Genomic DNA, 141,565 nt, shown 5'->3' with positions numbered 1-141,565 from the left:
GCCTGACAAGAGCCCCCTCCTTACAGATCCCACCAGCTGTGCCTGACTAACTTTAGGAGATGCCTCCAGAAGCCACAGATACATTAGCCTGCACCCAGAGACTTACCATGGCAAGGGCTGCAAAGGTTTCTCCTCCAGTGAGCTCTCAGTCATCCTCCCAGTCCTGACCACCTTTAATCTCTCTCTGCCTTGCTCGTCTCCCTGAGATCCCCAGGCAGAGCCCTCAGCCCTGCTGCGCTGTGCAGAGGAGCTGCTCCTGGGCAGAGCTGTCTCTCTGCAGCGCTGCCGCTTGCCAGGAGCTCCCTCTGTCCCAGGAGCCCAGCCCAGCTCAGCAGCACAGGAGCAGCCCAAGGTGCTTTAATGACCCCTCTGGTGGCGTTGGTGCTGAGTCCATGGACATCAGACCCTGAGGGGAAGCTGAAGAAACTTCTCAAGAAGTCAAAGTCAGATTCAAACTCCAAAGTTCCTTGTACTGTTAATGGGTCCCAGTGAGGGAACCTACTGAGAAACAATATCAGGTATGGTTAGAGAAGAAAACTGGAGGTCAGGAAAAGCAAAGTCAAGATAGTTCTGATGCTGAGTAAACCTGAATGTTTCATTAACAAAAAGGCCAAGCCCTGACCCCCAGCCCTGGGAAGTCAGATCCTGTCCCTCCCACGTTGCCCAGGGCCCTTCCTGGACAGTGTGATGTGGGGCTGTGCAAGGCCAAGGACAGGACTACGGTCCCACAGCTCCCAGGTTCCTGGCTGGGGACAAGGAGGCCATGAGGCCCCTGTGCTGGAAGGACAAGGTGTCTCCTCACAGGCATCAGAGGTGCAGACAACAGCCATAGCCAAGGGGAGAAGGAGCTCATGTCTGGTAGGGGCTTTCAGCCTCTTTACATCCCTTGATCATCTCCACCACAGCCTGTCCTGTGCTGTGGCATCCCCTGCACCTCTTTCCCTGCAGGCTGCAGACATCCCCCCTGCTGCCCCACCTTGCTCTTGTCTGAGCATCTTCCTTCCTTTGCTGACATCTCTGCATCCTCCCCAGCTGTTCCTTGAAGCACAAAGCCTTGGGCTGATGCAGACTCCCTCTGCTGACCTGCTCCACCACAACACTGCCCTTCCAGTCACATTCCTTTCTGCTCATGTTCAGTCTGGACCTCCCCAGCTGCACTTTGGGCCATTATTTCTTTCTCATGCTCTTTCCCACTACGCAGAAAACCTCCACCACCTCTGAAACCACCCTTCAAGCACTCTCAGGCTACTCCTGCACTGCTGCAGCCTCCCCAGCGCTGCTGGGCCAAAGCAGCCCAGGTCCCTCAGCATCCCACACCATGTGCACAAGGTGCTGAACCTGCCTTGGCAGAGCCCTGCACACTCCAGTTCCTCCCTGCTTCTCCAAACTGGGAAGCCGCACACTGGCACACACCCGTGTGTGTGGGGTCACACCAGTGCTGAACCGAATGGGATGAGAACTCCAGGTGTCTGTGTCCCCACGCTCCTCCTCATGCAGTCCCGTGTGCAGCTGCCTTGTTCATGGTGAGCGTGCACCACGGGCTGGTGTGGGGACCTTGGAGTGCCCAGGCCCTTCTCCTCAGGGTCACTGCTCAGCGTGTCAGGTCCTGCTCTGTCCTTATGGATGGGTTTGTTCTCCTGCCCCTGGATAGAACTGGTCACTTCCTCTTATCAAACCTGAACCTGAGTGAACACCAGATTTTCTCAAAGTTGCTGCTCTCCCTGGGCTGAAGCTCCATTTACTCAGCTATTGATGTTTTCATGCAGATGGTTTGACCTGATTAGGGTGTCTCTCCCAAGACAACAGGATAAGGAGCTGCAGGGCACTAGAAACACCATCTCCTGGAGGAAGTGTGGGCTATTGGGGGTCTGGTACTTATAATACCAGAGGTCTGGATTCAAAGGGGTAGTTTTTCTTCATGTGGAAAAGCAGCAGGAATGTGTGGAGCTCTGCCTGGGGACAGACAATGTCAGCTGAAGGTTGAGGAGTCAGCAGGAGAGGGCAGAACAACGTGGGCAATGTTGTGGTCACTGGACATCAGCTACAGAGTCACTGATCAGGCAGAGGAATTAGATGAGGCCTCCTTCAGACAAATGAAAGAAGCCTCATGTTTCCAGGGCGGTGTCCTCGTGGCAGACCTGAGATATCCCAATATCTGCAAGGTACCAGCCATCCAGGAGGGGGTGGAGCTCATTGACATCATCTTCCTGCCACGGGTGACTGAGGAGTCAGTGAGGTGAGGTCCCCTGTGGGACTTCACACTTACAAACCAGGAAGAGTTGGTCAGGATGGAACAGTCAGGGATCTGAAAGTGAAGCTGAGGCTCCTAGGAGATGATAACAAGGCAAAGAGCAGGATTTCAGGAGAGCAAGCTTTGGCCTGCTGAGGGACCTGCTTGGGTCCTATGGGATATGACATTGGTGTTTGCAGTGCTTTTCTCTCACATCTCCTCCCTCCTCTCTCCCACCTGCTCTTGTGCAGTGTTTTTTACCCTTTCTCAAATACAATATCCCAGAGGTGCTGCCAGCATCACTGAGTGGCTCAGATTTGGCAAGGAGTGGGTCCATTTGGAGCCAGCTGAAATCAGCTGTCTGATGTCAGTCGAACACCTGTTGTCTTCTCAGAGAGGTGACAACTGTAGCACAACCACACTCACCCCCAGTTCCAAGACTTTGCCATGTAAACCCAGTACAGGGTGACAGCGCGTTGGGTTTTGCAAACTGCTGGATCATGGAAAAGATCTTCTGCCAGCAACCTGAAGAAGTCACCAGTCAATGAGCAGTTTCCTATGGGGAACTGTAATTGCCCTGACATTCACTGGCCTGGCAAAGTGGCAGGTGCCAACAGTCCAGAGGATCTTGTGACAACTTCTTAACATGTCTGCTTGGTGAGCAACAAAGCTGATTCGCACCTGGATCTGAAAGTGGGAAACAAAGAAGAGCTGGTGAGAGATGTGAACATCAGTGTCCACCTTGGCTGTTGCGACCAGGAAACAGTGGGGTCCCAGGCACCAGAGGGGAGGGAGGAAGGCCAGCAGCAGAGCTCACGCTGGTGGGCTCCAGACTTTCACATACCGGGGGACAGCGGCCGATAGAGGTGGGGACATAGAAGTAGATCTGAAGTGTGAAGGAGCTCAGGAAATCTGATCAGCCTTACAGGACAGCCTGCTCCAAGCACAAGAATGATCTGAGTTCCCATGAAAAGAAGCATTTATCTCGTGAGGCTGCCCATTTGAACTGTTGGAGCTCCAGAGCAAAAAGGCAGCACACAGGAGGTGGAAGCAGGGGAAGCTGCAAAGGAGGAATTTAGAAACCTTGTCCATGGATGTGGGGATGATGCCAAAGCTGCCCTGGATTTGATACCTGCAGGGAGGCTGAGGGCAGCAAGATGACCTGATATAGCTTCATTTGCAGTTAAATAGAGAGGGTGATTGTGGGCCTGCTGCTGCACTTCTTAAGAGTAGAATCAGACAGGACTGAGGTTCTTCATGGCTTCTTTGCCTCCACCTTCACCAGCAAAGTCTCCTGGGACTTTGTTCCTGAAGGCAGGAGTCTGGAGAACACCCAGCAGTGGATGGGGCTCAAGTCAGGGATGACCTGAGCAAACTCAGACACCATTATAGAACAGGAGATGGGTCACTTGACCAGCTCCCTGAACACAAGTATCGCTGTGCTGTGGCATCTGAGATTCCCAAGAACTTCCATGTATTGGTCCAGAGTTGTGTGATTCCTCTTGAGGTGTCCTGGCCTATCTCCTCACTCACATGGTGATTTAGGCACCCGCGTTTCCAATACATTCAGTCTTATCCTGAGACGTTCCACATCAATATGAACAGGAAGCTGTCGATGCCACCTGTTCTGGAAAGGGAGGGAAGGGAGAGCAGGGAAGGAAATAGAAGAAATTTGGCTTTATTGTTGTTTCTTGTGGAAATGCTCTCTGCTTGGCTGTTACTGAAATCTCCCTAATCATCCACACAAGACTTGAAGCCGATAGGAAAATGATGCACAGAGCCTTGCCTTGTAAGAGTATTTTCAATGTTAATGAGCCCTCTGCTGTCACGATCCTGAACTGCAGCTACTGAAAGAATGAACAAACCTCTGATGAAGCGAAAGACAGAAGCAAACCCCAGGTTTCTGAGGGTGTTTAGGACCCCATGAAGGGCCATCACTGACACAGCTGTGAAGGAAACAACCAGTGCAGGTCCCTGTCCCTGGAGGCTGGTGAAGGAAAGACTTGGAGACAACGGTCACAGGTGGTGAGGGCCATGTGGAGGTGGTTCTGATGCCATGTCAGCCCTTGATGCTTGTTCATCATCACAATGGGTGAGCCCTGACCCCTGGGACCTGGTATATTTTTCTCAAATGTTTTACAAGGCTTTTCCTGTGGTCAGTGTGAGTGTTTCATGCTTTGGGGGTGGGTTTTATGTCGAGTGCTGTTGCTTTAACAACAAGGCTCTGGTTTTCTGTGGAGCTGCAAATGCCTGTGAGTTCCTCACAACTCATCCAGCTTCTTTCATACACCTGGCAATGGTCACCAATCTCCTTAATGTCCCAGTCCCACACTTGCTTGAATCCTCTCTTTGGATCCATACCCATCACTCCAGGAGGTTCATGCATCCACAAGGTTCATGGATGATATCTGAGGTCCATCCAAGCGTGGGCAGTGTGAGAGAGGAACAGAGCAGAGCAGGGTCAGCCCTGACCCTCTCCCACACCTACACATGTCCAATCACCGCTGCTCAGGCCTCCTGCTCTTCAGAAGAGGCTCTGTCAATCAACACCCCCACGTCTTTTTCTGACAGCAGCTTTCCAGCCGCTCTTCTCCAAGCCTGTACTGTTGCAGGAGGTTGTTATGACCCATCTGCCTGACCCAGCACTTGGCCTCATAGAAACTCAGACAACTGGCCTCAGTCAGCCAGGATCCCTCTGTATGGCCTTCCCAACCTCCACAGATTAACATTCCAGCCCAACTTGGTGTCATCTACAAACTTACTGAGATTGCCCTTGATCACCTCATCCAGATCATTGATAAAGAGATTAAACAGAACTGTCCCCGATACTGAGTCCTGGGGATACGACTCCTGACTGGCCACCAACTCGGTTTGGCTCCATTCACCACAACTCTTTGGGCCCAGCCCTCCAGCCAGTTCTTTACCCATCACAGCTACACCATCCAGGCCATGAGCTGCAGCTTCTCCAGGAGATGCTGTGGGATACGGTGTCAAAGGCTTTACTGCAGTCTAAGGACACAACACCCACAGCCTGTGTGGCGGATTCACTCCCCACCACAGACTTTCCCTCATCTGCTCAGCCGGTCACCTTGTCATAGAAGGAGATCAGGCTGGTCAAGCAGGACCTGCCTTTCACAAAGCCATGCTGATTGGGCCCGATTGCTCGTCTCGTATGGGTGACCTCACAGTCCTTTCCCAGCCATGTTCCTGCTGTTGGCCTATCCCCTGCAGAGGCAGAAGTGACCTCACAGTCCCCTCCACAGCCATCGGCTTCCTACTGGACCATGAGTTCCTGAGACACAAGTGACCACATGGCATCGTACCCAGCCATCACCCTCCTTGTGGTCCAGTGTGTGAGCAGATCAAACTGAGCTGCTTTCATCAAATGTATCCAATAGATTTCCTATCAAGGGTTTGAGTGGAGAAACGTTCCTCAGAGGAGCTGCTGTATTTACTCTGGGGCATTTTATATCTCTCTTGATAGAGCTCTCCAAGGAAAACATTCATGGAATCCTACAATAACGCAGGTTGGAATAGATCCCTGAACATCATCTCTGTCCCACTGACCTTCATGGCACCCCAAGGTTTATTTGTGCTCCCTTGGGTTCATCTCACCACATGCACACAGTGGACATGCACATGATGTGTATGGTTACAACTCATCTGTACAATGGAAACATGGAGTTTTGACCTAGTATTTCATAGAATTGTAGAATGTCCTGAGTTGGAAGGGACCCACAAGTATCATTGAATCCAACTCCTGTCCCTGCGCAGGACACCCCACAGGTCACCCCGTGTGTCTGAGGACGTTGTCCAGTCTATTCTTGAACACTGTCAGGTTGGGGCCGTGACACCTCCCTGGGAGCCTGTTCAGTGTCCAGCACCTCTGGGTGAAGAACCTTTTCCTCATGTCCAACCTGACCCTCCCCTGGCACATCTTCTGCCATTCCCTTGGGTTCTGTCATTGGTCACCAGAGAGAAGAGATCAGTACCTTCCCTTTCTTCTCCCCTCGTGAGGAAGTTGTAGCCACCGTGAGGTCTCCTTTTAGTCCTCTTCAGCTCTGATGCTGAGAAACCCCTTGGATTGCTTTCTGAAGCAGAAAGGAGAAGCCATGACCTCCAGGCAATGGGAAGGGGGGTCCTGTCCCTCACATACGGCTCAGAGCTCTTCCTGGGACCGTGGGATATGGGTGTGCAAGGCCGAGGGAACGGCAACACTGGTACGACAACTTCTAGCTTCCCCAAGGGACTGCAAGGAGGCAACGAGGCCCCAGTGCCATGAGGACAACATGGCTTCTCCTGGGCCTCAGTGGCAGAGACAACTGCCATGGCCAAGGGAACAGAGACCTGGGTTCTGTGGGTCCCTTCCAGCCTTGCCAGCGCCCTTTGCTATCTCCACCACAGGCTGTTCTACATGGTCCTACCCCTGCCCCTCTTTCCCTGCAGGCTGCAGACACCCATCTCGCTTCCCCACCTGCTCTCACCCCAGCATTTCTGCATCTGCACTGCTGTGTCTGCACCCTCACTGGCTGCTCTTTGGAACACAAACCATGGGCTGACCCAGCTCCCTCTGAGTGACCTCTTGTACCACAGCACTGCCCTTCCACTGTTATTTCTTCCTCTGATATCCAGTCCTCACTTCCAAAACTGCACTATGTGATATTTTTTTCCCTCTCCTGCTTTTTCCCACTACAAAGGAATACTCAGCCACCTCAGAAACTGCCCTTCATGTAGGGAACCCAACTCGTTAGGCTTCTTGTGGTCTTTTACCTGACAGGAAAGAAGTCACCTCACCATGATCTCCTAAATCCCATGACTGCTGCTGGCCTTTCAGCTTCTCTGGCAGACACGACCATGTTCCTGCTGCTGTCCCATCATGTTCTCAGGTGGGATGGACATGACAACCCATCTCCAAGGCCTCTTCCTGGGTAGAGTCTGTGGGTACCTTGGCAGAGGTTCTTTCCCAGCCATGTCCCTGCTGCCTGGCTGTCACCTCCAGAGACAAAACTGACTCCACTGTCCCCTTCACAGCCACACGCTTCTGACTGGATTATGACTGTCTAAGACACAACTGACCTCATAATACCACACTCATCCATCCCCTTTCTTATGGACCAGGACCTGATCAAGACTGAACTGTGTTCTACACAGTCCTACACCTGCCCCTCTTTCCCTACAGGCTGTAGATACCCATCTCACTTCCTTGCCTTTCTTGAAGAGATCCCTTGTCTCACTAATCTTGTCTCACTGTCCTACCCAAGGCTGGGTGAACACTGTCCTGTTCAAGGCCTTGACCCATCTTTGCATCACCCTCAAAAGAGTTAAAATTGCATTCTACAGGAGGACATGTCCAATCCGTTCCCAGGGACAGAGGAAGGCTGACCAGGCTCCCAATGCCTTTTCTTGCCTTTCTTGAACATGGCTTTGATTTCTGCCTTTTCCAAGGACCCCAGGACCTCCCTAATTACCCTGGTTCTTATGAGAGCACAATCCAGAATCCCAGGCAAGGGTGACAGAGCAGACTGGAGCCCTGGCAATGATCCTGTCCAAGGCATAGGAGATCAATCTCACTGGGGCAGTGAGGTTTGTTTCTGGAGTCACACACAGAAATGTCAGGGTCTGTCTGGCATCCATGTCTGAGCCGGTCTCGTGGACTCCTTCTGCACCCAGGGGTGTTCAGAGACAGACTCTGTCTTTTTTACACACAGAGGCCGTAGTCTCAGTTTCTCTCTGGCCTCCTGTTGCCACTCCCAGAGTACAGGAGGCACCTCAGCCCTGTGGTGTGTCACCTGCTCTGCACTCATCTGAGATGTCCCGCGTCATTAGGAATGGACACGGGGATCACAGCTGGAGGATGCAGAACCCAGTGCTGCATTCAGGTGGTTTCCCATAGGATGTTTCTCCCAACATGAAGTGACCTCAAGACACTGTCTGTCCCACAGAACTCTCTTCATGGAACTCTCAGGAATACCTGATGTTGTTTGTGCTCACTTGGGTTCATCTCACCTCACATGTGCGTGCAAACATCTCATCTGTACAATGCAAACGTGGATTTCTGACCTGCTCATTCAGTGTCCCTCTGTGGACGGAAGAGCAACCTTTGTGAGCTGGGGAGAGAGGCCAGGGCTGAAAATGGAGGTTGTGAGGGGCCAATCCATGATGATGCCCTGGGACAGCTTCCGAGGGGTATCCAGTGCACAGGGCACAGCCCAGCCCCTGCTCTGCTGGTCCTGCAGGTCTCTGGCAGGAGGCCTGGCTGTGAGAGGACACTGCTGTGTGCCAGCCCTGCAAACACACACTGTTTATCTAACCCTATCTATACACAGGTGTTTCAATCTGTGGCTACTTTTGCGTGCATGTTCTTGAGGTAAGGCTTGGAACAAGACCTAAACGTTCAGGCCCTGCCCTGAGGAGATCACCTTTCTATCTGGAAAGGCTGTTGTGAGGCCAGCTCTGTCACAGCAGTGCCCATTGCCTGTCCCTGCCTGCGCTCACAGCACTGACACACAGCAGGACGGGGACCAAGCTGCCAGAGCACTCAGGCCTTGCACCAACACAAGGGATGAGAAGGAGAATGTGGGAGTGGAACCAGAACAGCTCTGGAAGAACAAGCGCTGGTGCTCCCTGGCAGGGCTGCCAGGCTGGACTCTTTTCCCCTCCTCCCATGCACAGGAACTGTCCCTGCAGCTCCAAACAGGTCTTGGAGAAAGGATCCCATGAAAAAGAGTCACTACAGGGCTCTTTAATTTGTTTAAATACGCAAAGGGCACAGTCAGTGGTTATAAAAGAACAGCAGACAGTGAATTTGAAAGGGGATGACAACATGATCACAATAGAAACACCACCACCACCAACAAATAGAGATGACAGGGAAGGCCTGAAATTAGTTACATTAAAACTGCTATGCAGAAGGAGATGGGAAATTTGTTGTTTCACAAAATAATCCAGTCATCAGTTTCCACAGGGCATCCTTGAGCTCCTGGTTCCTCATGCTGTAGGTGAGGGGGTTCACTGCTGGAGGCACCACTGAGTACAGAACGGCCATCGTCAGGTCCAGGGATAGGGAGGAGAATGAGGGGGGCTTCAGGTAGGCAAACATGGCATTGCTGACATACAGGGAGACCACAGCCAGGTGAGGGAGACAGGTGGAAAAGGCTCTGTGCCATCCCTGCTCAGAGGGGATCCTCAGCACGGCCCTGAAGATCTGCACATAGGACACCACAATGAACACAAAACATCCAAAACCAATTAACAGACTAAACACAAGAAGCCAAACTTCTCTGAGGTAGTAGTGTGAGCAGGAGAGCTTGAGGATCTGGGGGATTTCACAGAAGAACTGGCCCAGGGCATTGCCCTTGCACAGGGGCAGTGAAAATATATTGGCCGTGTGCAGCAGAGATTAGAGAAACCCATGGCCCAGGCAGCTGCTGCCATGTGGACACAAGCTCTGCTGCCCAGGAGGGTTCCGTAGTGCAGGGGTTTGCAGATGGCAATGTAGCGGTCGTAGGACATGATGGTGAGCAGAGAATACTCTGTACCAAACAAGAAACAAAAAAAGAAGACCTGTGCAGCACATCCTGCATAGGAAATGACCTTGGTATCCCACAGAGAGTTAGCCATGGATTTGGGGACAGTGATGGAGATGGCGCCCAGGTCAAGGAGGGAGAGGTTGAGGAGGAAGAAGTACATGGGGGTGTGGAGGTGCTGGTCCCAGGCTATGGTGGTGATGATGAGGCCGTTGCCCAAGAGGGCAGCCAGGTAGATGCCCAGGAAGAGCCAGAAGTGCAAGAGCTGCAGCTCCCGTGTGTCTGGGAACGGCAGGAGGAGGAACTGGGTGATGGAGCTGCTGTTGGACATTTGCTGCCTGTGGGTATGAGGACCTGTGCAAGGAGGAAAAGACAATGACAAGTTAGGGGAGACTTCTCTGAGGAAAATGAACAGACTGTTTCTCATGGAAAACCCCCTCCCTGATGGAGGGATGTTTCCGTTCATTCTCTCTTTCTACCAGCTGAGAAAAACAGTTCATCACAGTTTAAAATGCAGCCTGGGAATGCAGTTTCCATGAACACAGCTCTGGGACAATATCCACTGAATAGGTGTCAGGACAAAAACTGACCCACACTCCCACCCCAACCCCAGAGAGCAAGAGCTCCAGGAACAGGTGGAGAAACAGGGAAGGACACTGCAGTGCTTCTGAGAAATAAAGCAAGGACAGAAAGGCAGACGGGCATGCTGTGGAACCTTCTCCTTACCCGACTGTGCTGCTGCCCCTCACATAATGATACGGTAGAGCAAGTACTTTTAGCACCTTTTTTGTGTACCACGTTCCAGGAACCCTTCACCTGGAGGTCCAGCTGCTGAGGTAGAGACTCGTGACCTGGACCCCATGGCTTTGGGGTAGAGGCTCTGCTGGGGAGGAGAGGAGACCAGGGGTTGCACTGGGAAATGTGTCTTTGCTGCAGAGGATTTGAGAGAGGTTCCGAAATCCCATCCCCAGCATTTCTGGTAACAGTTAGCTCCTCCTGCCCATGGCTGTGCTGCCTGCAGCTGTGTCTCTGTCCCTGGGTCTGCTCCCTGTCAGTGTCACAGACCCCGTCCCACCCGCTGTATGCTCAGCTCTGTCCTGCTCACACCTCCTGGCACTGCCCAGGGGCAGCTCTGTGTCTGCAGGGGCTCAGGAGCAGCTCAGACAAGTCCTAACGAGAACTGGGGTCTCAATGTCTTCTCCAAAGAGAGAAATAAATCCCCATCTCCCACTGCACACCCAGACAACGAAGAGTGGAAAACTGAAAGCACAGACTCCTTCCCTTGCAGCTGTTCCTGCCTTGATGTCGTTGTTCAGAAGGATCCTCTGCCATGTCTGTGGGGTTGATCTGGAGCTCTGAGCAGCCCTGACCCACACAGCACCCTTCAACCCCACAAGCTCCCTGCCTACCCTGCCGGGGGTCGCTCCTTCCACCCACAGCTGCTGCCATGGGATCTCCCTGGGCAGGCTGAGCGCTGACCCTGGCAGGCAGCAGAGTCCCTGCACTGGCACAGCCCTGGGGTGCAGGGACCCTGCTCTGCAGGACAGCGCTGGGCACCCCTGGGTGCACAACTTGCTTCTCAGATTTTCAAAGCTGCTGATAAAGATCCCTGCCCTGACAGATCCCACAAGCTGTGCCAGTTTGAGGAGATGCCTCCAGGAGCTACAGCTGCATTGCCCTGCACCCAGAGACTTACCATGGCAAGGGCTGCAAAGGTTTCTCCTCCAGTGAGCTCTCAGTCATCCTCCCAGTCCTGACCACCTTTAATCTCTCTCTGCCTTGCTCGTCTCCCTGAGATCCCCAGGCAGAGCCCTCAGCCCTGCTGCGCTGTGCAGAGGAGCTGCTCCTGGGCAGAGCTGTCTCTCTGCAGCGCTGCCGCTTGCCATGAGCTCCCTCTGTCCCAGGAGTCCAGCCCAGCTCAGCAGCACAGGAGCAGCCCAAGGCACTTTAGTGACTCCTGTGGTAGGTTTGGTGCTGTGTCCATGGACCTCAGAACCTGAGGAAAAGGTGATGAAACCTCTCAAGAAGTCAGAGTCAGATTCAAACTTCCAAGGTTCTTGTAATGTTAATGGGTCTGACTGAGAGACACAAGTGAGAAATTGTCCCCAGGGTTGTTCAGAGCAGAAAACTGAAAGCAGTGATGACTGATCAGAAAAATCAATGTAAATGTCTCTCTGATGCTGAGTAAACCTGGATGTGTTTCATTAACCAAAGGGCCAAGCCCTGAGCCCCAGCCCTGGGAAGTCAGATCCTGTCCCTCCCACGTTGCCCAGGGCCCTTCCTGGACAGTGTGATGTGGGGCTGTGCAAGGCCAAGGGCAGGACTATGGTCCCACACCTCCCAGGTTCCTGGCTGGGGACAAGGAGGCCATGAGGCCCCTGTGCTGGAAGGACAAGGTGTCTCCTCACAGGCATCAGAGGTGCAGACAACAGCCATAGCCAAGGGGAGAAGGAGCTCATGTCTGGTGGGGGCTTTCAGCCTCTTTACATCCCTTGATCATCTCCACCACAGCCTGTCTTGTGCTGTGGCATCCCCTGCACCTCTTTCCCTGCAGGCTGCAGACATCCCCCCTGCTGCCCCACCTTGCTCTTGTCTGAGCATCTTCCTTCCTTTGCTGAGATCTCTGCATCCTCCCCAGCTGTTCCTTGAAGCACAAAGCCTTGGGCTGATGCAGACTCCCTCTGCTGACCTGCTCCACCACAGCACTGCCCTTCCAGTCACATTCCTTGCTGCTCATGTCCAACCTGGACCTCCCCAGCTGCACTTTGGGCCATTATTGCTTTCTCATGCTCTTTCCCACTATGCAGAAAACCTCCACCACCTCTGAAACCACCCTTCAAGCACTCTCAGGCTACTCCTGCACTGCTGCAACCTCCCCAGTGCTGCTGGGCCAAAGCAGCCCAGGTCCCTCAGCATCCCACACCATGTGCACAAGGTGCTGAACCTGCCTTGGCAGAGCTCTGCACTCTCCGGTTCGTCCCTGCTTCTCCAAATTGGGAAGCCGCACACTGGCACACCCCCGTGTGTGTGGGGTCACACCAGTGCTGAACCGAATGGGATGAGAACTCCAGGTGTCTGGGTCCCCACGCTCCTCCTCATGCAGCCCCATGTGCAGCTGCCTTGTTCATGGTGAGCATGCACCACGGGCTGGTGTGGGGACCTTGGAGTGCCCAGGCCCTTCTCCTCAGGGTCACTGCTCAGTGTGTCAGGTCCTGCTCTGTCCTCATGGACGGGTTTATTCTCCTGCCCCGATACAGCACTGGTCATTTCATCTTGTCAAAATTCAGAGTTTTCTTATGGGTAAATACCAGATGCCTGAAGTTCTGCCTGGGGGCAGACAATGCCAGCTGAAGTTTGAGGAGTCTGAATGACAGGGCAGAACAACATGGGCAGTGTTGTGGTGACTGGACATCAGCTACAGGATCCCTGATCAGGAAGAGGAATTAGATGAGGCCTCCTTCAGACAAATGAAAGAAGCCTCATATTTCCAGGGCAGTGTCCTTGTGTCAGACCTGAGATATCCCAATATCTGCAAGGTACCAGCCATCCAGGAGGGGTTGGAGCTCATTGACAACATCTTCCTGACACGGATGACTGAGGAGTCAGTGGGGTGAGGTGCCCTGTGGGACTTCACACTTACAAACCACAAAGAGTTGGTCAGGATGGAACAGTCAGGGATGGGACAGTGGAGCTGAGGCTCCTGGGAGATGATCACAAGGACAAGAGCAGGATTTCAGGAGAGCAAGCTTTGGCCTGCTGAGGGACCTGCTTGGGTCCTATGGGATATGACCTTGGTGTCTGCAGTGCTTTTCTCTCAGATCTCCTCCCTCCTCTCTCCCACCTGCTGTTGTGCAGTGTTTTTGACCCTTTCTCAAATACAATATCCCAGAGGTGCTGCCAGCATCACTGAGTGGCTCAGATTTGGCAGAAGTGGGTCCATCTTGGTGCCAGCTGAAATTGGCTCTGTCTGATGTCAGTCGAACACCTGTTGTCTTCTCAGAGAGGTGACAACTGTAGCACAGACACACTCACCCCCAGTTCCAAGACTTCAACATGTAAATCCAGTTAGATGTTACAAACTACTGTATCATGGAGAAGAAATGGAAAAGATCTTCTGTCAGCAACCTTAGGATGTCTCCAGTCAATGAGCAGGTTCCTATGGGGAACTGTAATCGCCCTGACATTACCTGGCCAGGCAAAGCTGCAGGTGCCAGCAGTTCAAAGGATCTTGGGCCAACTTCTTAACATATCTGCCTGGTGGGCCAATGAGGGTGATGCTCACCTGGATCTGGTACTGATGAAGAAGGAAGAGCTGGTGAGGGATGTGAACATGAGTGTCCACTTTGGCTGTCGTGAGCAGGAAACAGTGGGGTCCCAGACCCCGGAGGGGAGGGAGGAAGGCCAGCAGCAGAGCACAGCCTGGTGGGCTCCAGAGGAGAAGACTTTGACATACTGGGGGATGGTGAGCAAAGTAGGAAGTAGGTCTGGAAGTAGAAAGTAGGTCTGAAGGGTGAAGGAGCTCAGGAAATCTGATCAGCCTTACAGGGCAGCCTGCTCCAAGCAAAGAATTTTCTCTCCAAGCACCCATGAACAGAAGCATTTATCTCATTGAGGGTGCTTGTCTGAACTGATGGAGCTCCAGGGCAAAAAGGCAGCACACAGGAGATTGGAGCAGGGGAAGCTGCAAAAGAACAAATTTATAACATGGATGTAGGGATGATGGCAAAGATGCCCTGGGCTTGATCCTTCAATGGGAGTCTGAGGACAGCAAGACGAGCTGACATTGCTTCATTTGCAGTAAAAGAGCAGACACCCTGTCTAGATCATGGGTCTGCTGCTGAACTTTATAAGAGTAGAATCAGACAGGACTGAGGTTCTTCATGGCTTCTTTGCCTCCATCTTCATCAGCAAGGTGTCCTGGAGAACACCCAGGAGTGGATGGGGCTCAAGTCAGGGGTGACCTGAGCAAACTCAGACACCATTACAGAACAGGAGATGGGTCATTTGACCAGGTCCTTGAACACAAGTATCACTGTGCTGTGGCACCTGAGATTCCCAGGAACACTTTCTTGTCCAGAGGAGTGTGACTCCTCTTGAGGTGTCCTGGCCTGTCTCCTCACTTACATGGTGATTTAGGCACCCACTTTTCCATTATATTCAGTCTTTATCAGGACACGCTCCAGAACAATATGAAAACGAAACTGCTGAGATGAACAGCTCTGGAAAGGAAGGGAAGGGTGAGCAGGGAAGGAAACAGAAGAAATACTGATTTCTTGCTCTTTATTATGGAAATACTTTCTGTTTGGCTATTCCTGAAATCTCTCTAATCATCCACACCAGCCTTGAAACTTTTAGGATAATGCTGCACAGAGCCTTGGCTTGAAAGAGCATTTTCGATGTTAATGAGCCCTCTGCTGCCATGATCCTGAACTGCTACTGAAACAATGAACAAACCTCTCATGAAGTGAAAGACAGAAGCAAACCCCAAGTTTCTGAGGGTGTTTAGGACCCCATGAAGGGCCATCACTGACACAGCTGTGAAGGAAAAAAAACAGTGCAGGTCCCTGTCCCTGGAGGCTGGTCAAGGAAAGACTTGGAGACACTGGTTACAGGTGGTGAGGGCCATGTGGAGGTGGCTCTGATGCCATGTCAGCCCTTGATGCTTGTTCATCTCCAGAATGGCTGAGATCTGACCCCTGGGACCTGGTAGATCTTTCTCGAATATTTATCAAGGTTTTTCCTGTGTACAGTGTGTTTTGTATTTTGGGAGTTGGTTTTATGTGAACTGCTGTTGCTTTAACAGCAAGGCTCTGGTTTTCTGTGGAGCTGCAAATGCCTGTGAGTTCCTCATAACTCATCCACCTTCTTTCATACACTTGGCAATGGTCACCAATCACCTCAAGGTCCCAGTCCCAAACTTGCTTGAATCCTCTATTTGGATCCATACTCATCACTCCAAGAGGTTCATGCATCCACCAGGCTCATGGATGATTCCTGAGGACCATCCAAGTGTGGGCAGTGTAAGAGAGGAGCAGAGCAGGGTCAGCTCATGGGCCATGGCTGAGCACAAACACCCCAGCAGCAGCCATTCCCCATCTCCCAGGCACAGCCATGCCCACAGGATGGAAATGACACTGCCATATATGATTAGCCCAAGAGAGGCCTTTCTTCCTTCCATATTCCCAGGAAATTCTTCCTCCTGTTCCTCCTCCACCTGCAGACATCAACTGCTTTCCATTTCTGGGCTCAAACATGGCTGGAAGGATTCACTGAAGCCATCAGCCATCTCACTGCTTCTCCCTGACATGCCCTGACCCTCTCCCACACCTACACATGGACAATCACGGCTGCTCAGGGCCTCCCACTCTTCAGAAGAGGCCTTGAGCTTCTTGGTTCTTCATGGTGATAATAATAAACTTCTTTGCTCTCTCCAGAGTTCATGGTGAGCTTTCTTGTCCATAACAGCCCCCTATGGCCATGTCTTACTTAATGGTTGTGTTTTTATGATCATTTGTGCAGAAAGGGCAGTCACAGGACAGCACCCATTATGTCAAAACTGATGCCGAGTGAAATGCCGTAAAGACCTGGTGAGTTACCCCTGTGTCTAGATAAGTTACGCAAATATTTGAAGGACTTCTCATGCCTTTTAACCTGATTATCCTCAGAAGGCCACCAGCCTTGCATCTCAGGAAATGGGATGCCAGATTTCAAGGGCAGGATGGTTTGGGCTCTGTCCTGGGATCTGGAAAATGAAACATGCTCCCATCTTCCAACCCCCTGCCCTCCTCAGTGAGGGTGTGAGACATTCTGCCAGCGAGGGCTGAACTCACAGTCATGACCAGTATCTTATGTCCAACTGCAACCAATGGTGTCCTGCCAGATCAGTATTTGGGGTTCCATCCCTGGATGTATTTAAAAGATGTGGAGATGTGGCACTTAGGGATCTGGTATAGTGGTGGAGTTGACAGTGTTTGATTTACAGTTGGACTCCATGTTCTCAAGGGTCTCTTCCAGCCTAAATTATTACATGATGCTCTGATTCCATGATTTGGGTTGAAACCATTTCAATTCCATCACCTCCAGCTTCCCTCAGAGGCTGCTGTTGTGTGGCACAACTGTCCTGGCTCTCCAGGCAGGTTGGGCACTGGTTTGGTGCCTGCATTGGCAGTTTTTCCCTTCCTGGGGTAAAAGGCTGTTGAGGAGAGATAGTTGTAGAGATTTGGGTCACAGGGATTTGAAGGAATCCTTTTAAAATCTGAGCAGGCTGGGCTTTGGTACAAAGGCACAAAGGAAGCCACAATCTTTATATGGTGTGCACTGACACACACTGTCACCTGCATTTCCAGTCTCTGCAGTCCCAGCTGTGCAGCAGAGTCTGGAGTTCTGAGCTCCCTTCATCTGCCCTGTGTGACACCTGTAAAATGGAACTACCCATGTCAAATAGCTGGTTTTGATTGTCCTCACAGCCTGAAGCACCACACGGGTCAGGAGACAAGCCAGGATACCCAAAAAATCCTCACATATACTTCACTTACAGTTTGGGTGTTTGCTGGCATCTCAGCAGACATGGCATTCGGATTCCTGGGTTCAAGGAGCTGGTCAAGTGCCTTTTCAACATTTCTGTAATGGTGGCTTTGCTGCCTGGCTGATGTGCAGACTCTGTACATGGAGGCTGACACCTCTTGAACAACCTGCTCTGAAAGGATGAACAAGGTGGGCACAAGGACAGCAAAAAAGAAGAACCTGGGTGGGGGTAAATGAAAAGGGATGTACAAGTTGTGGTCGGGGCTGTTTAGGGGCACTTGTAAAGCAGGCCTGGACCTTCTCTGAATTATTCCTGTGGTCAGGGAGAACCTGAAAGCTGTCTCTAAATTGAAAACATGAAGGGGATGAAAGGACATTGACATTCAGGCTGGATGGGACCTCAGCAGGTTTCTCAACCAACCTCCTCCTCAAAGCAGGGTCAGACCAGATTACTCAGGGCTTGATCCAAACACATCTTGGTCACTTTCTGGGACAGAGTGAGAGCGCACTCCTGGGAAACAGCTTCCAGTGCTTGACTGTCCTCAGGACTGGAAAGTTTCTCACTGTCTATAGCAACTTTTCAAGCCTAAATATCCAGATTGCTTTTTCCTGTCTTCTTACACACTAACACAGACCATAATATACTGCCTTGGGCACAAGAATATTGGGGGGGATGATGCTGAATGCCTTGCTGACTTCCAGGTAACAGACCACACCTGCTCTGCCCACATCCAAACCCTGTCCTTTGCTCACAGAAAGCAAAGAGTACGGACAGGCACAGCCTGCCCTGGGTAAACCCCGTCACCTTCTCTTCCAGACACCCAGAAATGGGGTCCCAGTGGACATGTTCTGGGGCACAGCCCTTAGTTCCCCTGCTCACCCATTGGCCATTTTGAAAAGTGCACACACTGTGTGAGAGCTGCCAGTGGTCAGGGAGTCCCCCCAGTCTCCATGAGCTTTCCAATATGGTGGAGAGTGGCCTCCCTGTGACACCGTCCTGCTGTCTCAGCTCCTGGGATGCTGCCCCTGCTGTCCCATAGACTGGAAAGGATTGTGCTACTTCCAGTGACCCCTGACTTGATCCCTATCCACTGCTGGATGTTCTGCCTCCAGTCACAGAGACCTGGGACACATTGCTGGTGAAAATGGAGGACAAGAGGACACAGGGATTCTCACCTCTTTCCCTTATTAAATTCATCAGTGGCCACACAGTGTCTTTGTTTCTCATTAATTGTTCCTGCAGTAGTAACAGCTCATTATGGGGCCTTTGACTGCCTTACAGGTGTAGAATGAGTTTTGATCTGGACTGTTTCTGTGCTTGGAGGCTGCTGTCCTTGCAGACCAGATGAACTCACTTCTGCCACCCTGCCTGGCAGTTCATTCCACCCGTGTCACAGCTCTGTCTGCAGCACTGACAGCTCCAGCTCCCCAGTCAGGTCCCTGGCTGAGGCCATTGCCTCACATCTGGGCTGAACCACCCCAGCTGTGGCACCAGCCCAGCTCTGACCTGCCACAAGAAACCTGGTACCAAGTGTCCAAGAGCCCATGTGTGCAAAGGCTTTGCCTCAGAGCACAGACATGACATGGCCAAAGACTGATGAATGTCTCTCTAGACCTAGGAGTATAAAACCAGAATAAAATGCCTAAATCCCTTCAACTGAAGATATTCCTCCCTCGGTTTGCAGAAAGTAGATCCTTTGCTGTAACATTCCCGTTGTCCTGTCTAATGGTGGGACAAGAAAATATTATTTTCATACCAATTCATTTTCTAATAGGAAAAGTACAATGCTGGCAACAAGTGTTTCTACAGAGGAGAGAGAATCAGCATCACTGATCACTTCAGGTTGTTTCAAAGGATGTGCCCCTGGAGCCCCAGGGGCACCTGGAGGGAGCCCAGAGGGGACAGAGAAAGGGACATCATGGGCTGCTCCTGTGCTGCTGAGCTGGGCTGGGCTCCTGGGACAGAGGGAGCTCCTGGCAAGCGGCAGCGCTGCAGAGAGACAGCTCTGCCCAGGAGCAGCTCCTCTGCACACGCAGCAGGGCTGAGGGCTCTGCCTGCAGCACCGAGGGCAGAGGAGCCAGGCAGAGAGAGGGAAACGCAGTCTGGGGTGGGAGGATGCTGAGAGATCGCTGGAAATGAAATCTACTCAGACATGAAGCCTGTGGCTGCAGGGCATTGTATCTGCAAATCTTGGTAGGATCTCAGAAAACTGTCACATTGCAGACCCTGCAAGACACGTAAGTACAACTTTCAGAGATTCTCTGACGCAGAGGAGAGGATGTGTTGCAGAGCAGGGATTTCCTTCTGCACTGTCAGAGTGACAAGACGTGAATGGTGCGTTCTCCCAAGGGTGGCTGTGGGGTGTAAATGTAAATGTGCAGGCAGGGGTGCCCAGGGCTGTCCTGCAGAGCAGGGTCCCTGCACCCCAGGGCTGTGCCGGGGCAGGGACTCTGCCACCTGCCAGGGTCAGCGCTCAGCCTGCCCGGGGAGATCCCAAAAACACCAAGGAAAGAAGATCTGGTGGAAAGAGCAAGATCTGGCACGGCAGGGTCCTTCTGCCATTGAGAGGGAACTGCGTGGGTCAGGGACACTGAGGAAGTATTTATCTCATAGGGATGATTTTGAGTTCTTTCCACTGTTGGTTGGTTGGGTGGGCAGTGGGAGATGGGAATTTATCTCTCTGCCCCGAAGAAGTTGCTAAGACCCCACTTCTCATTAGGACTTGTCTGAGCTGCTCCTGAGCCCCTGCACACACAGAGCTGCCCCTGGGCAGTGCCAGGAGGTGTGAGCAGGACAGAGCTAAGCACACAGCGGGTGGGACGGGGTCTGTGACACTGACAGGGAGCAGACCCAGGGACAGAGACACAGCTGCAGGTAGCACAGACATGGGCAGGGAGAGTTAACTGCTACCAGAAATGCTGGGGATGGGATTTAGGAACCTCTCTCACATCCTCTCGATTGCAGACACATTTCCCAGTGCAATCCCCTTGTCTGCTCTCTTCCCCAGAAGAGCCTCTACCCCAAAGCAATGGGGCCCAGGTCACGAGTCTCCACCTCAGCACCTGGACCTCCAGGTGAAGGGTTCCTGGAATGAGGTACACAAAAAAAAAGATACTAAAAGCACTTGCCCTGCAGTGACATCATGTGAGCGGCAGTGAGCACAGCTGCGCAGGGAGAAGGCTTCCCAGCATCTCTGTCTACCTTTCTGTCCTTCCTTTATTTTCGGGAGCACTGCAGTGTTCTTCCCTGCTTGTCCACCTGTCCTTGGTTCTCTTACTGTCTAGTATTGGGGTGGGGAGGGGAAGGGGACCACTTTTTGTTCGAACACCAACACTGGGAGTCCTGTCCCAGAAGTATTCTCAGGGAAACCAGATGCTAAAGCTACGTTTTAAACTGTGATGAACGATATCATTCAGATGGTAGTCATGGAGAATGAGAGGAATCATTGCTCATTCAGAGACGGGATGTTCAAGGAGAAATGACATGTTGTTTTTCCTCAGAGAAGTCTCACCTAAACTGTCACTGTCTTTTCCTCTTTGGAAAGGTCCCCAGCAGAGGCAGCAAATGTCCAACAGCAGCTCCATCACCCAGTTCCTCCTCCTGGCGTTCACAGACACACGGGAGCTGCAGCTCTTGCACTTCTGGCTTTTCCTGGGCATCTACCTGGCTGCCCTCCTGGGCAATGGCCTTATCATCACCACCATAGCCTGGGACCAGCACCTCCACACCCCCATGTACTTCTTCCTGCTCAACCTCTCCCTCCTTGACCTGGGCTCCATCTCCACCATTGTTCCCAAATCCATGGCCAATTCCCTCTGGAACACCAGGAACATCTCCTATGCAGGGTGTGCTGCCCAGCTTTTTTTTTCTTTTTCTGTGCTACAGCAGAATATTTCCTTCTCACTGTCATGTCCTACGACCGCTACGTTGCCATCTGCAAACCCCTGCACTACGGGACCCTCCTGGGCAGCAGAGCTTGTGTCCGCATGGCAGCAGCTGCCTGGGTCACTGGGTTTCTCAATGCTCTGCTGCACACGGCCAATACATTTTCACTGCCCCTGTGCAAGGGCAATGCCCTGGGCCAGTTCTTCTGTGGAATCCCCCAGATGCTCAAGCTCTCCTGCTCAGATACCTACCTCAGGGAACTTGGGCTTCTTGAGTTCAGTGAATCTTTAACTTTCATGTGTTTCATTTTCATTGTGCTGTCCTATGTTCAGATCTTCAGGGCCGTGCTGAGGGTCCCCTCTGAGCAGAGACGGCACAAAGCCTTTTCCACCTGCCTCCCTCACCTGGCCGTGGTCTCCCTGTTCCTCAGCACTGGTGCATTTTCGTACCTGAAGCCCACCTCCATCTCCTCTCCTTCCGGGGACCTGCTGGTGGCAATTCTGTACTCGATGGTGCCTCCAGTTATTAATCCCCTCATCTACAGCATGAAGAACCAGGAGCTCAAGGATGCCCTGTGGAAACAGATATCTGGGTGTTTACCAAACCAATAAACTTATTCTATATAGCAGTTTTAATGTAACTAATTACAGGCCCAGCCTGTAATCTGTATTTTCTGTTGTTACCGGTGTTTTTTTCGGTTGTGAAAACATTGTCATCCCCTATCTAATTCACTCTGTTCTTTTATAATCACTGGCTGGGCAAATGAGGAACCATGATCTCTGTGTATTTAAACAAAATAAAAGGTTCTGTAGTGACTCTTCTTTCACTGTATCTTTCCTGAAAGGCCTGTTTGGAGCTGCAGGGACAGTTCCTGTAAATGGGTGGAGGGACAAGAGTCCAGCCTGGCAGCCCTGCCAGGCAGCACAAGCGCTTGGTCTTCCAGAGCTGTTCTGGTTCCACTCCCACACTCTCCTTCCCATCCCTTGTGTTGGTGCAAGACCTGAGTGCTCTGGCAGCTTGGTCCCCGTCCTGCTGTGTGTCAGTGCTGTGAGCGCAGGCAGGGACAGGCAATGGGCACTGCTGTGACAGATCTGGACTCACAACAGCCTTTCCAGATAGAAAGGTGATCTCCTAAGGGCAGTGACTAAAGGATTAGGTCTTCTTCCAAACCTTCTCTTAAGAACATGCCCACAAAAGTGGCCACAGATGAAACACGAGTGTACATCTGAACAGTGTGTGTGTGCAGGGCTGGCACACAGTAGTGTCCTCTCACAGCCAGGCCTCCTGCCAGAGACCTGCAGGACCAGCAGAGCAGGGGCTGCGCTGTGCCCCTGTGCACTGGCAATTGTCATGGGCTGGCCCCTCCCAACCACCATTTCCAGCACTCGCCTCTCACCCCTGGTCAGAGCTCTTTGCTCTTCCATGGAATTACACTGAATGAGTATTTCAGATGTCCATGTTTGCATCGAACAGATGAGACTGAGCATGCACATCATGTACATGAGGTGATAAGAATCTGAGTCAGTACAAACACCGTTCCTTGTGGTTCCATGAAGAGCTGTGAGACAGACAGTTCATTGAGGTCATATCATGTTGGGACTAATATCCCATAGGAAACCACCGGAATGCAGCACTTGGATGTGCTTCCTTGAGCCAATCTCCTTTCCTAATGGTGTGGGACATCAAAACAAATGTAGAACATGGTGAAACAACATAGGACTGAGGTGCCTCCCATTCTTTGGGAACAGGAACAGAAGGACAGAGGGATACTGTGACTCCTGCCTCTGTGTGTAAAAGGGAGTGTCTGTCCCTGAATATCTCTATGTGCACACCTGACAGAACCCCAACATCTGCGTGTGTGACTTCAGGGACAAACCCCAGTGGTGCAGTGAGTTTCATCTCAGCTGCCTTGGACAGGGTTATCGCAAGTGTCCCTGTTTGCTGTATCGCCTTTGCCATCTCCACCACATGTTGTTCTACACAGTCCTGCATCTGCCCCTCTTGCCCTGTGCGAAATTCTGGATTGTGGTCTCAGAAGTGCCAGAGTAAGCAGAGAGGATCAGAGGTCCCTCAGAAGGGCAGACGTCAAACCCATCTTCAAGAATGACAGGAAGGAGAACGGGGAGTATGACAGGCTGACCAGCCTACATCTGTCCCTGGGAGGGTGATGAGTCACATTCTCCTGCAGCCATCTCCAGGCAGTTGTAGGACAGGGAAGGGATTGCTGAACCCCAATGGGCAGGGGAAAGAAAGGCATGTTGTGTACATGGAGTTTTGCAGGCCCCAGACATGGTCTCCTGTGGTGGCCTTATAGCAGCTTGGGGAGATCTGGGATAAAGATGTGGATATTGTAATGGGTAGGAAGTTGGCTGGATGACCGAGACCAAATACCATCAGTGGTACAAAGTCCTGTGTTTAGTCGGTTTCTAGTGGCATCCCTCAGTGATGTGTACTGGGGCCAACACTGTTGAATGTCTTTATTCTGCCCCTTCGTCGTGTCATGGAGCACAGTTTCAGCTCCTTTGTGGATGATGCAAAACTGGGCAGAGGCCTAAAACAACCTCACCTGGTGGACCCTGTCTTGAGCGGGAGAGTGAGACAAGATGATGTTCAGGGCTCTCTTCAAACCTGAGTTATTCTAGGATTCAATGAATCTTTACCTTAGAGAGGTGTCTGAAGACAGAAGATGTAGTCCTTACCAGTTAAAAGAATGAATCCTGCCTGCAGTTGCTAACCTAAAATATGTAAATCCTCTCAGTTGTGGTAAGTCTGCTCTGCTAACAGAGATAAAAGTGACTTTTAAAACACCTAATCAGAACCTGCAAAGAATTCTGTCCTTGCAGCGCAGACACTCTGGAACCTGCACAATTAGTTGAGCCTTGTTTTAACATCTGTCTCAAGACTGTTACATAAAGTGTCCTTTAGCTGAACTTTGCTCCTTATACACTCATTATAATACTAAAATACACATCCCCAGGATGAGAGACTGGGGTCAGCCTGGTATCCTTCCTCAACAAGCATGTGTAGTGGTAAAATGATTATGTAACCCATAGGCCAGTGTGTAAACACTTGGCTCTTTAGGGCTGCCGTGAGGGTCTGAATGTAGGGATAAGATTTTGGATATAATAGATATTCTTTTTCAATCTATTGTGCTGGTTTTATTCCAGCATCCAGACTTCCACAACTCTGGAATAAACAATATCTCATCTCCAGGTGTGGGATTGGCTTTGCACTTCGGATACTGAGGTCGCAATTAGAGACCAGGAAAAAGGAAAAAAAATAAAATAAAAGAGGCAGGAGAGGACATAGAAAAGGTGTCAACATTTCAAATTCCCATAAAGAATGCTTCTCCACTCAGATCTCTACTAGGAAATAGATTTGATCAATTTGATAAAACAAGCATGGTTTTATCTAGTAACGTCCTGGTCCATAATGAGGGTGGTGGATGGGTATGGGATTATGAGGTCACTTGTGTCTCAGAAATTCATAATTGAGTTGGAAGGCCATGGCTGTGAAGGGGACAGTGAGATTAGTTCTGTCTGGGGAGGTGACAGCCCAGCAGCAGAAATAGAGCTGGGAAGGTATCTCTGCCAAAGTACCCACAGGCCCTGCTCAGGAAGAGGTCTTGGAGATGGGTTGTCATGCCCGTTCCACCTGAGAACTTTATGGGACAGCATCAGAGACATGGTTGTGTCTGTCAGAGAAGCTGAAAGGCCAGCAGCACTCATGGGATTTAGAAGATCATGGTGAGGTTACTTTTCTCTGGTCAGGTAAAAGACCACAAGACGCCTGTTGGACATGAGGAAAAGGTTCTTCACCCAGAGGTGCTGGACACTGGAACAGGCTCCCCACAAAGGTGTCACGGCCCCAAACCTGGGCCCCTGAATGATGTGACAGAGTGAACCTTCAGCTCCTTTGTGGATGGTGCAAAGCCGGGCAGAGGCCTTGGACAACCTCACCGGGTTCACCCTGCCCTGAGCAGGACACTGAGACAAGATGATGTTCAACCTGAGTTACTCTGTGATTCAAGGAATCTCTCCCTTGGAAAGGTTTTGGAAGACAGAATAGGTGGAGGAACAAGAAAAAAGCAAAACAAAACAAAAAAAGAGGTAGAGTAGGAGACCTGAAAGTTGTCAAATAGACAGAGCAGTTCCTGAGAAGAATGTTTCTCTACTCAAATTGTTAGCAGGAAATCTATAATCAGCTCCCCAAACTCCCTGTTCTGCTCATTGGCCCCTGGGATTTACAGCACATTTCTTTACATCAGACTCTGCACTGAAGTTTGCACTGATTGTTACAGCTTCTTCGCAGGAATCGATTCATGGTTCCTTAGAGGACTGGACGTAAACAGGCATTGGGGAATTTTTAATTAGAGGAAACAAAAAAGGAGGAAAAAAAAAAAAACCACAATAGAACTTAATGATGTTTACCAGTTCTATGGTTAAATTAAGCAGTTTCCAGCGAGGTCCATTGCCATAATTGAAGAGTTGCCTGTAGGGAGTACGAGAGCAACTGCTGAGAGACTTTACCTGCCTGAAGCTCAAAGCAGAGTGAGAGCTGAGAGGCTCTGAATGAGCAAAGAGTGAGAGGTGAAGAACCTCTGGGGAGCGATGCAAAGTGCAAATGTCCAGACAGGCTTCTGAAGAGATGAGTTCAGACATGGTGAGCTGGATAAGGACAGGGAGAAACTCCTGGATGTTCGGGGATTAAATACACATCGTGATAGACAGAGTTCTGACAATGCAAGCACAGGGAAAGGCCAATGTTTCATCTCCCACAGTCCATACACATTCTGAAAATTCATATTTGAGCAGGATAGAAATTCCACAGACATTTCATTGGAAATATTGTATTATTTCACCTGATGAAAAAATGAGTGGGGTTTTTCTGGATGCTGTTGTTATTGTTGGTTTGGTTTTTCAGTTTTGAGGGGAGTTCTCAGGTTTTCGGGCTGAGCTCCATGGTCTCACTATAAGCACCCAGTGCAAACCTCGAGAGGCCCCTGCGTACCTGAGGTGTTTGCCTGGGACTGGCAGGTATCAGACCCCACTGATAGAGCCACGTCGCTTTTGTCATTTACATCTAGTGTTCAAGAATTGTGTACTTAATTAGATAAGTTTCAGGAGTATGGGTAAAGAGGCAGGTATGTGAAGAAGTGATAGAAGAATTTTCTATTTGATATTGTAGAATCAGAAACATTTCAGTTGGAAGAGACTCTCAGGATCATTGAGTCCAAACATAACTTTACTCTATCCCTAAACCATGTCCCTAAGAACCTTGTCTAAACTTATTTTAAAGCACTCCAGCACTGCCCTGGGCAGCCTATTCCGATGCCTGAAAACGTTTTTCGTCAATTATTTTTTCCTAATATCCAATCTTAACCTCCTCTGGTGCAATTTAGGACCATTTTGTCTTCTCCGATCACTTGCTACTTGGGAGAAGAGAACAACATCTCCCATGCCCCATCCTCCTTTCAGGTAGTGCAGAGAACAAGGAGGTCTCCCCTCAGCCTCCTGTTCTCCAGGCTGAACAGCCCCAGCTCCCTCAACTGCTCCTCATCACATGTATGCTCTGATCCCTCAGCAGCTTCATCACCTCCTCTGCACTCTCTCTAGTGCCTCACTGTCCTTATGATGAGGGGCCCAAAAAGTAAACACAGGATTCAAGCTGTGGCCTCACCAGCACCAAGAACAGTGGCACAATCACTGCTGGCCACACTATTCTTGATACAAGCCAGGATGCTGGTGGCCTTTTTGGCCACCTGGGCACACACTGGCTCATGTTCAGTTGCTGTCAGTCTACACCCCCAGATACCTTTCCTCCAGGCAGCTTTCCAACCACTCTTCCCCAAGGCTGTAGCATTCATGGGGTTGTGGAGACCCAAGTGCAGGACCCAGAACTTACGTACATGATATGCATGCTCATAACTCATCTGTACAATGGAAACACTGGATTCTGACTTAGTGTCCTTGTGTTGAGGGATGAACAACCTCTCTCAGCTGGGGTGAAGGGCCAGTGCAGGAAATGGTGGTTTTGAGGGGCTGGTCTGTGATGACTGGGGAAGCTGCCCCAGGACAGTCCCATGAACATGGGCACACACCAGACCCTGCTCTGCTGGTCCTTCAGGGCTCTCCCAGGAGGCCTGGCTGGGAGAGGACACTGCTGTGTGCCAGCCCTGCACACTCACACACTTCAGCTGTTCACTGGTGTTTTCTTCTCTGGGGCATTTGCCAGTTTAGCCCTCCCACCCCCTCCTGAATTGTGCCAGCCCCCTGCCCTCTCCCCAGCCCAGCCCAGCAGAGCAGCCACACTGGAACTGGTCCCACAGCAGTGGGGACCAGTGAGAATGAAGGACAGTGAGAATGTTCATCCAACCAGCACGCTGAGAGGATCTCCAGCCCAGGCAGCTTGCAGACCCAGCTCCAGACTTGCCCCCCAGGACAGCATGAGATGTTTGGCCTAGGGGATCCTCAGGAAGGTCCTGCTGCCACAGTGCCAGGGCCACCTGCCCCAAGCTGCCACCTGCAGCAAAGGGTTTCTCTTTCTGTGTCTTTTCTGCACACATACAGTGCTCCACTCTTCTCCTGGAACAACCCATCTCCCCACAGAGGCCTTTCCCAAGAGAGCTGATCTGTGATGACCTGGCCAGCTGTTCCTGCACCCCCTTCCCATGCTCCATACATCCCCAAGCTGGTGGTGCTGCTCAGCAGAGCAAGTGGGCTGTGGTGCCCAGGGCCATAGGGTGAGTCTGCAGACTCATACTGGTCAGGATGGGAGGAAGAACCAGCTCAGGGTGGCTCCTGCTCACTGAGCACACAGACATGGCTCTTGAAGCTCCAGATATCTCAGAGAGAACAAACAAGTCAGTGCAGGGTCCTTTATTTCATTTAAACACACAGAAAGTACGGCTCTTTATTCACACAAACACTATGGGACACACCAGACAGGTAGATATGGACACAGCCATAAGAAGACAATGTTTGAACTAGTAATGTGTGATATTACAAGTGACATGCAGAAGGAGAAGGTCAGTTCATTATTACTTTAGAGAATCGAACAGTCATCAGTTTCCATATAGACTCCTTGAGTTCCCTGTTCCGCATGCTGTAGATGAGGGGGTTCACTGCCGGAGGCACCACCGAGTACAGAACAGACACCACCAGATCCAGGGATGGGGAGGAGATGGAGGGGGGCTTCAGGTAGGCAAACATGCCAGTGCTGACAAACAGGGAGACCACGGCCAGGTGAGGGAGGCAGGTGGAAAAGGCTTTGTGCCGTCCCTGCTCAGAGGGGATCCTCAGCACGGCCCTGAAGATCTGCACATAGGACACCACAATGAACACAAAACACCCAAATGCTACTAAAAGACTAACCACAATAAGCCCAAGTTCTTTGATGTAGGTGTTGGAGCATGAGAGCTTGAGGATCTGGGGGATTTCACAGAAGAACTGGCCCAGGGCATTGCCCTTGCACAGTGGCAGTGAAAATGTATTGGCCGTGTGCAGCAGAGCATTGAGAAACCCAGTGGCCCAGGCAGCTGCTGCCATGTGGACACAAGCTCTGCTGCCTAGGAGGGTCCCGTAGTGCAGGGGTTTGCAGATGGCAACGTAGCGGTCGTAGGACATGATGGTGAGAAGATACAACTCTGCTGAAATGAAAAAGACAAAGCAAAACAGTTGGGCAGCACATCCCATATAAGAAATGGCCATGGTGTCCCAGAGGGAATTGGTCATGGACTTGGGGAGAGTGGTGGAGATGCAGCCCAGGTCAAGGAGGGCGAGGTTGAGCAGGAAGAAGTACATGGGGGTGTGGAGGTGCTGGTACCAGACTATGGTGGTGATGATGAAGCCGTTGCCCAGCAGGGCAGCCAGGTAGATGCCCAGGAAGAGCCAGAAGTGCAAGAGCTGCAGCTCCCGTGTGTCTGTGAACGGCAGGAGGAGGAACTGGGTGATGGAGCTGCTGTTGGACATTTGCTGCCTGTGGGTATGAGGACCTGTGCAAGGAGGAAAGACAGTGACGAGTTAGGGGAGAAATCTCTGGAAATTAAATGTGCTGTTTCTCATGGAAAACCCCCTCCCTGATGAAGAGATGTTTCCCCTCATTGTCTCTTTCTACCAGATGAGAAAAACAGTTCATCACAGTTTAAAATGCAGCTTGGACATCTAGTTTCCATGGACACACCTGTGAGGCAAGATCCACTGAACTGGTGTTGGAACAAAAACTGACCCACACTCCCACCTCAGACCCAGAGAGCAAGAGCTCCAGGGACAGGTGGAGAAACAGGGAAGGACACTGCAGTGCTACCAGAAAATAAAGCCAGGACAGAAAGGCAGACAGGCATGCTGTGGAACCTTCTTCTTACCTGGCTGTACTGCTGCCAGTCACATAGTGACACTGTAGAGCAAGTAATTTTAGCACCTGTCTTGTGTTCCACGTTCCATGAACCCTTCCCCTGGAGGTCCAGCTGCTGAGGTGGAGACTCAGGACCTGGACCCCATGGCTTTGGGGCAGAGGCTCCGCTGGGGAGGAGAGGAGATCAGGGGGTTGCACTGGGAAATGTGTCTGCACTGCAGGGGGTTCCTGAATCCCCTCCCCAGCATTTCTGGTCCATCTCCCTCTCCCTGCCCATGTCTGTGCTGCCTGCAGCTCTGTCTCTGTCCCTGGGTCTGCTCCCTGTCCGTGTCACAGACCCCGTCCCACCCGCTGTGTGCTCAGCTCTGTCCTGCTCACACCTCCTGGCACTGCCCAGGGGCAGCTCTGTGTGTGCAGGGGCTCAGGAGCAGCTCAGACAAGTCCTAACGAGAACTGGGGTCTCAGTGTCTTCTCCAAAGAGAGAAATAAATCCCCATCTCCCACTGCACACCCAGACAACCAAGAGTGGAAAACTGAAAGCACAGACTCCTTCCATTGCAGCTGTTGCTGTCTTGATGTCCTTGTTCAGAAGGACCCTCTGCCATGTCTGAGGGGGTGATCTGGAGCTCTGAGCAGCCGTGACCCACACAGCACCCTTCAACCCCACAAGTTCCCTGCCTGCCCTGCCGGGGGTCGCTCCTTCCACCCACAGCTGCTGCCATGGGATCTCCCCGGGCAGGCTGAGCGCTGACCCTGGCAGGCAGCAGAGTCCCTGCCCCGGCACAGCCCTGGGGTTCAGGGACCCTGCTCTGCAGGACAGCCCTGGGCACCTCTGGGTGCACAACTTGCTTCTCAGATTTTCAAAGCTGCTGATAAAGATCCCTGCCCTGACAGATCCCACCAGCTGTGCCTGTGCCAGTTTTAGGAGATGCCTCCAGGAGCTACAGCTGCATTGCCCTGCACCCAGAGACTTACCATGGCAAGGGCTGCAAAGGTTTCTCCTCCAGTGAGCTCTCAGTCATCCTCCCAATCCTGACCACCTTTAATCTCTCTCTGCCTTGCTCGTCTCCCTGAGATCCCCAGGCAGAGCCCTCAGCCCTGCTGCGCTGTGCAGAGGAGCTGCTCCTGGGCAGAGCTGTCTCTCTGCAGCGCTGCCGCTTGCCAGGAGCTCCTTGTGTCCCAGGAGCCCAGCCCAGCTCAGCAGCACAGGAGCAGCCCAAGGTGCTTTAATGACCCCTCTGGTGGCGTTGGTGCTGAGTCCATGGACATCAGACCCTGAGGGGAAGCTGAAGAAACTTCTCAAGAAGTCAAAGTCAGATTCAAACTCCAAAGTTCCTTGTACTGTTAATGGGTCCCAGTGAGGGAACCTACTGAGAAACAATATCAGGTATGGTTAGAGAAGAAAACTGGAGGTCAGGAAAAGCAAAGTCAAGATAGTTCTGATGCTGAGTAAACCTGAATGTTTCATTAACAAAAAGGCCAAGCCCTGACCCCCAGCCCTGGGAAGTCAGATCCTGTCCCTCCCACGTTGCCCAGGGCCCTTCCTGGACAGTGTGATGTGGGGCTGTGCAAGGCCAAGGACAGGACTACGGTCCCACAGCTCCCAGGTTCCCGGCTGGGGACAAGGAGGCCATGAGGCCCCTGTGCTGGAAGGACAAGGTGTCTCCTCACAGGCATCAGAGGTGCAGACAACAGCCATAGCCAAGAGGAGAAGGAGCTCATGTCTGGTAGGGGCTTTCAGCCTCTTTACATCCTTCATCATCTACACCACAGCCTGTCCTGTGCTGTGGCATCCCCTGCACCTCTTTCCCTGCAGGCTGCAGACATCCCCTCTGCTGCCCCACCTTGCTCTTGTCTGAGCATCTTCCTTCCTTTGCTGAGATCTCTGCATCCTCCCCAGCTGTTCCTTGAAGCACAAAGCCTTGGGCTGATGCAGACTCCCTCTGCTGACCTGCTCCACCACAGCACTGCCCTTCCAGTCACATTCCTTTCTGCTCATGTTCAGTCTGGACCTCCCCAGCTGCACTTTGGGCCATTATTTCTTTCTTATGCTCTTTCCCACTAGGAAGAAAACCTCCACCACCTCTGAAACCACCCTTCAAGCATTCTCAGGCTACTCCTGCACTGCTGCAGCCTCCCCAGTGCTGCTGGGCCAAAGCAGCCCAGGTCCCTCAGCATCCCACACCATGTGCACAAGGTGCTGAACCTGCCTTGGCAGAGCCCTGCACTCTCCAGTTCCTCCTTGCTTCTCCAAACTGGGAAGCCGCACACTGGCACACCCCCGTGTGTGTGGGGTCACACCAGTGCTGAACCGAATGGGATGAGAACTCCAGGTGTCTGGGTCCCCACGCTCCTCCTCATGCAGCCCCGTGTGCAGCTGCCTTGTTCATGGTGAGCGTGCACCACGGGCTTGTGTGGGGACCTTGGAGTGCCCAGGCCTTCTCCTCAGGATCACTGCTCAGCGTGTTGGGTCCTTCTCTGTCCTGATGGACGGGGTTATTGTCCCACCCTGATACAGAACTGGTCACTTCATCTTGTCAATATTCAGAGTTATCTGATGGGTAAATAACAGATGCATGGAGCTCTGCCTGGGGACAGGCAATGTCAGCTGAACATTGAGGAGGGCAATGTTGTGATCACTGGACATCAGGTACAGACTCACTGATCAGGAAGGGGAATTAGATGAGGCCTCCTTCAGACAAATGAAAGAAACCTCATGTTTCCAGGGCAGTGTCCTCATGACAGACCTGAGATATCCCAATATCTGCAAGGTACCAGCCATCCAGGAGGGGTTGGAGCTCATTGACAACATCTTCCTGACACGGGGGACTGAGGAGTCAGTGAGGTGAGGTGCCCTGTGGGACTTCACACTTACAAACCACAAAGAATTGGTCAGGATGAAACAGTCAGGGATGGGAAAGTGGAGCTGAGGCTCCTGGGAGATGATCACAACGCCAAGAGCAGGATTTCAGGAGAGCAAGCTTTGGCCTGCTGAGGGACCTGCTTGGGTCCTATGGGATATGACCTTGGTGTCTGCAGTGCTTTTCTCTCACATTTCCTCTCTCCTCTCTCCCACCTGCTGTTGTGCAGCGTTTTTTACCCTTTCTCAAATAAAACATCACAGAGGTGCTGCCAACATCACTGAGTGGCTCGGATGTGGCAAGGCGTGGGTCCATCTTGGAGCAGCTGAAATCGCCTCTGTCTGATGTCAGTCGAACACCTGTTGTCTTCTCAGAGAGGTGACAACTGTAGCACACCCACACTCACCCCCATTTCCAAGACTTTGCCACGTAAATCCATTAGATGTTACAAACTACTTTATCATGAAGAAGAAATGGAAAAGATCTTCTGTCAGCAACCTTAGAAAGTCTCCAGTCAATGAGCAGGTTCCTATGGGGAACTGTAGTTGCCTGATATTCACTGGCCATGCAAAGCTTCAGGTGCCAACAGTTCAAAGGATCTTGCTCACCTGGATCTGGTACTGACAAAGAAGGAAGAGCTGGTGAGGGATGTGAACATCAGTGTCCACCTTGGCTGTCGTGACCAGGAAGTAGTGGGGTCCCGGGCACCAGAGAGGAGGGACGAAGGCCAGCAGACAAAGGCAGCACACAGGAGGTGGAATCAGGGGAAAGCTGCAAAGCAGGAATTCAGAAACCTTGGCCATGGATGCAGAGATGATTCCAAAACTGCCCTGGACTAGATACCTAAAGGGGAGGCTGAGGGCAGCAAGATGAGCTGACACTGCTTCCTTACAAAAAGAAAGAATAGACAGGGCGATCATGGGCCTGCTGCTGAATTTCATACGAGTAGAATCAGACAGGACTGAGGTTCTCCATGACTTCTTTGCCTCCATCTTCACCAGCAAGGTCTCCTGGGACTTTGTTCCTGAAGGCAGGAGTCTGGAGAACACCCAGCAGTGGATGGGCCTCAAGTCAGGGCTGACCTGAGCAAACTCAGACACCATTACAGAACAGGAGTTGGGTCACTTGACCAGCTCCCTGAACACAAGTATCACTGTGCTGTGGCATCTGAGATTCCCAAGAACTTCCATGTATTGGTCCAGAGTTGTGTGATTCCTCTTGAGGTGTCCTGGCCTATCTCCTCACTCACATGGTGATTTAGGCACCCACTTTTCCAATACATTCAGTCTTATCCTGAGACGCTCCACATCAACATGAACAGGAGGCTGTCAATGCCACCTGGTCTGGAAAGGGAGGGAAGGGTGAGCAGGGAAGGAAACAGAAGAAATTTGGCTTTATTGCTGTTTCTTGTGGAAATGCTCTCTGCTTGGCTGTTCCTGAAATCCCCCTAATCATCCACACCACACTCGAAGCCTTTAAGAAAATGATGCACAGAGCCTTGGCTTGTAAGAGGATTTTCAATGTTAATGAGCCCTCTGCTGCCATGATCCTGAATGGCAGCTACTGAAAGAATGAACAAACCTCTGATGAAGTGAAAGGCAGAAGCAAACCCCAAGTTTCTGAGGGTGTTTGGGACCCCATGGAGGCCATCGCTGACACAGCTGTGAAGGAAACAACCAGTGCAGGTCCCTGTCCCTGGAGGCTGGGGAAGGAAAGTCTTGGAGACACTGATTACAGGTGGTGAGGGCCATGTGGAGGTGGCTCTGATGCCATGTCAGCCCTTGATGCTTCTTCATCATCAAAATGGGTGAAATCTGACCCCTGGGACCTGGTAGATTTTTGTCCAATGTTTTTCAAGGCTTTTCCTGTGGTCACTGTGAGTGTTTTGTGTTTTGGAGTGGGTTTTATGTCAGCTACTATTGCTTTAACTGCAAGGCTCTGGTTTTCTGTGGAGTTGGAAATGCCTGTGAGTTCCTCACAACTCATCCAGCTTCTTTCATACACCTGGCAACGGTCACCAATCTCCTCAATGTCCCAGTCCCACACTTGCTTGAATCCTCTCTTTGGATCCATACCCATCACTCCAGGAGGTTCATGCATCCCCCAGGTTCATGGATGATATCTGAGGTCCATCCAAGCGTGGGCAGTGTGAGAGAGGAGCAGAGTAGAGCAGGGTCAGCCCTGACCCTCTCCCACACCTACGCATGTCCAATCACCGCTGCTCAGGCCTCCTGGTCTTCAGAAGAGGCTCTGTCAATCAACACCCCCACGTCTTTTTCTGACAGCAGCTTTCCAGCCGCTCTTCCCCAGGTCTGTACTGTTGCAGGAGGTTGTTATGACCCATCTGCCTGACCCAGCACTTGGCCTCATAGAAACTCAGACAACTGGCCTCAGTCAGACAGGATCCCTCTGTATGACCTTCCCAACCTCCAGCAGATTAACATTCCAACCCAACTTGGTGTCATCTACAAACTTACTGAGATTGCCCTTGATCACCTCATCCAGATCATTGATAAAGAGATTAAACAGAACTGTCCCCAATACTGAGTCCTGGGGATACGACTCCTGACCGGCCACCAACTCGGTTTGGCTCCATTCACCACAACTCTTTGGGCCCAGCCCTCCAGCCAGTTCTTTACCGATCACAGCTACACCATCCAGGCCATGAACTGCAGCTTCTCCAGGAGATGCTGTGGGATACGGTGTCAAAGGCTTTACTGCAGTCTAAGGACACAACACCCACAGCCTGTGTGGCGGATTCACTCCCCACCACAGACTTTCCCTCATCTGCTCAGCCGGTCACCTTGTCATAGAAGGAGATCAGGGTGGTCAAGCAGGACCTGCCTTTCACAAAGCCATGCTGATTGGGCCCAATTGCTCGTCTCGTATGGGTGACCTCACAGTCCTTTCCCAGCCATGTTCCTGCTGTTGACCTATCCCCTGCAGAGGCAGAAGTGACCTCACAGTCCCCTCCACAGCCATTGGCTTCCTACTGGACCATGAGTTCCTGAGACACAAGTGACCACATGGCATCGTACCCAGCCATAACCGTCCTTGTGGTCCAGTGTGTCAGCAGGTAAAACTGAGCTGCTTTCATCAAATGTATCCAATAGATTTCCTATCAAGGGTTTGAGTGGAGAAACATTCTTCAGAGGAGCTGCTGTATTTACTCTGGGGCATTTTATATCTCTGCTTCTGACTCTCATTATTTTTCTCTTCTTCCTCTGTTTATTCTGACGTGAAAGAGCTCTCCAAGGAAAAGATTTATGGAATCCTACAATAACACAGGTTGGAAGAGACCTCTGAACACCATCTCTGTCCCACTGACCTTTATGGCACCCCAAGGAATAACTGATGCATTTGTGCTCCCTTGGGTTCATCTCACCACATGCACACAGTGGACATGCACATGATGTGTATGTTTGCAACTCATCTGTACAATGAAAACATGGAGTTTTGACCTAGTGTTTATAGAATCATAGAATCTCTTGTGTTGGGAATGGAACACAAGGACCATCAAATCCAACTCATGGGCTTAGGACCATGGCACATCCTTGGGGAGCCTGTTCAGTGTCGAGTACCCTCTGGATACAGAACCTTTTCCTAATGTCCAACCTCGACCTCCCCTGGCACATCTTTCTTCCATTCCCTTGGGTTCTGTCATTGGTCACCACAGAGAAGAGATCAGTACCTTCCCTTCCTTCTCCCATTGTGAGGAAGCTCTAGCCACCATGAGGTCTCCTTTTAGTCTTCTCTTCAGCTCTGATGCTCAGAAACCCCTTGGTTTGCTTTCTGAAGCAGAACGGAGAAGCCATGACCTCCAGGCAATGGGAAGGGGGATCCTGTCCCTCACACATGGCTCAGAGCTCTTCCTGGGACCATGGGATGTGGGTGTGCGAGGCCCAGGGAAGGACAACACTGGTACAACAACTTCCAGCTTCCCCATGGGGCTCCAAGGAGGCAGAGAGGCCCCAGTGCTATGAGGACAACATGGCTTCTCCTGGGCCTCAGTGGCAGAGATAACTGCCATGGCCAAGGGGACAGAGACCTGGGTTCTGTGGGTCCCTTCCAGCCTTGCCAGCGCCCTTTGCCATCTCCACCACAGGCTGTTCTACACGGTCCTACCCCTGCCCCTCTTTCCCTGCAGGCTGCAGACACCCATCTCGCTTCCCCACCTGCTCTCACCCCAGCATTTCTGCACCTTCACTGCTGTGTCTGCGCCCTCACTGGCTGCTCTTTGGAACACAAACCATGGGCTGATCCAGCTCCCTCTGGGTGACTTCTTGTACCACAGCACTGTCTTTACCGTGACTTTTCGTCCTCCTGATATCCAGTCCTTACTTTCCAAACTGCACTATGTGATATTTTTTTTCCCTCTCCTGCTTATTCCCACTTCAAAGGAATACTCAGCCACCTCAGAAACTGCCCTTCATGCAGGGAACCCAACTCGTTAGGCTTCTTGTGGTCTTTTACCTGACAGGAGAGAAGTCACCTCACCATGATCTCCTAAATCCCATGACTGCTGCTGGCCTTTCAGCTTCTCTGGCAGACATGACCATGTTCCTGCTGCTGTCCCATCATGTTCTCAGGTGGGATGGACATGACAACCCATCTCCAAGGCCTCTTCCTGGGTAGAGTCTGTGGGTACCTTGGCAGAGGTTCTTTCCCAGCCATGTCCCTGCTGCCTGGCTGTCACCTCCAGAGACAAAACTGACTCCACTGTCCCCTTCACAGCCACACGCTTCTGACTGGATTATGACTGTCTAAGACACAACTGACCTCATAATACCACACCCATCCATCCCCTTTCTTATGGACCAGGACCTGATCAAGACTGAACTGTGTTCTACACAGTCCTACACCTGCCCCTCTTTCCCTACAGGCTGTAGATACCCATCTCACTTCCTTGCCTTTCTTGAAGAGATCCCTTGTCTCACTAATCTTGTCTCACTGTCCTACCCAAGGCTGGGTGAACACTGTCCTGTTCAAGGCCTTGACCCATCTTTGCATCACCCTCAAAAGAGTTAAAATTGCATTCTACAGGAGGATGTGTCCAATCCCTTCTCAGGGACAGAAGAAGGCTGACCAGGCTCCCAATGCCTTTTCTTGCCTTTCTTGAACATGGCTTTGATTTCTGCCTTTTCCAAGGACCCCAGGACCTCCCTAATTACCCTGGTTCTTATGAGAGCACAATCCAGAATCCCAGGCAAGGGTGACAGAGCAGACTGGAGCCCTGGCAATGATCCTGTCCAAGGCAGCTGAGATCAATCTCACTGGGGCAGTGAGGTTTGTTTCTGGAGTCACACACCGAAATGTCAGGGTCTGTCTGGCATCCATGTCTGAGCCGGTCTCGTGGACTCCTTCTGCACCCAGGGGTGTTCAGAGACAGACTCTGTCTTTTTTACACACAGAGGCCGTGGTCTCAGTTTCTCTCTGGCCTCCTGTTGCCACTCCCAGAGTACAGGAGGCACCTCAGCCCTGTGGTGTGTCACCTGCTCTGCACTCATCTGAGATGTCCCGCGTCATGAGGAATGGACACGGGGATCACAGCTGGAGAATGCAGAACCCAGTGCTGCATTCAGGTGGTTTCCCATAGGATGTTTCTCCCAACATGAAGTGACCTCAAGACACTGTCTGTCCCACAGAACTCTCTTCATGGAACTCTCAGGAATACCTGATGTTGTTTGTGCTCACTTGGGTTCATCTCACCTCACATGTGCGTGCAAACATCTCATCTGTACAATGCAAACATGGATTTCTGATCTGCTCATTCAGTGTCCCTCCGTGGACGGAAGAGCAACTTTTGTGAGCTGGGGAGAGAGGCCAGGGCTGAAAATGGAGGTTGTGAGGGGCCAATCCATGATGATGCCCTGGGACAGCTTCCAAGGGGTATCCAGTGCACAGGGGCACAGCGCAGCCCCTGCTCTGCTGGTCCTGCAGGTCTCTGGCAGGAGGCCTGGCTGTGAGAGCACACTGCTGTGTGCCAGCCCTGCAAACACACACTGTTTATCTAACCCTATCTATACACAGGTGTTTCAATCTGTGGCCACTTTTGCGGGCATGTTCTTGAGGTAAGGCTTGGAAGAAGACCTAAACGTTCAGGCCCTGCCCTGAGGAGATCACCTTTTTACCTGGAAAGGCTGTTGTGAGGCCACCTCTGTGACAGCAGTGTCCATTGCCTGTCCCTGCCTGCGCTCACAGCACTGACACACAGCAGGACGGGGACCAAGCTGGCAGAGTACTCAGGCCTTGCACCAACACAAGGGATGAGAAGGAGAGTGTGGGAGTGGAACCAAAACAGCTCTGGAAGAACAAGCGCTGGTGCTCCCTGGCAGGGCTGCCAGGCTGGACTCTTTTCCCCTCCACCCACGCATGCAGGATCCATCCCTGGAGCTCTAAAAGAGCTTTGCAGCAAGGATACAGTGAAAAACAAAACACTACAGGAACCTTTATTTTTTTTAGAGGGAAGGAAAACATGGCTCCTCATTTACAGAAACAGTGATAGTTATAAAAGAAAAGCAGACAGTGGATTAGGAAGGGGATGAAGACATTGTGACAATAAAAACAAAACAAAACAAACAAACAAACAAACAAACAAAAAAACAAACCAGAAATTCCAGATGACAGGTTGGACCTGTAATAAGTTTCATTAAATCTCCTATGCAGAAGCAGATGGGCAGGTTATTGCTTCAGAAAACCCGAAGATATGAGTTTCCACAGGACATCCTTGAGGTCCTGGTTCGTCATGCTGTAGATGAGGGGGTTCACTGCTGGAGGCACCACTGAGTACAGAACAGACACCACCAGGTCCAGGGACAGGGAGGAGATGGCAGGGGGCTTCAGGTAGGCAAACATGGCAGTGGTCAAAAACAAGGAGACCACGGCCAGGTGAGGGAGGCAGGTGGAAAAGGCTTTGTGCCGTCCCTGCTCAGAGGGGATCCTCAGCACGACCCTGAAGATCTGCACATAGGACAGCACGATAAACACGAAACACATAAAAGATAAACAGGCACTGATCACCATAAGCCAAACTTCCTGAGGTAGAAGTGTGAGCATGACAGCTTGAGGATCTGGGGGATTTCACAGAAGAACTGGCCCAGGGCATTGCCCTTGCACAGGGGCAGTGAAAATGTATTGGCCGTGTGCAGCAGAGCATTGAGAAATCCAGCAGCCCAGGCAGCTGCTGCCATGTGGACACAAGCTCTGCTGCCCAGGAGGGTCCCGTAGTGCAGGGGTTTGCAGATGGCAATGTAGCGGTCGTAGGACATGATGGTGAGCAGAGAATACTCTGTACCAAACAAGAAACAAAAAAAGAAGACCTGTGCAGCACATCCTGCATAGGAAATGACCTTGGTATCCCACAGAGAGTTGGCCATGGATTTGGGGACAGTGATGGAGATGGCGCCCAGGTCAAGGAGGGAGAGGTTGAGGAGGAAGAAGTAGATGGGGTTGTGGAGGTGCTGATCCCAGGCTATGGTGGTGATGATGAGGCCGTTGCCCAGGAGGGCAGCCAGGTAGATGCCCAGGAAGAGCCAGAAGTGCAAGAGCTGCAGCTCCCGTGTGTCTGTGAATGCCAGGAGGAGGAACTGGGTGATGGAGCTGCTGTTGGACATTTGCTGCCTGTGGGCATGAGGACCTGTGCAAGGAGGAAAGGACAGTGACAAGTTAGGGGAGACTTCTCTGAGGAAAATGAACAGACTGTTTCTCATGGAAAACCCCCTCCCTGATGAAGAGATGTTTCCGTTCATTCTCTCTTTCTTCCAAGTGAGAAAAACAGTTCATCACAGTTTAAAATGCAGCTTGGGAAAGCAGTTTCCATGAACACAGATCTGGGACAATATCCACTGAATAGGTGTCAGGACAAAAACTGACCCACACTCCCACCCCAACCCCAGAGAGCAAGAGCTCCAGGAACAGGTGGAGAAACAGGGAAGAACACTGCAGTGCTCCTGAGAAATAAAGCAAGGACAGAAAGGCAGACGGGCATGCTGTGGAACCTTCTCCTTACCCGACTGTGCTGCTGCCACTCACGAAATGACACTGTAGAGCAAGTACTTTTAGCACCTTTTTTGTGTACCACGTTCCAGGAACCCTTCACCTGGAGGTCCAGCTGCTGAGGTGGAGACTCGTGACCTGGACCCCATTTCTTCGGGTCAGAGGCTCTGATGGAGAGGAGAGGAGACCAGGGGTTTGCACTGGGAAATGTGTCTGCACTGCAGGGGATGTGAGAGAGGTTCCTAAATCCTGTCCCCAGCATTTCTGGTAGCAGTTAACTCTTCCTGCCCATGTCTGTGCTGCCTGCAGCTGTGCCTCTGTCCCTGGATCTGCTCCCTGTCAGTGTCACAGACCCCATCCCACTCGCTGTGTGCTCAGCTCTGTCCTGCTCACACCTCCTGGCACTGCCCAGGGGCAGCTCTGTGTGTGCAGGGGCTCAGGAGCAGCTCAGACAAGTCCTAACGAGAACTGGGGTCTCAGTGTCTTCTCCAAAGAGAGAAATAAATCCCCATCTCCCACTGCACACCAGACAACCAAGAGTGGAAATCTGAAAGCACAGACTCCTTCCCTTGCAGCTGTTCCTGTCTTGATGTTGTTGTTCAGAAGGACCCTCTGCCATGTCTGTGGAGTTGATCTGGAGCTCTGAGCAGCCCTGACCCACACAGCACCCTTCAACCCCACAAGCTCCCTGCCTGCCCTGCCGGGGGTCGCTCCTTCCACCCAAAGCTGCTGCCATGGGATCTCCCCGGGCAGGCTGAGCGCTGACCCTGGCAGGCAGCAGAGTCCCTGCCCCGGCACAGCCCTGGGGTGCAGGGACCCTGCTCTGCAGGACAGCGTTGGGCACCCCTGGGGGCTCACCCGGCTTCACAGCTGTTCAAAATTGAGGTGCAAGATCCCCGTCCTTACAGATCCCACAAGCTGTGCCTGTGCCAGTTTTAGCAGATGCCTCCAGGAGCTACAGCTGCATTACCCTGCACCCAGAGACTTACCATGGCAAGGGCTGCAAAGGTTTCTCCTCCAGTGAGCTCTCAGTCATCCTCCCAATCCTGACCACCTTTAATCTCTTTCTGCCTTGCTCGTCTCCCTGAGATCCCCAGGCAGAGCCCTCAGCCCTGCTGCGCTGTGCAGAGGAGCTGCTCCTGGGCAGAGCTGTCTCTCTGCAGCGCTGCCGCTTGCCAGGAGCTCCCTGTGTCCCAGGAGCCCAGCCCAGCTCAGCAGCACAGGATCAGTCCAAGGCGCTTTATTGACCCCTCTAGTGTGTTTGGTGCTGAGTCCATGGACCTCAGACCCTGAGGTGGAGTTGATGCAACTTCTCAAGAAGTCAAACTCAGATTCAAACTCCAATGTTTCTTGTAATGCTAATGGGTCCCACTGAGGGGCACAACTGAGAAACCATCCCCAGGGTCTGGTTAGAGCAGAAAAATGGAGGCAGAGATGACAGCTCAGGAAAAGCAAAGTAAAGGTCTCTCTGATGCTGAGTAAACCTGGATGTGTTTCATTAAGCAACGGGCCAAGCCTTGACCCCCAGCCCTGGGGAGTCAGATCCTGTCCCTCCCACGTTGCCCAGGGCCCTTCCTGGACAGTGTGATGTGGGGCTGTGCAAGGCCAAGGACAGGACTACGGTCCCACAGCTCCCAGGTTCCTGGCTGGGGACAAGGAGGCCATGAGGCCCCTGTGCTGGAAGGACAAGGTGTCTCCTCACAGGGATCAGTGGTGGAGACGACAGCCATAGCCAAGGGGAGAAGGAGCTCATGTCTGGTGGGGCCTTCAGCCTCTTTACATCCCTTGATCATCTCCAGGACAGCCTGTCCTGTGCTGTGGCATCCCCTGCACCTCTTTCCCTGCAGGCTGGAGACATCCCCCGTGCTGCCCCACCTTGCTCTTGTCTGAGCATCTTCCTTCCTTTGCTGAGATCTCTGCATCCTCCCCAGCTGTTCCTTGAAGCACAAAGCCTTGGCCTGATGCAGACTCGCTCTGCTGACCTGCTCCACCACAGCACTGCCCTTCCAGTCACATTCCTTTCTGCTCATGTCCAGCCTGGACCTCCCCAGCTGCAATTTGGGTCATTATTTCTTTCTCACGCTCTTTCCCACTATGAAGAAAACCTCCACCACCTCTGAAACCACCCTTCAAGCACTCTCAGGCTACTCCTGCACTGCTGCAGCCTCCCCAGCGCTGCTGGGCCAAAGCAGCCCAGGTCCCTCAGCATCCCACACCATGTGCACAAGGTGCTGAACCTGCCTTGGCAGAGCCCTGCACTCTCCAGTTCCTCCCTGCTTCTCCAAACTGGGAAGCCGCACACTGGCACACCCCCGTGTGTGTGGGGTCACACCAGTGCTGAACCGAATGGGATGAGAACTCCAGGTGTCTGGGTCCCCACGCTCCTCCTCATGCAGCCCCGTGTGCAGCTGCCTTGTTCATGGTGAGCGTGCACCACGGGCTGGTGTGGGGACCTTGGAGTGCCCAGGCCCTTCTCCTCAGGGTCACTGCTCAGCGTGTCAGGTCCTGCCATGTCCTGATGTATGGGTTTGTTCTCCTGACCCTGGATAGAACTGGTCACTTCCTCTTATCAAACCTGAACCTGAGTGAACACCAGATTTTCTCAAAGTTGCTGCTCTCCCTGGACTGAAGCTCCATTTACTCAGCTATTGATGTTTTCATGCAGACAGTTTAACCTGGTTAGGGTGTCTCTCCCAAGACAACAGGATAAGGAGCTGCAGGGCACTACAAACACCATCTCCTGGAGAAAGTGTGGGCTATTGGGGGTCTGGTACTTATAATACCAGAGGTCTGGATTAAAAGGGGTAGTTTTTCTTCATGTGGAAAAGCAGCAGGAATGTGTGGAGCTCTGCCTGGGGACAGACAATGTCAGCTGAAGGTTGAGGAGTCAGCAAGAGAGGGCAGAACAACATGGGCAATGTTGTGGTGACTGGACATCAGCTACAGACTCACTGATCAGGCAGAGGAATTAGATGAGGCCTCCTTCAGACAAATGAAAGAAACCTCATGTTTCCAGGGTGGTGTCCTCGTGGCAGACCTGAGATATCCCAATATCTGCAAGGAACCAGCCATCCAGGAGGGGCTGGAGCTCCTTGACAACATCTTACTGCCACGGGTGACTGAGAAGTCAGTGGGGTGAGGTGCCCTGTGGGACTTCACACTTACAAACCACAAAGAGTTGGTCAGGATGGAACAGTCAGGGATGGGAAAGTGGAGCTGAGGCTCCTGGGAGGTGATCACAAGGCCAAGAACAGGATTTCAGGAGAGCAAGCTTTGGCCTGCTGAGGGACCTGCTTGGGTCCTATGGGATATGACCCTGGTGTCTGCAGTGCTTTTCTCGCACATTTCCTCCCTCCTCTCTCCCACCTGCTGTTGTGCAGCGTTTTTGACCCTTTCTCAAATACAATATCCCAGAGGTGCTGCCAGCATCACTGAGTGGCTCAGATTTGGCAAGGAGTGGGTCCATCTTGGAGCAGCTGAAATCGGCTCTGTTTGACATCGGTCAAACTCCTGTTGTCTTCTCAGAGAGGTGACAACTGTAGCACACCCACACTCACCCCAGTTCCAAGACTTTGCCATGTAAACCCAATATAGGGTGACTATGTTTTGGGTGTTATAATCTACTTGATCATGGAGAAGAAATGGAAAAGATCTTTTGTTGGCAACTCAAGGAAGTCACCAGTCAATGAGCAACTTCCTATGGGGAACTGTAATTACCCTGACAGTCACTGGCCAGGCAAAGGTGCAGATGCCAACAGTCCAGAGGATCTTGGGCCAAATGCTTAACAGAGCTGACTGGTGGGCAACAAGATTGATGTTCATCAGATCTGGAACGGGGAAAGAAGGAAGAGCTGGTGAGGGATCTGAACATCAGTGTCCACCTTGGCTGTTGTGATCAGGATACAGTGGGGTCCCAGGCACCAGAGGGGAGGGAGGAAGGCCAGCAGCAGAGCACAGGCTGGTGGGCTCCAGAGGAGAAGACTTTGACATACTGGGGTACAGCGGGTGAGGTGGTGACATGGAAGTAAATCTGAAGGGTGAAGGAGTTCAGGAAATATGGCAGGCCTTACAGGACAGCCTGCTCCAAGCACAAGAATGATCTCTCCAAGTACCCATGAAAGGAAGCATTTATCTCGTGAGGCTCCTTGTCTGAACTGATGGAGCTCCAGGGCAGAAAGGCAGCACACAGGAGGTGGAAGCAGGGGAAACTGCAAAGGAGGAATTTAGAAACGTTGTCCATGGATGCGGGGATGATGCCAAAGCTGCCCTGGACTTGATACCTGCAGGGGAGCCTGAGGGCAAGATGACACAGCTTCCTTACAGTAAAAGAATAGATTGTTGATGCCGGATGTTCTGGAAATGAGGGCACTTGGAGGTGGATGGAAATATAAGAAATATGGCTTTATTACTATTTATTATGGAAATGCTCTCTGCTTGCTATTCCTGAAATCTCCCTAATCACTCGCACCAGACTTGAAACCTTTGGGAAAATGATGCACAGAGCCTTGGCTTGTAAGCGCATTTTGGATGTTAATGAGCCCTCTGCTGCCATGATCCTGAACTGCAGATACTGAAACAATGAACAAACGTCTGACGAAGTGAAAGGCAGAAGCAAAGCACAAGTTTCTGAGGGTGTTGGGACCCCATGAAGGACCATCACTGACACAAGCAGTCCCTGTCCCTGGAGGCTGGTGAAGGAAGAGCCTGGAGACAATGGTCAGAGGTGGTAAAGGCGATGTGGAGGTGGCTCTGGTGCCATGTCAGCCCTTGATGTTTGTTCTTCATCAGAATGGCCAAGTCCTGACCCCCAGGGCCTGACAAAGGAGACCCTTTCAGTCAAATGTTTCTCAGGCTCTGCCTTGGGTCACTGGGAGGGTATTTGTGTTTTGGGGATCGTTTTGGTGCCAAGTGCTGTTGCTTTAACCACAAGGTTCTGGTTTTCTGAGGATTTGGCAATGCCTGTCAGGTCCTTAAAACCCACCGATCTTCTTTCATAGACCTGGCAATGGCCACCAATCACCTGAGCTGTCCCAGTCCCAAACTCTCTTGAATCCTCAATTTGGATCCATGCCCCAGTACTGAAATGCACACGTTCCTCCTGCTGCTGCCCTAAAATAGAAAAGAAAATCAATCTATTCCACATTAGCATGATCGGACCATGGTCTTTAGGTCTTCTTCTTTAACACATTTACTGCTACACATACACCACTCTCTTCCTGCACTGCCATGTGTCTCACAAAGCTTGCACTCTTGTCCTCCAGTAATGGGCCAACACTGCAGGATGCTGGTGCTTCCTCTGGGTTCATGGATGTTTCCTGAGGACCATCCAAGTGTGGGCAGTGTAAGAGAGGAGCAGAGCAGGGTCAGTTCATGGGCCATGACTGAGCACAGCCACCCCAGCAGCAGCCATTCCCCATCTCCCAGGCACAGCCAAGCCCACAGCATGCAAATGGCACTGCCATATATCATTAGTCCAAAAAAGTCTGCCTTCTTTCCAAAATCAACAACAATCTTTCTACCATTCCCCTTCGACCCCCAGATATCAGGTGCATTCGACTTGTGGCTCAGACATGGTTGTAAGGATTTGCTGAAGTCATCAGCCATCACCCTTTTCTACCCCACATCCCCTGACCCTCTCCCACACCACACATGGCCGGTCACTGCTGCTCAGGGCCTCGCGCTCTACAGAGGAGGCCTTGAGCTTCTTGGCTCTTCCTGGTGCTTGTTATAATCTTCCTCACTCCCTCCAGATCTCACGGTGAGATTTCTTGTTCATGACAGGGCCTTTGTAACCAACTCTTATGAAATGGTTGTCCTTCTGTGATCATCTGTGCAGAAGAAGTGATCACAGAAAAGCACCAAATATGTCAAATCTGATGCCGAGTGAAATGCAATAAAACCTTGTTGAGCCAGCCCCGTAGTTGTGTCTTTCCAGCAAGGAGTTTCTCCTGAGAAAGGGATCCAACCTCTGCCACTCTCTGCAGAGGCACATGAGCAGCGTCCATGCACCTGGGGACACAAAGGGTGAGTTTTGCAAGATCACCCTCTATCTGGACCATTTAGAAATATACCTGTGGATGGGGTATCAAGCCTTATAGTACAGCAGAGACTGGAGTTCTGAGCTCCCTTCAACTCCCTGTGTGACAGTCTGTAAAATTAATTAAACCCAGTGAAATGTTGGTTTTGATTCTCTTCACAGCCTGAAGCACCACATGGCTCAGGAGACAATCCAGGATACCCAACCAGCACTCACATGCTCTGCACTCAAAGTTCAGGTGTTCCCGGCAATCTCGGCAGACATGTCACGCTGATATCTGGGTTCAAGGAGCTGGTCAAGAGCCTCGTCTGCGTTTCTGTAACGGTGGCTTTGCTGCCTGGCTGATGTGCAGACTCTGTACATGGATGCTGACACCTCTTGAACAACCTGCTCTGAAAGGATGAACAAGGTGGTGTTTTCTTTCTGGAAGGGAATTAGGACAGCAAACAAGAAGAAGCTGGGTTGGAGGAAATGAAAAAGGATACAAAGGTTGTGATCAGGGCTGTTTACAGTTACTGGTAAAGCAGCCCTGCGCCTCATGCGAATTATTTCTGTGATCAGAGGGAACCTGAGAGCTTTTTCCAAATCAAAAACATGAAGGGGAAGGAAGGACAGTGTCATTCAGTCTCCAAGGCACCTCAAGAGGTGTCTTGACCAATCTCCCCCTCAAAGCAGAGTCAGACCAGATTAGTGAGGGGTCTATACAAACACATCGTGGTAACTTTCTGAGTTAGAGTGGATGCGCACTGCCGGGAAAGAGCTTCCAGTGCTTGACTGTCCTCAGGATTGGAAAGTTTCTCCCATTATCTACTGTCCTTCTAAGCCAAACCATCCAGATTGCCTTTTACCCATCTACTTGCACACTGACACAGACCATAATGTCCTACCTTGGACACAAGAATATTGTGGGGGATGATGCTGAATGCCTTGCTGACTTCCAGGTAACAGACCATCAATGTTCTCCCCACATCCACAACCCTGTCCTTTCCTCACAGAAAGCAAAGAGGATGGACAGACACAACCTGCCCTGGGTAAATCCTATCACCTTCTCTTCCAGACACCCAGAAATGGGGTCCCAGTGGACATGTTCTGGGGCACAGCCCTTAGTTCCCCTGCTCACCCATTGGCCATTTTGAAAAGTGCACACACTGTGTGGCAGCTGACAGTGGTCAGGGAGTCCCCCCAGTCTCCATGAGCTTTCCAAGATGGTGGAGAGTGGCCTCCCTGTGACATCGTCCTGCTGTCTCAGCTCCTGGGATGCTGCCCCTGCTATTCCATAGACTGGAAAGGATTGTGTTAGTTCCAGTGACCCCTGACTTGATCCCCATCCACTGCTGGTTGTTCTGCTTCCAGTCACAGAGGCCTGAGAGACCTTGCTGGTGAAGAGGGAGGACAAGAGGACACAGAGATTCTCACGTCTTTCTCTTGTGAAGTTCATCAGTCGCCACACAGTGTCTTTGTTTGTCCTTTAACTGTTCCTGCAGTAGTAACAGCTCATTATGGGGCCCTTGAATTGCCTTAGATGTCTAGACTGAATTTTGATCTGGACTGTCGCTGTGCTTGGAGGCTGCTGTCCTTGCAGACCAGATGAACTCACTTCTGCCACCCTGCCTGGCAGTTCATTCCATCCGTGTCACAGCTCTGTCTGCAGCACTGACAGCTCCAGCTCCCCCAGTCAGGTCCCTGGCTGAGGTCATTGCCTCACACCTGGGCTGAACCACCCCAGCTGTGGCACCAGCCCAGCTCTGACCTGCCACAAGAAACCTGGTACCAAGTGTCCAAGAGCCCATGTGTGCAAAGGCTTTGATTCAGAGCAAAATGATGTATTAAAAAAAAAAAATAAATGACATATTCAAAAGATTGCTGAATGTCTTTCTAGCCCTAGGACTACAAAAACAGAATAAAATCCCTAAACTCATTCAGCTGAAGATATTCCTCTGCCAAGCTTCGAGAATTTAGATCCTTTGCTGTAATCTTCCTGGTGTCTTGTCTAATGATGGGAAAATAAAAGATGCTTCTCATGCCCAAATTATTTTCTAATATGAAAGAACTACTGCAGGACAGAACTGTGTCTGTAGAGGTGAGAGAAGAAACATCCCTGATTATTTCAGCCTGTTTCATGGGCCACTCCCCTGGATATCCAGGAACACCACGAGGGAGCCCAGAGGGGACAGAGAAAGGGACATCCTGGGCTGCTCCTGTGCTGCTGAGCTGGGCTGGGCTCCTGGGACAGAGGGAGCTCCTGGCAAGCGGCAGCGCTGCAGAGAGACAGCTCTGCCCAGGAGCAGCTCCTCTGCACAGCGCAGCAGGGCTGACGGCTCTGCCTGCAACAGGAGATGAGAAAGACAGAGTGAGGGAAAATGTAGTCTGTGTGGGAGTTTTGCTGTGAGTTCACAAGGAGAGAAATCTTCACACACATTAAGTCTGTGGCTGCACATCATTGCATCTGCAAATCATGGTGGGATTTCCTGACGCTGGTACGAGAAACAAGATAGGTAAGTAAAACTATCAGAAACTTTCTTCTATAGCTAAGGAGGACATGCAGCAGAGCAGGGAATTCATCCATAAACCATCAGAAGCAGCTGCGTCCTGCTGAGGATGAGTCCAGGTGTGTGAAGCTGTTTCTGCACCCAGGGGTGCCCAGGGCTGTCCTGCAGAGCAGGGTCCCTGCCAAGGAGATCTCTACATGTCTGTGTAGAGAAGCTGTGGGTGGAAGGAGTGACCCCTATCAGGACAGGAAAGGTGCTTCTGCTGTGGAGAGGGTGCTGCATGGGTCAGAGCTGCTCACAGATCCAGATTACCCCCAGCATTTTTCCAAGGGGATGCCTCAAGGACAAATTGGGAAAGAGCTTGAGAAAGAAATAATGGCATAAAGTGCAGCTGGGGATGTCCAGGCTGGACATGAGCAGAAAGGAATTTGACTGGAAGGGCAGTGCTGTGGTGGAGCAGGTCAGCGGAGGGAGTCTGCATCAGCCCAAGGCTTTGTGCTTCAAGGAACAGCTGGGGAGGATGCAGAGATCTCAGCAAAGGAAGGAAGATGCTCAGACAAGAGCAAGGTGGGACAGCAGGGGGGATGTCTGCAGCCTGCAGGGAAAGAGGTGCAGGGGATGCCACAGCACAGGACAGGCTGTGGTGGAGATGATCAAGGGACGTAAAGAGGCTGAAAGCTCCCACCAGACATGAGCTCCTTCTCCCCTTGGCTATGGATTACCAGACAGATAAGGAGCTTTCCTCAGCCTGTCTTTTCACTTTCCTCTCCCACGGGATGGGGGGTGCAGGAAAGGATAAAATGAAAATGAGCTCTCATGCTTAAACAAGTCACAGACCCCTGAACTGCAACTCTGAGTGATCAGTACATCTACCAGAAGGCTCATAACATCCCTTCACCACCCCTCTGCCTGTGCACAGCACCTGCATCACCTTTGCTGGACCCCTCAGCCTAGTCTGACGTGTCCTGTTTTCCAGCCTGCAAACAGGAAGATGCCCCCAGGCAGTGCCCTGTGAACAGTCAGGATCTGTAGGGCCAGGGAGAGGGCACAGAGGGTGGGATGGGGTCTGTGAGCACTGAGAGGGAAGAGACATGGACAGGGAAACACCTCCCAGAGGGAGAATCTCCAGGCAGCAGGGAAATGATCAGAAATGGGAGGAAACTAAACCCGGAATTTTTATGGGAGGGAGAACAGACAAAAGTCCCTGTGATCGCCTGCAGTGCAGATCCCTCCTGTGAGCAGCCCCCTGGCCTCCTGTCCCACCCAGCAAAGCCTCTGCCCTCAGGGCCGGGGGCTCCAAGGCATGAAGCAGCTCCTGTGCAGCCAGAGCTCCAGTTCCTCTGCAGAGCACAGGGGCTGAGAGCAGCTGCCCGGCAATGTTGGTGTCTGGGAGGTGGCTGCACAGCTGGGGAAGGGTGACGCTGTCTGAGTGCCCGGCTGCCTCTGCCCTGGCCTCTCTCACACCCACCCTCACCGCATTGTCCTTCTTGCTCCCCTGCTCTGGGTCACTGCTGTTGGGATCTTGTTCTTGCTGTCAGGCTCTCTGGGGATGGCAGTTTCAGCTGCAGAGTCACAGCCTGATCTTGTGGGTCCTTTCCTGCAGGTGTGTCCATGGGAACACGTGTCCAGCTTTGCTCTGACCTGTGGGGTGTGGGCAATGCAGTCTGTGGGGCTATGGAATGAGCTGAGTCTCCCTGAATCAAATTCCCTCATTAGAACTCTTGTGTGTCTCGTTGAGGTTTTCTTCCCAGCTGTGAGCTTCCCTCCAGGATGGAAACCTGTCCTATAGCATCTGTGTGTTATCTGAAAGCCCCTCGGAGAAGTGCAGAGATGCTGCAACCAAGAAAATGCTTTTTAGGAAAGGATGAGACTTGTTTTGGTTCCATCGGACAAAGCTGAACCCCAGGACTGTCCCTTGCCCCCCGTTCCCATGCCCTGCACTGCAAAACAGGGCTGACTCCTCGACAACCAGCGGGCACAGGCCCTGCTCCTCACGGCACCTCCAGCCAGCACCACCCAGGGCTCAGACACCGAGCTGGAGGAAGGTCTGGGAAAGGACAAGGGAGTGTGGAGCAGGGGAGGGTGTGTGAGAAATGGCTTTCACTTTGCTCAGAGAAATCTCCCCTAACTTGTCACTGCCTTTTCTTCTTTGGTCAGTGTCTTACGTCCAGAGGCTGCAGATGTCCAATAGCAGCTCCATCACCCAGTTCCTCCTCCTGCCGTTCGCAGACACACGGGAGCTGCAGCTCTTGCACTTCTGGCTCTTCCTGGGCATCTACCTGGCTGCCCTCCTGGGCAACGGCCTCATCATCACCACCATAGCCTGGGACCAGCACCTCCACACCCCCATGTACTTCTTTCTGCTCAGCCTCGCCCTCCTGGACCTTGGCTTCATCTCCACCACTGTCCCCAAGTCCATGGCCATTTCCCTCTGCGACACCAGGATCATCTCCTACACAGGATGTGCTGCACAGGTCTTTTTTTTCTTTTTCTATGCTACAGCAGAATGTTCTCTTCTCACCATCATGTCCTATGACCGCTATGTTGCCATCTGCAAACCCCTGCACTATGGGACCCTCCTGGGCAGCAGAGCTTGTGTCCACATGGCAGCAGCTGCCTGGGCCACTGGGTTTCTCAATGCTCTGCTGCACACGGCCAATACGTTTTCACTGCCCCTGTGCAAGGGCAATGTCCTGGACCAGTTCTTCTGTGAAATCCCGCAGATCCTCAAGCTCTCCTACTCGAACTCCTACCTCAGGGAACTTGAACTTCTTGTGGTTGGTGTCTCTTATGCATTTGGCTGTTTTGTGTTATTCGTGGTGTCCTATGTGCAGATCTTCAGGGCCATGCTGAGGATCCCCTCTGAGCAGGGACGCCACAAAGCCTTTTCCACCTGCCTCCCTCACCTGGCCGTGGTCTCCCTGTTTGTCAGCACTGGCATGTTTGCCTACCTGAAGCCCCCCTCTGTCTCCTCCTCATCCCTGGATCTGGTGGTGTCTTTTCTGTACTCAGTGTTAACTCCAGCAGTGAACCCCCTCATCTACAGCATGAGGAACCAGGAGCTCAAGGATGCCCTGTGCAAACTCATATATAAGTGTTTTCTGGAGCAATAAACTGCCCATCTGCTTCTGCATAGGAGTTTTAAAGTAACTTATTACAGGCTCAGCCTGTCATCTGCATTTTCTGTTTTGGTTTGTTGGTTTTGTATTGTTATAATGTTTTCATCCCCTTTCCAATTCTCTGTCTGCTTTGCTTTTATAACCACCGGCTGTATAAATGAGGAGCCATGCTCTCCTTTTGTTTAAAGAAAATAAAGTTTTTTATAGTGACTTGTTTTCCACTGTATCCCTCCTGCAAGGCTATTTTGGAGCTTCAGGGACAGTTCCTGTGTGCATAGGTAGAAGGGAAAACAGTCCAGCATGGCAGCACTGCCACAGAGCACCAGTGCTTGGTCTTCCAGAGCTGTTCTGGTTCCACTCCCACACTCTCCTTCTCATCCCTTGTGTTGGTGCAAGGCCTGAGTGCTCTGGCAGCTTGGTCCCCGTCCTGCTGTGTGTCAGTGCTGTGAGCGCAGGCAGGGACAGGCAATGGGCACTGCTGTGACAGAGCTGGCCTCACAACAGCCTTTCCAGATAGAAAGGTGATCTCCTCGGGGCAGGGCCTGAAGGTTTAGGTCTTCTTAGAAACCTTCTCTCAAGAACATGCCCACAAAAGTGGCCACAGATGCACACCCCAGGGCACAGCTGAACAGTGTGTGCGTGCAGGGCTGGCACACAGCAGTGTCCTCTCACAGCCAGGCCTCCTGCCAGAGACCTGCAGGACCAGCAGAGCAGGGACTGGGCTGTGCCCCTGTGCACTGGACAACCAGGGCAATCGTCATGGGCTGGCCCCTCACAACCACCATTTCCAGCACTGGCCTCTCACCCCAGCTCAGAGTTCTTTGTCCCTCCATGGAATTACGCTGAATGAATTGGTCAGAGGTCCATGTTTGCATTGTACAGATGAGAAGTGAGCATGCACATCATGTACGTGAGGCAATATGAACCCAAGTCAGTACAAACACCATCAGCTATTCCTTGTGGTTCTATGAAGGCCTGTGAGACAGAGTTCATTGACGTCACATCATGTTGGGACTAATATCTCATAGGAAACCACCAGAATGCAACACTGGGATGTGCTTCCTTGAGCCAATGTCCATTCCTGATGATGAGGGACATCAAAGATAAATGTAGAACATGGGGACACACCATAGGGCTGAGATGCCTCCCATCCTTTGGGTATAGGAACAGGAGCGCAGATTGATGCTGTGACTCCTGCCTCTGCGTCTAAAAGGGAAAGTGTCTGTCCCTGAATATCTCAATGTGTTTTAAGAATCCATGAGGCCAGCTCAGATGTGGACACCTGACAGAACCCTGATATTTCTGTCTGTGACTCCAGGGACACACCCCATTGGCACAGTGAGATTCCTCTCAACTCCCTTGGACAGGCTCATTGCAAGTGTCCCTGTTTGCTATATCACCTTTGCCATCTTCATCCCATGCTGTTCCACACAGTCCTACACCTGCCCCTCTTTCTCTCTGGGAAATTCTGGATTATGGTCTCAAAAGTGCCAGAGTAATCAGAGAGGATCAGAGGTTCCCTCAGAAGGGCAGAGGTCAAACCCATCTTCAGGAATGGCAGGAAGGAGAACTGGGAGAATGACAGGCTGGTCAGCCTGCGTCTGTCGCTGGGAGGGTGATGAGTCACATTCTCCTGCAGCCATGTCCAGGCAGTTGTAGGACAAGGAAGGGATTGCTGAACCCAAATGGGCAGGGGAAAGAAAGGCACGTTGTGTACATGGAGTTTTGCAAAGCCCCAGACATGGTCTCCTGCGGTGGCCTTAGAGCAGATTGGTGAGATCTGGGATGCAGATGTGGATGTTGTGATGGGTGGGAAGTTGGCTGGATGACCAAGCCCAAATATCATCAGTGGTACAAAGTCCTGTGTTTAGCCAGTTTCTAGCAGCATCCCTCAGTGATGAGTACTGGGGCCAACACTGTTGAACGGCTTTATTCTGCCCCTTCATTGTATAGTGGAACACATTTTCAGCTCCTTTTTGGATGATGCAAAGCTGAGCAGAGGCCTAGAACAACCTCACCTGTCTGACCCTGCCTTGAGCAGGAGAGTGAAACAAGATGATGTTCAGGGCTCTCTTCAAACCTGAGTTATTCTATGAGTCAATGAATCTTTACCTTGGAGAGGTGTTTGAAGACAGAATATGTAGTCCTTACCAGTTAAAAGAAAAAATCCTGCCTGCAATTGCTAAACTAAAATATGTAAATCCTCTCCGTTGTGGTCGGTCTGCCCTGCTACCAAAGATAAAAGTGACTTTTAAAACACCAAAACAGAACCTGCAAAGAATTCTGTCCTTGCAGCGCAGACACTCTGGAGCCTGCACAGTTGGTTGAGTCTTGTTTTAATATCTGTCTCAAGACTGTTACATGAAGTGTCCTTTAGCTGAACTTTGCTCCTTATACACTCATATGCATCCCTAGGATAGGAGACCGGGGTCAGCCCGGGACCCTTTCTCAACAAGCTTGCATGGTGATAAAATGATTATGTAACCAATATGCCAATGTGTAAACACTTGGCTCTTTAGGACTGCAGTGAGGGTCTGAATGTAGGGATAAGATTTTGGATATAATAGATGTTCCTTCTCTACCTGTTGTGCTGGTTTTATTCCAGCATCCAGACTTGCACAGCTCTGGAATAAACAATATCTGATCTCTGGGTGTGGGATTGGCTTTGGCCTTCAGTTAGTGAATTTGCAATTAGCAACCAGGAAGAAGGTAAAAAATCAAAAAATAAAAGAGGCAGGAGAGGACATAGAAAGGATGTCAACATTTCACATTCCCTTAAATAATACTTCTCCACTCAGGTTTTTAGTAGAAAAAAAATTTGATAAATTTGATAAAACAAGCATGCTTTATCTAGTCAGGTACTGGCTCATAAGGAGGCTGATGGATGGGTGTGGGATTACGAGGTCACTTGTGTCTCAGAAACTCATAATTGAGTTCAAAGACTTTGGCTGTGAAGGGGACAATGAGGTCAGTTCTGTCTCTGGAGGTGGCAGGCCAGAAACAGGAATAGAGCTGGGAAGGTATCTCTGCCTAAGCACCCACAGGCCCTAGCCAGGAAGAGGCCTTGGAGATGGGTTGTCATGTCCATTCCACCTAAGAACATTATGGGACAGCAGCAGGGACATGGTCATGTCTGTCAGAGAAGCTGAAAGGCCAGCAGCAGCCATGGGGTTCAGAAGATCATGGTGAGGTTACTTCTTTCCTGTCAGGCAAAAGACCACAAGAAATGCTGGGGTGAGAGCAGGTGGGGAAGGGAGATGGGTGTCTGCAGCCGGCAGGGAAAGAGGGGCAGGGGTAGGACCGTGTAGAACAGCCTGTGGTGGAGATGGCAAAAGGGCGCTGGTGAGGCTGGAAGGGACCCACAGAACCCAGGTCTCTGTCCCCTTGGCCATGGCAGCTGTCTCTGCCATTGAGGCCCAGGAGAAGACATGTTGTCCTCATGGCACTGGGGCCTCAGTGCCTCCTTGCAGCCCCATGGGGAAGTTGAACTTGTTGTTCCAGTGTTGTCCTTCCCTGGGCCTTGCACACCCACATCCCACGGTTCCAGGAAGAGCCCTGAGCCGTGTGTGAGGGACAGGATCCCCCTTCCCAGTGCCTGGAGGTCATGGTTTCTCCTTTCTTCTTCAGAAAGCAAACCAAGTGGTTTCTCAGCAATCAGCTGAAGACTGAAATGAGACCTCATGGTGGCTACAGTTTCCTCACAATGGGAGAAGGAAGGGAAGGTACTGATCTCTTCTCTGTGGTGACCAAGGACAGAACTCAAAGGAAAGGAAGAAAGATGTGCCAGGGGAGGGTCAGTGGGACATGAGGAAAAGGTTCTTCCCCCAGAGGTGCTGGACACTGAACAGGCTCCCAGGGAGGTGTCACGGTCCCAACCTGACAGTCTTCAAAAAGAGACTGGACAATGTCCTCAGACACATGGGGTGAACTGTGTGGTGTCCTGTACAGGGACAGGAGTTGGATTTGATGATCCTTGTGGGTCCCTTCCAACTCAGGACATTCTGTGATTCTATGAAATACTAGATCAAATATCCATGTTTTCATTGTACAGATGCGATGTAACCATACACACCATGTGCATGTCCACTGTGTGCATGTGGTGAGATGAACCCAAGGGAGCACAAATGCTGTCAGCTATTCCTTGGGGTGCCATAAAGGTCAGTGGGACAGAGATGGTGCTCAGGGGTCTCTTCCAACCTGCCTTATTGTAGGAGTCCATGAATCTTTTCCTTGGAGAGCTCTTTCATGTCAGAATAGACAGAGGAAGAAGGATACAAAGAGTCAGAAGCAGAGATATAAAACACCCCAGTGTAAATACAGCAACTCCTCTGAGGAACGTTTCTCCACTCAAACCCTTGATAGGAAATCTATTGGATACATTTGATGAAAGCAGCTCAGTTTGATCTGCTCACACACTGGACCACAAGGAGGGTGATGGCTGGGTACGATGCCATGTGGTCACTTGTGTCTCAGGAATTCATGTCCAGTAGGAAGCCAATGGCTGTGGAGGGCACTGTGAGGTCACTTCTGCCCTGCAGGGGATAGGCCAAGAGCAGGAACATGGCTGGGAAAGGACTGTGAGGTCACCCATACCAGATGAGAATCAGGCCCAATCAGCATGGCTTTGTGAAAGGCAGGTCCTGCTTGACCACCCTGATCTCCTTCTATGACAAGGTGACCGGCTGAGCAGATGAGGGAAAGTCTGTTGTGGGGAGTGAATCCGCCACACAGGCTGTGGGTGTTGTGTCCTTAGACTGCAGTAAAGCCTTTGACGCCGTATCCCACAGCATCTCCTGGAGAAGCTGCAGCTCATGGCCTGGATGGGTGTTCTCTGCCGTGGATACAGAACTGGCTGGAGGGCCGGGCCCAAACAGCTGTGGTGAACGGAGCCAAATCCAGTTGGTGGCCGGTAATGAGTGGTGTCCCCAGGGCTCACTGTCAGGGCCAGTTCTGTTATATCTCTTTATTAGTGATCTGGAGAAGGGGATCGAGTGCACCCTCAGTAAGTTTGCATATGACACTAAATTGAGTGGGAGTGTTGATCTGCTGGAGGGTGGGAAGGCTCTGCAGAGGGATCTGGAGCTGCTGGTTCATTAGGCTGAGGACAGTTGTTTGAGGTTTAACATGGCCATGTGCCAGTTCCTGTACTGGGGTCATAACAACTCCCTGCAACACTACAGACTTGGAGAAGCGTGGCTCAAAAGTTGCCTGGCAGAAAAAGACCAGGGGGTGTTGATTGACACTGACTGAACATGAGCCACTGTGTGGCCAGGTGGCCAGAAAGGCCAATGACCTCCTGGTGTGCATCAAGAATAGTGTAGTAAGCAGAACCAGGGCAGCGATCATCGCCTTGTACTCGACGATGGTGCAGCCACAACTCGAATACTCAGTTCAGTTTTGGGCCCCTCACTATAGGGAAGATCTCGGGCTGTTGGACTGAGTGCAGAAAAGGGGGACAAGGCTGTTGAAGGTCTGGAGCACAAGTCTTCTGAGGAGCAGCTGAGGGATCTGAGGGTTTTTAGCCTGGAGAAAAGGAGACTGAGGGGAGACCTTTTCGCCCTCTACAACTATCTGAAAAGAGGTTGTAGCATGGAGGATGTTGGTCTCTCCTGAGTAGCAAGTGACAGGATGAGAGGAAATTGCCTCAGCTTGTGCCAGAGAAGTTTCAGAATTTATATTACTAAACATTTCCTCACGGAAAAGTTTGTGAATCAGTGGAACAGGCTACCCGGTGCAGTGGTTGAGTCACCATTCTTTGTTCCTTTGCACAGCATCTAGGAGGATCTGCTCCATCATCTTCCCAGGCACAAATAAGAGGCTGACAGGTCAGTAGTTTTCAGGATCCTCCATTCTACAGCAGAGAAACACTGCCACACAACGCAGCTTGGAACGTGGAGACTGGACATGAGGAGGAAGAAATGTCACCCAAAGGGTAGTGCTGTGGCACAAGAAATCATCCAGAAGGAGCATGAGATCAGTCCATGTCCTTCTGTTTCAAGGAACAGAGCATGAGAGTGCAGACACATCAGTCAACGTATGGAAATACCAGGGTGAGAGCAAGCGGAGGAAGCGAGATGGGTGTCTACAGCCTGCAGGGAAACAGAAGCAGCTGTGGGACAGTGTAGGACAACCTGTGGTGGAGATGGCAAAGGGCACTGGCAAGGCTGGATGTCACCAAGAGAACCCAAGTCTTTGTCCCCTTGGCTATGGCCATCGCCTCTGCCACCAAGGCCTCTGAGGAGACATGTTGTCCTCAGGCATTGGGGCACCTCATGGCCTCCTTGCACACCCCCAGGAAGGCTGGGAACTGTCACACCATTGTCCTTCACTCAGCATCACACAGCCCACATCCCCCTGCCCCAGGAAGAGCCCTGAGCAATGTGTGAGGGACAGGATCTGCCTTCCCAGGGGCTGGGGGTCAGGCCTTGGCCTCTCTGCTTCACCCAACAAAACCAGGCTTTTCTCAGCACCTCAGCTGCCTGCACATTTCCCTTTGTTTTTCTGCCACCATGGCCTCCAATTCTCTGCTCTAACGAGTCCCTGGGGAGGCTCTGCTGGTACTTGCCCTCAGTGGAACTCATTAATACTTCAAGGTACTTAGTACTTTTTTCTTCTGACTTTGTCTCTTTGTGTAATTTCCTTTTAGCCTTGTACAGTTAATTAAAGCGTTTTCCTAGTCTAGTTACAGAGAATGATTTCAAAAGCCTTCTAATAAAATTATTTTTCTTTTCTAGTAAAGTGTATAGTTTATTATTTTTCAGTGTGGAGAAGAGGTGATTGCAGCATTGATGCTGATCTAGGGTCTCTCCTATGTTCTAGAGTCTTCTCCTGCAGCCTCACCTGGAGCACTGTTTGCAGGGCTGGGTGCCACAGTATTAAAAAGATATTACGTGCTAGAGAATGTCCAGAAGAGGCTATGAACTTATTGCAGGGTTTGAAGGGGAAGCTGTATGAGAAGTGGCTGAAGTCACTTCTTTTTTTCAGCCTGGAGAAAACTGAGAGTTGAGCTCATCATGGTCTACAGCTTCCTCACAAGGGGAGGAGGAAGGGCAGGCTTTGAACTCTTGTCTTTAGTGACCAGTGACAGGACCCGAGGGAATGGCAGAGGGTGATCTGGGAGAGGTTTAGGTTGGACACGAGGAAAAGGTTCTTCACCCAGAGGTGCTGCACACTGAACAGGCTCCCAGGGAGGTGTCACGGCCCCAACCTGACGTTGTTCAAGAAGAGACTGGACAACATCCTCAGACACACGGGGTGACCTGTGGGGTGTCCTGTGCAGGGACAGGAGTTGGACTCGATGAGGGTTGTCAGCAGAATTGCTACTTAGACCTTCCGAAAGGCAGACTTTGATCTGTTCAGAAGGCTGGTTGGCAGAGTCCCTTGGGAGGCAGTCCAGAAAGACAACGGAGTCCAGGAAGGCTGTTCTCTCTTCAGGAAGGTGATCTCAGAGGTGCAGGAGCGGCTGTGCCCTTGTGCCAAAAGGCGAGCTCTCAGGGAGGAAGTTCTGGCCCGGCTGAAGAGAGCTGTGGCTGGAACTTGGGAATAAAAGGAGAATGTATAACTTTTGGAAGAACTGGCAGGAGACTCAAGGGGACTACAGGGATGCTTTAGCTGGGCCCAAAGAGTTGTGTTGAATGAAGTCAAATCCAGTTGGTGACCGATTATGAGTGGTGTCCTCAGGGCTCAGTATTGGGGTCAGTTGTGTTTAATCTCTTTATCAATGGTCTGGATGAGAGGATCAAGTGAATCCTCACTAAGTTTGCAAATGACACAAAATTGGGTGGGAGTGTTGATCTGCTGGACGGTAGGAAGGCTCTGCAGAGGGATCCGACTGGCTGGAGGGTTGGGCTGAGGCCACTTGTATGAGGTTCAACAAGGCCAAGTGCCGCATCCTGCACTTGGGTCAGAACAACCACAGGCAACGCTACAGTCTCAGGGAGAGTGATTGGAAAGCTGCCTGGCAGGGAGGGACCTGGGGTGTTGATTGACAGCAGCTGAACATTAGCCAGTGTGTGCCCAGGTGGCCACCAGCCTCCTGGCTTCTTTCAGCAATAGTGTTGCCAGCAGGACTAGAGGAGTGATCATTCCCTCGTACTCGGCACTGGTGAGGTCGCACCTTAAATGACAAGGAAGACATCGACGTGCAGGAGAGAGATCAGAGGAGGGTGACAACACTGGTAGAGGGACTGGAGCACAAGTGTGATGGGGAGCAGTTGAGGGACCTTGGGGGATTGAGTCTGGAGAAAAGAAGGCTGAGGAGAGACCTTATCACTCTCTACAGCTATCTGAAAGGAGGTTGGAGCATGGAGGGTCTCTTCTGCCAAGTACCAAGTGACAGGACAAGAGGAAATGGCCTCAGGACGTTCAGATTGGATAGTGGGAAACATTTATTCACCGAGAGGTTTGGAAGCAATGGAACAGACTGCTCAGAGAGGTGGTGGAGTCACCATCCCTGTAGGTGTCTAAAAGACAGATATATGAGGTTCTTAGGAACACGGTTTAATGCCAGATTTAGGTTATGGTTGGACTCGATGATCTTAAGGGTCTCTTCCAACCACAATTATTCTCTGATTCTATGATAAGTCATTTTGGATATTTTCTTTCTCAGAGGACCATGCAACCTCCCTGAGAGCCAGGACTTTTCTGAGATGTTGGAGAGATGTCTCACGGTCACACCAGCCAGTTCCACCAGCACCTGTCTGTCCCTTCCCGCACCAAAAGTTTTCTCTATATTTCAACCTTCCAGGCGAGTTTCTGGGACACAGCAAATGCTGTCCAGGTCCTCTGGGCCTGTTCAGAAGAGAGCAGCAGGCCAACATGTTGATGGGCTCTCTGTGCACCTCAAACCTTTCCTGACCATTTTTCTCAATGCCTCACTTGTACTCAACCTTTCTGGTCCTTAAGCTGTGGATGAAGGGATTGAGCAGGGATGTGGGGATGGTGTAGAAAAAAAACCTGTGTCAAACTGTCTTGTGAAGGCTGTTCTGGGCATCCCACAGTCAAGGATGAGAGTGCTGTAGAAAACAGTGGCACTGGTGAGGTTAGAGGAGCTGGTGGAGAAGACCTTGTGCCTGTCTACACTGGGATAGAGAGCAGTGATGCACTCATGCGATGCCCATGTGAACAGGGAGGGGACAAATGGCTTTAAAATGCAAACAGTACATGTGAGAGTTGCAGGAAATAATCCTAACATGTCTGTGAGCAGAGATGGTGCCGCTGTCAGTAACAAAACTGGGCAGCAGCTGGGTCTGGGTGGTGGAGCTGTATCGGGTCTCCAGGGAGGTCACACTGACCTTGGTTCAAGGAAGCACATCCCAGTGCTGCATTCAGGTGGTTTCTTGGTGAAGTCAGCTTCAACATGAAGTGACCTTGATACACCACCCCACAGGCCTCCATGGCCCCCACACAAATAGCTGATGGCATTTGTGCTCATTTGGGTTCATTTCTCCCCACACAGGATGTGGATGCTCACATGTCCCCTCAGTGCACACCTGGACTTCCGACCTAGTCATCTGGATCCTTCCATGGAGGGAAGAACAAGCTCTCTGAGCTGTGGTGAGAGGACAGTGATCAAAATGGTGGCTGCAAGAGGCAACAGTCCCAAGCTGGCACCTGGCAGCATGACAGACTGTTTGCATGTCTCTCTTGCATACACGCTGTGTCCTGCTCTTCACCTGGGACATCCCATCTGCCACAAAGCCTTTGCCCAAGGAGAGCACACCTGCCCCTGTCCCCATGCTCCCCACAGCCCCGAGCTGGGGGTTTTGCTCTGTAGATCAAGTGGGCTGTGGTGCCCGGGCTGTGGTGACTCTGCGGGGCCATACTGGTCAGGCTGGGAGGCAGCCCCCGCTGATGGTGGTCACTGCCACTAACAACCTCCCACACAAACTCTTGGGTGGCCATGGAGGGTGCTCAGAGGGACCCTGCCTTATTCACCATCTGTGTGGTTGCTGGCCACCAACAAGCAACACCTGAACAACCAGCCTGAAGTCCCTCAAAAGCCACACTGGGACCCTGATCCCGTCACACTGAGTTCACAGAGAAAAAAGCAAAGCAACGAGCATCTTCAGAGTCTCTTCCTTAGCCATGTTCTTTAAAACAGCTCTGGAAGAAGATCTAAACCTTCAGGCACTGTACTAAGGAGATGCCCTTGCTGATGGAGATGCTGTTCTGAGGCCAGCTCTGTGACACAAGTGCCCACTGCCTGTCATGGTCACAGCACTGACACACAGCAGGACGGTGACCAAGCCTTGGGAGCGCTCAGGCCTTGCACCAACACAAGGGCTGAGAAGGAGAGTGTGGGAGTGGAAAGAGAAGGATTCTGGAAAGTACAAGGCTGGTGCTGCCTGGCAGAGCTGCTCTGCTGGGACAGTTTGTTCCATCTTTCCACACAGAGGAAAGATCTCAGACAAACATTTCAATGCAGGGTCATTTATTTTGATTAAATACACAGAGAGCAAGACTTCTCATTTGCAAGGTCTATGACTTGAACTATAAATGTGGACAGAGAATTAGAAGTGGGATGATTAATGACATCTATTTGGGGGCAATATTATCATAGTTTAAAAAGCAAACCAATCAATCCTTGCTCCAACTCCAGACAATCATCTACAACTACAAGCTATAAAAAAGGCAGGTTGGATCTGTCATGAGTTTTGTCATAAGTGATATGCAGAAGATGGAATGTTTAATGCCTTTGAAAATAATCCAGTGATCAGTTTCTTCAGGGCATCCTTGAGCTCCTGGTTCCTCATGCTGTAGATGAGGGGGTTCACTGCTGGAGGCACCACCGAGTACAGAACAGACACCACCAGATCCAGGGATGGGGAGGAGATGGAGGGGGGCTTCAGGTAAGTGAATATGCCAGTGCTGAGGAACAGGGAGACCATGGCCAGGTGAGGGAGGCAGGTGGAAAAGGTTTTGTGCCGTCCCTGCTCAGAGGGGATCCTCAGCACGGCCCTGAAGATCTGCACATAGGACACCACAATGAACACAAAACAACCGAAAGTTAAACAGGCACTGACCACAAGAAGCCAAACTTCCCTAAGATAGGAGTGTGAGCAGGAGAGCTTGAGGATCTGGGGGATTTCACAGAAGAACTGGCCCAGGGCATTGCCCTTGCACAGGGGCAGTGAAAATGTATTGGCCGTGTGCAGCAGAGCATTGAGAAACCCAGTGGCCCAGGCAGCTGCTGCCATGTGGACACAAGCTCTGCTGCCCAGGAGGGTCCCGTAGTGCAGGGGTTTGCAGATGGCAACGTAGTGGTCGTAGGACATGATGGTGAGAAGAAAATACTCTGCTGCAATAAAAAGGAGAAACATAAATACTTGTGCAGCACATCCCAAAACTGAGATGGCTTTGGTATTCCAGAGGGAGCTGGCCAAGGACTTGGGGAGAATAGTAGAGATGCAGCCCAGGCCAAGGAGGGCGAGGTTGAGCAGGAAGAAGTACATGGGGGTGTGGAGGTGCTGGTCCCAGGCTATGGTGGTGATGATGAGGCCGTTGCCCAGGAGGGCAGCCAGGTAGATGCCCAGGAAGAGCCAGAAGTGCAAGAGCTGCAGCTCCCGTGTGTCTGTGAACGCCAGGAGGAGGAACTGGGTGATGGAGCTGCTGTTGGACATTTGCTGCCTGTGGGCGTGAGGACCTGTGCAAGGAGCAAAAGACTGTGACAAGTTAGGGGAGACATCTCTGAAGAAAATAAATGGGCTGTTTCTCATGGAAAACCCCGTCCACAATGGAGGGATGTTTCTGCTCATTCTCTCTTTCTACCAAGTGAGAAAAACAGTTAATCACAGTTTAAAATGCAGTTGGGCATGCAGTTTCCATGAACGCAGCTCTGGGGCAAGACCCCCTGAGGTGGTGTCAGAACAAAAACTGACCCACACTCCCACCCCAACCCCAGAGAGCAAGAGCACCAGGGACAGGTGGAGAAACAGGGAAGGACACTGCAGTGCTACCAGAAAATAAAGTAAGGACAGAAAGGCAGACGGGCACGCTGTGGAACCTTCTCCTTACCCGGCTGTGCTGCTGACACTCACATAGTGACACTGTAGAGCAAGTACTTTTAGCACCTTATTTGTGCACCACGTTCCAGGAACCCTTCCCCTGGAGGTCCAGCTGCTGAGGTGGAGACTGGTGACCTGGACCCCATTGCGTCGGGGCAGAGGCTCTGCTGGAGAGGAGAGGAGACCAGGGGTTTGCACTGGGAATTGTGTCTGCACTGCAGGGGATGTGAGAGAGGTTCCTAAATCCTGTCCCCAGCATTTCTGGTAACAGTTAACTCTCCCTGCCCATGTCTGTGCTGCCTGCAGCTGTGCCTCTGTCCCTGGGTCTGCTCCCTCTCAGTGTCACAGACCCCGTCCCACCCGCTGTGTGCTCAACTCTGTCCTGCTCACACCTCCTGGCACTGCCCAGGGGCAGCTCTGTGTGTGCAGGGGCTCAGGAGCAGCTCAGACAAGTCCTAACGAGAACTGGGGTCTCAGTGTCTTCTCCAAAGCAGAGAAATAAATCCCCATCTCCCACTGCACACCCAGACAAACAAGAGTGGAAAACTGAAAGCAGAGACTCCTTCCCTTGCAGCTGTTCCTGTCTTGATTTTGTTGTTCAGAAGGACCCTCTGCCATGTCTGTGGGGTTGATCTGGGGCTCTGAGAAGCCCTGACCCACACAGCACCCTTCAACCCCACAAGCTCCCTGCCTGCCCTGCCGGGGGTTGCTCCTTCCACCCACAGCTGCTGCCATGGGATCTCCCTGGGCAGGCTGAGCACTGACCCTGGCAGGCAGCAGAGTCTCTGGCCCGGCACAGCCCTGGGGTGCAGGGACCCTGCTCTGCAGGACAGCCCTGGGCACCCCTGGGTGCTCCCCCAGCTTCACAGCTGTTCAACATTGCCTGACAAGAGCCCCCTCCTTACAGATCCCACTAGCTGTGCCTGTGCCAGTTTTAGGAGATGGCTCCAGGAGCTACAGCTGCATTGCCCTGCACCCAGAGACTTACCATGGCAAGGGCTGCAAAGGTTTCTCCTCCAGTGAGCTCTCAGTCATCCTCTCAGTCCTGACCACCTTTCATCTCTCTCTGCCTTGCTCGTCTCCTGAGATCCCCAGGCAGAGCCCTCAGCCCTGCTGTGCTGTGCAGAGGAGCTGCTCCTGGGCAGAGCTGTCTCTCTGCAGCGCTGCCGCTTGCCAGGAGCTCCCTCTGTCCCAGGAGCCCAGCCCAGCTCAGCAGCACAGGAGCAGCCCAAGGCGCTTTAATGACCCCTCTGGTGGCTTTGGTGCTGAGTCCATGGATCTCAGACCCTGAGGGGAAGCTGAAGAAACTTCTCAAGAAGTCAAAGTCAGATTCAAACTCCAAAGTTCCTTGTACTGTTAATGGGTCCAAGTGAGGGAACCTACTGAGAAACAATATCAGGTATGGTTAGAGAAGAAAACTGGAGGTCAGGAAAAGCAAAGTAAAGATGGTTCTGATGCTGAGTAAACCTGAATGTTTCATTAACAAAAAGGCCAAGCCCTGACCCCCAGTCCTGGGAAGTCAGATCCTGTCCCTCCCACGTTGCCCAGGGCCCTTCCTGGACAGTGTGATGTGGGGCTGTGCAAAGCCAAGGGCAGGACTATGGTCCCACACCTCCCAGGGTCCTGGCTGGGGACAAGGAGGCCATGAGGCCCCTGTGCTGGAAGGACAAGGTGTCTCCTCACAGGCAGCAGAGGTGCAGGCAACAGCCACAGCCGAGGGGAGAAGGAGCTCATGTCTGCTGGGGGCTTTCAGCCTCTTTACATCCCTTGATCATCTCCACCACAGCCTGTCCTGTGCTGTGGCATCCCCTGCACCTCTTTCCCTGCAGGCTGCAGACATCCCCCCTGCTGCCCCACCTTGCTCTTGTCTGAGCATCTTCCTTCCTTTGCTGACATCTCTGCATCCTCCCCAGCTGTTCCTTGAAGCACAAAGCCCTGGGCTGATGCAGACTCCCTCTGCTGACCTGCTCCACCACAGCACTGCCCTTCCAGTCACATTCCTTCCTGCTCATGTCCAGCCTGGACCTCCCCAGCTGCTCTTTGGGCCATTATTTATTTCTCAAGCTCTTTCCCACTAGGAAGAAAACCTCCACCATCTCTGAAACCACCCTTCAAGCACTCTCAGGCTACTCCTGCACTGCTGCAGCCTCCCCAGCGCTGCTGGGCCAAAGCAGCCCAGGTCCCTCAGCATCCCACACCATGTGCACAAGGTGCTGAACCTGCCTCGGCAGAGCCCTGCACTCTCCAGTTCCTCCCTGCTTCTCCAAACTGGGATGCCGCACACTGGCACACCCCCGTGTGTGTGGGGTCACACCAGTGCTGAACCGAATGGGATGAGAACTCCAGGTGTCTGGGTCCCCACGCTCCTCCTCATGCATCCCCGTGTGCAGCTGCCTTGTTCATGGTGAGTGCGCACCACAGGCTTGTGTGGGCACCCTGTAGTGCCCAGGCCCTTCTCCTCAGGGTCAGTGCTCAGCGTGTTAGGTCTTGCTGTGTCCTGATGCAGGACGTTGTTTTCCTGCCCTGATAAAAAAATGGACAGTTCATCTTGTGAAACTTCAGAGTTTTCTAATGGTAGAATCCCAAATTTTCTCAATGTCTGGACTCTCCCTTGTCTGTTGCAGCCGCAGACCCCTCCACTTGTGACCAGCACAGAGACCACTCGCCTTGGGAGTCCCTCGTGCCACAATATATAAGGGGCACCAACCTCCAGGACTCTCAGAGCTTTCTGAGGGGCAACCCCAAAAGTTTTTCCAGGTCTGGACTCTCCCTTGACTGAAGCTCCTTTTGATCAGCTGTTAATGTTTGCATGTAGATGGCTTATCCTGATAAGGCTGTTTCTCCCAACATAACACCATGAGGAGTTAGGGGACAGTATAAATACCATCTTCCGGAGAAACTGTGGGGTCTTGGGGATCTGATAATCATAGTGCCTGAGGTCTGGAGTTTCTGAAGTTTCCCTTTGTGCAGTAGGAATGGGTGGAGCTCTGCCTGGGGACAGACAATATCAGCTTAAGGTTGAGTGAGCATGAGAGGGCAGAACAACATGGGCAATGTTGTGGTGACTGGACATCACTGGCTCACTGGTCAGGCAGAGGAACTAGATGAGGCCTCCTTCAGACAAATGAATGAAGCCTCATGTTTCCAGGCCGTGTCCTTGTGGCAGACCTAAAATCTCCCAATATCTTCAAGGTACCAGCCATTCAGGAGGGGCTGGAGCTCATTGACAACATCTTCCTGACACGGGTGACTGAGGAGTCAGTGGGGTGAGGTGCCCTGTGGGACTTCACACTTACAAATCACAAAGAGTTTGTCAGGATTTAACAGTCAGGGATGGGAAAGTGGAGCTGAGGCTCCTGGGAGATGATCACAAGGCCAAGAACAGGATTTCAGGAGAGCAAGCTTTGGCCTGCTGAGGGACCTGCTTGGGTCCTATGGGATATGACCTTGGTGTCTGCAGTGCTATTCTCTCACATTTCCTCTCTCCTCTCTCCCACCTGCTGTTGTGCAGCGTTTTTCACCCTTTCTCAAATACAATATCCCAGAGGTGCTGCCAGCATCACTGAGTGGCTCAGATTTGGCAAGGAGTGGGTCCATCTTGGAGCAGCTGAAATCGGCTCTGTCTGACATCGGTGAACGTCCTGTTGTCTTCTCAGAGAATGGACAGGAGTGTGGAGAGCACCCAGCAGTGGATGGGGCTCAAGTCAGGGGTGACCTGAGCAAACGCAGACACCATTACAGAACAGGAGATGGGTCATTTGACCAGCTCCCTGAACACAAGTATCGCTGTGCTGTGGCACCTGAGATTCCCAGGAACACCCACCTCTTGGTCCAGAGTTGTGTGATTCCTCTTGAGGTGTTCTGGGCTATCTCTTCACTGACGTGGTGATTTAGGCACCCACTTTTCTGACATATTGAGTCTTCTCAGGATATGTTCCACATTGACATGAAGTGGTGGACGCTGCTGATACTACCTGTTCTGGAAAAGGAGGGAAGGACGAGCAGGGAAGGAAATAGAAGAAAGTTGGCTTTATTGCTATTTATTGTGGAAATGGTCTCTGTTTGGCTATTCCTGAAATCCCCCTAATCATCCACACCAGACTTGAAGCCTTGAGGAAAATGCTGCACAAAGCCTTGCTTTGTAAAGAGCCTTTTTGATGTTAATGAGCCCTCTGCTGCCATGATCCTGAACTGCAGCTACTGGAAGAATGAACAAACCTCTAATGAAGTGAAAGGCAGAAGCAAACCCCAAGTTTCTGAGGGTGTTTGGGACCCCATGAAGGGCCATCGCTGACACAGCTGTGAAGGAAACAACCAGTGCAGGTCCCTGTCCCTGGGGGCTGGGGAAGGAAAGACATGGAGACACTGGTTACAGGTGGTGAGGGCCATGTGGAGGTGGTTCTGATACTGAGGTGTGGAATGACCTTACAACCCTTGAGGTTGTAAGGAAGGTATATATTTTACCTATTTACGATGTCAGACACATGGGGAATCATTTCACCTAATACCTGTGTGTATCTCCAGTAGCTGTGAGCTTGGTTAAATGCAGTAAAGTGTTACATATTCATGAAAGTTCTAGGAACACCTATACATATTCATAAAATTTAAGGGTTAACTCTCTGTTAGCTCTTTAAGTCTTTAAGTGTTAGTTCTGTAAGTTTTAATTAGTGAATTGTTAATTCCCTGTATCAAGCTGGTGGAGGTGAAGTCACCCTGCCCAGGGTGGGGGAGGATGTGACTGTCAGCGCCTTGGTCCCACCCTGGTGTGCACATGGGGACAGGCACAGTGGGGCAGAAAAGGTGCTAAGGAGCCATTGACTGCCCTATTGAAGGCTCTGGATGTCAGGGGGATGCACAACTGCCACAGTGGGGCATTGTGACGTCACTGGTGATGTCACAAAGGGCCCCACCCAGGCACCCTTTAAATACGGGGCAGGGAGGTGGTCACCCCACCGTGGCCTGGTGCCAGTGAAAGAGGAAATGTGGCCACTCTCGCTGCCACTGTGTCCCATCCCTGGAAACTGTGAGGCCACTAAGAGCCAAAACTTCCCATCCCTGGATACCTTGGGCCACTCAGGGTAAAATTTCCTGTCCTCGGACCCATTAGGGCACCAAGACCTAAAATGTCCCATCCCTGGACCCCTTGGGCCACCAAGTGCCAGAATGTCCCATGCCAGACCCCAGATATCCCATCTCTGGAGACTTTGGGCCACTAAGACCTAAAATGTCCCATCCCTGGATCCAAGATGTCCCATCCGTAGACACTTCAGGCCACCTTGGCCCAGAAGGACCCCATGAAGCCACCAAGACCCAGGTTGACCCATCCTTGGAAACTTTGGGGACACCAAGTCCTAAGATGTCCCATCCTTGCATCGAAGATTTCTCATGCCTGGAGACTTTGGGTCGTCCAGGCCAAAGTGTCCCATCCCTGGACTGTGTAAAGCCACCAAGACCCAAGATGTCCCATCCATGGACACTTTGGGTCACCAAGATGCAGGATGTCCCATCCCCGCACCCAAGATGTCCCATCTCCAGCCCCCTTGGGCTACCGAGGTCCCATCTCTGGACCCCATGAGGCAACCAAGACCCAGGATGTCCCATCTCTGGACCCTTTAAACCACCAAGACCTAACATGTGCCATCCCTGGACACTTTGGGCCACCCAGACTTATAATGTCCCAACTCTGCATCCAAGATGTCCCATTTGCAGCCATCTCGGGCCACCAAGACCTTTAATGTCCCAACCGTTGGATCTCTTAGACCACCCAGGCCAAGATGTACCATCCCTGGACCCCTTAGGCCACCAAGACCTATGATGTCCCATCTCTGGACACTTAGGACCACCGCGAGCCAGGTTGCCCCATGTCAGACCTCCAATGTCCTATCGCTGGAAACTTTGAGCCACTCAGGTCAAGATGTTCCATCCCTGGACACTTTGGGCCAACAAGATGTAGGATTTCCCATCTCTGGAAACTTTAGGCCACCAATACCTAAAATATTCTATCCCTGGACCCCTTAGACCACCAAGACTTTAACTGTCCCATCCCTGGACACTTTGGGGACACCAAGACCCAGGATGTCCCATCTCTGGACCCAAGATGTCACATCTCCAGCCCCCTTTGGTCACCAAGACCTAAACTTCGCCAACCCATGGACCACCTAGGCAAACATGTCAATTCTGGGGATACTTTGGCCACCAAGACCAAGACGTCCTGTCTCTGGACCCCTTTTGGCTACCAAGAACAGCATGTCCTATATCCAGACACCTTGGGCCACCAAAATGAAGATGTCCCATCTCTGGAGCACTTGGGCCACCGAGAGCCTGGATGTCCCATCTCTGGACATTGTGAGGCCACCAAGACCCCCGATATCTCATCCCTGGAGCCAGATTGTCCCATCTCCAGGCCCCTTGGGCCATGGAGAACCAAAATTTCTCATCCCTTTATCCCTTGCGTTACTCAGGGCAGGATGTCCCATCCCTGGGGCCCTTAGGCCACCAAGACCTAAAATGTCCCATCCCTGGACACTTTGGGCCACCCAGACTTATAATGTCCCAACTCTGGATCCAAGATGTCCCATTCCTGGACACTCTGCGGACACCAAGACCAGGGTCCTGGGGGACAGGAATGGGACATCTTGGGTCTGCCCAACCAAAGAGGTCCAGGGATGGATCATCTTGGGTCTCAGTAAATCTCCAATGGGTTTGGGAAATCTCCAATGCATTGGGGATCCTCCAATGGGTTTGGCAAATCTTCAATAAGTTTGGGGGTATCTCCAATGGTTTGGGGGATCTCCAATGGGTTTGGGGGATCTCCAGTGGGTTGGAGGGGATCTCCACTGGGTTTGGGGATTCTCCAATGGGTTTGGCAAATCTTCAATAAGTTTGGGGGTATCTCCAATGGTTTGGGGGATCTCCAATGGGTTTGGGGGATCTCCAGTGGGTTGGAGGGGATCTCCACTGCGTTTGGGGATCTCCAATGGGTTAGGCTGGGGGATCTCCAATGGGTTTGGTGGGATCTCCAATGGGTTGAGGGATCTCCCATGGTTGGGTTGGGCAATTTCCAATGGCTTGGGGGATCTCCAATGGATGGGTTGAGGGATCTCCAATGGACTGGGTTGGGGGATCTCCAGTGGGTTTTGGAGATCTCCAGGGAATTGGGGGAAATCCAATGGGTTTGGGGGGATCTCCAATGGGTTGGGTTGGGGGATCTCCAATGGATTGGGGGGGGTCTTTAATGGGTTTGGGTGGGGGTCTCCAGTGGGTTGGGGTATCTCCCGTTGTTTGGGGCATCTCCAATGGTTGGGTTGGAGGATCGCCAATAGGCTGGGGGGGATCTTTAATGGGTTTAAGGGATCTCCAATGTGTTGGGGGATGTCCAATTGATTGGAGGATCTCCCATGTTTGGGTTTGGGGGCATCTTCAGTGGGTTTCGTGGGATCTCCAATGGGTTGGGTTGGGGGATCTCCAAAGGGTTGGGGGGATCTCCCATGGCTGGGTTGGGTGATCTCCAAGGGGTTTGGTGGGATCTTCTGTGGTTGTGTTGGGGGATCACCAATGAGTTGAGGGGCATCTCTAGTGGATTGGGGGATCTCCAATGGGTTGAGGGATCTCCCATGGTTGGTTTGGGGGGACCTCCAGTGGGTTTGGGGGGATCTCCAATGGGTTTGAGGGGATATCCAATGGGTTGGGAGAACTCCCATGGTTGGTTTTGGGGGTCTCCAATGGGTTTGAGGAGATATCCAATGGGTTGGGAGATCTCCCATGGTATGGTTTGGGGTGTCTCCAATGGGTTTAAAGGATCTCCAATGGGTTGGGGGACGTCCAATGTGTTGGGAGATCTCCTACGTTTGGGTTTGGGTGATCTCCAATGGGTTGGGGGATATCCAATGGGTTTGAGGGGATCTCCCATGTTTGGGTTTGGGGGGATCTCCCATGGGTTTTGTGGGATCTTTAATGGGTTGGGGGATCTGCAATGGTTGGGTTGGGGTGATCTCCAATGGGTTTTGGGGGATCTCCAATGGGTTGGGGGTTCTCCACTGGGTTTGGGGGATCTCCCATGGTTGGGTGGGGGGATCTACAATGGATTTGGTGGGATCTTCAATGGGTTGGGGGATCTGCAATGGGTGGGGGGGATCTCCAGTCGATTGGAGGATCTCCAATGGGTTGAGGGATCTCCCATGTTTGGGTTGAGGGGGTCTCCAATGGGTTGGGGGATGGCCAATGGGTTTGGGGGATCTCCCATGGCTGGGTTTGGGGGATCTCCAATGGGTTGGGGGAACTCCAATGGGTTGGGGGATCTCCCATGGGTTGGGGGATTGTGAGAGTTGGTCTGAAGATGGATCAGTATTTGCCTGACCATTGCCACCTAGGACTGAGAGAACTGAGGTCCTGACTGAAAGAACAGTAGGATGATGATTTGGACAGGGGCCCAAGGAGAAGCATTGTGTTGAACTGTTTTCTCCGATATGGGGGGGTCTCCTGCTTACAATGGCTGCTGCGTGGACTTTGCCTGCTGCTTCAGCCAAGCCAACCCCTGCCTCCTGAAAGCTATTGTTATAAGGGTCTCTTCAACCTAGGGACAAGAGCTGCCGTCCAGAAGATGTGTTCTCACCTGCAGCCTCAGTTACACATGTCCCTCACCTGCTCCCTCAAACAATGGTCAATGAAAAGGAGCATGGCCAGGAGCTCACCCAGGGTCCTGAGATCACCCAATGGACCAGAAAAGGACCCCTGAATGCAGGCCACATAAGCGTTGGGAAAAGAAAGCGTGAACCTTTCGAGCCTGCTCAGTACGAGCCTGGATTGTGAAATTAAGGCGGAGACTGGCCTCAAACAATGGGAGCGAGGGGGGGTGAAGAAGCATAAAAGGTGACTCCAGAATGGACACCACTGAAGATCTTCCCACCAGAAGATCCAGAACCACAATGGAGGACCGGCAGGACTTCTTTTTCTTTCTCTCTCTCTCTATCGCGTGCCGCTTTCTGGGCAAATTAATAAAGTTACACTGTTTGATTGAACTATAAGCCCTTGGCATTTTGGTCACCTTAATTTTGCGCTCTGAGATCAAGGTAAAAGAACCATCACAAGTCCATCATTGAATGGACCGTGACAGATGGGCATACAAGCCACCAGACAGTTGAGAGCAACCTCGCAATCACAGGCCCTGGTTGTGGTGGGGGATTTTAACTTCCCTGATGTTTGTTGGAAGGACTATTCAGCCAGCCAGCCACAGTCCAGGAAGATCCTCCAGTGCCTTGACGAGAACGTTCTGACGCAAAGGGTGGAGGAGCCGACTAGGAAAGGTGCACTGCTGGACCTCATTCTCACTAACAAGGAGAGGCTGGTTGAAGCGGTGAAGGTTGAGGGCTGCCTTGGTTGCAGCGACCATGAGATGGTGGAGTTCAGGATCTCCTGTGGCAGGAACAGAATAGCAAGCAGAATTGCAACCCTGGACTTCAACAGGGCAAACTTTGGCCTTTTCAGGCAATTGCGGGGGGAAAACCCACGGGCAAGGCTGCTTGAATGTAAAGGGGCCCAAGATAGTTGGTTGGTGTTCAGGGACTGTATCTACTGGGCACAAGATCAGAGCATCCCGACACGTAGGAAGTCAAGGAAGGGAGCCAGGAGACCTGCGTGGTTAAACAGGGAACTGCTGGGCAAGCTCAAGTGGAAGAGAAGAGTTTACAGATCATGGAAGGAGGGGCTGGCCACTTGGGGAGAATATCAGGCTGTTGTCAGAGGGTGTAGGGAGGCAACTGGGAAAGCTGAGGCCTCGTTACTATGAAATCTGGCGAGAGGAGTCAAGGACAACAGGAAGAGCTTTTTCCAATGTGTGGTGGATAAAACTAACAGTAGAGGCAATGTAGGCCCACTGATGAACGAGGTGGGTGCCCTGGTGACAGAAGATACAGAGAAGGCAGAGTTACTGCATGCTTCTTTGTCTTTGTCTGCTCTCCTGGGGGCTGTCCTGAGGAGCCCCGTACCGCTGAGGCCCCAGAGGAAGGCAGGACAATGGAGGAGTTTGCCTGGGTTGATGAGGACTGGGTTAGGGAGCAGTTGGGCAACCTGGACATCCATAAATCCATGGGTCTGGATGGGATGCACCCACAGGTGCTGAGGGAGCTGGCTGAGGTCATTGCTGGACTGCTCTCCATCATCTTTGCATATCAGGGAGAAGAGGGTCATTAGGGGCTGTCAGCATGGCTTCACCAAGGGGAAGTCGTGCTTGATCAACCTCATAGACTTATATGAAGACAAAACAAGGTGGATAGATGATGACAAAGCAGTGGATGTGGTCTACATTGACTTGAGTAAGGCATTTGACACAGTGTCCCACAGCATCCTCACAGCTAAACTGAGGGAGTGCGGTCTGGATGAGCGGGTAGTGAGGTGGACTGCGAACTGGCTGAAGGGAAGAAGCCGGAGAGTCGTGGTCAATGGGGCAGAGTCCACTTGAGGCCTGGATCCAGTGCAGTGCCCCAGGGGTCAGTACTGGGGCCTGTATTATTCTATATATTCATTAATGATTTGGATGAGTGACTGTCAGCAAGTTTGCTGGTGACACCAAGCTGGAAGGAGTGGCTGACACTGGAAGCTGTGCTGCCATCCAGCGGGACCTGGACAGGCTGGAGAGTTGGGCAGGGAACAATTTCATGAAACAATTTTGTGATACACCTGCAACACCAGCAGAGCAGGGTCTGGGCTGTGCTTGTGGGTGCTGGACACTCCATGGAATCTGCCGCAATCATCATGAACTAATCCCTTGGAACCTTCATTTCCAGCCCAGACCTCTCACCCCAGTTCAAAGAGGTTCTTTGTCCCTCCCTGAAAAGACACTGAATGAGTAGATCAGAAGTCCACGTGTGCATTGTACAGATGTGAGCGTGAATATCATGTACGTGAGGTGGGATGAACTCCAGTGAGCACCAATGCTGTCAGATATTCTGGGGTGCCATTTTGCACCTGGGACACGTCAACCCTGGTTGTACAGAGAGACTGGGGGACGAGATGCTGGAGAGCAGCTCTGCAGAGAGGGATCTGGGGATCTGGTCAACAGCAAGTTGAACATGAGTCAACAGTGTCCCTGGAGCCAAGAGGGACCCATGTCCTGGTGCATCCAGCACAGCACGGCCAGCCGGGCAGGGAGGGGATTGTCCCTCTCTGCTCTGCGCTGGGGCGGCCTCATCTGGATCATTCGCTGTGTGCAGGGCTGGGGACACAGGGTAAAAATGAGATAAAGCTATTGAAGAGCGTCCAGGAGAGGCTACGAATTTGGTGAAGGGTTTGGAGGAAAAGCCGTATGAGGAGTGGCTGAAGTCCATGGGTTTGTTCAGCTGGAGCAGAGGAGACTGAGGGCAGAGCTCATGGGGCTGCAGGTTCCTCAGCAGGGAGCAAGAGGGGCAGGGCTGAGCTCTTCTCTCTGTGACAGTGACAGAGCCCAGGGAACGGCAGGAGATGAGCCAGGGAGGGTCAGTGGGACATGAGGAAAAGGTTCTTCACCCAGAGGTGCTGGACACTGAACAGGCTCCCCAGGGAGGTGTCACGGCCCCAAGCCTGGGCCCCTGAATGATGTGACAGAGTGAACCTTCAGCTCCTTTGTGGATGGTGCAAAGCTGGGCAGAGGCCTTGGACAACCTCACCTGGTTCACCCTGCCCTGAGCAGGACACTGAGACAAGATGATGTTCAACCTGAGTTACTCTGTGATTCAAGGTATCTTTCCCTTGGAAAGGTTTTGGGAGAAAGAATAGGTGGAGGAACAAGAAAATAAAAAATAAACAAAGCAGTTCCTGTGAAGAATGCTTCTCTACTCAAATTGTTAGCAGGAAATCTATAATCAGCTCCACATACTCCCTATTCTGCTCATTGGCCCCTGGGATTTACAGCACATTTCTTTACATCGGATTCTGCACTGAAGTTTGCACTGATTGTTACAGCTTCTTTGCAGGAATCACTTCATGTTTCCTTAGAGAACTGGATGTAAACAGGCACCAGGGAATTTTTAATTAGAGGAAACAAAAAAGGAGAAAAAAAAAAGAAAACACAATAGAACTTAATGATGTTTCTCAGTTCTATGGTTAAATTCAGTATTTTCCAGCGAGGTCCGTTGCCATAATTGAAGAGTTGCCTATAGGGAGTATGAGAGCAACTGAAAGACTGAGCTGAAAGACTTCACCTGCCTGAAGCTCAAAGCAGAGTGAGAACTGAGAGGCTCTGAGTGAGCGAAGAGTGAGAGGTGAAGAACCTCTGGGGAGCGATGCAAAGTGCAAATGTCCAGACAGGCTTCTGAAAATTCATATTTTGGCAGGATAGAAATTCCACAGACATTTTATTGGAAATACTGAATTATTTCACCTGATAAAAAAATAAGAGTGGGGAGTATTTTGTTGTTGTTGTCATTGTTGCTTTGGTTTTGTTTTTCAGTTTTGAGGGGAGTTCTCAGGTTTTCAGGCTGAGCTCCATGGTCTCACTATAAGCACCCAGTGCAAACCTCGAGAGGCCCCCATGTACCTGAGGTGTTTGCCTGGGACTGGCAGGTATCAAACCAGACTGATGGAGCCACGTCAGTTTTGTCATTTACATGTAGTGTTCAAGAATTGTGTACTTAATTAGATAAGTTTCAGGAGTATGGGTAAAGAGGCAGGTATGTGAAGAAGTGATAGAAGAATTTTCCAGTGTATATCATAGAATCATAGAAACATTTCAGTTGGAAGAGACTCTCAGAATCAGTGAGTCCAAACATAACCTTACTCTATCCCTAAACCATGTCCCTGAGAACCTCATCCAAACTCCTTTTAAACTCCTGCAGGCATGGCGACTCCACCACTGCCCTGGGCAGCCTGTTCTAATGCCTGAAAACCCTTTTTGTGAACTATTTTTTCCTAATATCCAATCTGAACCTCCTCTGGTGCAATTTGGGACCATTTCCTCTTCTCCGATCACTTGCTACTTGGGAGAAGAGAACAACGTCTCCCATACCCCATCCTCCTCCCAGGCAGTGCAGAGAACGAGAAGGTCTCCCCTCAGTTCCTGTTCTCCAGGCTGAACAGCCCCAGTTCCGTCAACTGCTCCTCATCACACTTGTGTTCCAGACCCTCAGCAGCTTCATCACCTCCTCTGCACTCTATCTAGTGCCTCAATGTCCATCTTATGATGAGTGGCCCAAAACTGAACACAGGAGTCAAGGTGCGGCCTCACCAGTTCCAAGTACAGTGGCACAATCACTTCCCTCGTCCCACTGGCAACACTATTCCTGATACAAACCAGGATGCTGGTGGCCTTTTTGGCCACCTGGGCACACACTGGCTCATGTTCAGCTGTTGTCAATCAACACCCCCAGGTCTTTTTCCAACAGCAGCTTTCCAGCCGCTCTTCCCCAAGCCTGTAGTGTTGCAGAAGGTTGTTATGACCCATGTGCCTGACCCAGCACTTGGCCTCGTTGAACCTCAGACAAATGGTCTCAGTCAGCCAAGATGCCTCTGTATGGCCTTCCCACCCTCCAGCAGATCAACACTCCCACCCAATTTGGTTTCACCTGCAAACTTACCAAGGGTGCACTCAATCGCCTCATCCAGATCACTGGTAAAAAGATTTAACAGAACTGACCCCAGTACTGAGCCCTGGGGACACCACTCATGACCGGCCACCAACTGGATTTGGCTCCGTTCACCACAACTCTCTGGGTCCGTCCTTCCAGCCAGTTCTTTACCCATCGCAGATACACCATCCAGGCCATGAGCTGCAGCTTCTCCAGGAGATGCTTTGGGATACGGTGTCAAAGGCTTTACTGCAGTCTAAGGACACAACACCCACAGCCTGTGTGGCGGATTCACTCCCCACGACAGACTTTCTCTCATCTGCTCAGCCGGTCACCTTGTCATAGAAGGAGATCAGGCTGGTCAAGCAGGACCTGCCTTTCACAAAGCCATGCTGATTGGGCCCAATTGCTCGTCTCGTATGGGTGACCTCACAGTCCTTTCCCAGCCATGTTCCTGCTGTTGGCCTATCCCCTGCAGAGGCAGAAGTGACCTTACAGTCCCCTTCACAGTATTTCATAGAATCATAGAATGTCCTGAGTTGGAAGGACCCACAAGGATCATGGAGTCCAACTCCTGTCCCTGCACAGGACACCCGACAGTTCATACCGTGTGTCTGAGGACATTGTCCAGTCTCTTCTTGAACACTGTCAGGTTGGGGCCGTGACACCTCCCTGGGTATCCTGTTCAGTGTCCTGCACCTCTGGGTGAAGAACCTTTTCTGCATGTCCAACTTAAAACTCACCTGACACATCTTTCTTCCTTTCCCTTGGGTTATGTCATTGGTCACTACAGAGTACAGATAAGTACCTTCCCTTCTCCCCTTGTGAAGAAACTGTAGCCACCATGAGGTCTCCTTTTAGCCTTTTCTTCAACTCTGATGGTGAGAAACCCCTTGGTTTTCTTTCTGAATCAGAAAGAAGAAGTTGTCATGACCTCCAGGCACTGGGAAGGGGGATCCTGTCCCTCACACACGGTTCAGGGCTCTTCCTGGGACCGTGGGATGTAGGTGTGCAAGGCCAAGGGAATGACAACACTGGTACAACCACTTCCAGCTTCCCCAAGGGGCTGCAAGGAGGCAACAAGACCCCAGTGCCATGAGGACAACATGGCTTCTCCTGGGCCTCAATGGCAAAGACAGCTGCCATGGCCAAGGGGACAGAGACCTGGGTTCTGTGGGTCCCTTCCAGCCTTGCCAGCACCCTTTGCCATCTCCACCACAGGCTGTTCTACACGGTCCTACCCCTGCCCCTCTTTCCCTGCAGGTTGCAGACACCCATCTCGCTTCCCCACCTGCTCTCACCCCAGCATTTCTTGTGGTCTTTTGCCTGACAGGAGAGAAGTAACCTCACCATGATCTTCTGAACCCCATGGCTGCTGCTGGCCTTTCAGCTTCTCTGACAGACACGACCATGTCCCTGCTGCTGTCCTGTCATGTACTCAGGTGGGATGGACATGACAACCCGTCTTCAAGGCCTCTTCCTGGGTAGGGCCTGTAGGTGCTTAGGCAGAAGTTCCTTCCCAGCTCTATTCCTGTTTCTGGCCTGCCACCTCCAGAGACAGAACTGACCTCATTGTCCCCTTCACAGCCAAAGTCTTTGAACTCAATTATGAGTTTCTGAGACACAAGTGACCTCGTAATCCCACACCCATCCATCAGCCTCCTTGTGAGCCAGGACCTGACTAGATAAAGCATGCTTGTTTTATCAAATTTATCAAATTTTTTTCCTACTAAAAACCTGAGTGGAGAAGTATTATTTAAGGGAATGTGAAATGTTGACATCCTTTCTATGTCCTCTCCTGCCTCTTTTATTTTTTTATTTTTTACCTTCTTCCTGGTTGCTAATTGCAAATTCACTAACTGAAGTGCAAAGCCAATCCCACACCCAGAGATGAGATATTGTTTATTCCAGAGCTGTACAAGTCTGGATGCTGGAATAAAACCAGCACAACAGGTAGAAAAGGAACATCTATTATATCCAAAATCTTATCCCTACATTCAGACCCTCCCAGCAGTCCTAAAGAGCCAAGTGTTTACACATTGGCAGATTGGTTACATAATCATTTTATCACCATGCAAGCTTGTTGAGAAAGGGTCCCGGGCTGACCCTGGTTTCCTTTTCTAGGGATGCATATGAGCACATAAGGTGAAAAGTACAGCTAAAGGACACTTTATGTAACAGTCTTGAGACAGATGTTAAAACAAGACTCAACTAATTGTGCAGACTCCAGAGTGACTGCACTGCAAGGACAGAATTCTTTGCAGGTTCTGATTAGGTGTTTTAAAAGTCACTTTTATCTTTGTTAGAGGCGCAGACTGACCAAAACGGAGAGGATTTACATATTTTAGTTTAGCAATTACAGGCAGGATTTGTTCTTTTAACTGGTAAGGACTACATCTTCTGTCTTCAAACACCTCTCCAAGGCAAAGATTCATTGACTCATAGAATAACTCAGGTTTGAAGAGAGCCCTGAACATCATCTTGTTTCACTCTCCTGCTCAAGGCAGGGTCAGACAGGTGAGGTTGTTCTAGGCCTCTGCTCAGCTTTGCATCATCCACAAAGGAGCTGAAAATGTGCTCCATGACACGATGAAGGGGCAGAATAAAGACATTCAACAGTGTTGGCCCCAGTACTCATCACTGAGGGATGCTACTAGAAACCGACTAAACACAGGACTTTGTACCACTGATGATATTTGGGCTTGGTCATCCAGCCAACTTCCCATCCCTCACAATATCCACATCTTTATCCCAGATCTTCCCAAGCTGCTCTAAGGCCACCACAGGAGACTATGTCTGGGACCTTACAAAACTCCATGTACACAACGTGCCTTTCTTTCCCCTGCCCATTTGGGTTCAGCAATCCCTTCCTTGTCCTACAACTGCCTGGAGATGGTTGCAGGAGAATGTGAATTGTCACCCTCCCAGGGACAGACGCAGACTGACCAGCCTGTCATTCTCCCAGTTCTCCTTCCTGCCATTCTTGAAGATGGGTTTGACGTCTCCCTTTCTAAGGGAACCTCTGATCCTCTCTGATTATTTTTGTACTTTTGAGAACACAATCCAGGATTTCCCACAGAGAAAGAGGGGCAGGTGTAGGACTGTGTAGAACAGCATGGGATGAAGATGGCAAAGGTGATATAGCAAACAGGGACACTTGCAATGAGCCTGTCTAAGGGAGATGAGATGAATCTCACTGTGCCGCTAGGGTTTGTCCCTGGAGTCACACACAGAAATATCAGGGTTCTGTCAGGTGTCCACATCTGAGTGGCCTCATGGATTCTTATAACACATTGAGATATTTAGGGACAGACACTTTCGCTTTTAACCACAGAGGCAGGAGTCGCAGTGTCCTTCTGCGCTCCTGTTCCTATACCCAAAGGATGGGAGGAGCCACAACCCTATAGTGTGTCCCCATGTTCTACATTTATCTTTTATGTCCCTCATCATCAGGAATACACATTGGTTCAAGGAAGCACATCCAAGTGCTACATTCTGGTGGTTTCCTATGGGATATTAGTCCCAACATGATGTGACGTCAGTAAACTCTGGCTCACAGGCCTTCATGGAACCACAAGGAACAGCTGATAGTGTTTGTACTGACTTGGGTTCATATCGCCTCACGTACATGATGTGCATGCTCACTTCTCATCTGTACAATGCAAACATGGACCTCTGACCTATTCATTCAGTGTAATTCCAAGGAGGGACAAAGAACCCTGAGCTGGGGTGAGAGGCCAGTGCTGGAAATGGTGGTTGTGAGGGGCCAGTCCATGGTGATTGCCCTGGGTGTCCAGTGCATAGGGGCACAGCCCAGTCCCTGCTCTGCTGGTCCTGCAGGTCTCTGGCAGGAGGCCTGGCTGTGAGAGGACACTGCTGTGTGCCAGCCCTGCACACACACACTGTACAGCTGTGCCCTGGGTTTGCATCTGTGGCCACTTTTGTGGGCATGTTCTTAGATAAACTTTGTAAGAAGACCTAAATCTTCACGCCATGCCCCTAGGAGATCACATTTCTATCTGGAAAGGCTGTTGTGAGGCCAGCTCTGTCATAGCAGTGCCCATTGCCTGTCCCTGCCTGCGCTCACAGCACTGACACACATCAGGACGCGGACCAAGCTGCCAGAGCACTCAGGCCTTGCACCAACACAAGGAGTTAGAAGGGCAGTGTTGAAGAGGAAAGAGAACAGCTCTGGAATATCAAGCACTGGTGCTCACTGTTGGTGCTGCCATGTGAAGACTCTTTTCCCTTCCACCCATGCACACAGAAACTGTCCCTGCAGCTCCAAAAAGGCTGTGAAGGAAAGATGTCAAAAAAAAGAAAAAAAACTATCACTAAAGCACCCTTTATTTTGCTTAGAGACAAAGAGTAGGGTTCCTCATTGACACAGCCACTCGGTGAGAAAATAAAAGCAGGCAATGCATTACAAAAGGAATTACAACATTATCATGATAAAAAAAACCCACAGCTAGAGACAAAATTGCTGCAGAGAGGAAAAATCTGTGATGAGTTAGACTATAACTTATATGTAGAAGAAGATAGCGACAGTTTATAGCTTCAGATGAAATCCAGTCATCTGTTTCCACAGGGCATCCTTGAGCTCCTGGTTCCTCATGCTGTAGATGAGGGGGTTCACTGCTGGAGGCACCACCGAGTACAGAACAGACACCACCAGATCCTCTGCAGGGGAGGAAATGGAGGGAGGCTTCAGATAGGCAAAGGAACCTGTACTGATAAAGAGGGAGACCACAGCCAGGTGAGGGAGGCAGGTGGAAAATGCTTTGTGCCGTCCCTGTTCAGAGGGGATCCTCAGCACGGCCGTGAAGATCTGCACATAGGACACCACAATGAAAATGAAGCACATAAAAGCTAAACAGCAACTGACCACAATAAGCCCAAGTTCCCTGAGATAGGTGTCTGAGCAGGAGAGCTTGAGGATGTGGGGTATTCCACAGAAGAACTGGTCCAGGGCATTGCCCTTGCACAGTGGCAGTGAAAATGTATTGGCCGTGTGCAGCAGAGCATTGAGAAACCCAGTGGCCCAGGCAGCTGCTGCCATGTGGACACAAGCTCTGCTGCCCAGGAGGGTCCCGTAGTGCAGGGGTTTGCAGATGGCAACGTAGCGGTCGTAGGACATGATGGTGAGAAGAGAATACTCTGCTGTAGCACAGAAAAAGAAAAAAAAAACCTGGGCAGCACATCCTGAGTATGAGATGGTCCTGGTGTCCCAGAGAGAATTGTCCATCGATTTGGGGAGAGTGGTGGAGATGAAGCCCACGTCGAGGAGGGAGAGGTTGAGGAGGAAGAAGTACATGGGGGTGTGGAGGTGGTGGTCACAGGCTATGGTGGTGATAATGAGGCCGTTGCCCAGGAGGGCAGCCAGGTAGATGCCCAGGAAGAGCCAGAAGTGCAAGAGCTGCAGCTCCCATGTGTCTGTGAACGGTAGGAGGAACTGGGTGATGGAGCTGCTGTTGGACATTTGCTTTTCCTGGACATGGGGCACTGTCATGAGAAAAAAAAAAAAGAGTGAGAATCCAGGGAAGAGTTCTCTGACAAAAACAAAACCAACTCCTATAGACACTCCCCTGTCACACACAGACACCCTTTTGTTTTTCTAGGAGAACTTTCTCCAGCACTATGGCTGGAGCCCTGCTTGGTGCTTCCCAAATGTGCAACCAAGAGCAGGGCCTCTGCCCATGGGCTCTCGATAACTCAGCCCAGCTCTGCAGAAGTGGGGCCACGGGAACGGTGGGAACTGTCCTGGTTCTGCTAACACAGAAGAGCTGTCAGCACTTGCTTTCCAATTCACAAGGAACAGAGGTGGTGAAGGCAGTTTAGGAGTTCCAGGATTTTTACGTCTCCGACCATATTCACTGCAGAGTGTTGTTGGGTGTCAGAAACCCTCAGCATTTCTGCTGCACTCAGGGAGAACAGAGCGAGTCCTGCAAGACCAGAGGATGCCTGTGGGTCAGTGCAGAGTGAGGGCAGCTGCTCTGTCCCTCTGTCTTGCTCCAGCTGCCCTGGGCAGACACCTTTCTGAGATGGAGCCTGATCACACTCCCATGTTACCCTGAAAAGCCACTGGGAGCTACGGAGAAGAGGGATCCCCCTCAGACCACAACATGTCTCACCCTTTCTTAAGGCCTCAGCTCCCCACATTTAGCCCAGGACACACACGGCAAATTTCACAAACCCAACAGCATTTCCTACACCATAGAATTTCTGCACTTCTCTGTGGTGAATTCAGATAATGCTGAAGTGCTATAGGACAGGTTTGCATCCTGGAGGAAATCTCAGAGCTTGGAAGGAAACAGCCAAGAATCCTAATGATGGCATTTGATTGAAGGAGACTCAGCTCATTCCCCAGCCCCACAGACTGCATTGCCCACAGCCCAGAGGGCAGAGCAAAGCTGGGACACGTGTTCCCATGGACACACCTGCAGGAAAGGACCCACAAGGTCAGACTGTGACTCTGCAGCTGAAACTGCCATCCCCAGAGAGCCTGACAGCAAGAACAAGATCCCAACAGCAGTGACCCAGAGCAGGGGAGCAAGAAGGACAAGGCGGTGAGGTGGGTGTGAGAGAGGCCAGGGCAGAGGCAGCCAGGCACTCAGACAGCGTCACCCTTCCCCAGCTGTGCAGCCACCTCCCAGACACCAACATTGCCAGGCAGCTGCTCTCAGCCCCTGTGCTCTGCAGAGGAACTGGAGCTCTGGCTGCACAGGAGCTGCTTCATGCCTTGGAGCCCCCAGCCCTGAGGGCAGAGGCTTTGCTGGGTGGGACAGGAGGCCAGGGGGCTGCTCACAGGAGGGATCTGCACTGCAGGGGATCACGGGGACTTTTCTCTTTTCTCCCTCTCATAACAATTCCGGGTTTAGTTTCCTCTCATTTCTGATCATTTCCCTGCTGCCTGGAGATTCTCCCCCTGGGAGGTGTTTCCCTGTCCATGTCTCTTCCCTGTCAGTGCTCACAGACCCATCCCACCCTCTGTGCCCTCCCCCTGGCCCTACAGATCCTGCCTGTTCACAGGGCACTGCCTGGGGGCATCTTCCTGTTTGCAGGCTGGAAAACAGAACAGGTCAGACTAGGCTGACAGGTCCAGCAAAGGTGATACAGGTGCTGTCCACAGGCAGAGGGGTGGTGAAGGGATGTTATGAGCCTTCTGGCAGCTGTACTGATCACTCAAAATTGCAGCTCAGGATCTCAGTGACTTGTTTAAGCATGAGAGCTCATTTTCATTTTATTCTTTCCTGCACCCCACACCCCTTGGGAGAGGAAACTGAAAAGACAGGCTCAGGAAAGCTCCTTATCTGTCAGGTACTCCTTGCACTGATCTTGTCCTTGAGGCATCCCCTTGGAAAAATGCTGGGGGTGATCTGGAGCTGTGAGCAGTGCTGACCCACACAGCACCCTCTCCACAGCAGAAACACATTTCCTGCCCTATAGAGTTTGCTCCTTCATGCGACAGCTTCTCTCCTCATTGTTGTTGGGATCTTCCTGGGCAGGCTGAGCGCTGACCCTGGCAGGCGGCAGAGTCCCTGCCCCGGCACAGCCCTGGGTTTCAGCGACCCTGCTCTGCAGGACAGCCCTGGGCACCCCTGGGAGCTCCCCCTGCAGTCACTCTCAGCAGAAGTTGCCATGATGCACTTTCCCCTTGATGGTGCCGCAGGGAAGCCCTGCTCTGGAGTGTGTTCTTCTCTACAACAGAGATACTGTGAGAGAGACCTGACAGATCCTGTAAATTGTGGGATGGATCATCTTTAGGGTCTCCCTCCAGGAAATGCAGCTGCATTGTCATACAGCCAGAGACTTACCATGTTAGAACTGTGAAGATTTGTCTCTCAGTGAGCCCTCAGCAACGAACCACCTACATTGCCTTTCCCCTCTCTCTGCCTGGCTCCTGTGCCCTCAGTGCTGCAGGCAGAGCCCTCAGCCCTGCTGCGCTGTGCAGAGGAGCTGCTCCTGGGCAGAGCTGTCTCTCTGCAGCGCTGCCGCTTGCCAGGAGCTCCCTGTGTCCCAGGAGCCCAGCCCAGCTCAGCAGCATAGGAGCAGCCCATCATGTCCCTTTCTCTGTCCCCTCTGGGCTCCCTCCACATGTCCCTGGGGCTCCAAGGGCACATCCCTTCAAACAGCCTCAAGTAATCAGTGATGTTGATTCTCTCTCCTCTAAACAGACACTTCTTGCCAGCATTGTGTTCTCTGTATTAAAAAATAAATCAGTATGAGAATGATATTTTCTTGTCCCATCATTAGGCAGGACACCAGGAATGTTACAGCAAATTTCTGTAAACTGTGGATGGGAATTTCTTCATTTGAATGAGTTTAAGCATCATATTCTGGTTTTATACTCCTAGGTCTAGAGAGGCATTCATCAATCTTTGGCCATGTCATGTCTGTGCTCTGAGGCAAAGCCTTTGCACACATGGGCTCTTGGACACTTGGTACCAGGTTTCTTGTGGCAGGTCAGAGCTGGACTGGTGCCACAGCTGGGGTGGTTCAGCCCAGATGTGAGGCAATGGCCTCAGCCAGGGACCTGACTGGGGGAGCTGGAGCTGTCAGTGCTGCAGACAGAGCTGTGACACGGATGGAATGAACTGCCAGGCAGGGTGGCAGAAGTGAGTTCATCTGGTCTGCAAGGACAGCAGCCTCCAAGCACAGAACAGCCCAGATCAGAACTCAGTCTGGACCTCTAAGGCAATTCAGAGGCCCATAATGAGCTGTTACTACTGCAGGAACAGTTAAAGGAGAAACAAGGACAGTGTGTGGCCATTGATGAATTTAATAAGGGAAGGAGGTGAGAATCTCTGGGTCCTCTTGTCCTGTATCTTCACCAGCAATGTGTCCAGGCCTCTGTGACTTGAGACAGGAATCTGGAGAACAACCAGCATAGGATGGGGATCAAGTCAGGGGTCACTGGAACTAACACAATCCTTTCCAGTCTATGGGACAGCAGGGGCAGCATCCCAGGAGCTGAGACAGCAGGACGATGTCACAGTGAGGCCACTCTCCACCATCTTGGAAAGCTCATGGACGCTGGGGGGACTCCCTGAGCACTGGCAGCTCTCACACAATGTGTGCACTTTTCAGAATGGTCAGTGGGTGAGCAGGGGAACTAAGGGCTGTGCCCCAGAACATGTCCACTGGGACCCCATTTCTGAGTGTCTGGCAGAGAAGGTGACGGGGTTTACCCAGGGCAGGTTGTGCCTGTCCATGCTCTTTGCCTTCTGTGAGGAAAGGACAGGGTTGTGGACGTGGGCAGAGCAGGGGTGGTCTGTTACCTGGAAGTCGCCGAGGAATTCAGCATCATCACCCACAATGTGCTTGTGTCCAAGGTAGGATATTATGGTCTGTGTCAGTGTGCAAGTAGACGGGTAAAAGGCAATCTGGATGGTTTGGCTTAGAAGGACAGTAGATAAAGGGAGAAACTTTCCAATCCTGAGGACAGTCAAGCACTGGAAGCTGTTTCCCAGCAGTGTGCATCCACTCTACCTCAGAAAGTTACCACGATGTGTTTATATAGACCCCTCACTAATCTGGTCTGACCCTGCTTTTAGGAGGAGGTTGGTCAAGACACCTCTTGAGGTGCCTTAGAGACTGAATGACCCTGTCTTTCCTTCCCCTTCACGTTTTTGATTTGGAGAAAGCCCTCAGGTTCCCTCTCATCACAGAAATAATTTGCATGAGGCGCAAGGCTGCTTTACAAGTAACCGTAAACAGCTCTGATCACAAACTTTGTATCCTTTTTCATTTCCTCCAACCCAGCTTCCTCTTGTTTGCTGCCCTAATAACCTTCCAAAAAGAAAACATCACCTTGTTCATCCTTTCAGAGCAGGTTGTTCAAGAGGTGTCAGCATCCATGTACAGAGTCTGCACATCAGCCAGGCAGCAAAGCCACCGTTACAGAAATGCTGACGAGGCTCTTGACCAGCTCCTTGAACCCAGATATCAGCGTGACATGTCTGCTGAGATTCCCGGGAACACCTGAACTTTTAAGTGCAGAGCATGTGAGTCCTCGTTGGGTATCCATGTGGTGCTTCAGGCTGTGAAGAGAATCAAAACCAACTTTTTCACGGGGTTAATTCATTTACAGACTGTCACACAGGGAGTTGAAGGGAGCTCAGAACTCCAGTCTCTGCTGTACTATAAGGCTTGATACCCCATCCACAGGTACAGATCTAAATGGTCCAGTTAGAGGGTGATCTTGCCAAAGTCACCCTTTGTGTCCCCAGGTGCACGGACGCTGCTCATGTGCTTCTGCAGAGAGTGGCAGAGGTTGGATCCCTTTCTCAGGAGAAACTCCTTGCTGGAAAGACACAGCTACGGGGCTGGCTGAACAAGGTTTTATTGCATTTCACTCGGCATCAGATTTGACATATTTGGTGCTTTTCTGTGATCATTTCTTCTGCACAGATGATCACAGAAGGACAACCATTTCATAAGAGTTGGTTACAAAGGCCCTGTCATCAACAAGAAAGCTCACCGTGAGATCTGGAGGGAGTGAGGAAGATTATAACAAGCACCAGGAAGAGGAAAGAAGCCCAAGACCTCTTCTGTAGAGCGTGAGGCCCTGAGCAGCAGTGACCGGTCATGTGTGGTGTGGGAGAGGGTCAGGAGATGTGGGGTAGAAAAGGGTGATGGCTGATGACTTCAGCAAATCCTTACAACCATGTCTGAGCCACAAGTCGAATGTGGCTGATATATGGGGGTCGAAGGGGAGTGGTAGAAAGATTGTTGTTGATTTTGGAAAGAAGACAGGCTTTTTTGGACTAATGATATATGGCAGTGCCATTTGCATGCTGTGGGCATGGCTGTGCCTGGGAGATGGGGAATGGCTGCTGCTGGGGTGGCTGTGCTCAGTCATGGCCCATGAGCTGACCCTGCTCTGCTCCTCTCTTACACTGCCCACACTTGGATGGACCTCAGGACTCTTCCATGAACCTGGTGGATGCATGAACCTCCTGGAGTGATGGGTATGGATCCAAAGAGAGGATTCAAGCAAGTTTGGGACTGGGACAGCTCAGGTGATTGGTGACCATTGCCAGATATGTGAAAGAAATTGAATGGGTTTGGGGGACTTCACAGGCATTGCCAAGTCCTCAGAAAACCAGAGCCTTGTGGTTAAAGCAACAGCACTTGGCACCAAACCCACCCCCAAAACACAAAACACTCACAGTGACCACAGGCAGAGCCTGAGAAACATTTGGCTGAAAGGGTCTCCTTTGTCAGGTCCTGGGGTCAGGGCTTGGCCATTCTGATGATGAACAAACGTCAAGGGCTGACGGGGCACCAGAGACACCTCCACATCACCTTTACCACCTATGACCATTGTCTCCAGGGACAGGGACTGCTTGTGTCAGCAATGGCCCTTCATGGGGTCCCAAACACCCTCAGAAACTTGGGGTTTGTCTCTGCCCTTCAGTTCATGACAGGTTTGTTCATTCTTTCAGTACCTGCAGTTCAGGATCATGGCAGCAGAGGGCTCAGTAACATCCAAAATGCCCTTACAAGACAATGCTCTCTGCAGCACTTTCCTAAAGGCTCCAAGTCCTGTGTGGATGATTTCAGAGATTTCAGAATTGTAGCCAAACAGTGAGCATTTCCATAATAAAGGGTAATAAAGCCAAATCTCTAATATTTCCATCCCCTTCCCAAAACCCTCATTTCCAGAACAGCTGGTATCAACAACCTCCAATGAATATTGATCTAGAGAATCTCCTGAGAACGACTGAATGTGTCAGAGAAGTGGGTGCCTAAAGGATCGCTTGACCGAGGAGACAGGCCAGGACACCTCAAGAGGAATCACACAACTCTGGACCTAGAGGTGGGTGTTCCTGGGAATCTCAGGTGCCACAGCACAGCCATACTTGTGTTCAGGGAGCTGGTCAAATGACCCATCTCCTGTTCTGTAATGGCGTCTGAGTTTGCTCAGGTCACCCCTGACTTGAGCCCCATCCACTGCTGGGTGTTCTCCAGACTCCTGCCTTCAGGAACAAAGTCCCAGGAGACCTTGCTGGTGAAGATGGAGGCAAAGAAGCCATGAAGAACCTCAGTCCTGTCTGATTCTACCCTTATGAAGTTCACCAGCAGTTCCACATTCAGCCTGTCTGTTCTTTTACTGGAAATGAGGCAGTGTCAGCTCATCTTGCTGCCCTCAGACTCTCCTGCAGGTATCAAGTCCAGGGCAGCTTTGGCATCATCCCCACATCCATGGACAAGTGTCCTGGTTTTGTTAAAAACAAGTTTCTCTTTTAGCGAATTTTTGCCTGTCAGCTAAAGCCTTCATATTAGCTGCATTTTCCTGGAGAACCCGACACATGTTTTGGTTAAACCTAGCAATGGAATGCAAACTTATTGATAAGCACGGATGGACATCTCGCGAGAGGGGCAAGGAGAAACTGGTGACCGAGAGACTGACCAACGGTGTATAACATTCCATTCACGTGAATACTTCATATAAAAGTGGGAGATCACGAGGATCTCGTCCCTTTTTGCCTTTTCCCTTTTTTCTCCTCATGGCTGACATTAGGAGAGGACCTTGCTGGTCGTCCCTGCGAACTGAGGCCAGTGAGAGACTGAATCCAGCTCCAGTTGGCTACAGAGTCTAATCCAGGACTTTGGGTGCTGGCTCTGCAGTTGCTGAGACTTACAAGATTGGTTTTGTATATTTTGTATTATTTTCTCTATTCTTATTAGTAGCGTTAGTAAAACATCTTTAACTTTTCCAACTCTCTTCTCTCTGTCCTTCTTTCCCTCCTGATCGCCTGCCCTGAGTGGGAAGGGGGGAGAGGGAGGGGCAAAAGGGGGAAGTGGGGGGGAAAAGGAGGTTAACAATACATCTGCCAGGGTTTGATTGTCACCCCGCAATCCTAACCCTCGACAGATAATTGGCGCCCAACGTGGGGCAAAGAGAAAGGGGTAAATTTGGAGATTTTTGGCTTTTCTACTGCTCTGACGTACCTTTCAATTTTCTTGGCACGGTGCCAACTCATAGAGTTGTGATACTCGCGCGTCTGTTTGCTTTGGATATTATTTAGTGTTATTAAGGCAAAGTGAATTACATTGATTTAAAGATGTTATGGCAAAAGTTGTATCAGTTATTTTCTACATTGTGCTCGCTGATCCCATATCTGTGTTGGTGTTTCTTTCTGAATCGAAGTATTCATTATATAACAACAAGAAACTGGACAGCGGTCATGATGATACTGTGTGGTATGGCACTGGTTTATTTCATTATACTGCAGCCGCTAATGAATTTCTACTCGCTTCTGCTTTACCTTGAAAAACCTCCAGGAGAGATTAAAGAGCAGAATGGCTCTATATTTGCTAATTGGTCAAGCGAATCTTTAGAAAGGCTGACTAACAATACTTTTGTGATTTCGCTGGGACAGTTTGCAAATGTGTTAGAGAACTTTGAATACCCTTGGAGCTTTGATAGAACTGTGATGGTGTTATCTGGTTTGCTGAACGTGTGTCAGTTTGTGTTACTGTTAAGAGAAATGAGGTTCAATAGGAGGTTTGCGTCTCTTCTTAGTCCTGAGATTTGCAGTGCGTCTTCAGAAGCTTTAGCAAAAAGCACTCCTAGCCGCTCGAGAAAAGGCAAAACAGCCAAAGCTGCTGCTGCAGCCACTGCCCCCCCAACTGCGGCTTCACAGGCTGAAGCTACAGCTCCTCCACAGAGCTCCTCTGCCAAGGTCGCTGCAGATAACGTTACTTCTCCAGCCTCAAAGGCTAACAAGGCAGCCCCCCCGCCTTCACACACTGGGCACTGTTGCTGCTGTAACCACAGCAATCACTGTGACAGTCATTCAGACTCTGAAAATGAATCAAATGATGGTGAACCCATATCAGCATCAGTTGCTGGTTGTAAGAAAGTCACTAGAAAGACTACCCGTGCAGCAGGTGATGGCACAGGGCCAACATCAACCCAAGAGGCATCATCATCAGGACAGGGTGGAGATGAAGTGACCACCACTCGGTCCTTTTCTCCAGGTGAGCTGAGAGATCTGCGAAAAGACTTTAGTCGTCGTGAAGGCGAGAATATTTTAACCTGGCTGCTGCGATGCTGGGACAATGGGGCAGAAACAATTGAATTAGAAGGTGGTGAAGCCAGGCAGCTGGGATCTCTGTCAAAAGATTCCACCATTGATAGGGCAATTTCAAGAGAGTCTAATGCCACTACTCTCTGGACCCGACTCCTGGCAGCTATGAAAGTCAGATTTCCCTACAAGGAAGATTGTATATCCAAGTTAGGGAAATGGAATACTATGGAGAGAGGTATCCAGTTCCTGAGAGAATTAGCTGTGCGAGAGATCATCTATCTAGGACCAAACAACCAAGAGGGGACAGACCCAGATAGAATCAATTGTACAAAATCTATGTGGCGCAGATTTGTACAAAGTGCACCACCTGCATATGCTAAGTCATTGGCAGGAATGGTCTGGTCGGCTAGAGGTGTACAAGAAATTAATGAAGTGATTGAGCAGCTCCGGTACTTTGAGGACAGCCTTGCTGGTTCTCTACGGGCTTGTGTTTCCGCTGTGGAGAAACTGTGTGAAAAATCTGATGACCGGTTTGAAAAGCTGTTGCAAGAAATCAAAGAGCTCAGAGAAGACTCGTACCGTTCACGACCTGCACAAACCTATGTTTCAGCTGTTAGGAGAAGGCGTTTCCAATCTCGAGAGAGAGGGCAGAGACAGCCCACAAAAAGAGGTTCACTGTGGTTCTTCCTACATGAGCAGGGAGAAAACATGAATAAGTGGCATGGAAGGCCTACCTCAGAACTTCAAGAACGAGTACGTGAGATAAAAGGAAAAACTCCTAGGAAGGTGGCTGCTCCAGTTTACAAAAGGAGCAGAAGAGATTCTGATGCTCTTGTAGGAACCTCTAATTCACACCCAGAGACTGTGCAAAACAGGAATTAGAGGTGCCCTGCCTCCAACCAGGTGGAGGAAAGGGATAACAGAGTTTATTGGACTGTACAAATACTATGGCCTGGTACAACACAACCCCAGGAGTACAAAGCTTTAGTGGACACTGGTGCTCAGTGCACAATAATTCCTTCTAGTTATAAAGGAACGCAATCCATCAATATTGTTGGAGTGACTGGGGGATCCCAGGAGCTGACTGTTGTAGAGGCTGAAATGAGCCTAACTGGAAAAAACTGGCAAAAGCATCCCATTGTGACTGGTCCAGATGCTCCGTGCATCCTTGGTATAGACTACCTCAGGAGAGGGTATTTTAAGGACCCAAAAGGGTATAGGTGGGCATTTGGTATAGCAGCTGTGGGCACTGAGAAAATTGAACAGCTGTCTGATTTGCCTGGTCTTTCAGATGACCCTTCTGTTGTAGGACTGCTGAGGGTTGACGATCAGCAGGTGCCAATTGCTACCACGACGGTGCATCGCCGGCAATATCGCACCAATCGAGACTCTTTGATTCCTATCCAGAAGCTGATCCGTCAATTGGAAAGCCAGGGTGTGATCAGTAAGACTCGCTCACCTTTTAACAGCCCAATCTGGCCAGTGCGTAAGTCTAGTGACGAGTGGAGACTAACTGTAGACTATCGTGGTCTGAATGAAGTTACACCACCACTGAGTGCTGCTGTGCCTGACATGCTAGAACTGCAATTCGAACTGGAGTCAAAGGCAGCCAAGTGGTATGCTACAATTGACATTGCTAATGCATTTTTCTCTATTCCTGTAGCAGCAGAGTGCAGGCCGCAGTTTGCTTTCACCTGGAGGGGCATCCAGTATACATGGAATCGCTTGCCCCAGGGGTGGAAACACAGTCCTACCATCTGCCATGGACTGATCCAGACCACGCTGGAGCAAGGTGAAGCTCCAGAACACTTGCAATATATTGATGACATCATCGTATGGGGCGACACAGCGAAAGAAGTCTTCGAGAAAGGTGAGAGAATAATTCATATTCTTTTGGATGCTGGTTTTGCCATAAAACGAAGCAAGGTCAAGGGACCTGCATGAGAGATCCAGTTTTTAGGAATAAAATGGCAAGATGGCCGTCGTCAGATCCCAATGGATGTGATCAACAAAATTGCAGCAATGTCTCCACCTACTAATAAGAAGGAGACACAGACTTTCTTGGGCGTTGTAGGTTTTTGGAGAATGCATATTCCTGACTACAGCCACATTGTGAGCCCTCTCTATCGAGTGACTCGTAAAAAGAACCAATTTGAGTGGGGCCCTGAACAACGACAAGCCTTTGAACAAATTAAGCGTGAGATAACTCATGCGGTGGCCCTTGGACCAGTCCGAACTGGACTAGATGTTAAAAATGTGCTCTACACCGCAGCCGGAGATAATGGACTTACCTGGAGCCTCTGGCAGAAAGCACCAGGAGAAACCCGAGGTCGACCCTTAGGTTTTTGGAGTCGAGGATACAAAGGATCTGAGGCCAACTATACTCCAACTGAAAAGGAGATACTAGCAGCATATGAAGGAGTTCGAGCTGCTTCAGAAGTGATCGGCACTGAAGCACAGCTCCTCCTGGCACCTCGACTGCCGGTGCTGAGCTGGATGTTCAAAGGGACAGTTCCCTCTCCACATCATGCAACCGAAGTTACATGCAGTAAATGGATTGCACTGATCACGCAACGAGCTCAAATTGGAAGTCCCAACCGTCCAGGGATATTAGAAGTGATTACAGACTGGCCAGAAAGCAAAGACTTTGGGATGTCTCCAGATGAGGAGGAAGTAAAACGTGCTGAAGAAGCACCACCATATAATACGCTTTCAGAGACTGATAAGCAGTATGCACTGTTCACAGATGGATCCTGTCGTCTTGTAGGAAAACATTGAAGGTGGAAAGCTGCTGTGTGGAGTCCCACACGACAAGTTACAGAAGCCACTGAAGGACAAGGTGAATCCAGTCAGTTTGCAGAAGTGAAAGCCATCCAGCTGGCTTTGGACATTGCTGAGCGAGAGAAGTGGCCAATACTTTATCTCTATACTGACTCATGGATGGCAGCAAATGCCTTGTGGGGGTGGCTACACCAATGGAAGAAAAGCAACTGGCAGCGCAGAGGTAAACCCATTTGGGCTGCCACACTGTGGCAAGACATTGCTGCTCGGCTAGAGAGGCTGCCTGTGAAAGTTCGTCATGTAGATGCTCATGTGCCTAAAAGTCGAGCCACCGAGGAACATCTGAACAACCAACAAATGGATCAAGCTGCTAAGATTAAAGTAGCTGAGGTGGACTTGGACTGGCAACATAAAGGTGAACTTTTCCTAGCTCGGTGGGCCCATGATGCTTCAGGGCATCAAGGTAGAGATGCAACATACAAATGGGCTCGTGATCGAGGGGTGGATTTAACTATGGACACTATTTCACAGGTTATTCATGAATGTGAAACTTGCGCCGAAATCAAACAAGCAAAACGGTTAAAACCTGTATGGTATGGGGGCGATGGTTAAAGTATAAGTATGGAGAAGCTTGGCAGATTGATTATATTGCACTTCCACAAACACGTCAAGGTAAGCGTTATGTACTTACAATGGTGGAAGCAACCACTGGATGGTTGGAAACATATGCCGTACCTCATGCTACAGCCCGAAATACTATCTTGGGCCTTGAGAAGCAAGTCCTTTGGCGGCACGGTACGCCAGAAAGAATTGAATCAGACAATGGTACTCATTTCAAAAACAGTATTATAGACAATTGGGCCAAAGAACATGGTATTGAGTGGGTATATCATATTCCATATCATGCACCAGCCTCTGGGAAAATTGAAAGGTACAATGGTTTGTTAAAAACTACACTAAAGGCACTTGGTGGCGGAACCTTTAAAAACTGGGATTCACATTTAGCAAAAGCCACTTGGTTGGTCAACACTAGGGGATCAACCAATCGAGCCGGGCCTGCCCAATCAGAAATTCTATGGACTGTAGAAGGAGATAAAGTCCCTGTAGTACACATGAAAAATATCTTAGGAAAGGCAGTATGGGTTACTCCTGCCTCAGGCAAAGGCAAACCTATTCGTGGGATTGTTTTTGCCCAGGGACCTGGCAGCACCTGGTGGGTGATGCTTAAGGATGGAGAAGTTCGGTGTGTACCTCAAGGGGATTTGATTTTAGGTGAAAATATGCAATGCTGAACTGTATGATGTGAATTGCCGCACTAACAATGTTTAATAAGTGTCTTTCAGATCAAGACAATGGTGATGAAACCACAGCTAGCTTCTTCGAGTGGCGCCCGACACCTTCTTCGAAGTTGCTGTCCTTAACCCATAAACAGTGGTCATGAGATGCACTTGTACGATTTTTCCTGCCCTGGGAGACTGTTGTGACAAAATGAACTTAATGAACTTTTCAAAGGATGGTCCACTGATTAGTTACTCCTGTGTATATATGTACATATGTATATATATATATATAGTAGTAGTGATTAATTAGATTATATTGATAGATTGTATTGATAAGGTTTAAGTATTCAGTGAATGTCATATTATAAGGGGTGGAATGTCCTGGTTTTGTTAAAAACAAGTTTCTCTTTTAGCGAATTTTTGCCTGTCAGCTAAAGCCTTCATATTAGCTGCATTTTCCTGGAGAACCCGACACATGTTTTGGTTAAACCTAGCAATGGAATGCAAACTTATTGATAAGCACGGATGGACATCTCGCGAGAGGGGCAAGGAGAAACTGGTGACCGAGAGACTGACCAACGGTGTATAACATTCCATTCACGTGAATACTTCATATAAAAGTGGGAGATCACGAGGATCTCGTCCCTTTTTGCCTTTTCCCTTTTTTCTCCTCATGGCTGACATTAGGAGAGGACCTTGCTGGTCGTCCCTGCGAACTGAGGCCTAGTGAGAGACTGAATCCAGCTCCAGTTGGCTACAGAGTCTAATCCAGGACTTTGGGTGCTGGCTCTGCAGCTGCTGAGACTTACAAGATTGGTTTTGTATATTTTGTATTATTTTCTCTATTCTTATTAGTAGCGTTAGTAAAACATCTTTAACTTTTCCAACTCTCTTCTCTCTGTCCTTCTTTCCCTCCCGATCGCCTGTCCTGAGTGGGAAGGGGGGAGAGGGAGGGGCAAAAGGGGGAAGTGGGGGGGAGAGGAGGTTAACAATACATCTGCCAGGGTTTGATTGTCACCCCGCAATCCTAACCCTCGACAACAAGGTTTCTAAATTCCTCCTTTACAGCTTCCCCTGCTTCCACCTCCTTTGTGCTGCCTTTGTGCCCTGGAGCTCCATCAGTTCAGAGGAGCAGCCTCACGAGATAAATGGTTCTTCTCATGGGTACGTGGAGAGATCATTCTTGTGCTTGGAGCAGGCTGTCCTGTAACGCTGATCAGATTTTCTGAGCTCCTTCACCCTAATGAACTGCTGCGCATGGCACCACCTGTATCAGACACCCAGTTATGTGAAAGTCTTCTCCTCTGGAGCCCACCAGCCTGTGCTCTGCTGCTGTCCTTCCTCCCTCCCCTCTGGTGCCTGGGACCCCACTGTTTCCTGGTCACAACAGCCAAGGTGGACACTGATGTTCACATCCCTCACCAGATCTTCCTTGTATCCCAGTTCCAGATCCAGGTGAGCATCACCCTTGTTGGCACATCAGGCAGACATGTTAAGCAGTTGGCCCAAGATCCTTTGGACTGTTAGCACCTGCAACTTTGCCTGAACAGTGAATGTCAGGGCAATTATAGTTCCCCACAGGAACCTGCTCATTGACTGGTGACTTCTTCAGGTTGCTGACAGAAGATCTTTTCCATGATCCAGTAGTTTGCAAAACCCAACGCGCTGTCACCCTGTACTGGGTTTACATGGCAGTCTTGGAACTGGGGTGAGTGTGTCTGTGCTACAGTTGTCACCTCTCTGAGAAGACAACAGGAGTTTGAACAACGTCAGACAGAGCTGATTTCAGCTGACTCCAAGATGGACCCACTCCTTGCCAAATCTGAGCCACTCAGTGATGCTGGCAGCACCTCTGGGATATTGTATTTGAGAAAGGGTAAAAAACGCTGCACAACAGCAGGTGGGAGAGAGGAGGGAGGAAATGTGAGAGAAAAGCACTGCAGACACCAAGGTCATATCCCATAGGACCCAAGCAGGTCCCTCAGCAGGCCAAAGCTTGCTCTCCTGAAATCCTGCTCTTGGCCTTGTGATCATCTCCCAGGAGCCTCAGCTCCACTTTCCCATCCCTGACTGTTCCGTCCTGACCAACTCTTTGTGGTTTGTAAGTGTGAAGTCCCACAGGGCACCTCACCTCACTGACCCATCAGTCATCCATGTCAGGAAGATGTTGTCAATGAGCTCCAGCCCCTCCTGGATGGCTGGTACCTTGCAGATATTGGGATATCTTAGGTCTGCCAGGAGGACACTGCCCTGGAAACATGAGGCTTCTTTCATTTGTGTGAAGGAGGCCTCATCTAATTCCTCTTCCTGACCAGTGAGTCTGTACCTGATATCCAGTGATCACAACATTGCCCTCCTCAATGTTCAGCTGACATTATCTGTCCCCAGGCAGAGCTCCATGCATCTGTTATTTACCCATCAGATAACTCTGAATGCTGACAAGATTAATTGACCAGTGCTGTATCAGAGTGGGACAATAACCCCATCGATCAGGACAGAGCAGGACCTGACACGCTGAGCAGTGACCCTGAGGAGAAGGGCCTGGGCACTCCAAGGTCCCCACACCAGCCCGTGGTGCACGCTCACCATGAACAAGGCAGCTGCACAAGGGGCTGCATGAGGAGGAGCGTGGGGACACAGACACCTGGAGTTCTCATCCCATTCGGTTCAGCACTGGTGTGACCCCACACACACGGGGGTGTGCCAGTGTGCGGCTTCCCAGTTTGGAGAAGCAGGGAGGAACTGGAGAGTGCAGGGCTCTGCCAAGGCAGGTTCAGCACCTTGTGCACATGGTGTGGGATGCTGAGGGACCTGGGCTGTTTTGGCCCAGCAGCATTGGGGAGGCTGCAGCAGTGTAGGAGTAGCCTGAAAGTGCTAGAAGTGTGGTTTCATAGATATTGGAGGTTTTCTTCATAGTGGGAAAGAGCATGAGAAAGAAATAATGGCCCAAAGTGCAGCTGGGGAGGTCCAGGCTGGACATGAGTGGAAAGGAATGTGACTGGAAGGGCAGTGCTGTGGTGCAGTAGGTCAGCAGAGGCTTTGTGCTTCAAGGAACAGCGGGAGAGGATGCAGAGATCTCAGCAAAGGAAGGAAGATGCTCAGACAAGAGCAAGGTGGGGCAGCAGGGGGGATGTCTGCAGCCTGCAGGGAAAGAGGTGCAGGGGATGCCACAGCACAGGACAGGCTGTGGTGGAGATGACCAAGGGATGTAAAGACGCTGAAAGCCCCACCAGACATGAGCTCCTTCTCCCCTTGGCTATGGCTGTTGTCTCCACCTCTGATGCCTGTGAGGAGACACCTTGTCCTTCCAGCACAGGGGCCTCATGGCCTCCTTGTCCCCAGCCAGGAACCTGGAAGCTGTGGGACCGTGTTCCTGCCCTTGGCCTTGCACAGCCCCACATCACACTGTCCAGGAAGGGCCCTGGGCAAGGTGGGAGGGACAGGATCTGCCTTCACAGGGCTGGGGGTCAGGGCTTGGCCCTTTGGTTAATGAAACACATCCAGGTTTACTGATCATTAGAGCTACTTTCCGCTTCATTACCCTTTGTTCTGCTTCAATTTTTCTGTCCCAAATGACTCTGGGGATGATTTCTCAGTTGTGTCCCTCAGTAGGATTCATTAACAATACAAGAAACTTTGAAGTTTAGATCTGAGTTTGACTTCTTCAACTTGCCCTCAGGGTCTGAGGTTCATGGACTCAGCACCAAAGCCACCAGAGGGGTCATTAAAGCGCCTTGGGCTGTTCCTGTGCTGCTGAGCTGGGCTGGGCTCATGGGACTGAGGGAGCTCATGGCAAGCGGCAGCGCTGCAGAGAGACAGCTCTGCCCAGGAGCAGCTCCTCTGCACAGCGCAGCAGGGCTGAGGGCTCTGCCTGGGGATCTCAGGGAGAGGAGCAAGGCAGAGAGAGATTAAAGGTGGTCAGGATTGGGAGGATGACTGAGAGCTCACTGGAGGAGAAACCTTTGCAGCCCTTGCCGTGGTAAGTCTCTGGGTGCAGGGCAATGCAGCTGTAGCTCCTGGAGCCATCTCCTCAAACTGGCACAGGCACAGCTGGTGGGATCTGTAAGGACCGGGATCTTTTTCAGCAACTTCGAAAATCTGAGAAGCAAGTTGTGCACCCAGGGGTGCCCAGGGCTGTCCTGCAGAGCAGGGTCCCTGAACCCCAAGGCTGTGCTGGGGCAGGGACTCTGCCGCCTGCCAGGATCAGGGCTCAGCCTGCCCGGGGAGATCCCATGGCAGCAGCTGTGGGTGGAAGGAGCGACCCCTGGCATGGCAGGCAGGGAGATTGTGGGGTTGAAGGGTGCTGTGTGGGTTAGGGCTGCTCAGAGCTCCAGATGAACCATACAGACATGGCAGAGGGTCCTTCTGAACAACGACATCAAGACAGCAACAGCTGCAAGGGAAGGAGTCTGTGCTTTCAGTTTTCTGCTCTTGGTCGTCTGGGTGTGCAGTGGGAGATGGGGATTTATTTCTCTCTTTGGAGAAGACACTGAGACCCCAGTTCTCGTTAGGACTTGTCTGAGCTGCTCCTGAGCCCCTGCACACACAGAGCTGCCCCTGGGCAGTGCCAGGAGGTGTGAGCAGGACAGAGCTGAGCACACAGCGGGTGGGACGGGGTCTGTGACACTAACAGGGAGCAGACCCAGGGACAGAGACACAACTACAGGCCACATAGACATGGGCAGGAGGAGTTAACTGCTACCAGAAATGCTGGGGATGGGATATCGGAACCTCTCTCAAATCCTCTGCAGCAAAGACACATTTCCCAGTGCAACCCCTGGTCTCCTCTGTTCCCCAGCAGAGCCTCTGCCCCAAAGCCATGGGGTCCAGGTCACGAGTCTCCACCTCAGCAGCTGGACCTGCAGGGGAAGGGTTCCTGGAACGTGGTACATAAAAAAGGTGCTAAAAGTTCTTGCTCTACAGTGTCATTAAGTGAGTGGCAGCAGCACAGCCGGGTAAGGAGAAGGTTCCACACCATGCCTGTCTGCCTTTCCGTCCTTGCTTTATTTTCTGGTAGCACTGCAGTGTTCTTCCCTGTTTCTCCACCTGTCCCTGGAGCTCTTGCTCTCTGGGGTTGGGGTGGGAGTGTGAATCAGTTTTTCTTCTGACGCCAGCTCAGGGGGTCCTGACCCAGAGCTGTGTTCATGGAACCTAGATGTCCAAGCTGCAGTTTAAGCTGCGATGAACTGGTTTTTTTCAGATAGTAAAAACAGAATTCGCTGAAACATCCCTCCATCAGTGAGGGCGTTTTCCATGAGAAACAGCACGTTTATTTTCCTCATAGAAGTTTCCTTTAAATAGTCACTGTCTTTTCCTCCTTGCACAGGTCCTCATGCTCACAGGCAGCAAATGTCCAACAGCAGCTCCATCACCCAGTTCCTCCTCCTGGCGTTCACAGACACACGGGAGCTGCAGCTCTTGCACTTCTGGCTCTTCCTGGGCATCTACCTGGCTGCCCTCCTGGGCAACGGCCTCATCATCACCACCATAGCCTGGGACCAGCACCTCCACACCCCCATGTACTTCTTCCTGCTCAACCTCGCCCTCCTCGACCTAGGCACCATCTCCAGCATTGTCCCCAAGTCCATGGCCAGTTCCACATGGGACACCAGAGCCATCTCCTACACAGGATGTGCTGCCCAACTCTGTCTGTTTTTGTTTTTCATTTCAGCAGAATTTTATCTTCTCACCATCATGTCCTACAACCGCTACGTTGCCATCTGCAAACCCCTGCACTACGGGACCCTCCTGGGCAGCAGAGCTTGTGTCCACATGGCAGCAGCTGCCTGGGCCACTGGGTTTCTCTATTCTCTGCTGCACACGGCCAATACATTTTCACTGCCACTGTGCAAGGGCAATGCCCTGGACCAGTTCTTCTGTGAAATTCCCCAGATCCTCAAGCTCTCCTGCTCACACTCCTACCTCAAGGGAACTGGGGCTTATTGTGGTTAGTGTATTAGTAATATTTGGATGTTTTGTTTTCATCCTACTCTCCTATATGCAGATCTTGAGGGCTGTGCTGAGGATCCCCTCTGAGCAGGGACGGCACAAAGCCTTTTCCACCTGCCTCCCTCACCTGGCCGTGGTCTCCGTGTTGGTCAGCACTGTCATGTTTGCCTACCTGTAACCCCCCTCCATCTCTTCCCCATCCCTGGATCTGGTGGTGTCTGTTCTGTACTCAGTGGTGCCTCCAGCAGTGAACCCCCTCATCTACAGCATGAGGAACCAGGAGCTCAAGGATGCCCTGAGGAAACTGATGGCTGGATGCTTTTCAAAGGCGTTAAACATTCCATGTTCTGCATATCACTCATGACATGACTCATGACAGGTCCAACCTGTGTTTTTGATATTTTGTAGTTGTAGATGATTTTTTGCAGTTGGGGAAAGACTTGTTTGGGTTTGCTTTTTTAACTCTGATAATATGGCTAACAAAGAAATGTTATTATTCATACCACATCTCTGTCCACTGTTATAGATTGAGTCAAAGATCTTGCAAATGAGAAGTCATGCTCTCTGTATATGTAAAGAAAATAAATGACCCTTCCATGAATTGTTTGTCTGAGATCCTTCCTCTGAGACCTTTGTGAAGCTCAATACGAGGTGTCTGTGTGTGAAGATGGAGGAAACAGTCCCAGCAGAGCAGCTCTGCCATGCAGCACCAGCCTTGTTCTTTCCAGAGTCGTTGTCTTTGCACTTCCCCACTTTCGTTCTCAGCCCTTGTGCTGGTGTAAGGCCTGAGCGCTCCCCAGGCTTTGTCACAGTCGTACTGTGTGTCAGTCCTGTGACCAGGACAGGCAGCGGGCACTTGTGTGACAGAGCCGGCCTCAGAACAACAACTCCATCAGCAAGGGCATCTCCTTAGCACAGTGCCTGAAGGGTTAGGTCTTCTTCCAAAGTTCCTTGAAGAACATTCCCTAGTAACAGATGCTGAAGAGGCTCTTTGTTTGGTTTGTTTCTCTGTAGGCTCAGTGTGAGGAGATCAGGGTCCCAGTGTGGCTTAGAAGAGACTTCGAGCTGGTTGTTCAGGTGTTGCTTGTTGGTGGCCAGCACCCACACACATGGTGAATAAGGCAGGGTCCCTCTGAGCACCCTCCATGACCTCCCAAGAGCTTGTGTGGGAGGTGGTCAGTGGCAGTGACCACCATCAGCTGGGGCTGCCTCCCAGCCTGACCAGTATGGCCTCTCAGAGTCAACACAGCCCGGGCACCACAGCCCACTTGATCTACAGAGCAAAACCCCCAGTTCAGGGCTGTGGGGAGCATGGGGAGAGGGTGCAGGAATGGCAGCCAGGCCAGAGCGGATGTGCTCTCCTTGGGCAAAGGCTCTGTGGGGAGATGGGACCTCCCAGGAGAAGAGCAGAGCAGTGTTTGTGTGCAGACATGGAAAGAGAAACCCTTTGCCTGTGGGTGACAACTTGGGTCAGGCTGCCCTGTCCCTGGGGCAGCAGGAGCTGCCTGAAGAGCCCCGGGGTCAGGACTTGGTGCTGTCCTGGGGAGCGGGGCTGGCACAGGGAGCTGAAGGCTTCCTGTCATCGGGATAGCCTGAGCGTGGCAGCCAGAGAGACACTGTCACTGACCTCTGTTTCCTCCATTTCATTCTACAGGTCCTGTCCAGATGGAGCTTCTCTGCTCGGCTGGGCTGGAGTGAGACCGGGGAGGTGGGGAGAGCTGGGGAGAAACTGGGCTGGGCTGGAAAGTGCCCCAGAGAGGAAAACACCAGTGAAAAGCTGAAGTGTGTGAGTGTGCAGGGTGGGAGCACCAAACTGGGAGGAAGGGCTGACACACCAGCTGTGCTGGCATCCAGCGAGACCTGGACAGGTTGGAGGACTGGACAGGGGAGAACCCAAGGAAGTTCTGCAAAGGCAAGTGTAGGGTCCTTCACCTCAGGAGGAATAACCCCAGGCACCACTACAGGTTAGGGGCAGACCTGGAAGGTATCTCTGTGGAGAAGGACTTGGGAGTTCTGGTTGATAACAGGTTGACCATGAGTCAACAACGTGCTCTTGTGGCCAAGAAGGCCAATGGTACCTGGGGTGCATTGCCAAGAATGTGACCAGCAGGTCAAGGGAGGTGAATCCTCCCCCTCTGTTCTGCCCTGCCAAGGCCGCATCTGGAGGTACTAGGTCCAGTTCTGGGCTCCCCAGTTGAAGAAAGACAAGGAATTACTGGAAAAAGTGCAGTGGTGGATTGCAAAGATGACAACTGGTCTGGAGCATCTTTCTAATGAGGAGAGCCTGAGAGAGGGGGTTTGTTCAGCTGGAGAAGTTGAGAGGGGATCTTATCGATGTTTATAAATATCTCAAGGGTGGGTGTCAAAAGGTTGGACCAGACTCCTTTCAGTGGCGCCCAATGATAGGATGAGGGGCAACAGGCACAGGCTGAAGGTTCCATCTGTGTATGAGGATAAACTTCTTTACTTGGAGGGTGACAGAGCCCTAAAACAGGGTGCCCGGAGCAGGTGTGGAGTCTCCTTCTCTGGAGACATTCAAACCCACCTGGACATGGTCCTGTGCGATCTTCTCTGGGTGAACCTGCTTTAGCAGGTGAGTTGGACTGGATGATCTCCAGAGGTCTCTTCAACCCAAACAAGGCTGTGATTCTGTGGGGCACAGAGCAGTGATTTTGCATGGCCAGGCCTGCTGGGAGCGACATGAAAGACCAGGAGAGCAGGGTCTGGTCTTTGCCCATGTTCCTGGACGCGCTGTGGCTGCTGTTCCAAGGCATTCGTCACAGATCAGCCCATTGCAACCACCATTTTGATTATTGTCCTCTCACCATATCTGAGAGAGGTTGTTTGTCCCTCCGTGGAAGGACTCTGAATGACTAGGTCAGAAGTCTGAGTGTGCACAGCGGGCAGATGGGAGCATGCACACAGTGTTTGTGGGGGCAAATGAGCCCAAATGAGCACAAATGCCTCAGCTATCACTGTGGAGGACATGGAGGCCTGTGGGGTGGTGTTGAGAGTAACTTCCCCAAGAAACCATCTAAATGCCGCACTGGGATGTGCTTCCTCTGAGACGGAAAATATCAAAAATTACTTATCATAGAATCATAGAATAATTATGGTTGGAAGAGACACTCAAGATCATTGAGTCCATCCATAGCCTAAATCTGGCACTAAACCACGTCCCTAAGAGCCTCATCTATCTGTCTTTTAAACACCTTCAGGGATGGTGACTCCACAATCTCACTGGGCAGTCTGTTCCGTTGCTACAAAACCCTTTCCCTGAATAATTCATTCCTAATATCCAATCTAAACCTCTCCATGTGCAACTTGAGGCCATTTCCTCTTGTCCTATCACTTGCTACTTAGGAAAAGAGACCAACACCCACCACGATAAAACCTCCTTTCAGGCAGTTGTAGACAGCGACAAGGTCTCCCCTCAGTCTCCTTTTCTCAAGGCTGAACAGCCCCAGCTCCCTCAACCGCTCCTCATAAGACTGGTGCTCCAGACCCTTCACCAGCCTTGTCACCCTTCCCTGAACTCTCCCCAGCAACTCAATGTCTTCCTTGCCATGAGGGGCCTAAAATTGACCCCAGGATTCGGGGTGTGGCCTCACCAGTGCCGAGTATAAATGGATCATCACTTCTCTAGTCCTGCTGAAACTTGGATTGGATCAAGGCTTGAACACCTTGGTGTGACCCAGTTTGTGACAGGTTGTACTGCAGACTCCTGAGGTCCCTTCAACCTCAGTTCTCCTATGATCCCATTGTGATGTTGGGCTCTGTTTCTAACTGGAGCAGAGCAGACGATGATGGGGCAGGATCCACCTGTGCTGTAGGTGACCACCTAAACCAACATCTCAGCCAGGGAACCAGCCACCACCTCAGTGTGACTCGCTCTGGGCAAAGTGTGAGGAGTCCTGGGCAGGGAGGGTTCAGAGGCCATGGGGCGCTATGCAGGACACAAAATGATCTTGGCTTAATGCTTGTAGGGCCATCAGATGTCAGTTAATGTCAATGAAAATGAAAAAAGAAGAACTGAAGACAAAGATCCAAAGCAGAGGAAGGTGACGACATACATTTCTTTCCTTTTTCTGTTTTCTTTTGGGGGGTTCCTTTTCTTTGAGTAGGAAAGAGTTTTCCAGAACTGGGCATGGATTTAGGACGCAAATGTCTTCAGCTGCAGGGACACCAACACCTGGTGCCAGTGTGGATGCCCTGGGAACCCCTGCCCAGGCTCCACCTGCATTGCAAGGTGCTCTGGTCTCCCCAGGTCCTGTGTGCTAGATGCCAATCCCAGGTCAGCACCTCAGGTACAGTGGGGCCCTAAAATGGCACTGGCTGTTCATGGTGACAAAACTGATGACTGATGTCTGCCTGGAAAGGTGCACTTCTTTGTTGTTGTTTTTTGGATTTGTGGGTTTTTTGTGGGTCTTTCTTTGTTTGTTTTCCTGTGTGTGTTTTTTGTGTTTGCTGTGGTTTTTTGGTTTTTTTTTGGTGTGTGTTTTTTTGGTGTGATTTCTGGTCTTGTTTTGTTCTTTTTTTTTTTTTTTTTACTTATTAAAACAAACAAAGGAAAAAAGAGAAGCCACAAAAGTGAATTACCGGTAAGTGTACTAAGGATAGGAGAAGATACACTGGTCTTCCCCTGTACTTCTATTACCAACACTCTATTATTTCATCTCCCTCATCTTTCAGGAGTTTCCACCTCTCCTGATTAAATATCCCTGTCAAAGGACAACTTTCCAGCAGACTGTCTGGACATTTCCCTTCCCAGTGCTCTCAGGTTTCTCCTCCACTTGCTCTTTGGTCATTCAGTTCCTCTCAACTGTCTGGTTTCTGCTTTGAGCTTCAGGGAATTACAAACTTGCCCCATTCTTCAGAGTTCTAATTAACATGGCGGGCAACACGTTCATTGTGTTTATTTCTATCCTTTCCTGTCTCTCTGTCTAAACCAGTTCTTGTGTGGATGTCCCTTGTGGATGGTGGACCTCATCAGATCCAGCTTACACACACAGCTGAGGAAAGTGTTTTACTGTTTATTAAACTGTGCAGTGTTTGCACAGGAGAGCAGGTGGAGCTGGTGCACAGGAGCTGCAGCATCTCCTGCAGAGCTCAGTGGAGAAGTCTGATGTGAGGAAAAGTGATGAAAGTCTCTGGTGGCCGATGAGGGAACCGGCAGACTGGGGGTGGGGGGTGAGGAGCGAGGTTGTCCATACAGTGTCCAGCCTCTAGGGACTGTTCTCCTGCCTGTCCAGATGTCTTCAGGAGACCCTTGGGATCAATGTCCAGTGTAGAATGCTGCTGTCACTTCTTCTATACACTGAAAAATGACAGAAAATACCCTTGAATGAAAAAACCTCCTTCATTAAATCTTCTTGAAATCTTCATCAGCAAGTGTCCCATTGAAACCTCTCCAGTTAGTTCTACAAGTCTGGAACATTTGAAGAAAATTAGGGAAAGAAACATTGCTCGTTAGGGCTTTCTGTGTTTTAATGAGCCCCATGGCGTATTTGGTGCTGAGTCCATAAACCACAGATACCAAGCACAGACTGAAGAACCTGCTCAAGAAGTCCAAGTCAGAAGCAAACTCCAAAGTATCTTCAAGCATTAATGGGCCCCACTGAGGGCTGTTACTGACAAAGCCTCCCCAGGGACTCGTTAGAGCAGATAATTGGAGGCAGTGATTGCATCAGGCAAAGGCAAAGTGAAGCAGCTCTGATGCTGAGAAACCCCTTGATTTGTTTGATGAAGGACAATGGCCAAGCCTTGAGCCCCTGCCCCTAGGAAGGGAGATCCTGTCCCTCACATGTGTCTCAGGGTTCTTCCTGGGGATGTGGGGAGTGCGATGCCCAGTGCAGGGCAATGGTGTGACACTCCATGGGGGTGCAAGGAGTCGATGGGGTGCCACGGCGAAGAAGAGACTGGACAATCTCCTCACACACACGGTGTGAACTGTCGTCGTTGTCCTGCGCAGGGACAGCAGTTGGACTCTATGATCCTGTGGGTCCCTTCCTACTGAAGTCATTCTATGATTCTACGAAATACTAGGTCAAAAGTCCGTGTTTTCATTGTACAGATGAGATGTAAGAACACACAGCTCAGGGGTCTTCCTGGGACCCTGGGAGTGCAAGGCTGAGGGAAGGACAACACTGCACAACAACTTCCAGCTTCCCCATGGGGCTGCAAGGAGGCAACGAGGCCCCAGTGCCATGAGGACAACATGGCTTCTCCTAGGCCTTTGTGACAGAGACAACTGCCACGGGCAAGTGGACAGAGACCTGGGTTCTTTGAGTGCCTTCCAGCCTTGCCAGCGCCCTTTGCCATCTCCACCACAGGCTGTTCTACACGGTCCTACCCCTGCCCCTCTTTCCCTGCAGGCTGCAGACACCCATCTCGCTTCCCCACCTGCTCTTACCCCAAGCATTTCTGCACCTTCACTGATGTGTCCGCACCCTCACTGGCTGCTCTTGGAACACAAACCATGGGCTGATCCAGCTCCCTCTGGGTGACCTCTTGCACCACAGCACTGCCTTTCCAGTGGCATTGCTTCCTCCTGATATCCAGTCTCCACTTCCCAGTCTGTACTTTATTATTGTTTTTTTTCTCTGCTGCTTTTTCCCACTTCTTGAGAAACCTTTACCATCTCAGAAACTGCCCATCAAGCAGGGATCCCAACCTGCTAGTCTTCTTGTGGTCTTGCACTTGACCAGAGAGAAGGAACCTCACCATGATCTCCTAAATCCCATGACTGCTGCTGGACTTCCAGCTTCTCTGACAGACACGACCATGTTCCTGCTGCTGTCCCGTCATGTTCTCAGGTGTGATGGACATGACAACCCAGATCCAAGCCTTCTTCCTGGGTAGGACCTGTGGGCATGTTGACAGAGGTTCTTTCCCAGCCATGTCCCTGCTGCTGGCCTGTCCCCTCCAGACACAGAACTGACCCTACTGTCCCCTTCACAGCCGTACCCTTCCAACTCAGTTATGAGTTCCTGAGACACAAGTGACCTCATCATACCATACCCACCCATCACCGTCCTCATAACCCAGGCATAACACAGGACCTGACCCGATTAAACAAATATATTTCCTTCTAACTATTTGAGTGGAAAAAATTCTCTTCAGTAACTGCTGTTTTTATGTTGATACCATCTCCTCCTCTGCCTTTTTTTTTTTTTTTTTCATCTTCAAAACTTGTCCAGGGGAAAGATTCATTGAATCATAGAGTAGGTCAGATTTGAAGAGATCCCTGAACATCTTCTTGTTTCACTCTCTTTCTCAAAGCGTGGTGACCAAGTGAGGTTGTTCAAGGTCTCCACTCAGTTCTGTGTCATCTCCATCACATCATAGAAAGGAGAATAAAGACTTTCAGCAGTTTCACGCAAATGCAGGTCACTCAGGGATGACACAAGTACCTGCGCAGAGGACACTGCATCACAGATTATATTTGGACTTGATATTTCAGTGAACTTCCCACCAAGCATCCAGTTCTTCAGCCCAGACAGCACCAATTTGGCTATAAGGACACCAAGGGGGACCATGTCCAAGGCCTGGCACAATTTCATGCACATAACATGTCTTTCTTTCCCCTGCCCATTTTGGTACACAAGTCCCTTTCTTGTCCTTCAAGTGCCTGCAGATGGCTGCAGGAGGACTTGTCCCATCACCTTCCCAGGGACAGAGGCAGGCTGACCAGCCTGTGATTCTTCCAATTCTCCTTCCTGCCTTTCTTGAAGATGGGTTTGACAGATGCCAGGACTTCCTCAGTTGCACTGTCATTTTGAAAGCACAATCCAGAATCACAGGCAAGGGTGACATAACAGACAGGAGCACTTGCAATGAGCCTGTCCAGGGCAATTGAGATGAATCTCACTGGGTCAGTGGGGTTTGTTCCCAGAGTCACACACAGAAATGTCAGGGTTCTGTCAGTGTCCACAACTGAGTTGGCTTTGTGGACTCTTACGTGAGGTAGAATCATGGAATCATGGAATACTTCGATTGGAAGAGACCCTTGGGATCAGTGAGTCCAACCATAACCCAGCTCTCACACTAAACCACGTCCCTAAGGACCTCGTTTAAATGTCTTTTACACCCCTCTAGGGTGGGTGACTCCTGCACTGCCCTGGGCAGTCTGTTCTACCACCAGACAACCCTGTCCAGGAAGAATTTTTTCCTAATATCCAATCTAAACCTCCCCTGGTGCAAATTGCAGCCATTTCCTCTTGTCCCATCACTTGCTACTTGGGAGAAGAGACCAACACCCTCCATGCTCCAACCTCCTTTCAGGCAGTTGCAGAGAGTGAGGAGGTCTCCCCTCAGCCTCCTGTTCTCCAGGCTGAACAGCCCCAGCTCCCTCAAATGCTCCTCATCACACTTGTGCTCCAGCCCCTCCGCAACTTTGTCACCTCCTCTGCACTCTCTCTAGTGCCTCAATGTCCTTCTTATGATGAGGGGCCCAAAACTGAACACAGGATTCAAGCTGCAGCGTCACCAGCACTCAGAACACAATCACTGAGGCACAATCACTTCTCTAGTCCTGCTGGCCACCCTATTCCTTTTACAAGCCAGGATGCTGATGGCCCTTTTGGCCACCTGGGAACATTCTGGCTTCTGTTCAGCAACTGTCAGTCAACACCCGCAGATCCCTTTCCTCCAGCCACTTCCCAGCCACTCATATCTCATCCGTACAATGGAAACATTGACTTCTGACCTACTCATTCAGTGTCCTTGTGTTGAGAGGTGAACAACCTCTCTCAGCTGGGGAGAAGAGCCAGTGAAGGAAATGGTGGTTTTGAGGGGCTGGTCTGTGATGACTGTCCTGGGGCAACTTCCCCAGTTTGTCCCATGAACATGGGCACACACCAGACACTGCTCTGCTGGTCCTTCAGGGCTCTCCCAGGAGCCTGGCTGGGAGAGGACACTGCTGTGTGCCAGCCCTGCACACTCACACACTTCAGCTGTTCACTGGTGTTTTCTTCTCTGGGGCATTTGCCAGTTCAGCCCTCCCACCCCCTCCTGAATTTTGCCAGCCCCCTGCCCTCTCCCCAGCCCAGCCCGGCAGAGCAGCCTCACTGGAACTGGTCCCACAGCAGTGGGGACCAGTGAGAATGAAGGACAGTGAGAATGTTCATCCAACCGGCACGCTGAGAGGATCTCCAGCCCAGGCAGCTTGCAGACCCAGGTCCAGACTTGCTACCCACGACAGCATGAGACATTTGGCCTAGTGGATCCTCAGGAAGGTCCTGCTGCCACAGTGTCAGGGCCACCTGCCCCAAGCTGCCACCTGCAGCAAAGGGTTTCTCTTTCTGTGTCTTTTCTGCACACATACAGTGCCCCACTCTTCTCCTGGAACATCCCATCTGCCCTTTCCCAAGAGAGCTGATCTGTGCTGACCTGGCCAGCCGTTCCTGCACCCTTTTCCCATGTTCCACACAGCCCCAAGCTGGAGGTGCTGCTCTGCAGAGCAAGTGGGCTGTGGTGCCCAGGGCCATGGGGTGAGTCCACAGATTCACGTTGGTCAGGATGGGAGGAAGACTCAGCTCAGGGTGGCTCCTGCTCACTCCCCCTCAGCACACAGACATGGCTCCTGCAGCCCCAGAGATCTCAGAGAGAAGATTCTGGGCAAACAAGGCAGTGCAGAGTCCTTTATTTCATTTTTACACACAGAGAGTACAGCTCCTTTCTCAGAAAAAGACAACGGGTCACACCAGACAGGTAGATACAGATATAGATATAAGATGACAAATAATTTGGCTTGTGAGAAGCATCAATACAACAAAGAAAAGCTAAAAGAAAAGAAAAAAAAAACAAAAACAAAAACAAAAAACCATACAAAACTCAGGTTGAACTAGTAATGTCTTATATTACAAGTGACAGGCAGAAGAAGGAGGTCAGTTCGTGACTGTTTTTGAAAAGCAAAGACTCATCAGTTTCCTTATAGACTCCTTGAGTTCCTGGTTCCTCATGCTGTAGATGAGGGGGTTCACTGCTGGAGGCACCACCGAGTACAGAACAGACATCACCAGATCCAGGGATGGGGAGGAGATGGAGAGGGGCTTCAGGTAGGCAAACATGGCAGTGCTAACGTACAGGGAGACCACGGCCAGGTGAGGGAGGCAGGTGGAAAAGGCTTTGTGCCGTCCCTGCTCAGAGGGAATCCTCAGCACGGCCCTGAAGATCTGCACATAAGAGACCACAATGAACACAAAACACCCAAATGCTACTAAAAGACTAACCACAATAAGCCCAAGCTCCTTGATGTAAGTGTTGGAGCATGAGAGCTTGAGGATCTGGGGGATTTCACAGAAGAAGTGGCCCAGGGCATTGCCCTTGCACAGTGACAGTGAAAATGTATTGGCCGTGTGCAGCAGAGCATTGAGAAACCCAGTGGCCCAGGCAGCTGCTGCCATGTGGACACAAGCTCTGCTGCCCAGGAGGGTCCCGTAGTGCAGGGGTTTGCAGATGGCAACGTAGCGGTCGTAGGACATGATGGTGAGAAGATACAACTCTGCTGAAATGAAAAAGGAAAACAGAAAGACTTGGGAAGCACATCCCATATAAGAAATTGCCCTGGTGTCCCAGGGGGAGTTGGACATGGACTTGGGGAGAGTGGTGGAGATGGTGCCTAGGTCAAGGAGGGCGAGGTTGAGCAGGAAGAAGTACATGGGGGTGTGGAGGTGCTGGTCCCAGGCTATGGTGGTGATGATGAGGCCGTTGCCCAGGAGGGCAGCCAGGTAGATGCCCAGGAAGAGCCAGAAGTGCAAGAGCTGCAGCTCCCGTGTGTCTGTGAACAGCAGGAGGAGGAACTGGGTGATGGAGCTGCTGTTGGACATTTGCTGCCTGTGGGCATGAGGACCTGTGCAAGGAGGAAAAGACAGTGACGAGTTAGAGGAGACTTCTCTCTGGAAATTAAACGTGCCGTTTCTCAGGGAAAACCCCCTCCCTGGGAGAGGTAGAGAAACAGGGAAGAACACTGCCGTGCTACCAGAAAATAAAGCTAGAACAGAAAGGCAGACGGGCATGCTGTGGAACCTTCACCTTACCCGGCTGTGCTGCTGCCATTCACATAGTGACACTGTAGAGCAAGTACTTTTAACACCTCTTTTGTGTACCATTTTCCAGGAACCCTTCACCTGGAGGTCCAGCTGCTGAGGTGGAGACTCATGACCTGGACCCCATGGCTTTGGGGCAGAGGCTCTGCTGGGGAGGAGAGGACACCAGGGGTTACACTGGGAAATGTGTCTGCACTGCAGGGGATGGCAGGGGGTCCTCAATCCCCTCCCCAGCATTTCTGGTCCATCTCCTTCTCCCTGCCCATGGCTGTGCTGCCTGCAGCTGTGTCTCTGTCCCTGGGTCTGCTCCCTGTCAGTGTCACAGACCCCGTCCCACCGGCTGTGTGCTCAGCTCTGTCCTGCTCACACCTCCTGGCACTGCCCAGGGGCAGCTCTGTGTGTGCAGGGGCTCAGGAGCAGCTCAGACAAGTCCTAAACGAGAACTGGGGTCTCAGTGTCTTCTGCACAGAGAGAAATAAATTCACATCTCCCACTGCACACCCAGACAACCAAGAGTGGAAAACTGAAAGCACAGACTCCTTCCCTTGCAGCTGTTCCTGTCTTGATGTCGTTGTTCCCAAGGACCCTCTGCCATGTCTGTGGGGTTGATCTGGAGCTCTGAGCAGCCCTGACCCACACAGCACCCTTCAACCCCACAAGCTCCCTGCCTGCCCTGCCGGGGGTCGCTCCTTCCACCCACAGCTGCTGCCATGGGATCTTCCCGGGCAGGCTGAGCCCTGACCCTGGCAGGCGGCAGAGTCCCTGTCCCGGCACAGCCCTGGGGTGCAGGGACCCTGCTCTGCAGGACAGCCCTGGGCACCCCTGGGTGCACAACTTGCTTCTCAGATTTTCTAAGTTGCTGAAAATATCCCCGTCCTTACAGATCCCATCAGCTGTGCCTGTGTCAGTTTTAGGAGATGCCTCCAGGAGCTACAGCTGCATTGCTCTGCACCCAGAGACTTACCATGGCAAGGGCTGCAAAGGTTTCTCCTCCAGTGAGCTCTCAGTCATCCTCCCAGTCCTGACCACCTTTAATCACTCTCTGCCTTGCTCGTCTCCCTGAGATCCCCAGGCAGAGCCCTCAGCCCTGCTGCGTGTGCAGAGGAGCTGCTCCTGGGCAGAGCTGTCTCTCTGCAGCGCTGCCGCTTGCCAGGAGCTCCCTCTGTCCCAGGAGCCCAGCCCAGCTCAGCAGCACAGGAGCAGCCCAATGCGCTTTAATGACCCCTCTGGTGGCTTTGGTGCAGAGTCCATGAATGTCAGACCCTGAGGGTAAGTTGAAGAAGTCAAACTCAGATCTAAACTTCAAAGTTTCTTGTAATGTTAATGAATCCCACTGAGGGACACAACTGAGAAACCATCCCCAGGGCAGCTGGGACAGAAAACTTGAAGCAGAACAAAGGGTAAGCAAGTGAAAGGTGGCTCTGATGCTGAGTAAACCTGAATGCGTTTCATTAACCAAAGGGCCAACCCCTGACTCCCAGCCCTGGGAAGGCAGATCCTGTCCCTCCCACGTTGTCCTGGGCCCTTCCTGGACAGTGTGATGTGGGGCTGTGCAAGGCCAAGGGCAGGACTACGGTCCCACAGCTCCCAGGTTCCTGGCTGGGGACAAGGAGGCCATGAGGCCCCTGTGCTGGAAGGACAAGGTGTCTCCTCACAGGCATCAGAGGTGCAGACAACAGCCATAGCCAAGGGGAGAAGGAGCTCATGTCTGGTGGGGGCTTTCAGCCTCTTTACATCCCTTGATCATCTCCACGACAGCCTGTCCTGTGCTGTGGCATCCCCTGCACCTCTTTCCCTGCAGGCTGCAGACACCCCCCCTGCTGCCCCACCTTGCTCTTGTCTGAGCATCTTCCTTCCTTTGCTGAGATCTCTGCATCCTCCCCAGCTGTTCCTTGAAGCACAAAGCCTTGGGCTGATGCAGACTCCCTCTGCTGACCTGCTCCACCACAGCACTGCCCTTCCAGTCACATTCCTTCCTGCTCATGTCCAGCCTGGACCTCCCCAGCTGCACTTTGGGCCATTATTTCTTTCTCATGCTTTCCCACTATGAAGAAACCTCCACCACCTCTGAAACCACCCTTCAAGCACCCTCAGGCTACTCCTGCACTGCTTCAGCCTCCCTAGCGCTGCTGGGTCAAAGCAGCCCAGGTCCCTCAGCATCGCACACCATGTGCACAAGGTGCTGAACCTGCCTTGGCAGAGCCCTGCACTCTCCAGTTCCTCCCTGCTTCTCCAAACTGGGAAGCCGCACACTGGCACACCCCCGTGTGTGTTTGGGGTCACACCAGTGCTGAACCGAATGGGATGAGAACTCCAGGTGTCTGGGTCCCCACGCTCCTCCTCATGCAGCCCCGTGTGCAGCTGCCTTGTTCATGGTGAGCGTGCACCACGGGCTTGTGTGGGGACCTTGGAGTGCCCAGGCCCTTCTCCTCAGGGTCACTGCTCAGCGTGTTGGGCCCTGATGGATGAGGTTATTGTCCCACCCTGATACAGCACTGGTCACTTCATCTTGTCAATATTCAGAGTTATCTGATGGGTACATACCAGATGCGTGGAACTCTGGCTGGGGACAGACAATGTCAGCTGAAGGTTGAGGAGTCAGCATGAGAGGGCAGAACAACATGGGCAGTGTTGTGGTGACTGGAAATCAGCTACTGACTCACTGATGAGGAAGAGGAATGAGATGAGGCCTCCTTCAGACAAATGAAAGAAGCCTCATGTTTCCAGGGCCCTGTCCTCATGACAGACCTGAGATATCCCAATATCTGCAAGGTACCAGCCATCCAGGAGGGGTTGGAGCTCATTGACAACATCTTCCTGACACGGGTGACTGAGGATTCAGTGGGGTGAGGTGCCCTGTGGGACTTCATGCTTACAAACCACAAAAAGTTGATCAGGATGGAACAGTCGGGGGGGGGACAGTGGAGCTGAGGCTCCTGGGAGATGATAACCAGGCCAAGAGCAGGATTTCAGGAGAGCAAGCTTTGGCCTGCTGAGGGACCTGCTTGGCTCCTATGGGATATGACCTTGGTGTCTGCAGTGCTTTTCTCTCACATTTCCTCCCTCCTCTCTCCCACCTGCTGTTGTGCAGTGTTTTTTACCATTTCTCAAATACAATATCCCAGAGGTGCTCCCAGCATCACTGAGTGGCTCAGATTTGTCAAGGAGTGGGTCCATCTTGGAGCCAGCTGAAATGGGCTGTGTCTGACGTTGGTCAAACTCCTGTTGTCTTCTCGGAGAGGTGACAACTGTAGCACAGCCACACCCACCCCCCATTCCAAGACTTTGCCATAAACCCAGCACAGGGTGACAGTGCGTTGGATGTTACAAAATAATTCATCGTGAAGAAGAAATTGTAAAGATCTTCTTTCAGCAACACATGAAAGTCTCCAGTCAATGAGCAGGTTCCTATGGGGAACTGTAATTGCCGTGACAGTCACTGGCTGCAGGTGCCAACAGTCCAAAAGATCTTTGGCCAAACGCTGAAGAGAGCTGCCTGATGGGCCATGAAGGGTGATGCTCACCTGGATCTGGTACTGATCAAGAAGGAAGATCTGGTGAGGGATGTGAACATGAGTGTCCACCTTGGCTGTTGTGACCAGGACACAGTGGGGTCCCAGGCACCAGAGGGGAGGGTGAAGGCCAGCAGCAGAGCACAGGCTAGTGGGCTCCAGAGGAGAAGACTTTGACATACTGGGGGATGGCAGGTAGAGGTGGTGATGTAGTAAAGTCATGGAGGCTGAAGGAGCTCAGGAAATCTGATCAGCCTTATAGGACAGCCTGCTCCAAGCACAAGAATGATCTCTCCGAGTACCCATGAAAAGAAGCCTTTATCTTGTGAGGCTGATCCTCTGAACTGATGGAGCTGCAGAGCACAAAGGCAGCACACAGGAGGTGGAAGCAGGGGAAGCTGCAATGCAGGAATTTAGAAACCTTGGCCATGGATGCAGAGATGATTCCAGAGCTGCCCTGGACCTGATACCTAAAGGGGAGGTTGAGGGCAGCAAGATGAGCTGATACAGCTTCCTTACAAAAAAAAAAAAAAACACACAATAGACAGGGCGATCATGGGCCTGCTGCTGAACTTCATATGAGTAGAATCAGACAGGACTGAGGTTCTTCATGGCTTCTTTGCCTCCACCTTCAGCAGCAAGGTCTCCTGCAACTTTGTTCCTGAAGGCGGGAGTGTGGAGAACACCCAGCAGTGAATGGGGCTCAAGTCAGGGGTTACTCAGACACCATTACAGAACAGGAGTTGGGTCATTTGACCAGCTCCCTGAACACAAATATCGCTGTGTTATGGCACCTGAGATACCCAGGTACAACCACCTCTTCGTCCAGAGGAGTATGATTCCTCTTGAGCTGTTCTGGCCTGTCTCCTGTCTCAAGTACTGCATCAGGTACTCACCTTACAGTCATATTGTTTTGTCTTCATCAGTAAATGCTCCAGATCAATAAAAATTGGAGATTGCTGATACCAACTCTTCCAGAAATGTGGCAGAGGGAGAGGGGGGAAGGAAATAGAAGAAATACTGCTTTATTGCTCTTTATTATGGACATGCTCTCTGTTTGGCTCTTCCTGAAATCTCTCTAATCATCCACAGCAGACTCGAAGCTTCTAGGAAAATGCTGCACAGAGCCTTGGCTTGTAAGAGCATTTTGGATGTTAATGAGCCCTCTGCTGCCATGATCCTGAACTGCAGCTACTGAAACAATGAACAAACCCCTAATGAAGTGAAAGGCAGAAGCAAAACCCAATAGGGTGTTTGGGACCCCATGAAGGGACCCACCAGGATCATGGAGTTCAACTCCTGTCCCTGCACAGGACACCCCACAGGTCACCCCGTGTGTCTGAGGACGTTGTCCAGTCTCTTCTTGAACACTGTCAGGTTGGGGCCGTGACAGCTCCCTGGGAGCCTGTTCAGTGTCCAGCACCTCTGGGTGAAGAACCTTTTCCTCTTGTACAACTGACCCTCCCCTGGCACGTCTCTCTTCCTTTCCCTTGGGTGCTGTCATTGGTCCCCTGAGTGAAGAGATCAGTACCTTCCCTTCCTTCTCCCCTCGTGAGGAAGCTGTAGCCACCATGAGGTCACCTTTTAGTCTTCTCTTCAGCTCTGATGCTGAGAAAACCCCTGGTTTGCTTTCTGAAGCAGAAAGGAGAAGCCATGACCTCCAGGCTCTTTCCCTGCAGACAGAAAACACCCATCTGGCTTCCCCACCTGCTCTCACCCCAGCATTTCTGCACCTTCACTGCTGTGTCTGCACCCTCACTGGCTGCTCTTTGGAACACAAAACATGGGCTGATCCAGCTCCCTCTGGGTGACCTTTTGCACCGTAGCACTGCCCTTCCTCCTGATACCCAGTCCTCACCTTCCAAGTTGCACTTTCTGACTTTTTTTTCCCGTCTTCTGCTTTTTCCTATTATCAAGGAAAGCTCGACCATCTCATAAGCTTCCCTTCATGCAGGGAACCCAACCCATTAGGCTCCTTGAGGTCTTTTACTTGATGCAAGACAAGTAACCTCACCATGATCTTTTAAATCCCAGGATTGCTGCTGGCCTTTCAGCTTCTCTCATAGACACGACCGTGTCCCTGCTGCTGTCCCTTCATGTTCTCAGGTGGGATGGACATGACATCCCATCTCCAAGGGCTCTTCCTGGGTAGGACCTGTGTGTACTCAGGCAGAGATACCTTCCCAGCTCTATTCCTGTTTCTGCGCTGTCACCTCCAGAGACAGAACTGATCTCACTGTCCCCTTCACAGTCAAAGTCCTCCAACTCAGTTATGAGTGTCTGAGACGCGACCTCATAATCCCATACCCATCCATCACCCTCCTTATAACTCATGACATGACTAGATAAAAGTATGCTTGTTTTATCAAATTGATCAAATCTATTTCCTACTAAAGATCTGAGAGGAGAAGCATTCTTTACAGCAAGGTGAAATGTTGACAGCTTCTCTATGTCCTCCCATGCTTCTCTTACTTTTTTGGTTATTTTCCTTTTTCCTGGTTGCTACTTGTGAATTTGCTACCCAAAGTGCAAAGCCAATCCCACACCCAGAAATGAGATATTGTTTATTACAGAGTTCTGCAAGTCTGGATGCTGGAATAAAGACAGCACAACAGATAGAGAACGAACATCTATTATATACAAATATTATCCCTTCATTCAGACCCTCCCAGCAGTCCTAAAGAGCCAAGTGTTTACACACTGACATATTGGTTACATAATAATTTTATCACCACGCATGCTTGTTGAGGAAGGGTCCCGGGCTGAGCCTGGGGCTCCCATCCTAGGGATGTGTATTTTACTATTATAAGGAGCATATAAGGAACAAAGTTCAGCTAAAGGACCCTTTATGTAACAGTCTTGAGACAGATGTTAAAACAAGACTCAACTAATTGTGCAGGCTCCAGAGTAGAGAGTACTCTTTGCAGGTTCTGATTAGGTGTTTTAAAAGTCACTTTTACCTTTGTTAGAGGAGCATACTGACCAAAACTGAGAGGATTTACATATTTTAGGTTAGCAATTGCAGGCAGAGTTCATTCTTTTAACTGGTAAGGACTACATATTCTGTCTTCAAATGCCTCTCCAAGGTAAAGATTAATAGAACTATAGAATAACTCAGGTTTGAAGAGAGCCCTGAACATCATCTTGTCTCACTCTCCTGCTCAAGGCAGGGTCCACCAGGTGAGGTTGTTTTAGGCCTCTGCCCAGTTTTGCATCATCCACAAAGGAGCTGAAACTGTGCTCCATGACACAATGAAGTGGCAGAATAAAGCCATTCAACAGTGTTGGCCCCAGTACTCATCACTGAGGGATGCCACTAGAAACCGACTAAACACAGGACTTTGTACCACTGATGATATTTGGGCTCGGTCATCCAGCCAACTTCCTACCCATCACAATATCCACATCTTTATCCCAGATCTCCCCAAGCTGCTCTAAGGCCACCACAGGAGACCATGTCTGGGGCCTTGCAAAACTCCATGTACACAACATGCCTTTCTTTCCCCTGCCCATCTGGGTTCAGCAATCCCTTCCTTGTCCTACAACTGCCTGGAGATGGTTGCAGGAGAATGTGAATTGTCACCCTCCCAGGGACAGACGCAGGCTGACCAGCCTGTCATTCTCCCAGTTCTCCTTCCTGCCATTCTTGAAGATGGGTTTGACATCTCCCTTTCTAAGGGAACCTCTGATCCTCTCTGATTATTTTTGTACTTTTGAGAACACAATCCAGGATTTCCCACAGAGAAAGAGGAGCAGGTGTAGGACTGTGTAGAACAGCATGGGATGAAGATGGCAAAGGTGATATAGCAATCAGGGACACTTGCAATGAGCCTGTCCAAAGGAGTTGAGATGAATCTCACTGTGCCACTGGGGTTTGTCCCTGGAGTCACACACAGAAATATCAGGGTTCTGTCAGGTGTCCGCATCTGAGTGGCCTCATGGATTCTTAAAACACATTGAGATATTTAGGGACAGACACTTTTCCTTTTACGCACAAAGGCAGGAGTCACAGTGTCCCTCTGCGCTCCTGTTCCTATTCCCAAAGGATGGGAGGCACCTCAGCCCTATGGTGTGTCACCATGTTCTACATTTATCTTTGATGTCCCTCATCATCAGGAATGGACATTGGCTCAAGGAAGCACATCCCAGTGTTGCATTCTGGTGGTTTCCTATGAGCACTCAGGCCTTGCACCAACACAAGGGATGAGAAGGAGACTGTGGGAGTGGAACCAGAACAGCTCTGGAAGACCAAGCACTGGTGCTCTGTGGCAGTGCTGCCATGCTGGACTCTTTTCCCTTCTACCCATGCACACAGGAACTGTCCCTGCAGCTCCAAAATAGCCCTGCAGGAGGGACACAGTGAAAAACAAGTCACTATAAGAAACTTTATTTTCTTTAAACAAAAGGAGAGCATGGCTCCTCATTTATACAGCCAGTGGTTATAAAAGCAAAGCAGACAGAGAATTGGAAAGGGGATGAAAACATTATAACAATACAAAACCAACACACCAAAACAGAAAATGCAGATGACAGGCTGAGCCTGTAATAAGTTACTTTAAAACTCCTATGCAGAAGCAGATGGGCAGTTTATTGCTCCAGAAAACACTTATATATGAGTTTGCACAGGGCACCTTTGAGCTCCTGGTTCCTCATGCTGTAGATGAGCAGGTTCAATGCTGGAGTTAACACTGAGTACAGAAAAGACACCACCAGGTCCGTGGATGAGGAGGAGAGAGAGGGGGGCTTTAGGTGAGCAAATATGCCAGTGCTGACAAACAGGGAGACCACGGCCAGGTGAGGGAGGCAGGTGGAAAAGGCTTTGTGCCGTCCCTGCTCAGAGGGGATCCTCAGCACGGCCCTGAAGATCTGCACATAGGACACCACGATGAACACAAAACAGCCAAATGCATAAGAGACACCAACCACAAGAAGCTCAAGTTCCCTGAGGTAGGAGTGTGAGCAGGAGAGCTTGAGGATCTGGGGGATTTCACAGAAGAACTGGTCCAGGGCATTGCCCTTGCACAGTGGCAGTGAAAATGTATTGGCCGTGTGCAGCAGAGCATTGAGAAACCCAGTGGCCCAGGCAGCTGCTGCCATGTGAACACAAGCTCTGCTGCCCAGGAGGGTCCCGTAGTGCAGGGGTTTGCAGATGGCAATGTAGCGGTCATAGGACATGATGGTGAGGAGAGAACATTCACCTGTAGCATAGAAAAAGAAAAGAAAGACCTGTGCAGCACATCCTGTGTAGGAGATGGCCCTGGTGTCGCAGAGGGAAATGGCCATGGACTTGGGGACAGTGGTGGAGATGAAGCCAAGGTACAGGAGGGCGAGGATGAGCAGGAAGAAGTACATGGGGGTGTGGAGGTGCTGGTCCCAGGCTATGGTGGTGATGATGAGGCCGTTGCCCAGGAGGGCAGCCAGGTAGATGCCCAGGAAGAGCCAGAAGTGCAAGAGCTGCAGCTCCCGTGTGTCTGCGAACGGCAGGAGGAGGAACTGGGAGGAACTGCTGTTGGACATTTGCTGCCTCTCGACATAGGACACTGACCAAAGAAGAAAAGGCAGTGACAATTTAGGGGAGACTTCTCTGAGCAAAATCAAAGCTATTTCTCATACACCCTCCCCCTCATCTACACCCCCTTGTCCTTTCCCAAACCTTCCTCCAACTCTGTGTCTGAGCCCTGGGTGGTGCTGTCTGGAGGTGCTATGAGGAGCAGGGCCTGTACCCGCTGGCTGCCGAGGAGTCAGCCCTGCTCTGCAGCAGGGGACATGGGAACTGGGGGCAGGGGACAGTCCTGGGGTTCAGCTTTGTCGGATGGAACCAAAACAAGTCTCATCCTTTCCTAAAAAGCATTTTCTTGGTTGCAGCATCTCTGCACTTCTCTGAGGGGCTTTCAGATAACACACAGATGCTGTAGGACAGGTTTCCATCCTGGATGGAACCTCACTTCTGGAAGGAAACCTCAACAAAACAGACAAGGGTCCTAATGATGGCATTTGATTCAGGGAGACTCAGCTCATTCCCCAGCACCACAGGCTGCATTGCCAACACCCCACAGGTAAGAGCAAAGCTGGGACACGTGTTCCCATGGACACACCTGCAGGAAAGGACCCACAAGATCAGGCTGTGACTCTGCAGCTGAAACTGCCATCCCCAGAGAGCCTGACAGCAAGAACAAGATCCCAACAGCAGTGACCCAGAGCAGGAGAGCAAGAAGGACAATGCGGTGAGGGTGGGTGTGAGAGAGGCCAGGGCAGAGGCAGCCGGGCACTCAGACAGCGTCACCCTTCCCCAGCTGTGCAGCCACCTCCCAGACACCAACATTGCCGGGCAGCTGCTCTCAGCCCCTGTGCTCTGCAGAGGAACTGGAGCTCTGGCTGCACAGGAGCTGCTTCATGCCTTGGAGCCCCCGGCCCTGAGGGCAGAGGCTTTGCTGGGTGGGACAGGAGGCCAGGGGGCTGCTCACAGGAGGGATCTGCACTGCAGGGGATCACAGGGACTTTTCTCTGTTCTCCCTCTCATAACCATTCCAGGTTCAGTTTCATCCCATTTCTGATCATTTCCCTGCTGCCTGGAGATTCTCCCCCTGGGAGGTGTTTCCCTGTCCATGTCTCTTCCCTGTCAGTGCTCACAGACCCCATCCCACCCTCTGTGCCCTCCCCCTGGCCCTACAGGTCCTGCCTGTTCACAGGGCACTGCCTGGGGGCATCTTCCTGTTTGCAGGCTGGAAAACAGGACAGGTCAGACAAGGCTGATGAGTCCAGCAAAGGTGATGCAGGTGCTGTGCACAGGCAGAGGGGTGATGAAGGGATGTTATGAGCCTTCTGGCAGATGTACTGATCCCTCAGAGTTGCAGTTCAGGAATCTCAGTAACTTGTTTAAGCATGAGAGCTCATTTTCATTTTATCCTTTCCTCCACCCCCCACCCCTTGGGAGAGGAAACTGAAAAGACAGGCTCAGGAAAGCTGCTTTTCTGTCTGGTAATCCTTGCACTGACCTTGTCCTTGAGGCATCCCCTTGGAAAAATGCTGTGGGTGATCTGGAGCTGTGAGCAGTGCTGACCCACACAGCACCCTCTCCACAGCAGAAACACATTTCCTGCCCAATAGGGTTTGCTCCTTCCTCTCACATCTTCTCCCCTCCTGGTTGTTGGGGTCTCCCCGGGCAGGCTGAGTGCTGACACTGGCAGGCGGCAGAGTCCCTGTCCTGGCACAGCCCTGGGATGCAGGGACCCTGCTCTGCAGGACAGCCCTGGGCACCCCTGGGTGCTCCCCCTGCAGTCACCCTCAGCAGAAGATGCCATGATGCCCTTTCCCATTAATGGTGCTGCAGGGAAGCCCTGCTCTGGAGTGTGTTCTTCTCTACAGCAGAGATACTGTGAGAGAGACCTGACAGATCCTGTAAATTGTCGGATGTATCATCTTCAGGGTCACCCTCCAGGAAATGCAGCTGCATTGTCCTACAGCCAGAGACTTACCATGTAAAGACTGTGAAGATTTGTCTCTCAATGAGCCCTCAGCAACGAACCACCTACACTGCCTTTCCCCTCTCTCTGCCTGGCTCCTGTGCCCTCAGTGATGCAGGCAGAGCCCTCAGCCAGCTGCGCTGTGCAGAGGAGCTGCTCCTGGGCAGAGCTGTCTCTCTGCAGCGCTGCCGCTTGCCAGGAGCTCCCTCTGTCCCAGGAGCCCAGCCCAGCTCAGCAGCACAGGAGCAGCCCATGATGTCCCTTTCTCTGTCCCCTCTGGGCTCCCTCCAGGTGTCCCTGGGGCTCCAGGGGCACGTCCTTTGAAAAAACCTCAAGTAATCAGTGATGTTGATTCTTTCTCCTCTTTAGAGACACTTCTTGCCAGCATTGTATTTTTCATTTTAAAAATAAATCGGTATGAGAATCATCTTTTCTTGTCCCATCATTAGACAGAACAACAAGAATATTACAGCAAAGTATCTGATTTCTCCAGGCTGGTGGAGGAATATCTTCAGCTGAATGAGTTCAGGCATTTTATTCTGGTTTTATGTCCTCGGTCTAGAGAGACATTCATCAGTCTTTGGCCATGTTATGTCTGTGCTCTGAGGCAAAGCCTTTGCACACATGGGCTCTTGGACACTTGGTACCAGGTTTCTTGTGGCAGCTCAGAGCTGGGCTGGTGTCACAGCTGGGGTGGTTCAGCTCAGATTTGAGGCAATGTCCTCAGCCAGGGACCTGACTGGGTGTGCTGGACCTGTCGATGTTGCACACAGAGCTGTGACACGGGTGGAATGAACTGCCAGACAGGGTGGCAGAAGTGAGTTCATCTGGTCTGCAAGGACAGCAGCCTCCAAGCACACAACAGCCCAGATCAGAACTCAGTCTGGACCTGTATGCAATTCAAGGGCCCATAATGAGCTGTTACTGCTGCAGGAACAGTTAAAGGAGAAACAAAGACAGTGTGTGGCCATTGATGAATTTAATAAGGGAAAGAGGTGAGAATCCCTGTGTCCTCTTGTCTTCCATCTTCACCTGCAATGTGTCGCAGGACTGTGTGACTGGAGACAGGAATCTGCAGAACAATCAGCTGAGGATGGGGATCAAGTCAGGGGTCGCTGGAACTAACACAACACTTTCCAGTCTATGGGACAGCAGGGGCAGCATCCCAGGAGCTGAGACAGCAGGACGATGTCACATTGAGGCCACTCTCCACCATCTTGGAAAGCTCATGGACACTGGGGGGACTCCCTGGCCACTGGCAGCTCTCACACAGTGTGTGCACTTTTCAAAATGGCCAATGGGTGAGCAGGGGAACTAAGGACTGTGCCCCAGAACATGTCCACTGGGACTCCATTTCTGGGTGTCTGGAAGAGAAGGTGACGGGGTTTACCCAGGGCAGGTTGTGTCTGTCCATCCTCTTTGCTTTCTGTGAGGAAAGGACAGGGTTTGGATGTGGGCAGAGCAGTGGTGGTCTGATACTTGGAAGTCGGCAAGGCATTCGGTGTCATCCCCCACAATATTACTGTGTTCAAGGTAGGATATTATGGTCTGTGTCAGTGTGTAAGTAGATGGGTAAAACGCAATCTGAATGGTTGGGCTTGGAAAGGTGCTGTAGAAAGGGAGAAACTTTCCAGTCCTGAGGACAGTCAAGCACTGGAAGCTGTTTCCCAGGAGTGCGCACTCACTCTGTCCCAGAAAGTGACCAAGACGTGTTCGGATCAAGCCCTGAGTAATCTGGTCTGACCCTGCTTTGAGCGGGAGGTTGGTCAAGACATTTCCTGTCATCACATTGAGCCTGAATGACGCTGTCCTTTCATCCCCTTCATGTTTTCAGTTTAGACAAAGCTCTCAGGTGCTCCCTGACCACAGGAATAATTCACATGAGGTGCAGGGCTGCTTTACAAGTGCCCTAAACAGCCCTGACCACAACTTTTGCATCGCTTTTCCTTTGCCCCAACCCAGGGTCTTTTTTGCTGTCCTAATTCTCTTGCAGAAAGAACTGCCCATATTGCTAACCCCTTCAGAGCAGGTTGTTCAAGAGGTGTCAGCATCCATGTACAGAGTGTGCACATCAGCCAGGCAGCAAAGCCACCATTACAGAAATGGACACGAGGCTCTTGACCAGCTCCTTGAACTCAGATATCAGCGTGACATGTCTGCTGAGATTCCAGGGAACACCTGAACTGTAAGTGCAGAGCATATGAGTCCTCGATGGGTGACTTGTCTCCTGACCCACGTGGTGCTTTAGGCTGTGAGGAGAATCAAAACCAGCCATTTGACATGGGTAGTTCCATTTTACAGGTGTCACACAGGGCAGATGAAGGGAGCTCAGAACTCCAGACTCTGCTGCACAGCTGGGACTGCAGAGACTGGAAATGCAGGTGACAGTGTGTGTCAGTGCACACCACATAAAGATTCTGGCGTCCTTTGTGCCTTTGTACCAAAGCCCAGCCTGCTCAGATTTTGAAAGGATTGCTCCAAAGCCTGGTGACCCAAATCTCTACAACTGTCTCTCCTCAACAGCCTTTTACCCCAGGAAGGGGAAAACTCCCAATGCAGGCACCAAACCAGTGCCCAACTTGCCTGGAGAGCCAGGACAGTTGTGCCACACAACAGCAGCCTCTGAGGGAAGCTGGAGGTGATGGAATTGAAATGGTTCCAACCCAAATCATAGAATCATGGCATCATAGAATCATTTATTTTGGAAAAGACCCTTAACAATATAGAGTACAAATGTAAATCAAATCCCTAATCGCCACATCCCTCTTAATCTTTGTTCACTGAGACACTTTTCCACAATCCAGTTGTTGCTTTCAGCTTCAAGGAGCTAAAAGCTTCCTTGTCTTTCAGTAGTCTGTCTAATTATGTCTTTAGCCAACCCTTTGTGTCCCCAGGTGCATGGACACTGCCCATGTGCCTCTGCAGAGAGTGGCAGGAGCTGGATCCCCTTCTCGGGACAGACTCCTTCCAGGAGAGACACAGACACAGGGGGAACTCATCAGAGCTTTATGGAATTTCACTCGGTATCAGTTTTGAAACATTGGGTGCTGTCCTGTGACTGCCCTTTCTGCACAAATGATCATACAAAGACAACCATTTAGTAAGACACGGTCATAAAGGGGCTGTTATGGACAAGAAAGCTCACCATGAACTCAGAAGAGAGCGAGGAAGTTTATAATAAGCACCAGGAAGAACCAAGAAGCTCAAGGCCTCTTCTGAAGAGCGGGAGGCCCTGAGCAGCCGTGATTGGCCATGTGTAGGTGTGGGAGAGGGTCAGGGCATGTCAGGGAGAAGCAATGAGATGGCTGTTGGCTTTTGTGAACCCTTCCAGCCATGTCTGAGCACAGAAATGGAAAGCAGTTGATGTCTGCAGGTGGAGGAGGAACAGGAGGAAGAATTTCCTGGGAATATGAAAGGAAGAAAGGCCTCTCTTGGGCTAATCATGTATGACAGTGACATTTCCATCCTGTGGGCATGGCTGTGCCTGGGAGATGGGGAATGGCTGCTGCTGGGGTGTTTGTGCTCAGTCATGGCCCATGAGCTGACCCTGCTCTGCTCCTCTCTTACACTGCCCACACTTGGATGGACCTCAGGACTCACCGATGAACCTGGAGGAAGCACGAACATCCTGGAGTGCTGGCCCTATACAGAACAACAAGAGTGAAAGGTTTGTGAGACACATGGGAGTGCAGGAAGAGAGTGGTCTATGCGTAGCAGTGTTAAACGCAAGAAGAGGACCTGAAGAGCATGAGCCGGTCATGCTAATGTGGAATAGACTGATTTTTCTTTTTCATTTTAGAGCAGTAGAAGAAGGAACGTGTGCATTTCAGTGCTGGGGCATGGATCTAAATTGAGGATTCGGGCAAGTTTGGGTCTGGGACAGTTTAGGTGATTGGTGACCATTGTCAAGTGTTTGAAAGAAGATGAATGGGTTTTGAGGACCTCACAGGCATTGCCAAATCCTCAGAAAAACAGAGCCCTGTGGTTAAAGAAACAGCACTTGGCACCAAACCCACACCCAAACCACAAATACCCTCCCAGTGACCACAGGCAGAGCCTGAGAAACATAAGAGAGAAAGGATCTCCTTTGCCTGGTCCTGGGGTCAGCCATCCTGGTGACAAAGAGACATGAAGGGCTCACGTGGCATCAGAGCCATCCCCACATCACCTTTACCACCTGTAACCAGTGTCTCCAAGTCTTTTCTTCACCAGCCTCCAGGGACAGGGACCTGCACTGGTTGTTTGCTTCACAGCTGTGTCAGTGATGGCCCTTCATGGGGTCCCAAACACCCTCAAAAACTTGGGATTTGCTTATGCTTTTCACTTCATTGGAGGTTTGTTCGTTGTTTCAGCAGCTGCAGTTCAGGATCATGGCAGCAGAGGGCTCATGAGTATGTAAAATGCTCTTACAAGCCAAGGCTCTATGCATCATTTTCCCGAAGTCTTCAAGTCTGGTGTGGATGGTTACAGAGATTTCAGGAATAGCCAAACAGAGAGCATTTCCATCATAAACAGCAACAAATCAGTATTTCTTCTATTTCCTTCCCTGCTCGCCCTTCCCTCCCTTTCCAGAACAGTTGGTCTCAGCAGTGTCCTGTTCATATTGATCAGGAGCGTTTCCTGATAAATATTGAATATATCGGAAAAGTGGATGCCTAAATCACCATGTGAGTGAGGAGACAGGCCAGGACACCTCAAGAGGAGTCACACTCCTCTGGACCAAGACGTGGGTGTCTCTGGAAATCTCAGGTGCCACAGCACAGTGATACTTGTGTTCAGGGAGCTGCTCAAATGACCCAAGTCCTGTTCTGTAATGGTGTCTGAGTTTGCTCAGGTCAGCCCTGACTTGAGCCCCATCTACTCCTGGGTGTTCCCCAGACTCCTGCCTTCAGGAACAAAGTCCCAGGAGACCTTGCTGGTGAAGATGGAGGCAAAGAAGCCATGAAGAACCTCAGTCCTGTCTGATTCTACTCTTACAAAGTTCAGCAGCAGGCCCACGATCACCCTGTTTGTTTCTTACAGTAAGGAAGCAATTTCAGCTCATCTTGCTGCCCTCAGCCTCCCCTGCAGGTATCAAGTCCAACGGAGCTTTGGCATCATCCCCACATCTATGGACAAGGTTTCTAAATTCCTCCTTTGCAGCTTCCCCTGCTTCCACCTCCTGTGTGCTGCCTTTTTGCCCTGGAGCTCCATCAGTTCAGAAGAGCAGCCTCACAAGATAAATGCTTCTTTTCACGGGTACTCACAGAGATCATTCTTTTGCTTGGAGCAGGCTGTCCTGTAAGGCTGATCAAATTTCCCGACCTCCTTCACACCCACTTCCATGTCACCACTTGTATTGTCCACCACCCCACAGTATGTCAAAGTCTTATCCTCTGGAGCCCACCAGCCTGTGATCTGCTGCTGACCTTCCTCCCTCCCTTCTGGTGCCTGGGACCCCACTCTTTCCTGGTCACAATAGCCAAGGTGGACACTGATGTTCACGTCCCTCACCAGCTCTTCCTTCTTCATCAGTACCAGATCCATGCAAGCATCACCCTCATTGGCCCACCAGGCAGACATGTTAAGAAGCTGGCCCAAGAACATCTGGACTGCTGGCACCTGCCACTTTGACTGGCCATTTACTGCCAGGGCCATTACATTTCCCCATAGGAATCTGCTCATTGACTGGAGACGTCCTAAGGTTGTTGGCAGAAGATCTTTTACATTTCTTCTCCATGATCAAGTAGTTTGTAACATCTGACTGAATTTACATGGCGATGTCTTGGAATTGGGAGTGGGTGTGGGTGTGCTACAGTTGTCACATCTCTGAGAAGACAACAGGAGTTTGACCAACGTCAGACAGCTGATTTCAGCTGCTCCAAGATGGACCCACTCCTGCCAAATCTGAGCCACTCAGTGATGCTGGCAGCACCTCTGGGATTCTTTTACTTGAGAAAGGATAAAAAACAACTGTGCTTTTTGCCTTGTTATCATCTTCCAAGAGCCTCAGCTCCATTTCCCATCCCTGACTGTTCCATCCTGACCAACTCTTTCTGGTTTGTAAGTGTGAAGTCCCACAGGGCACCTCACCTCACTGACCCCTCAGTCACCCGTGTCAAGAAGATGTTGTCAGTGAGCTCCAACCCCTCCTGGATGGCTGGTACCTTGCAGATATTGGGATATCTCAGGTCTGCCACGAGGACACCGCCCTGACAACATGATGCTTCTTTCATTTGTCTTGAAGGAGGCCTCATCTAATTCCTCTTCCTCATCACTGAGTCAGTAGCTGATGTCCAGTGACCACAACATTGATCATGTTGTTCTCCCCTGTCATGCTGACTCCTCATTGTTCAGCTGACATTGTCTGTCCCCAGGCAGAGCTCCATGCATTCCTGCTGCTCTCTGACATAAAGAACAACTTCCCCTCAGAGTCCAGACATGGCGTTATGAGCACCAAACCCACAAGACCCCACAGTTTCTCCAGGAGGTGATATTTGTAGTGTCCTGTAACTCCTCATGCTATTCTCTTGTGAGAGACACCCTCATCAGGATAAACCATCTGCATACAAACATTAACAGCTGAGCTTCAGTCAAAGGAGAGTCCAGACCTTGAGAAGCTTTAGGGTTCCACCATCAGGAATCTCATAAATTTTAAAAGAAGTGACCAGTTCTGTATTGGGGCAGGAGAGCAAACCCATTCATGAGGACAGAGCAGGACCTGACACGCTGAGCAGTGACCCTGAGCAGAAGGGCCTGGGCACTCCAAGGTCCCCACACAAGCCCGTGGTGCACGCTCACCATGAACAAGGCAGCTGCACACGGGGCTGCATGAGGAGGAGCGTGGGGACCCAGACACCTGGAGTTCTCATCCCATTCGGTTCAGCACTGGTGTGACCCCACACACACGGGTGTGTGCCAGTGTGCGGCTTCCCAGTTTGGAGAAGCAGGGACGAACTGGGAAGGGCTTCAAGGAACAGCTGGGGAGGATGGAGAGATCTCAACAAAGGAAGGAAGATGCTCAGACAAGAGCAAGGTGGGGCAGCAGGGGGGATGTCTGCAGCCTGCAGGGAAAGAGGTGCAGGGGATGCCACAGCACAGGACAGGCTGTGGTGGAGATGATCAAGGGATGTAAAGAGGCTGAAAGCCCCCACCAGACATGAGCTCCTTCTCCCCTTGGCTATGGTTGTTGTCTGCACCTCTGATGCCTGTGAGGAGACACCTTGTCCTTCCAGCACAGGGGCCTCATGGCCTCCTTGTCCCCAGCCAGGAACCTGGGAGGTTTGGGACCGTAGTCCTGCCCTTGGCCTTGCAGAGCCCCACATCACACTATCCCAGGAAGAGCCCTGGGCAATGTGAGAGGGACAGGATCAGACTTCCAAGGGCTGGGGGTCTGGGCTTGACCCTTTAGTTAATGAAACACATCCAGGTTTACTCAGAATCAGAGCCACCAATACTTTACTTTTCCTGACATGTCTTCACTGCCTCCAGTTTTCTACTCTAACTGACCCTGGATATTGTTTCTCAGTAGGTTCCCTCAGTGGGACACATTAACATTACAAGAAACTTTGGAGTTTGAATCTGACTTTGACTTCTTGTGAAGTTTCTTCAGCTTCCCCTCAGGGTCTGAGGTTCATGGTCTCAGCACCAAAGCCACCAGAGGGGTCATTAAAGCACCTTTTGTGCTGCTGAGCTGGGCTGGGCTCCTGGGACAGAGGGAGCTCCTGGCAAGCGGCAGCGCTGCAGAGAGACAGCTCTGCCCAGGAGCAGCTCCTCTGCACAGCGCAGCAGGGCTGAGGGCTCTGCCTGCAGCACGGAGGGCACAGGAGCCAGGCGGAGGGAGGGGAAAGGCAATGTAGGTTGTTGGTCGCTGAGGGCTCACTGAGAGACAAATCTTCACAGCAGTAACACGGTAAGTCTCTGGGTGTAGGACAATACAGCTACATTTCCTGGAAGGATCTCCTAAAGCTGGCACATGACACAGTTTGCAGGATCTGCCAGGTCTCCACAGTATCTCTGTTGTAGAGAAGAACACTCTCCAGAGCAGGGCTTCCCTGCTGCACTGTAAGTGGGGAAGGGCATGACGGCAAATACTGCTGAGGGTGACTGCAGGGGGAGCTCCCAGGGGTGCCCAGGGCTGTCCTGCAGAGCAGGGTCCCTGCAGCCCAGGGCTGTGCCAGGGCAGGGACTCTGCCGCCTGCCAGGGTCAGCGCTCAGCCTGCCTGGGGAGATCCCAATGACAAGGAGGGGAGAAGCTGTCGCATGAAGGAGTAAACCCTCTTGGACAGGAAAGGTGTTTCTGCTGTGGAGAGGGCGCTGTGTGGGTCAGCGCTGCTCACAGCTCCAGATCACATGCAGGACTTTTCCAAGGGGATACCTCAAGGACGAGATCAATGCAAGGATTAGCAGACAGGTAACGAGCTTTCCGGTCTTTTCAGTTTCCTATACCACGTGGTGAGGGGTGCAGAAAAGGATGAAGTGAAAATGAGCTTAAACAAGTCACTGAGACTCCTGAACTGCAACTCTGAGTGATCAGTACATCTGCCAGAAGGCTCATAACATCCCTTCACCACCCCTCTGCCTGTGCACAGCACCTGCATCACCTTGGCTGGACCCCTCAGCCTAGTCTGACCTGTCCTGTTTTCCAGCCTGCAAACAGGAAGATGCCCCCAGGCAGTGCCCTGTGAACAGGCAGGACCTGTAGGGCCAGGGGGAGGGCACAGAGGGTGGGATGGGGTCTGTGAGCACTGACAGGGAAGAGACATGGACAGGGAAACACCTCCCAGGGGGAGAATCTCCAGGCAGCAGGGAAATGATCAGAAAGGAAACTAAACCCGGAATTGTTATGGGAGGGAGAACAGAGAAAAGTCCCTGTGATCCCCTGCAGTGCAGATCCCTCCTGTGAGCAGCCCCTGGCCTCCTGTCCCACCCAGCAAAGCCTCTGCCCTCAGGGCCGGGGCTCCAAGGCATGAAGCAGCTCCTGTGCAGCCAGAGCTCCAGTTCCTCTGCAGAGCACAGGGGCTGAGAGCAGCTGCCCGGCAATGTTGGTGTCTGGGAGGTGGCTGCACAGCTGGGGAAGGGTGACGCTGTCTGAGTGCCCGGCTGCCTCTGCCCTGGCCTCTCTCACACCCACCCTCACCGCATTGTCCTTCTTGCTCCCCTGCTCTGGGTCACTGCTGTTGGGATCTTGTTCTTGCTCTCAGGCTCTCTGGGGATGGCAGTTTCAGCTGCAGAGTCACAGCCTGATCTTGTGGGTCCTTTCCTGCAGGTGTGTCCATGGGAACACGTGTCCCAGCTTTGCTCTGCCCTCTGGGCTGTGAGCAATGCAGCCTGTGGGGCTGGGGAGTGAGCTGAGTGTCCTTCAATCAAATGTCATCATTAGGATTCTTGGCTGTTTCCTTCCAAGCTCTGAGATTTCCTCCAGGATGCAAACCTGTCCTATAGCACTTCAGCATTATCTGAATTCACCACAGAGAAGTGCAGAAATTCTATGATGTAGGAAATGCTGTTGGGTTTGTGAAATCTGCCGTGTGTGTCCTGGGCTAAATGTGGGGAGCTGAGGCCTTAAGAAAGGGTGAGACATGTTGTGGTCTGAGGGGGATCCCTCTTCTCCGTAGCTCCCAGTGGCTTTTCAGGGTAACATGGGAGTGTGATCAGACTCCATCTCAGAAAGGTGCCAGCCCAGGGTAGCTGGAGCAAGACAGAGGGACAGAGCAGCTGCCCTCACTCTGCACTGACCCACAGGCATCCTCTGGTCTCACAGGACTCGCTCTGTTGTCCCTGAGTGCAGCAGAAATGCTGAGGGTTTCTGACACCCAACAACACTCTGCAGTGAATATGGTGGGAGACATAAAAATCCTGGAACTCCCAAACTGCCTTCACCACCTCTGTTCCTTGTGAATGGGAAAGCAAGTGCTGACAGCTCTTCTGTGTTAGCAGAACCAGGACAGTTCCCACCCTTCCCGTGGCCCCACTTCTGCAGAGCTGGGCTGAGTTATGGAGAGCCCATAGGCACAGGCCCTGCTCTTGGTTGCACATTTGGGAAGCACCAAGCAGGGCTCCAGCCATAGTGCTGGAGAAAGTTCTCATAATAAAACAAAAGGTTGTCTGTGTGTGACAGGGGAGTGTCTATAGGAGTTGGTTTGATTTTTGTCAGAGAACTCTTCCCTGGATTCTCACTCTTTTTTTTTTTTTCTCATGACAGCGCCCCATGTCCAGGAAAAGCAAATGTCCAACAGCAGCTCCATCACCCAGTTCCTCCTCCTGCTGTTCACACACACATGGGATCTGCAGCTCTCGCACTTCTGGCTCTTCCTGGGCATCTACCTGGCTGCCCTCCTGGGCAACGGCCTCATCATCACCACCATAGCCTGGGACCAGCACCTCCACACCTCCATGTACTTCTTCCTGCTCAACCTCTCCCTCCTTGACCTGGGCTTCATCTCCACCACTGTCCCCAAATCCATGGACAATTCCCTCTGGGACACCAGGACCATCTCATACTCAGGATGTGCTGCCCAGGTTTTTTTTTCTTTTTTTGTGCTACAGCAGAGTATTCTCTTCTCACCATCATGTCCCACGACCGCTACGTTGCCATCTGCAAACCCCTGCACTACGGGACCCTCCTGGGCAGCAGAGCTTGTGTCCACATGGCAGCAGCTGCCTGGGCCACTGGGTTTCTAAATGCTCTGCTGCACACGGCCAATACATTTTCACTGCCCCTGTGCAAGGGCAATGTCCTGGACCAGTTCTTCTGTGGAATACCCCAGATCCTAAAGCTCTCCTGCTCAGACACCTACCTCAGGGAACTTGAGCTTATTGTGGTCAGTTGCTGTTTAGCTTTTATGTGCTTCATTTTCATTGTGGTGTCCTATGTGCAGATCTTCAGGGCCGTGCTGAGGATCCCCTCTGAGCAGGGACGGCACAAAGCCTTTTCCACTTGTCTCCCTCACCTGGCTGTGGTCTCCCTGTTTATCAGTACAAGTTCCTTTGCCTATCTGAAGCCCCCCTCCATTTCCTCCCCTTCAGTGGATCTGGTGGTGTCTGTTCTGTACTCGGTGGTGCCTCCAGCAGTGAACCCCCTCATCTACAGCATGAGGAACCAGGAGCTTCAAGGATGCCCTGTGGAAACAGATGACTGAACTTCATCTGAACCTATAAACTGTCGCTATCTTCTTCTACATATAAGTTATAGTCTAACTCATCACAGATTTTTCCTCTCTGCAGCAATTTTGTCTCTAGCTGTGTTTTTTTTTATTGTGATAATGTTGTAATTCCTTTTGTAATGCACTGCCTACTTTTATTTTCTCAGCGAGTGACTGTGTCAATGAGGAACCCTACTCTTTGTCTCTAAGCAAAATAAAGGGTGCTTTAGTGATATTTTTTTTTTTTTTCTGACATCTTTCCTTCACAGCCTTTTTGGAGCTGCAGGGACAGTTTCTGTGTGCATGGGTGGAAGGGAAAAGAGTCTTCACATGGCAGCACCGAGAGTGAGCACCAGTGCTTGATATTCCAGAGCTGTTCTCTTTCCTCTTCAACACTGCCCTTCTAACTCCTTGTGTTGGTGCAAGGCCTGAGCGCTCTGGCAGCTTGGTCCCCGTCCTGCTGTGTGTCAGTGCTGTGAGCGCAGGCAGGGACAGGCAATGGGCACTGCTGTCACAGAGCTGGGCTCACAACAGCCTTTCCAGATAGAAAGGTGATCTCCTAGGGGCATGGCATGAAGATTTAGGTCTTCTTAGAAAATTTATCTACGAACATGCCCACAAAAGTGGCCACAGATGCAAACCCCAGGGCACAGCTGAACAGTGTGTGTGTGCAGGGCTGGCACACAGCAGTGTCCTCTCACAGCCAGGCCTCCTGCCAGAGACCTGCAGGACCAGCAGAGCAGGGGCTGGTCTGTGCCTCTGTGCACTGGACACCCAGGGCAATCGTCATGGGCTGGCCCCTCACAACCACCATTTCCAGCACTGGCCTCTCACCCCAGCTCAGAGTTCTTTGTCCCTCCATGGAATTACACTGAATGAATAGGTCAGAGGTCCATGTTTGCATTGTACAGATGAGATGTGAGCATGCACATCATCTATGTGAGGCAATATGAACCCAAGTCAGTACAAACACCATCAGCTATTCCTTGTGGTTCCATGAAGGCCTGCAAGACAGAGTTTATTGAAGTCACATCATGTTGGGACTAATATCCCATAGGAAACCACCAGAATGCAGCACTTGGATGTGCTTCCTTGAGCCAATGTCCATTCCTGATGATGAGGGACATCAAAGATAAATGTAGAACATGGTGACACACCATAGGGCTGAGGTACCTCCCATCCCTTAGGTATAGGAACAGGAGCGCAGAAGGACACTGTGACTCCTGCCTCTGTGTCTAAAAGGGAAAGTATCTGTCCCTGAATATCTCAATGTGTTTTAAGAATCCATGAGGCCAGCTCAGATGTGGACACCTGACAGAACCCTGATATTTCTGTCTGTGACTCCAGGGACAAACCCCAGTGGCACAGTGAGATTCATCTCAACTCCCTTGGACAGGCTCATTGCAAGTGTCCCTGTTTGCTGTATCACCTTTGCCATCTTCATCCCATGCTGTTCTACGCAGTCCTACACCTGCCCCTCTTTCTCTGTGGGAAATTCTGGATTGTGGTCTCAAAAGTACAAAAATAATCAGAGAGGATCAGAGGTTCCCTCAGAAAGGCAGACGTCAAACCCATCTTCAAGAATGGCAGGAAGGAGAACTGGGAGAATGACAGGCTGGTCAGCCTACATCTGTCCCTGGGAGGGTGACGAGTCACATTCTCCTGCAGCCATCTCCAGGCAGTTGTAGGACAAGGAAGGGATTGCTGAACCCAAATGGGCAGGGGAAAGAAAGGCACGTTGTGTACATGGAGTTTTGCAAGGCCCCAGACATGGTGTCCTATGGTGGCCTTAGAGCAGATTGGGGAGATCTGGGATAAAGATGTGGATATTGTGATGGGTGGGAAGTTGTCTGGATGACCAAGCCCAAATATCATCAGTGGTACAAAGTCCTGTGTTTAGCCGGTTTCCAGCGGCATCCCTCGGTGATGAGTACTGGGGCCAACACTGTCGAATGTCTTTATTCTGCCTCTTCATTACGTCATGGAGTGCATTTTCAGCTCCTTTGTGGATGCTGGAAAGCTGGGCAGAGGCCTAAAACAACCTCACCTGGTGGACCCTGCCTTGAGCAGGAGAGTGAGACAAGATGATGTTCAGGGCTCTCTTCAAATCTGAGTTATTCTAGGATTCAATGAATCTTTGCCTTGGAGAGGTGTTTGAAGACAGAAGATGTAGTCCTTACCAGTTAAAAGAATGAATCCTGCCTGCAATTGCTAAACTAAAATATGTAAATCCTCTCAGTTGTGGTCAGTCTGCTCCTCTAATAAATATAAAAGTGACTTTTAAAACACCTAATCAGAACCTGCAAAGAATACTGTCCTTGCAGTGCAGACACTCTGGAGCCTGCACAATTAGTTGAGCCTTGTTTTAACATCTGTCTCAAGACTGTTACATCAAGTGTCTTTTAGCTGAACTTTGCTCCTTATACAGTCATAATAATACTAAAATACACATTCCTAGGATGGGGGACCCAGGCTCAGCCCAGGACCCTTCCTCAACAAACACAGATGGAGGAAGAAGAGAGAAAAGAGGCAGAAGCAGAGGTATAAATGGCCCAGTGTAAATACAGCAGCTCCTCTGAGGAACGTTTCTCCACTCAAACCCTTGATAGGAAATCTATTGGATAAATTTGATGAAAGCAGCTCAGTTTGATCTGCTCACACACTGGACCACAAGGAGGGTGATGGCTGGGTACGATGCCATGTGGTCACTTGTGTCTCAGGAATTCATGGTCCAGTAGGAAGCCAATGGCTGTGGAGGGGACTGTGAGGTCACTTCTGCCTCTGCAGGGGATAGGCCAACAGCAGGAACATGGCTGGGAAAGGACTGTGAGGTCACCCATACGAGACGAGCAATCGGGCCCAATCAGCATGGCTTTGTGAAAGGCAGGTCCTGCTTGACCAGCCTGATCTCCTTCTATGACAAGGTGACCGGCTGAGCAGATGAGGGAAAGTCTGTGGTGGGGAGTGAATCCGCCACACAGGCTGTGGGTGTTGTGTCCTTAGACTGCAGTAAAGCCTTTGACACCGTATCCCACAGCATCTCCTGGAGAAGCTGCAGCTCATGGCCTGGATGGTGTATCTGCGATGGCTGAAGAACCGGCTGGAGGGCTGGGCCCAAAGAGTTGTGGTGAACAGAGCCAAATCCGATTGGTGGCCGGTCATGAGTGGTGTCCCCAGGGCTCAGTATTGGGGCCAGTTCTGTTTGATCTCTTTATCAGTGATCTGGATGAGGGGATCTAATGCACCCTCAGTAATTTTGCAGATGACACCAAATTGGTTGGGAATGTTCTCCCGATGGAGAGTAGGAAGGGTCTACAGAGAGATCTGGACTGGGCAAAGTGATGACCTGAGGGAAAATATTTGAGGTTTAACAAGGCCAAGTGCCAGGTCCTGCACTTGCGTCACAACAACCACAGGCAGCACTACAGTCTTGGGGAAGAGGGGCTGGAAATCTGCTTGGAAAAGAGGGACCTGGGGCATTTATTGAGCCAGCTGAAGGTGAGGCAGCATGTGCCCCGGTGGCCAATATGCCATCAGCATCCCGGCTTGCATTAAGAGTAGCACAACCAGCAGGACCAGGTTAGTGATTGTCTCATTGTATTTGGCGCTTGTGAGGTCCCACCTCAAATACTGTGATTGGTTTCGGGTCCCTCACTATAGGAAAGACCTTGAGGTGCTGGAGCAAGTTCAGGGAAGGGCAATGGAGCTGGTGAAGAGGCTGGAGCAAAAGTCTGATGAGGAGTGGCTGAGGGAACTGGTGCTGTTTAGTCTGAAGAAAAGAAGGCTAAGGGGAGACCTTCTCACTCTACAACTACATAAAGGAGGTTGGAGCACGGAGGGTGTTGGTCTCTCCATGTCTGTCCTGTACTGAGGACCCCAGAGCTGGACGCAGGACTCCAAGTGGGGTCTCACTAGAGTGAAGCAGAGGAGCAGAATCCCCTCCCTTGACCTGCTGGTCATGCTCCTTTGGATGCAGCCCAAGATATGGTTGGCCTTCTGGACTGCAAGCGCACATTGCTGGATCCTGTCCAGTCCTTCACCCACCAGTATCCCCAAGTCCTTCTCATCAGGGCTGCTCTCAATCCCTTCATCCCCAGCCTGTACTGATACCAGGGGTTGCCCCAACCCAGGTGCAGGACCTTGTGTTTGGCCTTGTTCAACCTCAGGAGACTCACATGAACCACTTCTTCAGCTTATCCAGGTTCGTCTGAATGGCTGCTGTCCCTCAGGTGTATCAGCAGCACCACTCAGTTTGGTGTCATCCACGAATTTTCTGAGGGTGCACTTGATCCCACTATGTCATTGATGAAGATATTAAACAGTACTGATCCCAGTATGGAGCCCTGAGGGACACCACTTGTCACCAGTGTCCATCCAGACATTGTGCCATTGAACACCACTCCCTGGGTAAGATCACTGAGCCAGTTCCTCACCGACTGAACAGTCCAGCCATCAAATCCATATCTCTCCAATTCAATGACAAGGATACTATGAGGGATCACGTCAAAGGTTTTACAGAAGTGCTGTCTGTCACAAATCACCGCCTTGTTCCTTAGCACAGCTTCTAGGAGGATCTGTTCCATCATCTTCCCAGGCACAGGTAAGAGGCTGACAGGTCAGTAGTTTTCAGGGTCCTCCTTTCTACAGCAGAGAAGAGAAACACTGTCACACAGCACAGCTTGCAATGTGGAGACTGGACATGAGGAGGGAGAAATGTCACTCAGAGGAAGATGCTGTGGTACGAGAAATCATGCAGAAGGAGCATGAGATCAGTCCATCTCCTTGTGTTTCAAGGAACAGAGCATGAGAGTGCAGACGCATCAGTCAATGTGTGGAAACAGCAGGCTGAGAGCAAGGGGAGGAAGCGAGATGGGTGTCTACAGCCTGCAGGGAAACAGAAGTAGCTGTAGGACAGTGTAGGACAACCTGTGGTGGAGATGGCAAAGGGCACTGGCAAGGCTGGATGTCACCAAGAGAACCCAAGTCTTTGTCCCCTTGGCTATGGCCATGGCCTCTGCCACCAAGGCCTGTGAGGAGACATTGTCCTCAGGCACTGGGGCATCTCATGGCCTCCTTGCACACCCCCAGTAAGGCTGGGAGCTGTCACACCATTGTCCTTCACTCAGCATCACACAGCTCACATCCCCCTGCCCCAGGAAGAACCCTGAGCAATGTGTGAGGGACAGGATCTGCCTTCCCAGGGGCTGGGGGTCAGGCCTTGGCCTCTCTGCTTCACCCAGCTAAACTAGGCTTTTCTCAGCACCTCAGCTGCCTGCACATTTCCCTTTGTTTATCTGCCACCATGGCCTCCAATTCTCTGCTCTAACGAGTCCCTAGGGAGGCTTTGCTGGTACTTGCCCTCAGTGGAACTCATTAATACTTCAAGGTACTTAGTACTTTTTTCTTCTGGCTTTGACTTCTGGAAAGGTTTGTGCAATCTCCTCTCAGCCCCTGAGAAATGTTCAAGGACTCAGCACCAAATGCTCCATGGGGCTCATTACAGAGAAGAAAGCTCTAACAAACCATGTCTCTTCTTGTAATTTCCTTCCAGTCTTGTACTGTGAATTAGAAAGCTTTCTTTTTGTAATCATGGCAAAAGATTTAAAGAGCTTCTAATAAAAATGTCTTTTTTATTGTAAAGGGTGTATTTTATTACTCTTCAGTTTGCAGAAGACCTGATTGCAGCATTATCTGATGTTGATCCATGGTCTCTCCTAAGCAGGTCTGGACTGGCGGGAGAAGCTGTCCCTTGAGCTCTCACACCGTGTGCACAACCTTGCTCCTCACCTCCCCAACCCCATCATTTCTCTCATGGCCCCCTGGGCCTTGCATCCCTTTTCCTTACACCAGACTTCTCCACTGCAGTCTGCAGCTGGATGTGCCAGCTCCTTTGCACCAGCTCCCACCTGCTCTCGTTGGAGACCTGGCTGCACACAGGAAACAGGGACTTTGCTTTACCTTTGAACTAACAAAATAACACTGATGAGAGTCATGATTAAAAGAAAACACACTCCTCAACTGTACACCAAGGACAAACTGCCACCACTGAGGTTCACCTTCTCCAAGGCAGAACCGTGCAAGAAATGTTGTAGACAGGAAGGTAATTATAAAATAAACACAATAAAAGAGTTGGCTAAAGACAGAATTAGACAAACTACTGAAAAACAAGGAAGCTTTTAACTCCTTGAAGCTGAAAGCAGCAACTGGATTGTGGAAAAGTGTCTGAGTGATCAAAGAACAGAAGGAAGGGAAATCCAGAGAGCAATCACAAGTGCTTGTGTGCAGATCAGCTGCTAGAAATGGGACTTCAGACATGGTCGGTTTAGTTAGGGCAGGAGGAAATGCCTGGAGGATGAGGGAGATCAGATGCACAGCCTAATAGAGAGAGTGCGGAGAAGGCAAATCTAGTGGAAGATCAGTAGTTCTCCTCTTGCTCTTAATGTACATGCCTAATAGTCTGATTTTGATCTCATGGGAAAACACTGGTATTTAAAATATTCAAAACAAAGAAAGGAGAAATAAAACACCAACAATATGTGATGCTTAAAGTTGCAACAGGACAGTTTCTTCACTCTACATCTTTCATTTGATTTCTTTTTCCCTTCAGTTTTTAAAAATGTTCTCTAGATTTCTGTCCTGCCAAAGCATCCAGCATTAAAAAGATAATCCTTTTTCTTTCGTGGAGTCGAAGGCACCAAACAATCCACTGCCATGGACTGTCAGTGTCACTTTTTACCCTTGGCACAGAGTGAGTCCTGCTGGAAGCTGTTGGCCACTCTTGCCTGACGGAGGGAAGAAGGAGAAAAAGGTT

The 141,565-nt window shown here is 51.1% G+C and overlaps 6 protein-coding genes and 2 pseudogenes across 6 annotated transcripts; 3 read left to right on the top strand and 5 right to left on the bottom strand.

Annotated features, from left to right (window-relative positions):
• The first annotated feature begins 21,189 nt into the window (after positions 1-21,189).
• LOC139828991 (olfactory receptor 14J1-like) lies at positions 21,190-26,647 on the top strand. The gene is made up of 2 exons (XM_071814143.1): positions 21,190-21,758; positions 26,644-26,647. The coding sequence occupies exons 1-2, from the start codon at positions 21,190-21,192 to the stop codon at positions 26,645-26,647; spliced, it is 573 nt and encodes a 190-aa protein (XP_071670244.1).
• Positions 26,648-28,194: 1,547 nt separating this feature from the next.
• LOC139828990 (olfactory receptor 14A16-like) lies at positions 28,195-29,136 on the bottom strand. Its single transcript, XM_071814142.1, has one exon. The coding sequence runs from the start codon at positions 29,134-29,136 to the stop codon at positions 28,195-28,197; it is 942 nt and encodes a 313-aa protein (XP_071670243.1).
• Positions 29,137-39,060: 9,924 nt separating this feature from the next.
• On the bottom strand, positions 39,061-40,088 carry LOC136106089 (olfactory receptor 14J1-like; annotated as a pseudogene).
• Positions 40,089-51,425: 11,337 nt separating this feature from the next.
• On the top strand, positions 51,426-57,797 carry LOC139828989 (olfactory receptor 14J1-like). The gene is made up of 2 exons (XM_071814141.1): positions 51,426-51,976; positions 57,791-57,797. The coding sequence occupies exons 1-2, from the start codon at positions 51,426-51,428 to the stop codon at positions 57,795-57,797; spliced, it is 558 nt and encodes a 185-aa protein (XP_071670242.1).
• A 4,880-nt stretch (positions 57,798-62,677) lies between these two features.
• LOC139828988 (olfactory receptor 14C36-like) lies at positions 62,678-82,873 on the bottom strand. The gene is made up of 2 exons (XM_071814140.1): positions 82,729-82,873; positions 62,678-63,345 (listed from the first exon to the last, which is right to left on the bottom strand). Exons 1-2 carry the CDS (start codon positions 82,871-82,873, stop codon positions 62,678-62,680), a joined length of 813 nt encoding a protein of 270 aa, XP_071670241.1.
• Positions 82,109-82,696, bottom strand: LOC139828948 (olfactory receptor 14J1-like). The gene has a single exon (XM_071813997.1). It carries the CDS (start codon positions 82,694-82,696, stop codon positions 82,109-82,111), a length of 588 nt encoding a protein of 195 aa, XP_071670098.1.
• Positions 82,874-101,353: 18,480 nt separating the features above from the next.
• Positions 101,354-108,429, top strand: LOC139828987 (olfactory receptor 14J1-like; annotated as a pseudogene).
• Positions 108,430-108,997: 568 nt separating this feature from the next.
• Positions 108,998-128,956, bottom strand: LOC139828986 (olfactory receptor 14K1-like). Its single transcript, XM_071814139.1, has 5 exons — positions 128,878-128,956; positions 127,232-127,273; positions 120,800-121,366; positions 111,528-112,115; positions 108,998-109,020 (listed from the first exon to the last, which is right to left on the bottom strand). The coding sequence occupies exons 1-5, from the start codon at positions 128,954-128,956 to the stop codon at positions 108,998-109,000; spliced, it is 1,299 nt and encodes a 432-aa protein (XP_071670240.1).
• Positions 128,957-141,565: the final 12,609 nt, after the last annotated feature.

This window comes from Patagioenas fasciata, chromosome 12 (assembly GCF_037038585.1).
Source record: "Patagioenas fasciata isolate bPatFas1 chromosome 12, bPatFas1.hap1, whole genome shotgun sequence".
Taxonomy (NCBI): domain Eukaryota; kingdom Metazoa; phylum Chordata; class Aves; order Columbiformes; family Columbidae; genus Patagioenas; species Patagioenas fasciata.
Note: the sequence above shows the minus strand (reverse complement) of the source record. Positions and strands in the feature narration are given on the sequence as shown.

Bases quoted from the DNA above. Each gene is read 5' to 3' on its own strand.
- LOC139828990 (XM_071814142.1), bottom strand. From the start codon at position 29,136: ATGTCCAACAGCAGCTCCATCACCCAGTTCCTCCTCCTGCCGTTCACA.
- LOC139828989 (XM_071814141.1), top strand. From the start codon at position 51,426: ATGTCCTATGACCGCTATGTTGCCATCTGCAAACCCCTGCACTATGGG.
- LOC139828988 (XM_071814140.1), bottom strand. From the start codon at position 82,873: ATGTACTTCTTCCTCCTCAACCTCTCCCTCCTCGACGTGGGCTTCATC. The intron at 63,346-82,728 runs GTGCTACAGCAG...GTGCTGCACAAG, and splicing joins GGTTTTTTTTTTCTTTTTCT to TATTTATGTTTCTCCTTTTT.
- LOC139828948 (XM_071813997.1), bottom strand. From the start codon at position 82,696: ATGTCCTACGACCGCTACGTTGCCATCTGCAAACCCCTGCACTACGGG.
- LOC139828986 (XM_071814139.1), bottom strand. From the start codon at position 128,956: ATGGAAGTGGGTGTGAAGGAGGTCGGGAAATTTGATCAGCCTTACAGG. The intron at 121,367-127,231 runs GTGAGTCCTGAG...TCTATGCTACAG, and splicing joins TGCTTCCTCCAGGTTCATCG to GTGAATGTTCTCTCCTCACC. The intron at 109,021-111,527 runs GTCTTTGCTTTT...TCCTCTGCGCAG, and splicing joins GTCTATAAGGAAACTGATGA to GTACTTGTGTCATCCCTGAG.
- LOC139828991 (XM_071814143.1), top strand. From the start codon at position 21,190: ATGTCCTACGACCGCTACGTTGCCATCTGCAAACCCCTGCACTACGGG.